This window comes from Colletotrichum godetiae (genome assembly GCF_030913485.1).
Source record: "Colletotrichum godetiae strain CBS 193.32 chromosome Unknown BDP55scaffold_16, whole genome shotgun sequence".
NCBI classification, from domain to species: Eukaryota; Fungi; Ascomycota; class Sordariomycetes; order Glomerellales; family Glomerellaceae; genus Colletotrichum; species Colletotrichum godetiae.
In genome coordinates this window covers 1-107813 of record NW_026851264.1, presented here as the reverse complement: position 1 = coordinate 107813, position 107813 = coordinate 1, and the positions used below count along the sequence as shown (strand labels likewise).

Genomic DNA, 107813 nt, shown 5'->3' with positions numbered 1-107813 from the left:
GTCGTTGAAGATCAGAAGGCTTGGAAGCGAGAGACTGGAAAGTAAAACGTCGTCGGCGGATAGCTTTCCCCGCAGGACTCAGGAGATCGATATTGAGGTGGGAGAGAGTAGTTTTGGGGTGCGCAGGTGACGTGCCGGTGCCCAAGGTAAGGCAGGTCGAGCAGGCGATATGGATCGAGGTGGTAGTTCCTGGTCTGTATCGGAACCGGGGAACGGAAGGAGGGGGTTTCCTGCAGTTTTTCTTCGGCTTGAAGGGACCGGCTTTGATGTTGAGCAGACCGGAGAGAGGGGAGCAGCAATGCAAGAGCAAACGACGCAGTGGCGACGGGTGAGCCCAAGGACCTTGGTTTCCTTTTGAGAGAGACGACAGGAAGTGAGTGAATGGAGTGGGATTCAAGTGGGCAAAAAAGGCGGGGAGCGGCGGGACGGGGACGAGCTTGGGCGCTAATTCCAAGGCCAAGTTCCAATGGAAAACGGGGAGGGGGCAGCTGGGTAAACTGGGGGCCTTTTTTTTCAGTCACTCAGGGCCTGATGAAGGCACTGGGTGGCTGCTGCCCTGAAGTGGAGGCAAGGCAAGGTATTGAGATGGAGAGAGGTACAAGGCACACGTAATGATGCAAATGTATCTTTTCTTGACGGCGCACTCTTGATGTGGTGCACAATGCGGGACAGCTACACAAAGCAGCCGGATTTGAGCCTTCTCAATCGTGTACCTTTTCGATACTGTAAACCACCTCACCTCTTGGTACCTAGCGAATCTTGTCTTACTACCTGCCTTACCTAAGGTAAGGTACCCTGCCTTACACACTTCCATCCATCCGTCTTCAACTCGCACCTACACGAACAACGACGAAAAAGTCAATCAGTAGATCATTCGAAGCTGCGCCGAAGAAACTGGAGTGCGCTCGGCCGCTTCTTTTAAACCCTTCCAGCGTCTTGGGGCAGAAAATCGCGCCACATTACGGGAGTCCCTTGCGTCGTCTGAGGTTCTGGCCTTCCCCAGTTCGGTATTTTCCACCATGAGAATCGGCCGCCCTGGGGTCTAGACTCTGGACTCCTAGACTCTGAATCGCATTGGAGACGACAATGGTATCCGTTTACACTCCGTACGCCTACCGCAGTACGGATCCATCTTCGAGGCTGTCCACTGCACAAGAGTCAGTCAGCATCAACTCGCCTCTGCTCTGCGCGCCTCATGTTTATCCGCATAATCCTCTACTCAAACCGAACAAGGACTGTTCGACGGACACGCGAAAAGACAAAGCCAGTGCCGTTGTTCCGAACCGACCGTTACAGGGCATCCGTCATCAGGACGCGTGTTTGAACACAAATCAAGAAATGTGTACACCTCGTCACCGCCCAACTCAAACAATACCAACACGGTACACCACCTCCAAACAGTCATTCTCTCCAGCACAAAGCACGGTGTGATGAGTGGGCTTCCAACGGTGACCACAGAGAGCAGCTCTGCCCACTCGGAACGCCCATCTCCTGGCGCTGCACAATGGACAATGGGCAGACGCCGGACCAGTTACACGCAGCTGTACGGCGACGAAGTTTGAGAGGGCGTCCAGGGCCATGGGGGGCATGAGAGATGAGACAGGGGTTGCGCTGTCGTTGGTGGTGTGTCGTCCATGTCTTGGGCTGCCATTCGATGCCCTGCCCTGCAAAGATCAATCGCTTCTTGCGGGTTGCTCCCCCCTCTTGGCCCCCCCTCCCCGGCCAAGCACCAAGCATCTCTTGAGTCTTCGTGGGCATGCCGCACGCCGCACGCCGCACGTCGCACCGTCGCACGCACCAAGCTGGGCCCTGCACTGATTTCCCACCGTCTTCTGCATGAGCTCGAGATGCACAATCCGGGAGACGTCCCCGATGCAACCTGACGCTTCTGTGCTTCCAGGGCGATGGACTGGCTGACGGGTGGGACACAATTATTTGATGACTTGAGAATCTGGCGGGCCATATTCATTGCTCTATTCAATCTCTTCGGGGATTGGCCGCTGCTCTCTCTCCAGATACTCGAAACCCGAAATCCCTCGGTTGACGACGAGTTTGGCCTGGCTGGCTTTGGGGCCTTGGGCCAATAGCGGGCGGGAATAACGAGCCAACGACACTGCTCCCGTCACATTCACGTCCTCACACCATCCCCGCGGTATCCCCTACATGACTGCAGCATCACAGAACAGATTAATGCGGGCTGTCGGCAACCAATCTTCATCCGTCCAATTCCTACCATGGCCCCAAGACTCAAGAGGTGTGTCGATGAAACTCGCATAAGCCATTTGACAGCGCCGTTTTGGCTGAAATGGGGGGCTTTTCCGGCGGCAGCATCTGAAGGAGACAAAAAGAAGAAACGGGGCAGCACACGGAGCTCTTTTCGGCACATGCTGTTGGATGTTGGATGTGGCTCCTGTATTCGGCACACGTTGACACGGCACATCTGCCGCGGCTTCTAAATCTTTTGGCATTACGACCCCAACATCATCAGCATGGCAGTCCGTTTGAGCAATTCTAGTCAGCTGATTGCAGACCCAGGCGTCGAAATGGTGGTTGCAGACATGCCGTTCTTCTTGCTGTGCCTCTTCCACCGGCGATGCGGCACGAATGGGATGGTTCCCCGATGAGGGGAAAGGCATTTGCAAACAAGCAGCACGCGAGGCCACTGGGGTCCGAATCATGGAAAGGGTTATGTTCGGTTATTACCTCTGCCTCACCCTCTTACTTCGTCGCCGGTCCGACGACGGCGATGGGCCGACAGGCTGTTAAGGTGATGACTGCGATGTTTGATGGGCCGCGGATTCGAGGCCTCATCGCAATATCCGCACCGCTGGACCTGGACCCTGATCAGACGAAGGTCCGGTTTTTCAAGGCCCTGCCCCAAAACACCTACGTGGTGTATCGTAGTTTCGTCGTCTTGGTCGGGGGATTCCCGATGCCCACTTTGACTGCCCGGGACGTGTGCCTGACTAGTCGTGCCTCTCAATGACCCATTGAGGGTAAGGCAAGATGGAAGCACAACTAAGAAGCAGGCTGACGGCGTAAGTTCTGCTGACGTTGTCCGGCTGCGACCATTCGTCTGTCAAATCCGGGCCATTGGGTCCCAGCTGTGAGGTCAAGTCTGAACCAGCAGCATGTCAGACGGGCACGTCCGAGAAGGAGAAATTCAAATCATCCGAGCCCATCTTATTGAGTCAGGTCGTTGGTAAGGCGGGCCTGAATGCCTTTTGAAAGTTGGGAATCGACATCCGGCTTCGATTTGGCTTTGCAGCCCCGCAGTTGGTTCTCCGCGAGCGTCCTTCACATCCACGACGCGTCGGGACCGGATTAATCATCTGACAGACCACAAAGCAAACACGGAGAAAGCAAAGCGGGCAAGTTGTCTGCTCGTCGGTGTCCGAGGCTCCTGCTCATGCACCAGCTTCCGCATTTGTTCCAGGAACAGATCCCTGGATCCCGCCAAGGGGCACAAGGCGGATAATGCGTCTATGCTGGCCCTATCCCTGGGCGGGAAGCAACGTTATGCTGTCATCAGCCTCAGCCCTGAAAGTTTCTTGGGCTTCTGTGGCTCTTTTCTGCATCGAGCGTATCCTGGTCAGACACACTTCAACATCAGCTCGACTCATCTTGAGAAGGCAATGGAAGCATGCTTTTCCTTTTGCCCGACGCACAGATGGTTGAGTCGGAGGGGGCAAATAGCGTTGTCTACGGATGAAATATGCAGTCAAGAGATGGCAGATGAGGGAAGTTTGGCCGTTTCCGCGTACTCTGATTCTGGCATATCCACACTACCATACCATTCAGGTTCACTCACGCCGCACGCCGCCCCCTAGGAGACAAATTCATCTGGTATCAAAACCAAGGCCAATGTCGTAGCGGAGAATGCTAGCGTATCTGAATGAATAGCTCCGCACACATTTGTCCCGGGTTCGTGTCCCATCTCTTCTCCTTGTTGAAATCCTTGCATCGTCACACCCGAGGCTGGCTAAAATCTCCTCGGATCTTTGGTAGTTTCCTTATTATGGAGGACTGAGGTCTTATTTTCGCTCGCTGTACTTTCTATGATAGCCTAACTTTGCACCTAGACTCGGATACGTATCCTGCTGTGTTGTGACGGGCCAATTTGCCCCGTCTCTCGCGCCGTTTGAGTCCCCGGGTCACTGAAGACAAGGTACTCCGTACTGCTAGCTCCGTTTCTCTAAGCGCGCGTCTACCGTCTCAATGCGGGGCCCTGACACTGACCGCCTTCCATTCCAATTGGTCTGCCCCACGCCTGACCCCCCTGAACCATCCACCCCACCTGCCCGCCGCGCCGAACCTTTGGCACTTTGCAGCCAAAAACTTTTTGGACCCTTGCCCGAAAATTCTCATGCGCCGGTGCAGCTGCTACAGTCTAGTCCATCATCATCACAAACTTTATACCAGAAGTCTCAGGTCCACGATCAAGTCGAGTCACAACCGGCACAAACTAGGAACAGATATTGATCGCCCTCAATGCCGTCCTCTGCAGCCCCCAGAAGACCGGGCCGTGCGGCCGACAACGAGCACCCGGCATCCTCTCCCGCCAACTCCTCCGGCTCCGAGTCCGAATCCGACTACCTCGACAGTCCCGCCTCGCGCAAGAGACGGAGGACCGACCCCACTGCCGAACCCGATCTTGAAGATATCGAGAACGACGATGATGACGACGACGACGACGACGAGGAGGAGGAGCTCAAGGCCGTCGTGTCTACCATCCAAGCCCCCTCAAGATTCAAGCGCGCCGCCGCTGTCGTCGACCAAGCCCCCCAGACCTCGCTCCCAGCAGCCCCGTCGCAAAACGCAATCACTGCGCCAACAGACCCCAACACCACTTTCTCCGGAATCAACGTCCGGCCATGGCTCGTACAGTCCCTAGCCAACATGGCAATCAAGAGGCCGACAGGCATTCAAAAGGGCTGCATACCAGAGATCCTCAAGGGGCGCGACTGCATCGGCGGAAGCAGGACCGGTTCAGGCAAAACAGTCGCTTTCGCCGTGCCCATCCTCCAGAAATGGGCCGAGGATCCCACCGCCATCTTCGGCGTCGTCCTCACGCCCACCCGCGAGCTCGCCCTCCAAATTTTTGAGCAGTTCAAGGCCATCTCTGCCCCACAGAGCCTCAAAATCGTCCTCGTCACCGGCGGCTCCGACATGCGGCCCCAGGCCATCGCCCTCGCGCAACGACCCCACGTCGTCATCGCCACGCCCGGCCGTCTGGCGGATCACATCCGCACCTCGGGCGAGGACACCATCTGCGGCCTCCGCCGCGTCAAATACGTCGTCCTCGACGAGGCCGATCGCCTCCTCGACGGCTCCGGGCCGGGCAGTATGATCCCCGACGTGGAAGAGTGCCTCTCCGTCCTCCCGCCCTCGTCGAAGCGCCAAACCCTGTTGTTTACGGCCACAATCACCCCCGAGGTCCGCGCCCTCAAAGACATGCCCCTGAAGCCGGGCAAACAGCCCGTCTTCGTCTGCGAGGTCGACACCCAGGCCCTCGCCATCCCCGCCACGCTGTCGCAGATGCACCTCCAGGTGCCCGTCACCCACCGCGAGCACTACCTGCACACCTTCCTCCTCACGGACGGCAACGCGGAGAAATCCGTCATCATATTCTGCAACCGCACCAAGACGGCGGATTACCTGCACCATCTCCTCCGCATGCTCGACCACCGCGTCACGTCGCTGCACTCCGCCCTCCCGCAGCGCCAGCGCGTGGATAACCTGGGCCGGTTCCGCGCGGCGGCGGCGCGGATCCTCGTCGCGACGGACGTGGCGTCTAGAGGTTTGGATATCCCCGAGGTCGGGCTCGTGATCAACTACGATATCCCGCGGAACCCGGACGATTATATCCACAGGGTCGGTCGTACAGCGCGTGCGGGGCGCAAGGGCGAGGCGGTGACGTTTGTCGGGCAGAGGGACGTTGAGCTCGTGTTGGCGATTGAGGCGCGTGTGGGCAGGGAGATGGAGGTCTGGAGGGAGGAAGGGGTGAATTTGGAGACGAGGGTGTTGCGGGATGCGCTTAAGATTGTGAGCGAGAAGAAGAGGGAGGCGTTGTTGGAGTTGGAGGAGGGGAGGGAGGTTGGGGGCAAGAGGAAGAGGACGAAGCAGAAGCTTAATGCTTGAGGGGGTTAGGACGAAGTGGGCGAGGGAAAAGTTTGTGTGTTTACTTGGTTGGGGAGGTTGCATATTGGCGTAATTGTGATGTGGTTTGATTTGAGTGGGATAGATAACATAATACCCAATAGACCAAAGTCGGCAAGAACTTCACGAACAAGATGAACTACAGGGGGTGATGTTTATCGACGATCACGGCTTTTATCAAGACACTTCTGGTATCTTTCAGCGCAATCAATGACGGCCACCTGGTGAAGACAATAGCTATCACAGAGCAGCATATCAAAAGGGGTCAAAGTGACAACGAGGATTCTGTCTATTACAGTATTTGCTTTTGCCAGCCTATCTGTGCAAATATCACAATCAAGCTCATCTTTCAGGGTACAGACTGGCAAAGTGTCGACTTGAGCAATGCGTTTAATAGACGGCTTGGTATATTTTTCTAGGGATATGCATTATTCCTCTATCTTTCAGATTGTAGAGCTTTGTAGTGTCTCTATAACGCTGATCACCTTTGTAGATGTCATATTTCCAAGATGCAAAGAACTCTCAACACCAGAATCGTCATGCTCTGTCACGCAAGTGTTCTTTCCGGTTAAAAGTTACGGCAAGACACGTTTTCTCTCAAATCAAGCAAGGCTCAAGACTTCTTCAGCTTCGTTGATTGGAACGCCCCACGCCCCCCTCCGAGAAGAGTGATCTCCTCAATGACCTTCGTCGGTGCCCTGAGCATATCCAGACACGGAAGCGCACCTACCTTGCATAATACAACATACAACAAAGCCATCCACCTTTCATCTCGTCCCCTATTCACGTTCCTCACGCCCCCACACTCTGTACTCACGAATACGAACAGGACGACGGATATCTATACGGGGGATATATATCAACCACGCCTCATCCTGCCCCGCCCCTCATGCTCCCTTGTGCACCCTTATGCTCCCTCATTTTGTGCTTCACGAATACGAGCGTGAGCGTAAACGACGAGAATGATGACCTCATACTTTGGTCGTTCTCCTTGTTAGGTTTCTCTAAGACCAACTGACTCTTTCTTTTTCTCAAGAGGCAAGATAACAAGGTCATCGAGCATGTCGGGTCAGTGGGTTCCATGTCAACTAGGCTGGGGCGAAGTGAGAATGAACGGGGGCGGAGGGCTCGATCGCTTAATCGTTTACATTCGTCATTTGCGGAGGTGAGCAAGGCTTACTAGCCAGTACTGTCATATATTCTTATCATCTCCGCAGCTTGGTTTCTTTTCTCTTCCTGGCTATAAGGCCGCTAGATCTTCGGGAGGGAAGACATCTATCTCTAGCCAGTCATATTTACCGAACGGATTTTGATATTGTAAAGACATACGGCTTCTCACATTCCCATGTCTCAGTAGAACAATCATCGAAGGGGTGACTGATTCTAACGTTGCCTATTACCTAGATCTTCTGGAGCATACTTCCCCAATAACTCTCTGATGGCAGCCACGTTGCTGCCAACCAAGGCAATGTGACCCCATACAATGGGACTTCTCAGACCCATACGCTCTGTCACCTTGGAGAATCTCGGTATAGATTTACTACCGCAAGGCCAGGCCTTTGAGCGTCAATACTCGCGTTTTCGTCTACTTACATAGACGGTCCTTGAGCGCCTGCAAAATGTCTCTGAAAAAAGCCCAGCTCAAGAACATCGACTTTACTCAACCAATAAGAATGGTTTGGTGGGTTTTCCATGCTCCGTCTTAACGGCATACCTTCTACGGGTACACGTTAGCAAATAAGGTCATCCATCACGCATAGAAATTTAAGATAAGAGATCTTGTTTAGTGCTAGCCGTGTTTTCAATGGTCACTTTCAGATTATCGGTGGTAGTGACAACGTTTCCGATGAGTTGATTTAGCAAACGTATAGTACCATTTGTCCCACGGCGAACGCTCACTTACAGACAGCACAGACCTGTTACTCATCATCTCCCTGGAGCGAACTCGCATCGGCAGTCGGATGAGAACCGGTGACCTTGCAATCCGGAGCCGGGACATACACTCCCGGGAGGAGCAGTCCTACTCTGTCGAAGTGCATGCATGGAGAGACGGACAAATATCAAGCATGCTGGCGAGTGCAGTCCCGGTGGCACAAGCCACTCGGCCGAATAGATGGCATGGCGGGCATCATCTATGGATAGTGGCACGAGGAAAAGGACCCTTGGAGGGGCGGGCAGAAACCAGAGCCTTGGGTCGCCAGAGCTCATCGGGCGAAGTCACGTCAAGCCGTCATCGCCGTTCATCGAGGAAGCAACCCCCCCGGCGATCCATGATCCCGATCCCAACGTCCTCTCGGTAGAGATACACCACACACTACACACCACCTCGCCGATCGGTCTTTGCCTCAACACACGCAAATCATGACAGCATCACTCCTCCTCGGCGCCGAAAGGGACGGGGCAAAGCTTCACCTTTGACGCCGGATACCCGTGTCCACAGCGTGGAATGAATTCGGCCCGCCGTCCGAACACTCACCCCTCCCGTTGGAATCATCCCCCTCCCTTTCGAACACAGGGAAGAGGATCAACACTCACTCGGATGACTTCATCACTTTTAGGGGTCCAAAAACGGGACCGGCGGGAAGGGGAGCTCATCTTCGTGGTGAATGTCTAAAATATGGGTCTCAAGGGGTGTGGTGCGTGGGTGCGGAGTGTTGGGTTCCCGGACTTTGGCTTCTCCCCGAAGAGCCGGGTTCCTTGTGCTGTGCGCCGTGCCGCTCTTGAGCCCGCGGATTTTATGTTTTCTATTTATTTTCAACCTTGGGAAACACTCACGAGCCTGCACAACTTAGATACGCAGGGAACCGAGCTAAGGACGGGCTGAGGTAAGCGGACCGTAGGGCGGAATCCTCGATGGCCGTGGGATGGAGCTCCTCTGGCGCATCGTTATTGGGGTGTACGTCTCTCTGCGCGGTCATCGGAGTTGGACAGGTCTGCGAACTCCGCTCCGCCGCCGAGAGTTTCCCACCCTCTCTATGGATACGTCTGCGCGTGGCTCTCTGTCTTTTGTGCACCCCACGCGGGGTTAAGAGCGAGTGCGAGAACGCGAGGCACGCCTGTACTATTCGACCTGTACGGAGTAGTGGTCTTTGAGGTGTACGGAGACAGTTGTAGAGACAAGCGTATCCCTAGAGGCGTAGAGAAGGCAAGGTGTGCAGCTGTAGCTAAAGCAGAGTTGTAAGCTACGCCATCATGGGATGCAAGTCAGGTCGTCAAACGGCACGGTCACGTTCATCCAGTCAGGTGGTATCTGTATCGCGTCCCGCGTACCACCACCCATCCATCATCCCGTCTCATCGAACACACCAGTTCTCTTCTTGAGACGACAACCCTGGTGGGAGCTTGGCTCTGTTCTCATCAGATGACTCGCCTACGGACATACACTTGACTTTTGCACGGCAGACCGTTTCGTTTCCGAGAGAGACATGCAGAAACGCAGACCACTGCCAGGAACCCGAGACGGCATCCTCTACACGGGCACACGGGCCAACTCTTGTTTCCCTCCCGACACGGAGAGAGTGCCCATTGCGTGAACCGCTGGTCTGGAAGCCCAAAGGCAACCTGTCTCGTGATTCGGACGATTTGTGGAGACGGCCGTCTTCTCGGTGTCGAGGGCAGAGGTGGTGGGGGGGGGGGCATGTCATGAGCTTCTTTGGATGAAGTGGGCACTCTGGGCATGGCGCAGCAGTGCAAGTTGTAACAGCGAGTTGTAAGCCACGCACCACTACTGTTTTGCTTCAGAATGCGAGATCGGTTTGAAGATATTTCCAGCAACGAGCCGATGAAGCCCTCGTGGCCTCTCAGATCGTGGGGCTCCGTTGGCACCAACCGATTGGAATTCCAACATAGTCCAGCTTGCCAAACGACGACAGACAATCCTTGGGTAACCCGGAAGGTCTCGCGCACGAACTGACAAATCCGTCCAGTAAACTCGGCCGCGCGACCACGACTACAAATCCAATCCAGCATGTTCTGCGGATCTTCGCAATAGACAGGTGCGGCCCGCAGCTTGCATTTCCTCACGTTTCGGAAGGGAAGGGGGGGTGGGTGTAAACCTGTCAAGTTTTGTCTCTGATTTCCAAGCCAACAGGTCTCTTTTTTTTTTTCCCCTTGAACCAGTCATCGGCCGCTCGGACAAAGTGTGGGAAAATCCTTGGCAGCCGTGGCAGAGGGGGGGACCTGGATGACTGATGAATAATTCGGCTTCGGCTTACGATAGCAGCCCCACGGGTCTTGCACAATTGTGAATCCACATTCCACTATTCTCACCCCTCTTATGCACAAGCCTAGGCGGGAGATGGAAAGATCCATAATTCTCGGCCCCCGGGCTCCAGCCGTCCAAGGGGAAGAAGATGGACCCGCCCAGCGTTCTGGACTTACGGATCACAATGTGAGATTAACTCCAATGCCAAGCAACCGCCCATCTGCAAACCGCAGAGCGGCGGTGGGGATAACGGAGGGAGGCAGAGATGCGGCGGCGCAGGCAGCACAAGACAAGGCCACCATCGCGAAATTTCAGGGCCGGCCACGGTGAGTGACTCAAAGGCAAAAAAAAAAAAAAACCTCCAAACAGGTTATGAGACGAGGTGGGGGATCCGCCTCGCTTCCCTTGACCAGATTGGAATTTCTCCATCTCTTCCATCGGCGACTCATCACTCTCAATAGTTCACGATCGGAATACTCACAATCTTTTTTTTTTCTTTTTCTTTTTGCACAAATTCTCATTGATTCTATACCCCTGCGATGATTATCTGCAAACTATTCGTCTCCCTCGCCTTGAGAAAAAAATAGGACCCTCACTAGATAGATGCCCCGCCGTGCCGAAGGACTACACAGTCACAGGCCTTGGGCTCGCTGCACTCCCCCCCCGTCTCCTCCCTGCTCACCCTTCCGCACCGCCGCCCGCCCGAAACCACCGCACCGCACCGCACCGCACCCCGGCGGAGAGACGGGGGTGGGATTCTGTCTGTCGTGGAGCGGCGGTATGTTAGAGAACGATGGGGCTTCGGTGCGGGCAGGTGCGGGCGAACTCCTCATCCAGTCGTCCAACTTTTCAAGTGAGCAAGCCCTGGTAATCTTTCCTTGTCGAGAGAGAGAGAGTCGAGGCCTTTTTTCCAGCCCTTCATACTAGGAGTCGATCTTGATTATTCTGGACCTGGATTTCGCCCACTTGGTACTGCCTCTTCCACTGTACAGCGTAATCCCGTGGGTCCAGATCCCCCTTATCAAGCAGATCATGAACCCTTGGCACGCCTGGATAAGGCAAAACCCGCAAGTCCGCGACGAAAGAGCCGGAGGAGTATCCGCAGGAATGATATGATTGCATGCCCGCATGAAGATCTTCCCAGCCTTCGGAAGCCGTGGCCGTAGCCTGTGGCCCTCCTCTCTCTCTCTCTCTTTTTCTTTATCTGATCGTACTGATTTATCGATAAGACTCAATGATTCCCAAAGCAAGATCAGATCGCCTTGTAGAATTCGCCATCGTGACCTCAGTATTTCCCCACGTGCGGGCCGCCCCCCTCACAAGGTAGGAGTATCGACATGACATCGATAATCATAGGTCGTCATCACGCCATCTATCCGCGAACTAGCTGCTCCGTACTCCGTAGACACAATTGCGTGCGCGAGACAGAAAGAGACTCGATCTCTGCCCCCCCCCCCCTGGCCCGTCTACTACCTATGCCGTTTTGCACAATTGTCCATAGCTACCTTATGGATATGCTCACCTTCCCCGCTCTCCACTCTCGCCTACAGCCTCAAATGATCGACGGGGGGACACAAGCAAGGCAGATAGGGTCCAGGACTCCAGGACTCCAGATGGCAGCCCTTCACTCAAAGAGTCTGGCCCCCCCCCCCGACCTCACGTCTTGAACCAACCGAAAAACCCCACGCCCGCAGGACTTTCAGGCCCCCAGGCCCCAGCGATTGATATCAATCCCGTCAAATCATGCCCTGCCCGCCAGCGTGCCTTGTCTCATTCCCATCACCATCAGGGGTGGTTAAGTGAGATGAGGTGTCAACTGCTCCAACCCGCACACACTTTGTAACTCTGTGTAGGGACACCGCTTTGACAATTTTTTCCCCCAAAATTCCCGCCTTGCTCTACAAGAAATAAGAAAAGAGGTTGTCGACCCGGGCATTCACCCCCAGCCCAGTCAAAAGAGAGCTCAAGCAGCTCAGCGACGAGGTTGGGCCAATTTCGCATAATGCTGGTAACCTTCTAGTGTAGGTGCCGCCCCAGTATCCTCCCCTCAGGAACCCGAACCTAACCCTTCACCGCCCTACTTTTTATTTTCTTCACTTTCCCATGGCTGCCGTGGCCCGTGTTGAGTCCCTCTTTCTCTCTCACCCGCAGGTAAAATTAGGTAAATGACCCCGGGATTGATAAAAGGGACAGCGTATACCCGAACGGAGGGGGGGCCGGGGGGCGGTCAAGCAAAAAAAGACAACCATCGTGGGAAACTCTCACCCTCCTACCGCCGCCAAGTGTAACGGACCGGTCGGGGTTTTGGTGTTTGTCAGACCTTGGGAAGTAGCGCACCGACCTAGACGTTTAGATGCATTCCAGTTGAATTTTTTTTTCCTTTTTTCCTTCCCTTCGGCATCCATTTGTGAAGAGGAACCACGGAATCTTGCCGAGATAAGTTTTTTTTTTTGTATCGACTCGAGTCGGGCATCTACTCCGTACCGTACTAAATGTGTACAAACCTGCAAACCAACTCACACGTGCATATCCGTAGCTGGCGTTTATCACGATGAGAGACCCCTCCAACCCCCCTCCCAAAACCTAACCCGCGGGATTCCAAACGTCCCCTCGATCGGGGAAGAACAACCCAGGTGAAACAGAAACAAGCGTGCCGTCCATCTGCAAGCCTGCCCGCGCAGCCGCTGTCTCGTCACACTCGAGTCTGCGGTATCCGTATCTACCTACCGTACTCCCCACCATTTCTGATTTAGACTCTTCCGTAGCCGAGACTGGCGAGCGAAAAAGAATGGCATTCTTCCGCAGTGACTGACTGCAACTCTCATGCCGACTGTGCGTGCCGTTAAACTGCCTTACTCCCGCCGACGCTGCCGGCTCGGCCAAGGCTTCCGGCGGCGGGCGGGAAAAAAATGGATCGGCAGAGCGCTGCACCACCATACACCACCACCACCACCACCTTATAGCCGTCGGCGTGCGTGACTCCCACGCCTAATTTCCTTATCGCCGGCCGTTCGGCTCAATCGTGGTCCTGCCGCCCCGCGTGCCCAGCGAAGTCGGAACTGATGGTGGTGGTGGTGGTGGTGCCGGCTATGTCTGTAGACCGGATGGATTGGCAGGACCGGATGAATCATTGCAAACGGCGGCAGGCATATTGCACACACACCCTTCGTCAGTCTCGTCGCTTCCGGTTGCCGCCTTGTTTCCTTTTACAGCAGAGATTCGTTACTGTCCTGGATAGTGATTAGCGTTTACAGCGCGGGAATGGCATGATATGCCCAGCGAACAAGGCCGGTCGCCGACGAAGCCGTAAAAGTGTCCAAGGACCCTTGGCGACCATTGCCAAAAGACCTCATAAGCCAAGCTTAATCATGGTGCCATTTCCATCTACCTTGTGATCTGCCAATCTTAAAAAATCTGGCAGCCCCAGATCTCCGTTGGTCCTTTCGGTTGCTGGCTGCGCCTTATGTCAGCGCGGGATGACGGCCACCTCGGCCAGAAAAAGGGCTGCGCTCGGGCCCCTATGCGCACCACGTGTCTCCACGTTCCCGCAGTATTCGGGCCCCGAGGGAAGCAGTTTGTCACTGCGGGAGGTTGTCTTCTCCGTCGGTTCCTTTCTTGGTGGCCCTTGGGGAACTTATCTCCTTTGGGTTCGCCGTCTCCAGTCGGACGGGATTCATCCGTCCGTACGCCCTGATGACTGTCATTTGATTTTTGGCCTCTCCCCTCCGCTGTCTGTTGCCTTGTCGCCTGGGTACCTCGGTGACTCGCATTCGCTGTCGCGGCCGCGTGCACACGCCCCCCCCTAGCCAGCGTAATTGTGTACGCGGGATGCCACCACGCCTTTTTTTTTTTTTTCGCTCGTCGCTCATGTCGGCTTCGTATCGTCGTAATCGTCGTTTTTGGTGTCGTCTATTTTTTCCCCCCTGCCTCTCGACTTGTCCCCCAACCAAAGTGCAGAGCTGCGCCATGCTTGCCTCGCAATCGTTTTTTTCCCGGTTCCAATTGAAATCCATCAGACCAGTCTAGTCAGGATCAGATCATGGAGCCCATTCGAAGCCGTTTGCCAGCGGCCTTCATTCGTAAATTCATATCGAATGAAGTATCGTGAGATTGCATCGTCGGCGACTATCCGTAACTATCCTCGGTGACATTGTCGTATTGTGCAAAGTCGCTCCGGGTGCACGGCGTGAATTGGATGAGTGATTGCTTGCTGCTAAGCGTCGGCTTTTTCGCTGTTTGCTTCACCTACACCATCCATTACCACGGCTTACCTCCAGGCAGCCTAGTTATTAATTCCGTCTTTTTGCGGTCAAGAAAAGGACTGTACAGCGGTAAAGGGAGGAGGAGTTAAAACACACCGCCAAAGTCCGAATCCCATGAAAACCCCCTTGTGATTCGTCCACGATACGGGCAGGTACGGCGTTAGTGAACCATGGTGAATCTGTGAGACGGTGACTGACTGCCTGCCCTGAAGATGACTAGAAGGTCGCTAGCGGGCATAAGGGGCGTGTCGATAAAATGTCGGGGCGCGGAAATCGGTCGTCGTCGTCGTGGTGGTGGAATTTGCTTTGTAACCCATTCGTGGCAGGCAGCACCAAGCGCAGCTGCGCAAGGCAAGGGCAGCTCGACTTCGAGGGTGAGGTAAGCGAGACAGCGAGCGAGGGGGGTTGGCGGGCACCTGGGCAGCTGTGAGTGCAGGTGGGATGGAAAGGCCGGAGGTTGAGCGACGCCGATCTGCCGAGATCGCAGGGCGCATCCACCAACCCTCTTCGGGTACCTGGGGCGAAACTGGTAGGCGACCAGACAGAAGCAGAGAAAAAAAAAAGTCGATTTTGGAGAGGTGCGCGGTCGGTATGCAGTCGTAACGCGCATCGCCTACGCGCCGTCTTTGCTGAATCATGTGGATTGCCTAAATGACTCGTCAGCGCGCAAGTTTCATCCAACTCACTTCACCCCGAGATGAGGCGAATGAGGAAGTAATGATGCAATCGTGACTTTACTGACCTTTTGTGTGTTTTCGCTCCAAGTCCTCGTACCAAAAAAGTGTTCACAGTATTGCAGAGGACAAGGGGGGTTTTGTTTGTTTGATTTTCAATTGATTTCTGAAGCTTCGCTTTTGTAGGGCACTGTTTGACTCCTAAGCGGCTATCTATCTGGTTCTGTAACACAGTTGCTGGCACCACTCAACCGCGGACTGGAGCCCGGGAGCGGAGCGCAGCTAGAGAAGAAAAAAGATCCGATTCCATTATCCGTCAAGGTCCTCCAAAAGGCACCCCATGCTTTCTCGTGACATGTAAGGAAATAAGATGAGAAGAGTTGAGAGGACATTGCTGTCGTTTTGTAATCCAAGTAATTCGTAACCCATGCCGTTGTAGTTTGGTATCGGTGACAAGTGAATAAAACGCCGTAATATATGCAAACGCTCGCTGATGTAAAAGCCAAAGAAGAGATCATATTACAAGGTAGTGTGTGTGTTCTCGAGTGTAAGACTTAGTACACTGAGATGGCAGACACGAGCCTTGCTGGGTTGCGAGCAGGCAGGTAGTAACCTTCCGAGTAGAAGGTGCCGTCGCCTTGTTGTGATTGTTGTTGAGAGATCTCTTCCTTGGCCTCCTTCTCGTTGAAGGTGAGCACTGCGTTTGGCGGTGATGGAGGCATCGACTCGTCATCTGAGATGTCAGAGTCGTGCTCGTGCTCGAGCTCTGGTGGTGAGCTGGAGCTGGAGTGGGATGGTGTGCGGACGAGCTCGAGCTGTGCGTAGTCCTCCTCGAGGTCGTCCTCCTCCATGTCGTAGTCTTCCGAGACCTCGATGGTAGATGTTCTCGGGGAAGCAGGGGCGGCGGCGGAGGGCATGCGGCGGAGGGAGACGGTGTCGGCCATCTCGATGTCGTCCTCCTCGTAGTCGTCGTCAGAGGAGACGGAAGAGTCGTCCGAGTCGGAGGAGTCGTCCTCGTAGAGATCCTCCGAGTCCTCAGCGATGGAGTCGGCCCACTGGATGTGGCGGTCCTTGGTAGCAGCGGGAGCGGACTCGGTCTTGGTGGCACCGCGGACGGACTGGTTGAACCAGCTCTCTTGTTCCCGCTCGGCGTCGGCGAGCTCAAGCATCAGGGAGTCGAGGAGGTTGGCGTGGCCGACGAGGAGGCGGAGGTCGTGGTCGGCGCGGGCAGCCTCGGAGGAGAGCTTGGCCCGGGCCTTGTGGGCGAGGTAGTAAGTCTGGGTGATGCTCATCTTCTTCTTCTGGATGGCAAGGCGAAGGGGTTGTTGTGTGTGAGCAGTGAAGGTGGAAGTTGTGGTAGTTGTCGACATTTTGTATGACTGTGCACCAATGGTGACTGATATGTCGCGATTTTGGCTGGTATGACTCAAAGCGAGATCGGGGGGTGCAAGATGCAGTGGGGCAGGGATGCCTGGGCTAGTTGGCTTGGTCTGTGATGATGCTTTGGTAATCTTGAAGTGAATACCAGATGAGGCGGGCGAGTTGAGATGGCAAGAGGCAAGGTCGATGATGGTTATATAATAGTTCAGGTTGGCAAGGTATTGTTTCTTCTTGAGAGGAGTTATTATCGATCTTGTGTCTTGGTCTGTTGAAGCTGAGGCTGAATGATGAGGTTTCTCTAGATCTGGATGGGAAGGGGAAACACTTTTCTTTTAACTCAGGTTGCTCCGCTGTGCTGGCTGACCTGGACTTGTCGGGCTCGGAGAGAAGAAAAGTGAGGGAGGAGCGGTGACAAGGGGGAGGGTGTGTATGCGAAGGGTGTGCAGGTGCAGGGGGTGGATGACCCTTGGGGGTGTGTGAGAGAGAGAGAGAGAGAGAGGGGTGGGGTGTGGGTGGTAGAGGGCGGGAGTTTTGCGCGATTGCGAGGTGCGAAGTGCGAACCTAAGAAAAATTATGAAAGCGATGAGTCTTTCGCTGTGAGTCTGCGGTGCCTGCAGCACTACCAAGTGGGTCTCCCCCTTCCCGTTCTTCGTGGACTTTGGGCGGCGTTTGTCATCAGCAAGGCCGAGGGTGCTTCCCGAGCCTCCGTCAGCTGGGGATTTGTTGCTGCGGGCTGCGGGTGGTGTTCGGACTTTGGGAGCTTACCTACGCTGCCGCCGGTCGGTGCGGGAGAAGTGTACGGTTGCCCGTCACTAGCACCCAAGACGCTAATCCGGTCGTCGTTGTCGTTGTCGTCGTCGTCGTCGACGCTACCAAAGGGCGCCCAGAAGAAGTCTCAGTGAGGTCTGACGCACTCGGCGGAAACACACGACGACTAATCGCGGACTGAGTACGTACCCCGAAGATCCGTAACCTTCTACCCGTACCTTATTGCTCTGCACCTCTCCAGCTCTCTGTATGGTCAGGTCGGCAGGTACCTCGCGTCTGATGGGATAAGCGTCGACGTTTGTCAGCCTGTGCTCGCTTTTCTCTGTAATCAATCTTTCCATCAGAATCGTCCAGCGAAGCACGCACTCCCGCTAGTCTATTGCCCAGCACCCCCCTCCTTCTATTGCTACAGCAGTGACTTTGTATTCATCATCACCAAGACGTAGACAGGAAATAGGCATAACTCCCATAACTCCGCACCGACTAAGCTGGATTATTCACCAACCTACGGCGTCTACACCCTTCACCATGTCCGTCAGGCGCGTCATCTCCATCTTTTAGCTTCGTCTCGTCTGCCTCAATTTCATCTGACACGCCGTACTCCGTATACATCGTGAATAGCCAGGTAGGTTAAGCTTATGGTTCGCTTGCTGGTCTTGGCCTCGGCCGCAGTCACTCGCACGCCTTACCAATTACCATAACTCCGCTGCGTATCCGTACAATCACAATTACACACACACACACACACACACACACACACATAATCAAAAAAGGGGATGATGGCTCATTTCCTATACTCTGGAACTCGCACCATGCACGCAATCTGCGACAAGCTGAGGCCAGCAAGCGAGAATAGAAAAGAAGGGGGAACGGGCCTCATAATATCAATAGCGGGATTCCAGCCCATGACGGGGGTGCGTTTTTGCTTAACCCCGTCCCCCAAGATGCCATCCCAACCCAAGAATTCCCAATTCCCCTTGGTTGTCACAATTGTCCAATTTACCCCGGGCCAAGGCTGAGAGGGACCTGATCTGATGTCGCTCCCGTTCCCCCTTTGGGATAATGACAGTTCACTGTACCACTACCCAGGCCCCTCGGCATTCTGTACTCTCCGTAAGGATCACCTGGGGTCAGAATGGGCTGGCAACAAGAAGCCTAAAAGTACTGCGCCGAGAGCCGTTGCTACCTCAACACCTCGCCCTCACCCCCGGTCAATCGCCAGGCCTCATGCTTTTACGGCGCCGAGACAAGGGATTACACTACGGCCGCGAATTGTGCGAGTGCGCGCGCGGGTGAAGCACAGCACAGCGCAGCTTGGTACATGAATCCCCCCCCCCCCCGCCCCCCGCTGCTGCTGCACCGCCTCCTCCGCCGTCGGCTCCGTCCACGTCCTCCTGCGAGTGCGAGCAGTGCGAGCTCGGGGGGGGACGGGGGGGACGGGGGATAGCCATCTGCGGAGAGATTAAGTACTGGCCAGCTGACTGCCTTCTCTGGTCTCGTCGGACACGCGCCAATCATAGGCCCTTGCGAGCTGGGCACTACCGGTACATAGAGACCCAGACTCCTCCCCGTCAGAGGGAAGTAGGTAGGTACGGGAGTACGAATCCCATCTGTACGGATAGACGGAGTAGATCCGTACGGATTTACGAATGGCCCCGAGCCACACGCTCATTTTGTAGGGCTGAGCCTGGAGGAGAGCAACGTCTCATCGCCTTACTTTTACACGTATTACATTACGGTGCCTTACTTCGCTTTCCTATGCGAGATACTCGGCCGGGTTAGGCATCACGCCTTTCGCTCTCGGCATAACTCTTGCTTAACTTTTGCTGCCTCTTCCTACCGACCTCGCACACAACATATCTTATTGTTGGTGCCTGGAGTCCACGTCTTTGGGAGACGCGCGCACCCCAGCCACAAAATGGCCCATGATTGTTGAGTCGGAGCCTGAAAGAGAGGTAACTCCACAGCCCGGACCATCGCGAAGAACTATTGCCCCGGGCGACGGGGTTAATTGAACGGGGGCCACCGCAGCAGAGAGCAGCCATAAACTTGGGACGACAAGCCTGATCGGCCGGTTTACACTTTTTTTTTTGTACGGATACCCAAAATTGCCCAAGCCCAAGGAGAGTCTCAAATACCTGGACAATTTTGCTTCTTGGGCTTGAAGTTTCCATCAGGTATCGGGAACAGTCATTGCGCATCGCCGACTTGTCCCGTTTCCATGGGGACCTTTCACCCAAAAAAGCCAGTAGCAGGAGAAAAAGCTAGGATAATGATGATGATGATGATGACCCGGGGATCACGAAGCCCGCACCGCCCGGGAAGGCTCTGAAGGTGTCAAGTGATGAACCATAGAAACCCCGCCCAAGCCTCTGTCTCCGACTTTGCCCATACCGAAGAAACAATGGGCCGCTTCTGGGCATTAGACGTGCCCGAGAAAGATTGGGGGAAGGGGTACCACTCCGTAAGGCGTTCGGAGACGCTCGGCACCGCGAAATCGGGCACGGAGCAAACTGAAGGGGGGATTAACCCAGACAACTCTAAAAGATTACGCTCACACTGACAGCCACAGATCAAACAGATGTAGATCGTAGACGGGATTCAGGGAATATGGCTCATCTTTGGTCATCGACGCATCAGTCATCCGGCCAAATCTGGCTGGGCTGGCTGGGCTGGCTGGGCTGGGGCACCACGCGAATGGCAGGGGTTGGTGGTCTTCAAGCCACAAAAGCGCATCCTCATTCTCACACACCACCCCTCCTCCGTTTCTCCAGCGCAGTCGGTCGGTCGGTTGTAATCGCCGTGCTCCGCTCCGCTTCGAGTCGATGTGAGCCATCAACTCTACGGAGCAAATGCCAGTGGCTCAGTACCAGTGCCAGTCTGCCAGTCAGTCTGCCTACATACGAATGAATACCTCTGCTACGGATACTACGCCTATACGTTGATACGTGGACGCGGGGAAGACGAGGATATGGTCTGTCTAGGTCAGACCAGAACCCACGGCAATCATCGACAGCGTGGCTTGCTGCATGCATGGCCCCGTAACCTTCTTACACCATCTCACCTCTCTTTCGCTTTCGCCGGCCAAGTTTACCCATTAGATTGGTTCATCCAATCGCGAGGGGCGTTTGACAAAGACGACCCCTCGATGTTTCTCTCAGTCTCGCGTGAGATGGTCTGCGGTCTTTGGTTACACACACATACACACGCATGCAGCATCGCGACGAGCTCTCGCAAGCATCTATCCACCTACCCTACCATTGACAGGCGGAGGCCGGGAGGGGGATCGGGGGAGGTGGATCAAGACCGCCCGGCCACTTCGCTTTTTGCATTTGCTTGCGCGCGTGACCATCAACTTTCGAAATTGCTTCGGCTTCCCAGAGTTGCGGGATTTGAGGGGGCCCGGCTGTGCCTGGCGGAAAGCTTCCAAGCTTACCTACTCCGTGGGAACCTACAAACCCCACGATCTGCACGAAATCCCAGATTGGGACGGGTACGGCGGAATACGGGCGGCTACCGGTCATTTGTACACGGTCGTGTATAACGAAATCCTTCGTAAAACACCCCCCTCGCGTAGCCGTGCCGTGGACCGTAGACCCTATGCGATTCCTAACGCTTCTCGTAGACGGGATGGAAGATTGGAGCAAATGATTGATCCCGTACCCGTAACCCGGTGCCTACCGGTGTTTAATCTCTCCTACCTCCATTTTTCCGACTCTCTCCGTTGGGAACGGGGGAAACATTGTTAGACGTGGGGGGAACCAGACAAACGGTCCCGTGTCGTCCGAAGATCGTGAGCGGGATCCCGAGCTTTGACGATGGATGCGGTTTTAGGGCGGAGGATAACGGGAGCCAGAGAAGGAGGGGGGGTTCGGCATCTTTTTCGTTATGAAAAGCGGCCGTCCGATGAAGCGTGACTGTTCAGTTCTGGACTTTTTCAAGACCCTTGGGTTTCACACTTTCGAGCTCTTCCGAACTACCCGCACGGTTCACTTATTGCCGTGGCCCCGACCGACGGACGGTCGGCGAGTTGAAGAAGTATACCTAGCTGGGCCCCGCCAAACCAACACACTTTCACACGTGAGACAGAGACTCCAGGAAAACAGCCCGAGGAAGAGTCATCAGTAATCAGTGAATCCGTGAACGGGATCCAGCCCACGCCCACTCCCACGCTCTCGCGTCCTTGCAACTGATGCCGAATGAGGCTAACAACCTTCTTTCGCCTGTTGTCCATGATTCCCAATCCCAATTCCGCGGTAACGGCTAGCTGGTCTATGCTCTCTCCCGCTTCATAATCACACCCACTACGAAGTAATGGGGGTGCCTACTGCTCTTCTTATACCCACACCGCGGGATGACGAGATCAGGGGCTTCTTGTGCGTGAACAAATTACCAGATGCATCTCGACTCTGGGACTCTGCTCCCCATTGATCATAAGTCCGTCCGTTCATATGTCAGCGTCGTGGAATCGCCGAAGAAGCGACAAGTGAGAGCTGCAGCCCTGCAAGCGGGGCACTTTTCTTCATGGTGGATCTCGGATGAGGTAATCCACACTTTTGACAAATGGTTTTGCGCCGCGATTCTTTGAACTGCCTGTGAAAAAAAAAAAACCCCCCGGGATTACTACAGATGGAGACTCGGAGGAACCTGATGCCAGCTTATGTTGTCTACTAGGCTAAAACAGCAGCAGCAATTCATCGCATTTGGATTTCGATTGCATTTGCATCTCCATTGGTAAGCTTCCTGCAGAACACATTACAGCACATCATCATCACCGCTCTACGCAATGGAACGTAGCAGCCAGCTCGCCGATTGCCTAGCTGCAGGGTACCCAGATAGGGCTGGATAGGATGCGAAAGAGAATCCGTGTGCTACTTCCTATGGATTCCCGCACGAGAGCGAGGGTATGCAAAAAGCTCGGACTCGCTCGCGGAACGGGGCCCGAGCAGCCAATGCCCGTTCCGCACTCGCTGACATGCATCCAAACTTGAATCCAATACTCCGTACCTCACGCAGTGAACCGTCACATCACCAATCAGAGAGCACGACAAGACGGGAAGGGTTTCTTACCTACCTTTCAAAGCCCCATACGGACATGTCCTGTGAGACGTGAGGCGGTGCTTGCTGACTTACCTAGGGACTCTGTCGCATCCAACAGCGCTGTTATGCTCACCGCTCGTGGCTTTGTGCCACCACGGCCACATCGTACCATTGGCTCAAGGGGACGCGCATACCGAATGACACTTTAGTAGATACCTAATGCATTGTTGAACACTCCCGCGTCGTAGGCGTCTGCGTGTGTGCCACGCGACTCGGACGAGGCTGTTGTGGCTTTGCGGCTTTTGCCTATACGGCTACCCAAGGCTGGTGGGTATGCTCCGACTTTGCAGCGGCGCTGACAAGCCTTCCACGCCTCTGCGGCCTGCCCCGTGCAGCTTCGAATACCCGTAGCCGTCGAAGAAGACAGTTCGGCGATGTGCGGCCGGAATGTCGCCGTGATTGGGGGGGGGGGGGGAGGGTGTTCAGTTGAGATGAGGCCCCCGGGCGCCGCACGGGGGTGTGGCTTGCGAGGGTTGGTTTCTCGTCTTTCTTCTCGGCTTGCACCGAAGACAGCCTTTGTATTCTACGGAGTTTCTGCGCGGAATTGCTGCACGATGTCGTCGTTCATGGCTGGGGTTTAGATCGATTCTGCATTTTCGGGGTTGTCTTCTCAAGCCAAGTAGAAGTAGGTACGGACTTGCATCGGATTATTCGTGCGTCTCCGGGGGTTAATCGACAACTTCGATGTCGGGTGCTGACTCACTGGTTAATATCAATATGCACAATAATCCAGGAACAGGGCGTCCTCTCGAATGCAGCAGCCTGCGGAGGAAGGACGGGAACTGCATCTCCACGGAAATAAGAACGAGATATGTCCAGAGAAAGGGGGGTTAGAGCCTCTCAAACTCTTCAGAGACGGCATCCCTGTCACATCGCGGTGTTCTCCCGGCCTTCTAGCGTCCTTCCATCTGGCGGAGTCCCACTGCACTTGATCCGTGCGCGGAATCCCGTAACCTTCTAGCGTTCTTCTAGCGTGGTAGCCGGGGGGGGGGGGGGGGTTCGGCAGTCCTGATTTTCACATCTGTGGATCCCTTGATGTCGTCTCGGTGTTGCTCTCCTGTTATTAATCACCCTGATGGACCATGGCGTGAGAGGTGGATTGGCTGCCAGGGCTGATGTGCGACAGGGCTCATGGCTGTCAATTGTCAAAAAGCCTTCAGGCACACGTCTCCACGGCGTCCAACCAGAGAGGACGGTGGCCTAGAAGCGCGGAGATCCAGAGCCACGCGACGAAGTTTTCACTCGTTTGTTCGTTGGGAGTTGGGTACGCAGGAGCGAACTGGTGGATCATTTCACAGACTAGGATGGAGGAAATTTTCCTTCTCTTCTATTCCCCTTCTTCACAGGCATTTTCCACGTATTCTTGACGTCAACTAGGCCGAAACCGCTTTCCATCGGGCATGGCATTCGGGCCTTACATTGGTGACTGGTTGTGGATCTGTTGGTCACGGTGGATATTTGACAAGGGGGGAATTTTTCTGCCCTTTTTTTTCTTCCGCTTCCCATCTCGAAAATGCTGCAAGTGATTCTTCTCGTTGCTAGTTGGTTCGCGATTTTCGCCCAATCGTGTGGGGCCTTCCTCTCAAACTGAAGGTCTAGATTTTTTGCTGCTTGGAAATCTCTCCAGCCACACGCCCACGTGGAGAATCGTGAGAATTGTTAAGCATGTGGATCCAAGGAGGGGGGGGGGTGTGATTGTAAATATCTATCCGCGTGGAACGGAATGGATGACAGATGAATTGTATTGAAGGGGTTGGAAGGGTGAACGCGGAACGGGATTCGACGCGGCCATGGTCTTTTCTCGGCGATGCGGTCTTCACCGTGAGCCTGTGAGGACGGTGGACCGGAGATATGCCTCTCTCTCTCTCTCACCAAGCCCGGCGCCGATGAAACTGTCAAAGTCCATGCGGCTCTGAATTTTGTTCAGAGACGGATGATGTGACGGCCCTTCTTTGTTCCCAAAGCTGCTGTGGTTTATCAAGTGTTCCTGAAATCCAACCCCCGGTCTTTTAAACTCGTCTGAACCCAAGCGCGTCTCAACACTGGGGAGCGTTCCCGCTGTCGAACGTGACTGCGGAATGTTGCTGTTCTTCATCGGTTTCACGATCGCTGGGCCTGCACGGGACGGGAGACGGGGGGAGATCCACCTTTCACACAAGGGATGGAAGCTGAGCTTCGACATCGGACAAGCTGTGTAACCTCAACCTCGTCTGCCATCTAAAGGAAAATGTCTTGGCCGCGCCTACGGGTCTCAGATACTTTGCTGGCGCGGGGGGTTACAAAAGAGAGATCTATCCCGAGACGTCTCTCGCGGCCAGCCGGGTAGATTTGACACGAGCTTGGCTGAGCTTCCTCAGCTGGAGCTCAGCTACCAGAGGGGGGGGGGGGGGGGGGTTGGAGTTTGGGGAATGTGGATTGGGTTTCTGGTTCGGGGCTGCTCCGCGAACCTGGATCAGGACCATGTCGAGGCACCATGTTTTTCTTTTTCCAGATTATATGAGACGTCTTGCCTCAGAGCGCCCCTTGTTTCTGTGCCTAATTTGTCTTCGAGGCCGCGATTCAATGTCTGAGAAAAGTAAATAACAATGAGTTCGTGCCGGGGTATATTGAAAATAAGAATCGAGGAATCCAATAGAGAGGGAAAAGGAACAAAATGTAAACAAACTGCAGCATCGCAAGCATTCCTCTTCGTCGCGAAGTTGGCCTCCTGATAGGTCGAACATCCGCATCTGGGGGCCCAGCTTCCTGGTCTTTCTCCCTGCCGTGTGTGTGACCATTGCTTTTATTTCCGTACACGAGGCTGTCTGATCGTCTTCCCGTGTTCTGGTTCCTGGTTGTCGGGACACTAGCTCTTTCGCGTGTAACGTCTCAACCCGGGTTCGTGCTTGACATCTTCGGCCGAAGGCAGCGGCGGCGGGTCACTGCGAGAGGAGGTAGGTCGGGTCCCTATTGCAGAGCTGGTGGCACGTCACGTCGGTCGTTCCTGTTAGACTAGATGAGTAGGATCCGTATATGATGATATCTGTTTTACGGCCGTCGGTGGATGCCTGTTTGGGTTGGAATGTAAATAAGCGGCGAAATGATTCTTGCTAATGAGACTGCTTGAGCTACCGATTACACAAATGGTCTTCAGATCTCCGTTACAGAGGCTGCTCGCTGTTTATTTCTCTATGAGAAAGACCCGCCGATTGTACGTAAGAAGTGATTGCCGGTGCTTCACGACGAGAAGGGTGCCTAGATTCATGAGAAACTAGGACAGGTTCAATTCAAGGAGCTTGAGTAAAAGGTTTTATAAGTAAACAGTCATGTATGAATAGTCAAAGTTGGAGTAGCTCGTCTTGTTGAAGACAATTTCGATGAGGCGTGTTTTATCCTTCTATAATTCAAGTCGCTTCCCTGATGCAAGGTAGTGGTACCGGGCTATTAAGGTATAGCAGACAACCAAGGCTCCGTCATCCCGTCTACTCGACCGAGTGGCTTGTACTACCGGCCCTACGTTAGCGGACGAGATGCTCGAGCCTGAGCTGGCTGTCAATGAGGTGGTGTTCAACCACAGCTCCAGCCACCGGCATCTGCCTCGCTCCCTTCTACCTCTGCGTTCTTCCCTACCTCCTTCATGAGGCTCCTTCGAATCATCCGGCCTCGCCTAATCTTAATTATAACCCTCAACGTCGTTTCCTGTCACCAGCACAGGGGGCGCCCGTCCATGGTCGGTAGGTCGGGTCAAAGCTGTATGTGAGGAAGTCAAGTGGTTGATTACGGGTTGACTGAGGGGCGCGTTGTTCGATCCCGGGCAGGGGCGTGAGTTATATGGTTAGCATTCCCCTATACTCCTTTCCTATCATTTCCTTTGCCTATCACGCTTCCTAGGCCTAGAGTTCCTGCTATTACGTAGTCTCCAGTACAGGTAATCCAGCCTTTTTCACCAAATCGTTGCTGTGGTCGTGATATGAGAATTCGCATCTTTCACTGAACCACGACTCTATCTCATTCAAGTCGTGACGTGTTTGGACGTTTATCAGCACGCGTTTTTCATCAAGGGAAGAGAGACTGAGTGTAATGCTCTTTTCTCTTACATATAGGATACGTGTCCTCGGTTGAAGACGCCTCTCACAACCAACACACATTAGTATCAGTGGCACTACAATTCCGACCTATGTTACTGAGGTCTGGTCCGAAGGCTCCCCTCACATAGACGAAGCAAACAACTGCATCGAGGCCCTCTGGGTACAAGACATACATGAGCTTTTAGGATTCGGAACCCGCCACACCACAACATCTGATACTTCATCTTGACTGTCTCAGTATCATGATATCCGGCTGGATTGTCCAACCTGTTGATCTCACACGAATTGGCAAACCTCAAAACCGTTCACCATCCAAGCCTCTTGCAAACCACCCATTCACTCACGTCTCAGAACTCCCACTAACCTGGACAATGACAGGATAACTCGACTGGTACACAATCTCATGCACTATACCCTCGTTCTTAACCCCCCACATTCACCCCGAGCTGATCCATCCCTCCATCCAGAAACCTGAAATCGTACGCTTCCGTACACACAAATCGTAACCTGGCGAACCCGTTCGGTCCGAAATCCAGGTTGTACATCGTGATGCTGGTGATTAGAGTTTCCCGCTCCGAGGGGGGCTTGAAGTGGGCTAGGCCGAAGGGGAACGCCTGGCTAGTTTACGGCGATGTTGAGGGGGGGGGGGGGGGGGGGGGGGGGGGGCGGTTGGCTGCTGGCCGCTGCTATTGTGATGTTATCGGTTGTGCTTGGGACGTGATCGAGAATGGTGGATGTGGGTGCACTCTTGATCTTTGAGGTCCCGATCTTGAAAGTCTGGCCGGTGCTGCTCGTTGCGTCGGTTTATGTGAGCTCGTCACTCAGCGGGGGTTTGCTCCAGTCGGCTTGGGGCTGGGCACGACTACTCATAGTGCCGGATACTAACGAAGAGATAGATATGGGATCAGGAGCTTATTAGATGGTAATGTTGAGGGTTTAGCTAATACTACAGTGTCAGAAACAGATCAGAGCGACATTTCGACTCTCATTATTTTATTCCCGCCTTTGAGAAATGCAGCACAATCAGCCGCCTTAACATTCTATACCTGCTTGCACCCCAAGGGAATGCAATCTCCGCTCCATCCCTAGACAAGGCACAACCCGAAAGCTCAGCTTGAGAAACACGCGCGAGCTATGGTGTCTGTCTTAGAGCCAGTCTACATTTCCCTCGACGCCACGCTTACTTACTTAGGTAGGTACATTGCCTACTCGTTGGCGCCCAGCTGAACGTTTGTCTCATCGATCAGATGGTATAAGGATGGAGTAAGAGGGGAGAATAAGCTACGCCCGATTTCTTCTGAGCTAAAAAAAAAAACGACGTCTCGAACATGATTCTCCTCGTGAGTCCTCTCAGTAGTTGTGTCACCGAGGGCATATTAGACCAGTCTTTGCATAAGTCTAGGAATCAAATAGCCACTGGGTTCACTTCATATATCATCATTGATAATCCTTGTGTTTCTTCTCGTCATGCATTATCATTATTCATAAGGTAGTGGTACAGGTAGACTAGGTAGTACAGGGTATCTGCGCGAATCATCCTGGAAAGTGTGTCCCTTTCGGACCGCCAATTTTCTTCTTCTCTCCTTTTCCTCTTTTTCCTCCTTCTGCTGTCATGCCTTCCCTATGTTGATCACACGATTAAACAGACATGATCAACCCCAGCCCGCAGCCCTCCTGTCCCAACGAGGCCTTGAACTCTCTCGCGCGCTGCCAGTGCTCGCGATCGATGCGCTCCTCCTCCTTGCGCATCTTGAAGTCGAGCAGGCCGTCGTCGCCCTTGCGCTGGCGCACCATCTCGGCCTCGACCTTCTTAAAGGCGTACCAGTCGTCCAGCTGGGAGGGGAGAGGCACCTGCTGCACCTCGTCGAGGCTCTTTTGCCCGTCGACGCGCTCGAGGAGGAGCTCGAGGCGGTATTTGTCCGTGGCGGGGTCGAGCTTGTTGCCGTACTGGCGGATCGTGTACAGGCCGTCGTAGCGGACACCGGCTTGGGGCGCGAGCGTGCTCTTGAGGCGGTAGCCCCGGAGGATGCGGATCTGGGTGCCGACTTGTGTGAGGAGGGAGACGTGCATGTCGGAGAGCCGGCCCTCGCGGACGTAGCGGTAGAGGTTGCCGCGGATGTGCTCCTCGCGTCCGGTGAGCAGGGGCAGAGCGGTGACGCCGTATTTTCCCTTTGTGGGCTTTTCGACGGCGGTGCCGATGACGCCGTCACGATGTGCGCAGGCGAGGTTTAGCCACCAGCTTTTGATAAGGTTAGTATGACTGTCTGCGATGCTTCAGTGTAGGGAAGAGCTTACTGTCCGGGCTCGAACTGCTGGTTGCCCTCCAGTTCCGAGATGGGGTCGCGGCAGAGGTTGCTGACGGCCCAGGACTCAAGGGGGTCCATGCCGGACGCGGTGAAGTGGATGTCGCGCATCTCGCCGCCGATAGACAGGCTGCGCTGGCGGACCTGGTCGAGGGAGAAATACTGGTCGCGGAAGCGGGCCCGCCACATCTTTTGCAGGCTCTCGCACAGGGCCATGTCGGCGCGGAAGCGGAGCGGCAGCGGGAGTGGCCGGTGGGCCGGATCGAGGACGTCGCCGAGGAGCTTGTCTAGGCGGGCATATTGGAGTGTCTCAAAGTCGAGGGACTGGGTGTGGTTCAGCTCGTCCTTGAGGGCCCTGTCCAGGAGGCTCTGGATCCTGTCCGCGTGGGGACCGAGGCTCTTTGAGTGGCGGAGGGAGGTCCGTACTGAGTCGCAGAGCTCGAGGAGTTGTTCCTTTGTGGGCAGCGGCTCTGCGGCGGGAGGAGATTGGATATCACCTGGAATTGGTGTTAGATTACTGTTGGAGCATCGCTGTGACTGTTGAACGATGCTGACCTGCTCCGGGGTATCTCATAAAATATGTCTCTGTTGTTCCGTCCATCTGGAATGGCGAACGGCAAGGCCTAGTCATGATTTGGGTGGGCGACATGATGGTTGAGATTGAGAGAACCAGTCTTTCAAATGAGAGAAGTCGCTGTGTGGTCCGTTGTAGGAGTGGGAATTGGCATCTACACGTTGCAGGATCTCCGAGTCGTTTCGCTAATGTCTCCGGGGCTAGTGTTTAGGCTTGGTTTTGCGGTGCTTGGTGTTGTTTGTTTGCGTGTATCTTGTAAATGAGACTTCCAAGACGGAGGGGAAACGAAGAGCGACTTATATGAAGATGAGGAGACGAGAAGATGAGGACGATGGCTTGAGGAGAAGCGTGGTATCCGAGCTAGCCAAGTTGTGCACCCCTGGACCAGCGGGACCCAGGGGTGTAAGGCACGATACTAAGCAAGAGATGGCCTGAATTAGACACGGCGTGGGGTTATCCCGTGAGACAACGTGCAGAAAGGGGGAAAGTTCTGGTCCCGTTGGAACCACTCGACCGGGAAGACTCAAGGTTCCAAGGAGGAAGGACGATGAGTTCATCGCGCCTCTCAGGCGGTGGCGTGCGCTACCGAGAGTTTGGTTTGGGTCGGCGATGTGGACTTTTGGCACTTCAACCGAGAGCGAGTTGGGCTTCCTGGGCTTCCTCTGGGTAGGAATAGCCTGAACACAAGGTGGCTAGCTACTAGGGGCCGCCAAGCCGGGCGATCGGTGGCAGAGTAATCTGTCAGCTCAAGTTGTCTGGAAAGGACGAGCCAGTCTGACGGAGACGGGGTTTAGCATGATGCGGAAGGCGTCCCGGAGGCTGAAGACGTTCCAGACTTGGGGCAGTGGTGAACGACGGCCGAATCCCAAAGTAGACAGAGGTAAAGTGGACGGCAAGAGAGGGTTGTGGCACAGAATTGTGGCATCGGCCATCTCGGGCAGAAGTACTGTCCGCCTGCCAATGACATCTCGTGGGCGTAGATTTTCTTCAGCGATTATACCAAGTCCGGCGATGCCTCGAGACAATCTGTAACATATCGAATCCGTCGACCCGTCTGAGTGGCATAGTGCCGACAGAACCAAGCTGTCGGCGTCTCGTTGAGCCATGTGGCATCCGTCCGGAATTGTCGTAGCCGCTTCCGGCCGGCGTTTTTTTCGGCAGTGGTTAACCTCTTCCGGCGCTCAGTCGGAGCATGCCTGCTCCCCGATGTCCTAGCGTCCCCCAGATTCCTTTGACAACCCGGGTCCAAGGTTCAGGTAGTCCGCAATCTGACTTTACGCCGCGCTTCCCAGCTTCGTCGGTGGTGCAACGTTTCTGGTCGAGGCCTGAAAATTCACTGCAAAGCACTCCATCAGTGGCGGTCACCGCATTTAGGTTCGCCAACTTCAAGGTTAGACACTCACTCAATCGGTCTCATCGAACCCATCCAGGGACTTGGGACTGTGGTGTGCCCTTATTCATGTCGGTCAAACGCAATATTGGTTCAACGGCTATCATCACACCCGAACCGGACAGGGCAGAAGAGAAGAGCCCACCATAACCCCCCTCGTTCTCCTGTTGCCCGTCATCCGCCGCCATTTCTTGGCAGGCGGGAGTGTCGGCGTCAATCTGTCTCAACTTGAGACGTGGCGCTGAAGAAAAGTTCTGAAACCAGGTTCTTGAACTGCTGGGACACTGCTTTAGCTGCTTCAAAGCCAGCGAGCCACACACTTTGCGGCAGGAGTCCCACTGTGGTCCCAAAGGACGACTATGACTGCATCCAGGATGTCGTTGTCAGGTCCATGGGAAAGAGAGAGAGAGAGAGAGAGAGAGCGACGTAGGTGGACTGAAGTTCGACATCAACGGGCGCAGAATACGAGAAATAGCTGAACGCCTTCTTGGATGGGCTGCTGAAGAGGCGCTCCATCAACACTTGGGCGGTCCCAAGAGTGCCCATTGCTCTCATTAAAGCCATATAGAGCGGCGGAATGGTTGAGTGCCTCAAGTCTAGCCACATGGGGCTGCTCTCTGGCTAAAAGCGCTCAAATCTCAGCGAGAACAGCTTCCGAGCAGAAGCTGTTTCGTCGTCTGGCCCTGCCCAAGATATCGACAGATTTAGGCGAAGACGGGACGGCCTGTGGGTGGCTTGTTCTTCGCTTCAGTTGAAATTCGGTTCTCCAAGACAATTCAAGTTAGCCATCCGAGGTCCGTACAGTCCTTTTTAAGCGATTAGCTCGGACAATGCACATTGGATGCTTTCGGTTAGATCTTGGAGGTTGAACTCGTGGGAGGAAACAAAGGCTAGGGCATTCAGCAAACAAACGCTACAACCAAGACTCATGTAGATTTTGTCGAGCAGTCCAAGTCGAGATTTGCTCTTTATGGTTTGGCAGAGGCATTCGAAGACGGGAATGTACTTGTGCTCTTTGAGCGACCTCTCCTGCTTGCTCATTTCGCTTCTATCAAGCCTTGGTCGTGGACATGAGATATGTAAGGTATGATGCCGGGGTGGGTGTCCTTCTGCGCCATGTGACAGACTACGAGCAATTGTTGCGTAGGGTGAGATAATCTAGGCAGATGTGGAACGGATGAAGAGTGACAGACCATCAAGTAAAGTGCGAGATGGTAGATTAGAGATTGGGTATTCCGTCCTCTGCGGATCCTTGCAGAACGGTTGAGAATGCCATGTGGTGTCAAAATCCGAGTGGCCGCCAAGCAACGGCGGGCAAAGAGTGACATTTGTGTGTACGGACGTAACTCGAGCAAGTCACGCGCGATACCTGCTAGCTAACCGATTGTCGTCTCCATAGCCAATTCGACCCAGGAACCTGGAAGATGGTTGAATGGGATATCCTGAAATGACGGAATAGGGTGAGAATCGGATTGGCCTATCCAGAAAGCCAGTAGCAAGCTTGCCCTTCACAATGTGGTTGGCTGAGAAGCGAGGACAGTCGGGCATATCGAAGAAAGATCACTGCGGGCGCACTATCTCTTTGGCTGCCGTTACTATGTGGTGGTTTCTGGCTATTGCTTCTATCTCGCTTGCCATTTTAGTTCTCATGGTGGCATTTTTCGAGCCATTTCTTCTCAAAAGAATTTTGAGGCTGAACGGCACACATACTGAAAACGAAAACGGCGAGATCGGCGAAAAGGAGACCGGACGGAGGAAAAATGACATGGACAGAGAAAGGTGACGATGATTCTGTGGTTGGAGTTGAGAAGAATGAAAGTTGCAGTACGGGCGTAAGAGCGCGTCTCCACTTTCCCCGACGTCTACCCAGTGCCACATTCTCCACGCGACATGACGGAGAACCTTGGCAGCAGCCTCCGGACCACATGCAAAACTCCAACTTGCCACTCCCATCCACCGACAGAATCCCATACACGTCACGAAAACCCAGCATCAAATTCCGCCGAAAATGGACAGCAACAAAGACCTGCTCGCCAAAGCAAAGGAGTACTCGTCCAACAACGTGGACCTCTACGACCTGCTGCAGATCGACAGCACCGTCACCGAGGAAAAGGACGTCCGCCGCGCGTGGCGCAAACAGTCGCTCAACTACCACCCGGACAAGCTCAAGGACGCCTTTGACCCCGAGAAATGGGAGCTCATCGAGACGGCGCGCGACATCCTCCTCGACGCCGCCGCCCGCGCCGCATACGACAACGCCCGCAAGGCTGTGCTCCTGCGCAAGGCCGAGCGCGACCGCGTCCAGGGCCAGCGCAAGCGTCTCATTGACGAGCTCGAGGCCGCGGAGCAGGAGGGCAAGAGGCAGAAGCTCGCGGAGCAGGAAAAAGCTCGTGAGCTGGAGCGGGAGAGGGCGCGGCTCGCTGAAGAGGGACGCCGGCGCATGGCGGAGGAGTCGGAGAGGTTCAAGCGGGAGAACCTGGAGCGGCTGGAGAGGGAGAGGGAGCCTGATGAATATGACGAGAAGCTGGCCGAGTTGCAACAACGGCTGGACGAGAAGAGGCGACTCAAGGCCGAGAAGAAGGCAAAAAGGAAGGGCGGCGCGGTCGGCGACGCTGCTGCCGATGCAACGACGCCTGCGTCGGCGAACACACCGGAACCAGCACCGAAGCCGGCCCCGGCAGCACCCCCTAAATGGGAGGATCTAAAGGCGCGAATGATTGCGGCTCAGAGACTCAAAGAAGCGAAAAAGGCTGCCGAGGCAGGGCAGGCGACCGAGGAAGAAGTCAAGCAAAAATACGAGACAGTTCGGGCTCTCGACCCGAGGAATAAAATCTAGACGGACTCAGGATGGACATGGTTTCGTTGGGCGGAGAAGATGATGGCGGACGAGGCCGCGACGATTTACCTACGCGATTATACCCCCTTTTTATTTTTCTATTATTTTACAATACGAGCGGCACTGACTTTTCAGTTAACCAGATGCCTCGTTCAACCCGTTCCTCAACCACTCCGGCACGAATGCCTTGATCTTCACTGCGTTGTTTTGCTCACCACCCCCCTCACCCTCGCCCCATTTCAGCAAGAACTCGTTGGCGGGGTCAAAGGTGGAAGCGGCCGTTTCGCCAGGTAAGACGACGTCGGTCATAATCTCCAGACGGCACAGGCCCAGGCCAACGTTCCCAATACCCTTGAGCCACTTGCCCGCGCTCCGCCCCTTCTTGCCAGACCTCCCGATGCTCGTCTCCCGCGGGATCGATTCCGCGGGCAGACCCCCCTCGGGACCGTGATTCGCCGCGTCTTCTTCTGCTGCGCCTGGCCGGTACTGCAGCGTCTGGGGCGCCGCCCTGTCCACGTCGTAAATCATGCACGGCAGGATCCGCTTCCGCACCACGCCGCGGTGCTTCGTCCGGATCGTGAGCTCTTGCCCGACGTAGCATCCCTTGTGATAGTCGATCCCGTTCATGTAATCCATATTCGTCTCCTGCGGCAGCGCGTGCTCCCTGATAACCTCGTCCTGGCCCTCGGCGACGCCCTGCAGGTACCGCCTGATGGTATAGCTGTCCTCCGTCGTGACGTCCAGATCCAGCGCCAACCCCGACGGCGGCGCGGCCGCGTCACCGCCTTGCACGACGCGGTATCCCAACTCGGGCGTCCGCGGGTCCTTGGTCATCGTGCCCAGCAGCGCGGTGTCCGTCGTAATCGGCTTCTCGCTGTCGTTCCAGGCATGCCATACCGTCGCCTCGTCCGCCGCGAGCAGTCGCACAGTGAGCTTGGCGCGCAGTTTATACCGCTTGATATGCTTCGCCAGCCTCTCCGCCTCGTTGGCGTCGACTTCGATGAGGAACCGCGTGCCAGCCTGCTCCGACTCTGCCGCCGCCGCGGTGCCGCCTAGACCGGCGAGGTCTGGGTATATGAAGACATCGTGCAGAACGCGGCCCGTGGCATTGAGGAAGGCGGCGTAGAAGCCCGTCTTGCGCGCGCGGGCGGCCTCGGAGGCGATGTTACCCGTGATGACGCCCTGGAGGAACTTGGCGGCGTCGGCGCCGGCTACGGAGATGAGGCGGCGCGAGGGGAGGGCGGCGTAGCCGGCGGAGGGGGGCGCGGAGGGGAGAGTTGTCGTCGTCGGGTTGGTGCTCGAGTATTGTCGGCGCTGCTGCTGCTGCTGCTGCTGTTGGCGACAGGTGCGGCAGATGAAGGTTGTGGCGGATAGCTGCTTGCGCGCTGTGAGCGTCGCGTTTCGGGTTACGGTGTTCATCGTTGCAGGTCGGGTGCCCTTTCGAGCCAGAGATTCGTTGACACAAATAAAGGAACTAGAAAAAGAAGAGCGCAAGATATATTTGACTTAGTCGGCGACCGAGCTAGCTGTGCGGGATTCGAACACGCCCGCGATTGGGTCTGTTACTACTAATTGTTATCACGATGTGGAAGGGAAAATTGTTTGGTTTGTCATGACGTCCTAGTTCCGGGACGCACGGGGCTCTCGGCCCGGGGTTAGACCCATGGTACTGGACGATTGTGACAATGGCTGATGCCAGGGACGGAGGGTCGGACGGCGTTGCTCCGAGTTTTTAGCCCCACCGACGGAAGGGACACCTGGATGCCCTGAGGTGCTATCCGTCCCTTTTGTGGAGACTGGAGAGGTTCGTCTCACTTTCAACCCTCAACGGAAGGGTTACCCTCTGTGTGGCCTGTGCTTTCCAAAGCTAAAGTGCTGCCTGGAGGGCTGGAAACCGGCAAGCTTCTCTTGCAACATCCAACCTCGGACAATGACTGAGTGTTCAGTGTTTGCTATCTGAGTGGATTTCCACACTACTGGGGACAATATCCGAATATCCAGGTGGGAATGCTAAAAGAGGACTGACGACGCGCAACTGCAGGTCATGTCGACGGATGCCGGCAATGGCTTTCCTCGTTGCCTGGACGCACTAACTTGATGTGGCATACGATTCGAAAGAGCGCGCTTAGATAGAGAGCAATCAGTTCCAACGTTTATATCCGCACTCACTCGGCAATAGCATCAATTGTCTAGTGACGTGACTTTTCTTTGGTCGATACCTTACGCGTATGAGATCCATCAAATCACATCTCATAGAGACCAAGTAGCTCCGTGGATTTGTTGGTTTCACGACCTTTCTGGGCGGTCTCGCGCCACCACACCTACGGCCTGGAACGTTGTCTTCCTTCTCCATGTCTCAGCATCACCACTGCCGGCCACCCGATTTTCCATGACGCAGATGTCGAGCAGTAGCACTACTTCACGGCAGTGAGGCACAGGCGCAGCAACGCAGCGGGAGAGGCGTGCCATTCCTCCTGGCAAGGCTGAAGGCACCACAGGCAGCTGGGATGCGGGATTGTGGCCCAGTGGGCTCCCAAATTTCCCTGGACTAACGAACCCCAGCAGACACCCGCCAATGACAGCCACGTTGCCAGCGGTCCCAAGTAAGCGCTAATGCTCGACGCCGCCCCGTGGCAGTGAGGGTGTCAAGCACCCAGTGTGCCCAGTGCCGCACCTATTCGCACCAAATCAGCCAATTTTTTCCCATGCCGAAGTACACAGTATGTCAGGTAGTTGAAACCCCCATAAATCAGTGTACGTACGGGGATCAACAACCTGGAGGGTGGGGCCAACTGGGGTTCACCACTCAAGAGAGTCGAGATTGACTGGAGGATCAGGGGTATGGAAGGGCATTTGCTGTTCTGTTGGTGGGCTCAATCCCGTCACCTCGAGCGGATCCCCGAATCCTACGGATATCAGGTGTCTGGACCAATGCTACCCTCCCTTGTCTACGAGAAAAGCATGAAGATATTGGGGAGGTGGACATGTTCTTCTCGCGCTCCTTCCCGCTCGCGCCACACTTTCATCTCAATTTATCTCGCTCTCGATTTCGTCCGGTGATCGTCACTTGGGGGATGAGTTGATCTTCGCGCCTGAAGGATTTTTCTCTCGTTTCGTGGTACCGGTAATACTCACTCACTAGCGGCGGCGACCTTCATTACACGCCATAGTCTGCGCGCATCGACCAGGTTGAGAAGCGGCGAGTCGATCGCGGGACAGCACTGAGGAGTATCCCGACATTGACAGCAATTCTTCGACTGTAGCCATCATGGTGTCGCAATCATGGCTGGCGACGTTCCTCGCCGTCGGGCAGCTTTCTTCCATCTGTAGCGCGCAAGTGGACGTCCCCTCAGTCGACAACTTTCGCAGAAGAGTCTTTGCTCGAGGTAAGCGTCGGGCCCCATGTCTCTCACAAGACAACAACAGGGCATCACTGAATCATTGCGCAGCGTCGGTCATTGGCGACTGGGTCTACTACGACGGAGGTGAAGTATCACAGGTGTTTGGCGGACTGAGTCCTCAGTCCCAATTCCGTCCCTCCAACCCGACAAACACCACCCTCTCAATCGACCTCAGCAAATCATGGACGCCAGAAGACGTGGAAATCAAGGAAACCTCCAAATCGGCCCCAAAGATGATGAGGCAGGCCATCTTCACCGACAACACCTCAGACTCCTTCTACATCTGGGGCGGCTTCACCTCCTACGGCTCCAAAGTCCCAGACGCGAAGCTCTGGCACTTCACGCCCGACGGCAGCGGCAGCGGCCAATGGGGCACCGTCCTCCCGCACGGCAACACCGCCTTCACAACCCTCACCCGCTCGCAGGGCGGCGCCTTCGTCAGCACAAAGGACTCGGGCTTCTACTTTGGCGGCTTCTCCGATTCCGGATCCGACCCGGACCCCAACGGCCCCGTGCCGGGCTTCTTGCAGTTCAACTTCACGGCGACGGACACGGCGTGGACGAATAACTCGGACAGCGTGCCGTACTCCGACTACGGCACCTTGGTGGGCGCCACGGCGCACTACGCGCCGTTCGGGCCAAACGGTCTGATTATGATCTTGGGCGGAGGATCGCACGTTATCGGGACGGGCCAGAGCGTGGATAACGTCGGCTACCTCAGCTTCAGCACGATTTACTTCATGGACCCCGTCACCAAGACGTGGTATACCCAGCAGACGAGCGGCAACGCCCCCGGACCGCGCATGTGGCACTGCACTGTCGGAGTCCAGGGTCCCAACAACACATACGAGATGTAGGCTTTCTTTGATAACTCTGCCAGAAAAATTCAGTCCTTGGAAAAGATGCTAACCCATGTATACCAGCTTCATGCACGGCGGCAGCAACATCGCCAACAAAGAAACCTTTGACGAGGTCTACATCCTCTCGCTCCCCGGCTTCGTCTGGCAAAAGGCAAACTACACCTCGTCGGCCCCACGCGACACCCACTCGTGCGTCGTCGCCGGTCAGCGCCAGATGATCACGTTCGGCGGCGTCAACAGGATGGCCAACAACGCCAACTCGACGCTCTTCTTCAACGAGGAGGACTCCTTCCGCCAGGGCGTCGGCGTCTTCGACCTCACGGCGCTGGCGTGGAAGGACGGCTACGAGCCTACGGCCGCCGCGTACGATTCTCCCGACGTCGTCAAGGCATGGTACAATGAGGGGTGAGTTTTAATCTATTTCTTTTTTTTGACAATATTTGATGGTAGGATGTAAGTCCCCGGCTGACTTTTATCGCAGTAACCTCGCCAGCGTCGCGTACGGCACGGGCGTCGAGGCGCTTATTAACTACGGCCAATCCGGATCGGGCTCGAGCTCAGGTTCGGGCTCAGGTTCGGGCTCAGGCTCAGGCTCCGACGACTCTAACCCCAGCTCGAAATCCTCCAACACGGGCGCCATCGCCGGTGGCGTGGTAGGCGGCGTAGCGGGCGTCGCCCTCATCGGCCTAGCCGCATTCTGCCTCATGAGACGGCGGAAGCATAAAAAGGTCCCGACGACGGAGGAACCCGGCCCCAATGCCGTCGAAGCCCCGGGCTCGGCAGCCTACTATAACAATAACCACAACCACAACGGCATGCAACAACATCAGCAGACGGCTTACTCACCTGGTCCCGCCCCGTCAATGACGACGGCCCCGTCAGAGCTCCAGGGGGAGTACAGGGACCACTCGCCGTTCTCGGGCAGTGACGTGCCGCCCAAGATGATGCAGCCTCCCGAGATGGAAGCAGGGGAGCCGCGGCACTTTTACGCGGCGGAGCTGGACGGGACGGAGGCGCGGAAGTGAAGTAGCCTCGAGGTTGGTTAACGACCGCGTGGGGAAAAGTTCCAGATGGGACGAGGTATAATTCATGATGAGATGTGGGGGTGTCCAATATCGGTGTAATGTTCTCGGGAAAATATAGACTGTATAGTATACACTGTCGATAATGTACAGCGTGAGAGGAGTCACATGACGATATTTTTGCTTGTTCGTGAATTTCCTGCGGTACTTTTTACAGGTTCTCAACTATGAGTGCCTTTCGTGGTCCGACAACGAAACGATTGTGTTGGGAGCGTCTAGTGCCACCACAGAAGTGCAGTCACCATCACCAAACATGCGTTCCTTTTATACAATATACCTCATAAGTTTGGAAACCCGAGTACCAGGACGTAAGAGTAAACATGTCGTATTGATATCTAAGAAGCCTTACTTTGCCGTAGCCTTGGTGGAGCAGGAGGCATAAAACTATGGACAAGAAGAAAGAACCATCGCGCTTATGCAGCGCAGTCCTAGTCCGTTGCGAAACGGTCAGTGAATTTAAATGTTGCCAAACCCTCCTTGAAGCTGTTCACGACGGTGTTAACATCAGCGGCCGAATACACGCCCTCGCCAGCCTTGACGCCAAGCGTTGCTGACTTGGTGAGAGCCGAACTAACACTGCCCACCGGCTTCCCCCATCTGTACGAGTCGATGACAAGCTGTGCAGGTCTACCGGCTGGGTATAACGGAGATGGCTTGATGAAGCCATTGAAGAGGCCATCGACACCGCGGGCCACAATGACACCGTCGAACGACGTGGCATCAGCTTGTGCGTAGGTCATGTCGACGCCGTCAGTCAGCTTCTCAGCAATGACAGTCACCAAGACACCATCAGTGGCGAATGCATCCTTCAACTCCTTGCCTTGGCTTACGGAGCCGTTAGCTGATAGGCTTGCAAGGACGCCGACCTTTAGAGTCGCGATCGAGGGTAGCTTGTTTCCAAAGATGGAGAGCCCCTGAGTAGTCTTGTTGTGGTAGTACTGCGCATCTGGCTGCAGGTGATCCATGCCTAGGGCATCGGCAACGCGGTTCGCAATGTCGTTGCTGACCTTGTTCAGCTGAGTGAGAACGTTCTGCTTGACTTCAGTGGATTCGAGGTGACTGGTTTCGAAGCGGATGGCGTTGATGAGGAACTGCTGCTCGATGGGAGTCAGGGAGTTGTAGAAGAGGCGCGGCTGAGACCAATGATCCGAGAAGCTGTCCGAGATCTCGCGGACGAGGTGGCCATTGTTGGTGCGGCCAGGCGCGGTGAAGAACCCGTTGCCTTGAGTTTGGTTGGCTTGCTTAGGGAACCCCTTGTTGAGGGTATTTGGGGTATCTATTACTTCAATTAGCCAGAGAATCGACAAAAATGAAGAGACGACTCACAGGAGTTACGGTTGCGGTGGATGAAGTTCTGGCCAGCGCCATCACGGTTGTTGTTGTGAATTGGGCCGATTGGACGGTTGATTGGCAATTGTTCAAAGTTGGGCCCGCCGTGGCGGTTGATCTGAGTATCGAGGTACGAAAAGATGCGGCCCTGCAGAAGAGGGTCTTCGGTGAAGTCGATACCTCTGACAATATGTCCGGGTTGAAACTGGAACGGGTTAGCTGTGCTCCAACACTTCGACGTAAGAACGCACCATGATCTGTTCTGTCTCGGCGAAATAGTTGACTGGGTTTGCATCTAGCTTCATCTTGCCGAGCTTTTGAAGGGGCGCAATCTCCTCAGGGATGATCTTTGTTGGGTCCAATAGGTCAAATCCAAACTTGAGAGTATCCTCCTCGTCGAGAACCTGAACGCAGAGCTCCCATTCAGGTCCGTTTCCAGATTCAATCGCATCCCATAGGTCCTGGCGGTGGTAGTCGGCATTCTTGCCCGAAACGATCTGGGCCTCCTCCCAAACCAAGCTGGCCTTGCCCTGTTTCGTCTTCCAGTGCCACTTGATAAGCTTCGACTTGCCGTCGTCTGTTACCGCGCGGAAAGTGTGTACACCGAAGCCATCCTGGGAGCGTTAGTTAGTATTTGGCGATTGCGAAGCTTTATCTCTACTCACCATGTGTCGGTAACTTCTCGGAATACCGTAGCCGGCCATAGCCCAGAACAAGGTGTGAAGAGTCGTGGTCTGAGAGCTGAAGAAGTCCCATGCAGAATCGTGAGCTGTCGCAGCTTGCGGAATCTCATTATCCCCGCGAGGTTTTCTGCGAGGGTCACGACGTTAGTATTCCAGACGGCGGTGCAAGTGGGAAAAGGCTATAGCAGGTCTTACACTGCATGGATCAAGTCTGGGAACTACATAAAGTTAGCTCAAGGTGTTCGTAGTAGCATTGGAGATTCTCGAACAAACTCCGCCCTGGAGCTCACTCGGAAGTTACAATTGACGTACCTGAATCGCGTCTTGGATGAAGAACACCGGGATGTTGTTTCCCACAATATCAAAGTTACCCTCGTCAGTGAAGAATCGAGTGGCAAAGCCGTGGACATCTCTGGCAGTGTCCGCACTTCCTCTTGATCCAGCGACGGTAGAGAACCGCACAAACGTCGATGTTTGCTTTCCCGCCGCGCCCAAAAAGGAAGCGGCCGTGAGATTGCTGTAGTCGCCGTAGCTCGTAAAGGTTCCGTAGGCACCGGCGCCACGGGCGTGAACAGCTCGTTCAGGTACCTGTAAGCAGAAACGGTTAGTCAAGAGTATCCAGCTGGAGGCGCATAGACATGGGACTCACCCTCTCGTGGTCGAAGTGTGTAATCTTTTGGCGGAAAATGAAGTCCTCCAACAGAGTCGAACCACGGACGCCAGCCTTCAAGCTGACTTGGTCCTCGATTGGGCCACCGACGTCGGATGTGAGGTATGGATCGCCTGTAGAGTCGTCGACCTCGTAGCCGGAGACATGGCCGCGAGAGCCGTCGTCAGTTCGAGCTTTGATGTTGGAAGGGTCTGCAAAGGGACAGCCGGCAGAGGAGAGCGTAGTCAAACCGAGACCGGCCAACAGGAGGGTAGTATGCATGTTGGACTAGCGATCGAAATGATGCCTGTATGCCTACACGAGTCGTCCCCTCAATTGATGATGAAAGATTGAGTATGCAGGAAAAGCGCTTCCTGGTCTCGAAGGGTAGAGAAAGGGAATAGCTGTTGGGTAAGTCAACAGTACCGAGGGGCGAACGGCTACTTAAGAGCTCCAGAGACTTGGGTTGACAAGCGGCGCTTTGTCTGAGCTACCGATATATCCTATAGAATAACAGCAGCAAGGGGGAGGCAGAGAGCTCGATGAAGTCAACAACAAGTCCCGATCTGGGAGGAGAAAGACCGTCGGCGCACAAGCTTCAAGGATTGTTACTGCTCCTGCTAATCCTGGACACGGTGAGGCAACCATGGCAGGCGAGCATCTTTTCCAGGTCGGACCGGGGAAAGTACACTAGTAACGCTTGCCCAGAACACATCCACATCCACATCCCGAGGAGGAGGAGGAGGAGGAGAAGGTGAGCACGACGCACTGCTGCCTCTTCCAAATAGGTGTGCCAGGACGTAGGATGAGGAGTGACAGCATCATAATCATCTCAGGTACTTCTCCACTAAACTACAGAGAGAGAGAGAGAGAGAGGGGCCAGAGTGAAAAGGAGAGGAGGGGCTTGCTACCAGTGCTGTTAGATTAGAAATCTTCTGGTGTGATTCAATGGAGAAGCGCCCACGGTCCCGGGAGCTCTGATGTTGTGTCCTGGTAGCTTGCCTTGGCCTGCATTTTTGTCTCACGGCCGAGGCCGACAAAACGTCGACGGCGTACGGGGATACCACTAGGTAGGGAACATGAGCCAGCCACGCCGCCAGCTTAGACAATAGGGAATTCTCTCATGTGCAGACCTCTTCCCTCCTTCAAACGGCGTTTTTCTTCTTCTCAAACAGTGGGGTCGATCAGCGTTGTTCACTGAAAACATAAGGCAGTCACCGGAGACAGCGAAAAGGTGATAAAAAAGCTTCGATATCGAGCACCGTTTCCTTCGCTTAGGATGCCTGCCGATTTTTTTTCTTCCTTTCTTTTCTTTCTTTTCCCACGTGCTGGCACTTTACGAAACAAGGCTACATCTAGACGACATGGGCTAAGGGGGGGGATCCAAAGAGGTCCAGAGCCCGATGGTGCGCAAACGACCCATGGGAAACAAATGTGGTTGGTGAGGAACGGCACGGCAGTTGGGGGCGGCGGCGGGTTCCAATTGCCACTAGGTAGACTAGCGAAGCAACCCAGGGCGGGAAAAGTAGATGTGGCTTGCGGAAGATCGAGAGAAAGCTACTTGGGCGGGCTTTGGATGCCATCATCCCAAGTCTGTGCAAGCCCGTGCTTCATTAGAGGGTTGGGGGTTCGTCTCTTCAAATGGCCTTCTTGGCTCTGTAGCCTTGTACAATGGAAACGCGAAACCTGCTATGTTGTGGTGGTTCTTGTGCGACGTTGGAGAGACGAAAGCCGAAGGTCAAAAATAGCTCCGATGATTTTGCGGTATTTCGGGTCCAGGGAGAGAGATGAGCCACAGGACCTATAAAAGAGTGACAAGAAAGAAGGCTCCACGGCAGGAAATAAGAGTCACTGTTTGCCAGTCCACATTCATCTCATCTATGACGACAGCTGAGGCGGGCAAGTTCAATTTGAATTGATAGACCGGGGTTTGTTGTTGTTGAGATGAACTACCTACAGCAGCTCCGGATACCCTTGTCGAAACAAAGTCTTTGTCCTGCGGTCTAGAAAAAGAGATCGGTTGTGACGGAAAAGGGCTTTACGTATCCGCGACATTTCTCCCCGATCTCTAGAGAATGAGAGGCGGACGAATGAGATCAAAAGTACTTCCGTCCGGATGTAGTACGAGGCCCCGGCGCTGGGATGGAAGAGGAAAAGAGGCAGAGAGCTGTGCGTGAGGTTGAGGTTGAGGTGTGAGCGAGTGTGAGTGAGGTTCGAGAATGCCGAGCCATCATCGTCATCGGGCGAGCCCTCGTGTGGGGCCGTGCCTCGCTGATCACCCGGGAAGAAGCACCACACGCCTCTGTAATACAAATCACCTCAGTCGCCAAGCGAGGTCGGTCGACATGGGGGGTCCCCTTCGCAGACGGGCTGGGTTGCAGCGCAGCCAGCCATGAAAGCTCTCTCGAATGCACCTTTCTGTTTACCTTCCCAGCCAGTAAGGTGAGTTCTGCGAGTTTCCGGGCTTGAGGCTCATTCATCTGGGTCTGATGGACGGTCGCAGGACGGCTACTCCAATGTTCACCAGGATTGCACTTTCTTTGTATGAAGGTTATCTGTTTTATTTCCTATCCTATAAACAAATTCTCGGGGAGAAACGAGACAAATACCATCCAGGACCCTTTGCGCTGCCACAGAAAGACGAGACGATTCGGCACTTGTCGGCGAGGCGGAAGCGAGTGCGGGAACATCAGACACGGGACGCTCTTCGGGTTACTTTTTGCGACGAAAGGAGACAATCGGTCGTCTCTCAGGGCTCGTGTACACATACCTTGGTGTCTTCAAATCCGAAAGCCGATGTTTGTTGTTGATAGGTACAGTAGAAGCCGTCCCGGAGCGAATCCCGAAGTCCCCCGCCCGCTCTCCGTCATCTGTTCATCATGAGAGAAGGCTTGCCGTCCAATAATCGGGAAATCGTGACTTTCAGCTTGCATGGCATTCTCATGGCTTGCGAAACTAGATCAGAAAGGGAGTACAACTAAACAGTCTGGATGAAGAGATAAATCCTTGAAACGTGCCCTGTCCGGGTACAGGGGAGCCGCTGCAGGCTATCCGGAGGTATGTCCGGCTCGGAGCCGGGGGGTGTTGATGGGCTCCAAAAAGCACGCAACATGGCACACAACGGTAACACCTTCTGTTATCGAATTATCTCTCATTTTGCTCAGAGCTTCCTTCTCTGACGACATACAGTAGGGGCCCATTGAGACCTACCAATCACCATGGGATGTGAAATGTCTCGGCACCGTGACGGGCAGCTGGGTTTCCTGTCATGCCATTCTGCTTTCCTCACTCGCATGATGCACCGTAGATACGTTCCTCTGACCTTTACTGAACCTCTTCACACTGCATGTACCCACATCGCGTGCGTGTGTGTTCCCTCATACATCATTATTTATAGCCCTGTGATGTTATCCTTCCAAGCGTGACAGTAGGTAGGTACAGATCCAATCGGCTCACTGAGGCTTCTTGGCCCTCTCTGTGTCCAATAGTGGCGCGAGGCCCTGCAACATTGGTTTTGTTTCTTTCGTGAAAGAGAAACGACGTGATCTTCGTAGCGTTGCACTTAGATGTAGATTCTGCGAAAGCCAGCCCCCAGCCATTTCTAAAACGAATGGGAAAATCACTTCGCCAAGCTAGTGACAGGTTGAGTAGGTCAAAATGTACCGCTGTTGAGCAATTGTTGGCTACGATTCCCACAAGGCCGATTCGCTTTGTGTATTCGGGAGGATCCTGCTCCAATTCTCTACCGAGCCGACGGCCGGTTTCCCGAGGCCTGTGGATCTGGTATCTGTCACTTGAAATGGAATCTGCAAGGTGATTTCAAATCATGGAGAATCAAGGAAGACCCTCCCGTGCCTCCCAAAAATTGTACGGGGATCGAAGTAATCGAGTCATCTGCATTGGCCGAGAAAGTCCAGCAGATCGATCTCACGCCCAGGCCGAGCGGAACTCGGGAACAGCAAGCCGTTTGTCTCACAATCTTTTTCTTTAGCTTCAACGGTCGTGCCCTCTCCACGCATCGAGGCCTGGAGGACGCTTCAAGAACAAGTGGAGACACGGGGGGGGGGGGTTTGGGAGTTTTGCCTTTTGCGCAAACAAATTATTACGGGATATGCCTGTTGCGAATGAGGTGTAGCTACATGAACTCGCCATGCTCGAGCCATTGTGCAACATCATGAATCAGGGAGTCCGGCTTCTCAAGCTTTCAGGGCACAGGGTTGAGAAGCATATTACAATCACCTGCGAACATTGCTCTGGGCGGTAGCACGCAATGGCGTCTACTTGGGGAAACAAGCAGGCACGCATAATTCAGCTTTAGGACAGGACTTGCATAGCACACGTTGCACACTTGAAATTGACACATGAGAACTGGCTCGTATTGGTGGGGTCTTGGTTGAAGTTCATTGCTTTTGGTGTAAATGAGATCCTAGCTCAATGGCATCCTCTGGTATCGGCCATGGCTAACCCAAGTTATTCCCCCAAACGCCAGATGTCCCACGCCCCTTTTTGTTCATTCTTCCATCAGACTTTTTGGGTTTCCAACGCTTAGTAGAAGAAGCCGATGACCTTGCCGGCAACGTGCTTGCGACGGGCCTCCTCGTGGTCCATGATACCAGCAGAGGTGGTGAGGATGACGTAGCCGAACTGACGGGCGGGGAGCAGCTTGACAACCCACTTCTCGAGGTCGGAGAGACGGACGTTGTAGCGGGGAGAGATGACACCGCACTTGTTGAGGCGGCCGTTGAGCTGGACAACGATCTTGCCGGAGCGGTGGTCGTCGACCTCCTCGAATGACGAGATGTAACCTGTGTTGTTGCTGTTTAGCTATGGTGTCGCGGTGGTTTAAAGCTTAGACATCAGGAGAAAAAATCCGAAAAAGTTGTAAGACCTCCGCTATCTATCTATCGGCATCTTATAGGGGCTGAGTCGTGGGAATCGAAGACGGTCGCCCTAGTTATCATGCCGAATGTACATCCATCCAAGAATGTCCTCCGAGGTGAAGAGAAAGAAGAAGTAGAAAGCAAAACGTGGTGTGTTAACGTACCGTGGCGCTGCATGACCTGGAGGAACTTGACGATGACCTTGGAGCTGGGGCGGATGAGCACCTGGCGCTTGCCGGCCTTCTCGGCGTTGTTCATGCTCTTGAGAGCATCGTGGAGAACGGAAGTGCGGACCATCTTGGCGGTTGATGTATGCGGAGATTCTCAAGTCTCGGGAAATGAGGTATCTGCCAGCGAAGAAAATTGCATGTTAGCCTTCCAATGGGCCTGTTGAGCGTGGAGAGTGCCCTCCCAGGCGACATTCGACCAACAGGAGGGTTCTGCCAGCTCGTTGCTAAGAGGAGAGCGTATCAGATGTCATCGTCGTCGGCGTCGGGCAGCCGCCAGCCAAGGGGCCACCGCATCGTCCGTCGAGGCGAAGATGGAGGTCGAAAAAAAGAATCGGTATCTCGTGATCGCACGACTCGTCTGATTGCTCTCCTCCGGCATCAAGGAAAAGGCAAGAAGTTCCTGTCGGATCAAGTCGCCATCATGGGCGAACAAGGTGATTATGCCTTGTTTTTTGTTCTTTTTTCTCGACTTACCTCGTGGATTGAACGGTGCCGCTGAAGGGGGTGATTGGCAAGTTTGTCGGTGAGAAGATCGTGGTGGAAGTTGGGGCGCAGAAAAAGCCAAAAGGCTGTGGGAGAATTCCCCACACTGCGACGAAAAAAATTGGTCGCTTGTGGGTGCACGGACCACCCACAATTTCTAACCCTCGAAAGGGCACGGGCGAAGTGACCTTTCCACGAATGATCTTTCAGCGCATTTTCTGCTTGTGCCCTCGCATCACGCCAAAAGTTCACTTTATTCATACACTACCCAAATTACAACACAACATAACTCTTCGAGGATCGAACCGACAGGAACTTGACCAACAACTTTCAAGATGGTGAGTTCGCACCGAGAACCCCTCCCCAAAATGGCTCCCGAACGACCGACGCCTCCCGACTGCCCGCAATGTCTCCAATTGGGATTCCCGGGTGCTTGGAAGTTGTCGCGTGCGCGCAGGCCAATTGGGCTCATCCCACTTTGGGGGATGACGACGAAGATGTCGACTTGAACCTTGGGGGAACACACATGGCTAACCATTGCCCTTGCGCATCGTACAGTCGGACGTAGAAGAGAACAACGCCCCCGAGGTGGCCGAGGAGGTCGAGGTTTCCGCCGATGCCGGCTCCAAGGGCCAGATGTCCGTTCTTGACGCCCTCAAGGGTGTCCTGAAGCTCGCCCTCATGCACGACGGTCTTGCCCGCGGTCTCCGTGAGGCTTCCAAGGCCCTCGACCGCCGCCAGGCCCACATGTGCGTCCTCAACGAGGCTTGCGAGGAGGAGGCCTACAAGAAGCTTGTCATCGCTCTCTGCTCCGAGCACAAGATCCCCCTGATCAAGGTGCCCGACGGAAAGCAGCTCGGCGAGTGGGCTGGTCTCTGTGAGTACACACCTGCGGCATACCGCTGTCACACATTCGCACACGAGCGTCAGCTAATGGAGATATCACAGGCGTGTTGGACCGTGAGGGCAACGCCCGCAAGGTCGTCAACTGCTCTTGCGTCGTCGTCAAGGACTGGGGTGAAGAGTCCCAGGAGCGCTCCATCCTTCTCAACTACTTCCAGACCGAGCAGTAAATTTGGGTATGACTTCATGATTTGAATTTGGGCGTCACTATGGGGAGAAGGATTTTTAGAGGGGTGGCGGGGAAATCTGGAACCGTCGCTATGAACGATCTTTCGGTTGTACTCTAGCTTCTTCAGCTGGCATCTCGAAACAAAAAATGGAGGACTCCCTCTGGAGGTCAGGTCAACATGCATCAAGGACAAATAAAGAGAAACGGCATTGGGCACTCTTGAACCAACAAACGTGTGCATTATCGATGTTGATGTGAAGCGATTGATGAGAACTGTGGTATGGTCTGCCTATTTCCTTCCCTCGACCTGTGTGTGCGAGTCAGTACAAACATGTCTCGTTGAGCCCCTGTGTAGTCGAGCATTACCATGATGATGTGGTATCCAAACTCCGTCTTGGCCTCTCCGTAAACGGGGCTTGCCGTTGTACTGGCACTCAGGGCAAATGCAACGTCCTCAAACTTTGGGTCCAGGCTTCCCTTTGTCTTCCAGCCCAGAGCACCACCTGTGAACCAATCAGCATGGGCACTCGCCCGTTATGAAGCTGCGTATGGATGTCACTCACCTTGTCTCGCCTTGTCCTCGGAGAACTCTCTCGCCACATCATCAAACTTGGTCCCGTCTCTCAACTTAGCCAGAGCCTCCTCCTTCTTGGCATGCTTCTCGCACTGATGTTCTTGTCAGCTTGTAAAGTCCCGGCAAAAAGCCCGTAGCTAGGAAGACGGTGCTCACCAAGATGTGCCGGACGTTGATAGACTGCGCGCCCTTGGCCGCCTTGCCACCTTTGTCATCGCTCTCACCCTTAGCACCCTTCTTCCCGCCGGCAGACTTGCCCCCGTCCTTCTTGTCGGCCGGCTTCTTGTCGTTCTTGCCCATCTTGAAGTAGCTGCGGGGGTGTCAGGCGTGATGCGGACGATGAACTTTGAACTGGAGGGGTTGATGGGAGGGGGGAATCCGCTCTGGCGGCAACCCCCACCTTGAAAAGACTCTGTCAACGGCGGCTGTGACCAATGGAGTGCGGGGAAGCCAACTTCACTACCACATCTGACCGTTGCGAACTCTCATCCGACAATATATCAACAACACCCTGAGCAAGATTTTACTGCTTTTACGGAAGTTTCCACTTCTTGGTATTATTCCTTTGAAACAAAGTTTTCCCTTGTGCCATGATCCATGTATTGAATGACCAAAATCACGGATTGGCTGACAATCGTCCTTGCCAGGCATTATTTTCAGTTGATCAGATGCCAACAGCTTCTTAGCTCTAAGTATTCCCAGATTCGTAACCAGAGACGTTCCCTCAACGATTTAGATCAATTTCTTTCGTCGGTTATGTTCAAACAGGCTTTTACAAGCTCACACTACGTGCCCTCGATGTAAATTCTCCGATCTCCAGGCACATTGCGGGTAATATTCTGAGTTTGGACTCAGCCATACGTTACGTTGTATCCAACTGGCCAAGTAGAGTCGATTATCGCAACAATTGTCAGGATGCGGAAAGCGTAGAGACAAGACTCAGTCAGTGCTACTACTTTCACGTGGATTTGGGAGAGACCAGCCCGTGGAACCCAAAGGACGTAGATATACAGCTTCTCGCAAAACAATACTGAGCTACTTAGACGCTCTCTAGATGTAAGCTTTTGACTGAAGTATTGGTGAGACAAACTATCTTCAATAGATCCTAGATATCATCAGGTTCGGACCGAGACTCAAACGATGGGACCCTCGTGCCCTCCTACAGTAGAAGGTGAAGGGGTCAGGTGTTTGCACGAGACAACGATATTCTGTTTCAGTCAAAGCAAATTAAACAACAACCTTTCATTCTCTCAAGAATGCTATGCGTTCAAGGTCTGAAGTAAAGTGGCTCTTTATCTGGAGGCGGGCTCCAAGCCACGTACCAAAGTTTCGCAGAATCGGTGACATCTTGATCAACAGCTTCAACAACAATCCGAGAAGTCTAGTAGAACGTAAATTTTTTTCTAAGGGTATCATAACACACTATTCTCTCATTGAATCAACCGCTTTGCCAATCAACTCGAGGAAGGCTCCCTGCTCGATCCGAATATCAGCCCAGTGCCACTGGTCTCGTCGGACAAGATCTCTCTTCCTGCCTTTATCATCCTCCTCATGCCCTACCATTTCGGCGTGGGTGCTAAAGTAATTGTGGCCCAACATCTGTGCCACGTTCCTAAATCCCTTGTGGGACATGCTCGACGGTTGTATCTCAACGACGGCGGCGCCGTTCTCGCGGAGAAACATCGTGTGCGTCAGTCCTGCGCCGTGAACGCCGACCAGGACATCGGTGGACTGTATTATTCGAAGCTGTTCGGGGAAGGTCATCGCTCCCAAGTCGATTGCCTGAAAACTGGCGTCGGGAAACGCGTTCCGAGCTGCGTCTAGTAGGACGTCCTGGTCCAAGAGCTTGCGAGAGCCTCTTCGATCGATGAGAGTGACATTGAGTGGCTTGCTTTGTCGCCGTCCCGTCTCGAATTCGACGCAAAATTGCTGCATCACCCGTCGAGTGAAGACTCTCAGCAGCGGAGCGTCCTTGCAGTCTCTATCCTCCCAGTCGTTCTGCCATAGCGGATTGCTCCCTCCGGCGAGTGGGATAATGACGTTCTGAGGCGTCTCGGAAAAAGCTTGAGATTGCGCTGGGTGTTCCAAGATCTTGGTGAGGTGAAGTGGCTCACGACCTGCGAACATTCCCCACAACGAGTATAGAGGCCCTTCTTCTTGGTTGTCCAAGAAGACTACCTGGGTTCGTGGGACGTCTCCGGGAATAGTGAAGAAAGGCTTGTCGGGATTGTCGCCATCGTGACTGAGACGCAAGACGTCTAGGGACATGACCATTGACCATATCTCCATGAGAGAGTGCCAGATGTTGGAGTGGCCTTCCCTTTTCACGAGGATTGTGAACGGACGACTGCCATAGGAGCTTGGAGCTTGTATGGCTGAGGATGGCGATGCTCCGGCTTTGACGCTGACAAAGTTCTGGAATAGGAAGCCGGGACCGGTTTCGTACCAATAGTTTCTGATATTTGAGAAAGAGATGATGCCATGTGATGTTTCGTTGCCGGTAGGTTGTCGCACATTGCAGTCCACATGGAATTTACCGCTTTCGCGATCCAGTACGGCGCCCTGGCCGATGCAGAACGAGTCGCGGTTGTCGTTGGACTGCGTGTGACTGTGAAAGCATGTCAAGTTTGCGCTCGACTCTGGCGAACAGTACTGGATCCTTTGATCGCGGAGTTCATTCAGGTATCGAGGGCCAAAGCGTTTGGCGCAGAACTCAGACTCTGGCAGGTCCGACTTGCTCAACGTCGCCAGTTCCGGCAGAGCTTCCGGAACCTCTTGCTTCGGTGGCCGTGGTGTGGAGTGGAATGGGTTGTGGAGAAATGACAGCCCGCCGCCAGTTTGTGTGGATTGCGACGACGATACAAGAAGGTGAAGAAGGATCATGACAAGCAGCGCCGCCGCCCCGGCCCGCATGCTCTTCGGTAAAAGACGCGAACGCATGGTCGACAGGAATAAGAAGAGCCCATAAGAAGCCGGACGCCGAAGGTTGTTCGGTTGATTTTTGATACTGGACATTTGAAGTCAGAAGGAGGTCAGGAAGAGATAAATCGTGACGTTGGTCCAGCCGGTGGGGAGAAGGAAATGGGTGATAAACCCGTCCACTTCTCGGCAAACAATCGAAGCACAATGCAGGAGAATGGTCCTGCTCTTGGCTGCAAAGAAGGCAGCCTGAGCCCCGTTCGGAATAACCACCAACATGCTGCATGCCTGGCCAACAAAGGCGGACGACAAGAAAGGTGCGCTCCATCCGCGCGTTTGACCAACTGTCGGAAGACAGTCACGTTAGTGTATAATTTGTTGTCTCTCCATTCATGTGCTTGTACCAGTAGTTTCCTCCATGCACTTAGCCGCTGATAACTCCTTGTTGGAGGGTGACGGTACCCGACCCACTGCAGGGGGCCACGAAGTCTTACAAGGCTTAGGCAGGATGGCTTCCAGATACGGATATGGATTGTGAGGGTATGTTACCATGTACTTAAGGTAAGCTGGCACATGGCTGGCTTTTTTTGGGGGGCAAAGAGTCGCATCACAATAGGATGGGCGTATGGGTGGTCGTCGGTCCATCCAACCGGGAAAGTGGAGCTCTTCCGTTGTATCACCGGACAACAAACCAACTGACCAACCAACCTACCCGACCTTACTCTCAAGGTGGCCCTTTCCTCAAATTTTTCTCTCCTTTCCGAGTCCGCCTCATCCGCACATCCGGTACTCTCGCCAGAACTCAGATTATTGTCTAAGGAGATAATTTCCAGTGACTCGCTAGGCTTCGTCGGGCCCGAATGGCCTCGGCCAGATGCCATTCTGCCTACATTCAATAGGCCCATTCCTTTCATGGCACAGACCAATGGCCGATAAGCTCTAAGATGCTGTTTGTACAGAGTAGCATCCCGGCGGGCGTGACCGGTATCTGTATGAGAGGATGTGATCAGAGAATGTTAGTACCTACTACGTAGTTCTTGGGAGGCGCAGGCCAATGGCAGATCCGTTTGAGTTGCTGTTGGTAGCAGCCCCGTTGTAGCTGACAAGGATTATCAGGCGAGTATTAAAGTATGGCAGAAAACCTGCGTTGTTCTGCCGTTTTTTTTTACTGAAGAAGTACGTACTCAACGAACTACCTAAGGTATTGAGAAATCAGGTACGGATATTGTTAGATGACAACAGCCTTCCGCTCGCAGCTCAACACATCCGGTCAACTCTTCCACCAACACCAACACCAGTAGGAACACTCCCTCTCAGTAAGAGCTCCATATGCCATGTACCATTTACTCTAAGAAGGCAGTCTTGAAAATTATCGCCAAGAGGAACAGCGGTAATGACTGAGACGGAAAGAGAGCCTTATGGATGTAAGCGTAATATGGCCGGGCGACTGTAGTGTCACCCATTGGGAAGCTTTACAAGGGCCATGAAGCTGTGGGCTCGTGTCTTGAACCAGGATCCTCAGAAGCAGGCCATAATGAAGGAGTGGCAGGCTGCAGCGCAGCATGAGCTTGGCCACTGCCCTGTACCAAACCCGAGTCCCGAAAGACTCTGTGGATTCATAGCCATCTTCCGAAGTCAGCGGAGGAACTATTCTCCCTATTGTTTACCATTTTCATCTTGGTCTGTTAGAGTACTAAGGACGTCAAGTTGTGATCTGCTCGTTTCTCGCTATCGACCAACGACTCGTGTAGATGATGGAGCCTTCGATTCTGCCTCCTCATGGCTCGCTGGCAGTTCTGCTAATTCTGCCAGCATATCTCGCGGCACTGGTTCTGGCAGCTTGTGCACCATATCCTGTTCCAATACGACTCGGCAATGTTTCGTTATCAAACGGCCAGGTAGTGAGAGGCTTGGAACTGGCCGTTGGGGAACCCGAGCAGAAATTTGCTTTCATCCCCCAGAGGTATTCAACTTAAGCATCTACTTGCATATTCACGAACTATGTGACACATTGCTAACGAACGTCTCGACTCAGTGGCCAGAACGGCACTTTGTTGTACGGCACCAACGGAGTTTGTACTCTTCGCGGCTCTGACAGGTGGTCTAAGGACGGCTGTACTTCTTTTCGAGGGGGTTCTTATGATTTACTCGCGTCCAAGACAAGCAAAGCGACAACACACGATGCTACTCCCGAAGATGACGGATGGCCAGATATCAACCCCGTTGCTGATACGATGAAGCTCAATAGCAACCTTACGCTCGACAACCTCGCCATGGGCATAGCGTTGAGCGACTGGGATACCCAAGGCTATAAAGCCATGATGGGGCTCGGCCTAGGCTCGAATTCGACCATACTGAGAGTCTTGAAGGAGTCAGGCAAGATTACCTCGCGAACGTGGAGTCTCTTTTGGGGTCGCGGTTTTGGGATGTCCTCTCAGCTGGACGGTCATCTTATATATGGAGGCTACGACCGAGCAAAAGTTTCTGGAAAACGATATACCCAGCCCCTGACACCCAACATCGCTCAATGCGAGTCACAACTCATGGTGACGGTCACAGACCTGACCATGAACTTCGACAATGGTACAGACGTCGGCATTTTCCCGTCAAAGTCGAGCGCCATCTCCACCTGCATCAATCCAACGATTCCGGTAATGATGAGGATGCCTCTGAATCCTTACTTTTCCACCTTCCTTAAATACACGGACAATACCATTGACAACATGACTCGCTCTCTCGGTTATCACTACTGGAACATGAAATACCTTCCCGACCAAAAGCCGTATGTCCCCCTTATCCCTGACTTGCTCGCAGTCCTCCAAGCGGCTCGGGTCAACTTTCCAAGCCCACATACTGACAAGACTTGTGCCAATAGATATGACGGTGCCTTGACAATAACGCTCTCATCCGGCCTAAAAATTCGTGTGGACCGTGACAACCTCGTCCTACCACACGTATCACTCGATGAGCAAACGGGAGAGATGCTCGTCAACGCAACAGAAAAGGACATGCTCATTGACTCAATGCAGAATGTCAACGAAAACGACATGGCACAACTCGGCTGGCAGTTTCTTTCCGCCGCCTACCTGCAAGTCAACCACGACACGTCCGAGTTCTCGCTCTGGCAGGCAAACCCCACATGGAACCAAGACATCGTGTCCATAGACCCCGGCAACAACGACGTCACCGACTTTTGCTCGTCCCAGTCCAAAGACGGCAATAAGACCGTGAACGGTGGTGGGGATGCGGGCGGCAGCGGGGAGGGTAGCAGCAACGACACGTCGACAAGCTCGGGCTCCCCCGGCCTCTCACGCGGGGCTACTGCCGGAATTGCCGTTGGCGGGGCCGCAGCTATAGCTATCATCGTCGGAGCTGTGCTATGGTTTCTCAAGCGAAAGAGGTCGAGGGCCCCTTCATTACCATCGCCGGGCATGATGCAGAACACAGCGTGGACGCCAGTGCCTCCAAGCCAAGACCTCCCCTCTAAGACGCCACCGACGTGCGAACTAGACAATGGGGACACTCCAACCATGCGGCGGTATGAGATGGCGGGTTGAATATTAATGAAAGGCCGACGCAGCTGTGCCACAAATAGTCTTACATGTTGATGACGTTTGAGAGGGGGGTGTTTTCTTTTGTGGATATAGAACCTATTTTGTATTATACCTTACTTTCACCCTGTATTATCTTACGCTCTAGCTTAACTCCTCAACAGAGCCGAGCCAGTGATTTCTTCTTTGCCATAACCAGCGAATGCTTGGTGCTCTACGGTGCCTTTTTATGTTTTTGGTGCTTCAGTTTTGAAGACATCGTCGGCTTTCGATGTTGGTTTGGTGGGACGTGCACGGTCTCTGAGAGCGGTGTGCTGACCCCGCGACTATGTCTCAGCGATTGTGCCTGGCATTTGTAATCCAGCTGAAAACTGGGATGTAAAAAAACTAAGACAGCTCGCAGGGATTCGGAAGAGAGGTAAGTTGACGTCTGGACCGGATTGGGTGTATTCTTCCCTTCCAAGATGGCCCGCGAACTCTTCCGATACGGAAATTACGATGACCATCCACGGCGAACTTGCGATTTGTCATCGATCTTCAGAAACCCCTCTTAATTCCTTTGTAAGCAAGAATGACATACAGCTTATCAAATGCCGCTGAACGATGAAAGTTCTATCCTTGGAACCATTTCGTCCGTCTGTGTACTGAGTTTCAGTGAATGCGGGGTCCGTGGTAGGCAGATCGTAGCATCGGAAACAGTTTCCAAGTTGGGTGCAAGTTGACCGCATCTCTACGGGTTTCCTACGATGTGTTCTTTAAGAGCTCGCCGAAGTCCTACTTACCATCACTTCAAAGATAACTAATCAGATTCGCTGGACTCAACGACTAAGACCCGGCATTTCAGTAAACATCAATAATTGCTCGGTTGACTCTATCCGTTTAGCATTGGATCCAATCCATTGACAACCATCCCGACAAATCTCCACAAAAAGCCGCACCAACCAGGCCAAAATGGCATCTAAGAAGCTTCAACCGATCAGGGTCTGGACCTCCAAGAACGGCCCAAACCCATGGAAAGTCCACTTCGTCCTCGAGGAGCTCGGGATTCCCTACGAAGAAAAGTATATCGACTTCCCCGACATGAAGAAGCCACCCTTTGAAAAGATCAACATCAACGGGCGCGTACCCGCCATCGAGGACGACAACACCGGCATCACGCTGTGGGAGTCGGGCGCCATCCTCGAGTACCTCGTCGAGACGTACGACAAGGACAAGAGGTCCATCAGCTTCGAGCCGGGCACGGCCGACTACTTCCATGCCAAACAGTGGCTGCACTTCCAGATGTCCGGTCAGGGCCCGTACTTTGGCCAGGCCATCTGGTTCCACCGGTACCACTCCGAAGACGTGCAGAGCGCCAAGGACCGGTACGTCAAGGAGATTCGGAGGGTTTCCTGGGTCCTGGACCGGGCTCTCGAGGGACGCCAATTCTTGGTGGGCGATAAGTGCTCCTACGCGGATATTGCCTTTATCCCCTGGTTCAATGTTGCATTCTACCCGTGGTATGACTTGAAGGTTTCCGGTGCTTTTGCGGATCAGATCGATTTTGCAAAGGAGTTCCCGAACACGGCTGCATGGATGGACAGGCTCAGAGCTAGACCTATCATTGCGGAGACCTTGAAGAAGAGGGCTGCCACCTTGTAGAAGGAAGAAAAACAACACTAGAAAGCAATCCGTCATAAGAGTTTAATGAAGAAAAAGAACCCAGTATTTGCTTAAGTGTGTGCATGAGAAAATACGTTGTGGCATACTGTATATTACGACATAGCGACATCTCGGCCCGAGAACCCCACTCTTTACGGAAGAGCCATCCGGGCCCGCCCCGGGCCGCTTTTTGTCAGCTCAAACCAGACCGAGATCGACCCGGGCGGGTGGACAGGCGTCCTCAAGATCTCCCAGTGGCTCCGCTGGGATGCGGGCAAGGCTCGCCCAAGAAGACGGGCAGAAGCCCGCCCCATCGCTCTCACCTTCCTTGTGGTGTCGCATGCGATTCTTGTGTCCGCTACGGTGGGAAGGCGAGAGCACACCGGCCGAAAAGAATGGGTTGATATCATGGTTCCGTTGTATTAGTGAACGCAATTGGATAGAGCATGGGGATGGGCAGTCGAAATGCCGCTCGGAGCCGAATGTAACCTGGTCGTGTGTCTTGCTCTGAACTGGTATACTTGCCTCTTTGGGACGAGTGAGAAGAGAAAAGAAACATTGCGTTTTCGGCATATGGCAAATCAGCGTCGATGCAAAGTCAATTATCGCTCCGTAACATACAGTACATTGCAAGTCTCGCGGCTCGCGTTCTCGCGTCGACCAAAGAGTGGAAATTTCCGGCTGCAGCAGACAAGCGCCCTACAGAAACGCATACGCGCATCCAGTCTCTGCGAAAGACCGAGATCTCCGAGTGCTAGATTTTCTCTTAGCTCGGCCCCAAAGAACTCAGTGTTATCGACTGGCAAAAGTTGCCTCACCGTCATTGATGGAGCTGGCCGTCGTTAGCCTTCTGGGAATAAACCGGGGGCTAGTACGATGCGCAAAGTGGGAGAGAGCCGAAAGAGAGGAAAAGACAACTTCCCTGTCGCGCCCGGTATGAAGTCACGTATCAGTGTTGCTAATCCTCAATGACTCAACTGTTGCACCTAATTCGGTGTTCTTTCCGCTGCCGTCTGTTACAGTCTCAACTCTAAAGAGACTTCACACCCATATCAGTTGAGCCTGATATCTCGGAAGTATGTTCTCTCAGCGCTTTAATCGGTAGATCTAAGGAGAAACCTTTTGCGGAAAAGGATGCAATCTTTTTTACAGCGCCGGCGCGCGGGCATTGAAGCCCAAGCGCAAATCGACAGAGACATCGGAAAAGCGCGGTCCTCAGCAGCGCCAAGCAGGCCTCTCGAAGTAGGCAGGGACCTCGAAAACCAATCTTCTTCGTCACAAGAGGAGGAGAAGCAGCGAGGAAGTCCACTCTTGGAATCACCAGACGGCACTCCCACCACCAACCCCGAAAGCAACGAGCACCGCAACCATGACGGGGAGCACGATGCCTCCGGTACCACCGTCGAACGGAGCCAAACGGCACGGACAGGACACTCGGAAGGCACGGCCCTCGGCCGCGTCCTAACCGGCATCCACGTCCGCGACCGCACCGGCGAAGAGGGTCACGGCGGCCGCGTCTTCGTCGTCGGCTGGGCGGGGCCGGACGACCCCCTAGACCCGCACAACTGGCCCACGGCGAAGCGTATCGGCGTGACGCTCCAAATCTCCCTCATCGCCCTCTTCGTCGGCTCCGCGTCCGGCATCGATGCCACGGTCCTCCCACAGGCCGCCAAGGACCTCGGCGTAAGCCAGGTCGCCGAGTCGCTCGCCACGGGCCTCTACCTCGTCGGCATGGGCCTGGGGTCCCTCATCGCGGGGCCCTTTTCCGAAACCTTTGGCCGCAACGCCGTGTACGCGGCCTCCATGGCCGTCTTCATGATCTGGATCATGGCGTCCGGGCTGGCGCCCAACTTTGGCGCGCAAATCGTCTTCCGGTTCCTGGCGGGGTGCTCCGCCTCGACGCCGCTCGTCTGCTCCGGCGGCTCCATCGCAGACATGTACAACCGCCTCGAAAAGACGTGGAGTTTCCCCCTCTACGCGATCACCTGCTTCGGCGGTCCCATGATCGGCGCCGTCATGGGCGCCTACATTGGCCCTTCCAACGCCGTGAGCTGGCGCTGGGTGGAGTGGACGACGCTCATCTCTTCCGGGCTCGTGCTGGTGCTTGTCCTGCTCTTCATGCCCGAGACGTATGGCCCGCTACTTTTGCAGTGGAAGGCCGCGCACTACCGCCGCATCACGGGCGACGACCGCTTCCGCTCCGAGCACGAGATTGTCGACGCCACGCTCTTCAGCCGTCTCAAGACGAGTATGACGAGGCCGTTCCTCATGCTGATGGAGCCCATCATTATCGCCATGACGCTGTACATTACTGTCGTCTACATAGTCCTCTTCACCTTCCTCGTCGGGTGGCCCTACGTCTTTGAGTACACCTACGGCCTCGACCAGGGGCTCGCCAACATCATCTTCATCTCCATGTTCGTCGGCACGCAGGTCAACTTCCTCTTTGTGCCCTTCATCTACGCCAAGACGGCAAAACGGGTCAAAAGTGACGGTGAAAAAGCGAGCTTCAAACCGGAGATCCGTCTGTGGTACGCCACCTCCGGCGCGGCCATCTCCGTCCCCATCTCGCTTTTCTGGCTCGGCTGGACGAACTTCGCCAGTATCAGCGTCTGGTCCGCCATCTTCGCGGTCGCCGTTTTCGGGTACGGCGTCACCGGAATCTTCATGTGCGTGTACATGTACATAATCGACTCGTACGAGATCTACTCGGCGTCGGCGCTCACGTTCGTCGCGCTCATCAGGTACATGGTTGCGGGAGGCATGACCGTGGTTGGAATACCATTCTTCGAGAAGATGGGAACGCACTACACTCTGACCATTCTCGCCTGTATATCAGCTGTGCTTGCGCCGATCCCGTACGTTTTGTATTACTATGGCCACTGGCTCAGGGCCAAGAGTCGCTTTGCCGTATCAATGTAAAGTAGTGTCATAAATCTAGATAGTGTCTACCTTTCCTAGCAGATAGCACACCATGCCTTATGTACCACGAATATTTGCTCGCATCCTGCAGAAGAGTCTTTACCAGCTTGGCCCACAGATCACGTTGAGACACAAACTAGACCTACACTGACACGATGGATCGTGCTGGTTGCCGGATAGAGAACGGCATATTTGTACTTGACTACAATCTCTTGAAGAAGCCCAGATTTGGAAGTCCTGGGTCAACAAGGATCCAGACGGACCCCTCCAAACGAGAATCCTCCAATCCATTGCCTTTCAAAGTCTTTTGAGATGACCAAGAACACCTCGCCGTCGCTTCCAACTTCCACTTCTGGCCCTAACACCTCACACCAGCCAGTATTTCTCAACGTATTCCAGAGCCCAGGTGCGATCGTTTTCTCTTTATAGCCTTCTTGGAAGAGTTCGGGAGGAATGTGTTTGTGCTTGTCAACATCAACATCTTGACCGAGAAAATCATGGGGATTCTTTGCTCGTCCAACGCTGCAACGCAAGTTCCAGGGGTAGAACCATGAAGAATCCGGGATCAAAGTCCCCCCCTCATTCAAGTCAGCCGGAAAGTATCTTTCTCTGATTGTGTTTTCTGGTGGACCACTGGGATACCAGCAGCGAGGCACAGGCTGTGATGAACCAGGACAGTTTTTGCCTGCAAAAAACCAGAATATCCAACGAGAGCGGTATCGACCACGGTCTATCCACTTGACGTGCCCGCGAATCTGCAAGTTGACGATCCGGCGACATGTTAGGATGGTGTTGCCAACCGGTTTGACCTTGTTATGTCGCAAGATGTACTGTTCAACCCTCGTTCCAAGGGGGTAGCCTTGGTCTCCAAGGGCCTCCCTGTACCAGTACAAACGCCCCGGATAGTCTTGGTCAAGATCCCCCTCATGTAGACTTGAGAAACTCTCAACAGGTATGACGTGAGGTCTAGGAGCACCACAAGAGTTCTCTTGCCATTGCTTTTCTCGCTCTCTTTCAATCTCGAGTACTACGTTCCGAGCCGATAGCGAGTTTGTAACAAGGTCTTTGAGTTTTTTGATGACATTCTCGTACTCGTGGTCATGAGGTGCAAACTTCACCATGTTGGAGTGTGTGCGGGCGATGGGACACGTATACGACGAATTATCTTCCCACGGGCGGCTGTGTGTTGCCGATTCCTTGGCGACAAGAACTTTGGCCGGTCCAGTCATTTTCCAGACCCCAGCTTCATTCTACTTTCATATAAATACGGAACCTGAAGGCACAGTATGAGATAACGTCACACGCACCTTTTCTGCTGTCGGCGACACGAGTGTTTCGTAGAAAGAGACAATCTCAGAGTCACCCTTCCCACCCAGGGCGGTAGGGAACTCCATGCTGCAAACACTAGGCATTTGCGACTGAATGCGATCTAAAGATCGAAGAAGAGGGAGGTTCGGCCCGTCCTCGACCATGGGTATTAGCGATTCAGTGTCCATGCCAAGGTGCGGAACACCAAAGAAGGCGATCCCGTACACCGCCCGAACGATACGTGAGTCTTGTTGGGTGCCGGATTTGGACATGTCGACTAGAGCCTGGCTTCATTATTAGACCTGCATAGTTCTAGAATGACCATTTGTCAGAGCTTACCTGCTTTGCAATCAATCCTCCCATGCTGTGAGCTATCAGAATGATCGGCCGCGTCGGAGAGCTAGCGAGTGGGAGCAGGCTGGTACGGAATTTCGCTGCCAGGTCTTCGATGTTTTGGAAGTTTTCACTCCCAGCAAGAGTGGAATTGTAGCCCCAGGTCATCACCCGAGCCATAGGAGGTTGATCTGTCGCTTCTGTAAGGTGGAATGGAAGAGAGTCTCGGAGCCACATGTGACCTCCGCCCCTTTCTTTGAAAGAACCGAACGCGTGTCCGCCAAGGCCAGGAATTGCAACGAAACTATGGAGCAGTCAGCATTGCATCGGAGTCCTCGAAGGGGCTCTCGATGCTCACTCGACCTTGTGGCTCTCTGATGGCGGCATGTACAGAGTAGTGACACCCTCAAAATCATCGTCAATCGTCATGTATTGAGTTCGAACAGGCTGTCCAAGATCTTCAGAGCCTGTAGGCAGGGGTATGTCCCAGAATCTAGAATGAGCCGCTTTGGAGCCTTGAAGTCGAGACGGAAGAACCCGAAAAGTGACAGTTGCAGTACTGGAGCGGTTATGGACCTCGCGAGCAAGAGACTTGACGACAGGAACGGTAAGAGGGTCAGGTTCTGCTAAGAACGACTCTAGATGCTTGAAGCTCCAGTCGAGAGGCACGCCGCGAATCCTGAATGTAACTTGCGAACTGTGCAGCTCCATCCTTCAAGTAGAACGGCTCTCTCGTCCTTCGGAAACCTTTGTAGCGTCAAGATGAACTCGATGTCTGTGTAGCGGAATGAAGTGAAGTTGACAGCCCAGGGTACTTAGTGGAGAGAAGAGTGTGGGCAGTTTGATGTCCTGAAAACCCGTCGCTATCTGGTGAATTGCGGCTGAACCAGGCGAAATACTCCAACCAATAAACCCAGACAACGTAACCGGTCGGTGCCAAAGCACACGCAAGCCACCGGTCTTGGTAGCGTGAAGCATCCAACGCACTTGCTGACGAAAATCTAGTCACAGGGGTGTCTCGTGGGCCTCGATATTTATCTAAACGAGTTACGCAAGCCGCGCCATTCTTCTTGACCTGGCCAAGAGACGAGGATGAGTAGGCTGGCGTCCAGGCTCGAGCGACGCATCTGGAGAACCGGGACTGTAGCTAAAAGAAAGAACAGATCATGGCTTAAATACTAAATTACTGCTACGAGAAGATTCTCGCAACGATCGATGAATTACATTTGTTCAAGGTACAAAGAACACCACCACGAGCAGACTGCCTCGAACTCGCTATTACTGTATAGTTTGACCAACCGTTATGTTACGCTTCCCGCAAGAGAGGTCCTCCAAGAGTTGCCGTTGTATTTTTTAGAGGCTAACTCTAGGTAGAAGTCCAACAGACAGATAGGTGCGAGTTTCAACACACCTCGCATGAGAAAGAAAGGTTCGACAAATCGGAGAAGATGATCATCGCCAAAGCTAGGGCTACACTTTGGTCCCTCCTTTTAGCCGCAGAACCGTGGGCCGTTTGTGATATCGAAGTGTTGACAGAATATAGAACCAAAACAGACACGCCCACACGGCCAAGATGATGCCAATCGCCGCTGCAACGAATCCGAGTGATATGAGAGCAATATCATATGAAAATGCCTGGAATTTCCCATCCGAACCCAGCCTCTCAGTTGCCAGAGCCACTTGCAAAGCTGATAGGATGACCGTGATGTAGATGAAAACCACCAAGAGCCAGCCAAAGTTGCGCTCGAAAAAGGTGGTATACTGCTTCGAACCCGAAATGTAGCCGTACACGAACCTTGTCGCCGAGAATCCAGCCGCGCCCAAGCGGTAGAGCGTATTGAGGCGGGACAAGCGGAGTTCGCCGTATTCGTAACGAGGGCTCACCCAGCTTCGCGTTTGGACGTCGTTCTGGCTGGAGAAATCGAGTACCATCCTTGTCCAAATTTCCCATTTTATACAAGAAGGCAGTAAACCCATCTCATGTGCGATTCGCAGATCGCTGCGGTAGCTGATGAGCCATACGTACGAGAGCAGCAGCCCACAAGCACTCCTATACAGCGCGCCGTTATCACAGATTGTCTCTTCCCACAAGTTGTGATCAAAAAAGTAGTCTGGTAAAGGCTTGATGAAAATGGTGGTATCGTGCCACGTCATGTGCTCCTCGGGGTTTTCGGTCACGCAAATGTTCCGTCCGACTACCTTTTGGCGATGAAGTGGACGCGCCGCTCGGGGCAGCCCCGCGAGCCAGAGGTATGGATACATCTTCTCCAACCTTTTCGTTTGTAGGTCGGTCTCGAGGAACAAAGTGACGCTTTCTCTGGCATTGGTTACATTGGCTAGCCGGTCCTTGTACCGGAAGATGGGGGGCAGAGTGGTGCTTGTCGAAAGCTGAAGGGCGGTATCTCGCGAGATGGGTACGGGAGGCTTGGGTGGTGGTGATGATGGTGCAGTTGCCTGCGGTGTATGTGCCATCGCGTCGCCAGCCTCGAGGCCGTGGATTCAGTCTGACAACAGACAACAAGACAAGATAGTACTCGTGAAATTCACGAATGTATGACCGTTTGCAAACTCTAGCCTGGAGCTGATAGTGAGCGTCGATGGAGGGGAGCTGGAGCCTTATGCCAGGAACTTGGCCCGGGTGAGCCATGGTTGCTTCCATGCGTATGTTCAAGTATGTAGTAATCGAAGGCTACAACCTATCGCTGTACCCAAGTCAAGATGTGATTCCCTCCGAAGGCTGAATTTAGCTCCAATCAATTGAGACATGTATGCTTCCCCTGGTCGTTTTTGCTCAGCTTAGTGCGGACAGACCCCGTCAAGCAGTCAGCCGCTGCCAAGGCTGATGCAGTGGGTGTAGGAAACGCTACGGGAAGCACTATTCCCGCCTGGCGAGATCAATGTTCTTCATAGCTGCTGGCTGTCGTCCTACGTAAGTAACCATTCGACAGATTCTTCTTGAGCCTTGACATGGCTAACGATTCGCTGTGGGATCGTACCTCTTACACGAGCGCTTCGCTCAACAAGCTGTCTAGCAATACTGACTCATCATGGACCATGAGACAAGAGGCCGCGAAAAATGATGACAAGAAACAAACAGCATTCCGGGTTGAGACGGCAAAAGTAGTCGAGAGATTCTTTACAAATCAACAACTCTTTATTCTCGAGGGTTTCTCCTATCCTCCCACTTCTGTGTCATGGACATTTGCCTCCTGAGAGATGTTGCACTTCACACGTTCTGCCTAATTGCTGTGAGTCTTTCCAACCCCCCTAGTCCCTTTCTCTCTCCTTTCCTTCTCGGACCTGCCGCATCGTGTGACATGAGGTTGTTTTCTTTTTCTTTCGTATCAACTGCCTGCCTGCCTGCCTCATCACCACATCCCCCTTTTCCAAACATCATCATCGTCCCACCCCTGCGACGTGACCGTCCAATATTGGCATGTTTTTTGTCAAAGAAGAGGAAGAGAAGATAAAAGGCCCTACACGGAGTAGTTACACAAACAAAGCCATTGAATAGCTTGAAAATAAACGCCAGCCCGTGGGATGATGTTCCTCCCCGGATAACGAGGAGGTTCCCGACCATGCATATAATAATAGTAAAAAAAAGACACAAAACTTTACATCGTGCTGTCGTCGCTTCCGTTGCATTACCATTTCGTATGGGAATTACCATTCCCAAGGAATCAAAATTCAACGCAGCCAACCCCCTTTCGAGTCGTGATCATCATGGGCCATGCGTCTTTGCCCCCCTCCTTTCTTGAGACACTTGGCGAGCAGAGTGACTACCTGCCTTGGGGTCTCGAACTGGCCATCTCGCCGTGTCGTCCACGGTGCTGCGTTGTGTCGTATGCCTGAAGCACTCTCGATTGACTCTCGTCTGCTTGGGAGAATGCATAGCCGCGCTGCTTACGCATGCGCTGTACTTGTCGTACCTTGCGAATCGCCTTTTGGAATTGCTCCATTCTGGGATGGGTTAGTGGACCGTCACCCATAGGGGCTGTGGGTATGAAGAAGAAACATACCTTGGTCTGTAATCTTGGATGTTGTACTTTTGGATTTCCTGAATGTGATGGTATGTCTGCGGCATGTACATGCGCTTGGCGAACTTCCAGGCAAAATCGCGCATGAGACACATAATCGCGAGCGCAAAAGTCTGCAACCAGAAGACCGGGCTGCTGTACAGCTTGGGAATAACGCCGTGGTACTCAGCCGAGAAGGGGATCATGGGTGCGACGGTACCGTATAGAGCAATGAAGCCCCACCAGAAAAGCATACTGCCGGGAATGGCCATGACGTGGTACTTGGTCCAGTTGTTCGTGATCAGAGCCGCCTTGCCGAGGACAGTGAGCAGGACCGCAGCGTACATGGCCGTGCCCCAGACCCAGTGGCCGGCGATTTGTCCGTCGCCTTGGATGAGTTCACCGTACCAGATGAGCTGGCCAAACACGTAGAGGATAATGGAGTGATACACAGCGTTGGCGACCCACTCGGCAAAGACTTTGATCTTGAAAAACTGATTTTGCTGACCCATGTTGTACAATTGCGGGTAGCGGTCGAGGAGTCTGGCGGAAATGAACTGGTCAAGAATACCCAAGGCGAGAGGAGGGAAGACGGTGTAGAAGACGTTGTAGAACGAAAGGGTCCAAGACTCGTAGATGACGGCTCCAGAGAAGACGTTTTGAAAGGTGTACTGGTCACGTTAGTGATCTAAAGTCCTCGGGTCGACTATCAATAAACTTACCCAAAACTGTGTCATGTACAAGGTGATGTTCTTGTAGAAGGAAAACAGAATGGTCTTGGCAACGCGCTGGTAGCTCCAGGCGCCGTGAACCAGGAGTAGCTTTCTGAGGTACCGGAACTGGCCGATGGATACATCAGCGCTTCGGGCGGCCTGAAGACCTTCCATACCGCTGATGCCCACACCGATGTGGGCAGCTTGGATCATTGACACGTCGTTGGCACCGTCACCAATGGCCAGCGAGATGGCCTCCTTTTGGTACTTCTTGACCAACTTGACAACAAGAGCCTTCTGGAGGGGAGAGACACGGCAGCAGATGACGGCCTTGCACATGATGGCGAGGTCAAGGAATTGCTTCTCGAGATCCTTCTCCAAGGCGTAAGTCAAAGACTTGCCATCGATTACGAGTGCGAGAGTCTCCGTTTCGATCGTTCCGTCACCCTGAGTGCGAATGGCTTCGAGTTTCTTTTGGATATTGTCGCGCGTTGCCTCCGCACTTTCTTCATTCACAATTAGGAGCATCATGTCCTCGCTCAGAAGCTTGCAACTCATTCCAATGTTGATGGCGGTCTCCTGGCGATCGCCTGTCAGGACCCACACCTTGATGCTGGCCTGCTGAAGCGTGTGAATGGTCTCGGGAACACCATCCTGGAGGCGATCTTCAATAGCAGTCGCTCCAAGGAGGTAGAAGTCGTGCTCGATGAGTTCTGCCGCCTTGTCCAGCTCGTCGGCACGGTTTCCACCAACGGTCATACCGGCCTTTTCAAAGACCTGGAACCATTCCTGGAACTCCTGCTCGGGAACTTCGCGCATGGCGAGGCAAAGGGTTCGGAGACCTTCCGAGGCGTACTCTTCCAGGTGGCGCAAGGTAGCTTCGACGTGGGGGTTCTGATCGTTCAGACGCTCGAGGATGACAGTATCGGCACCCTTGCAGTATACGCGGACCTTTCCGTCGGGGCACCGATAAATGGTCGACATGCGCTTTCGGGTAGAGTTGAATTCGCAAACGGCTAGAAGCTCATACTCTAGCTCGCGTCCTCCAGCTTCGATGAAGACAGACCTCGGCTTGCGATCGGTGAAGACGTAGCCGAGCTCAGCCGCGCCCTCGACTAGCGCACCCTCATCGGGTGAGGCGGCTTGATACTTGATTTTGCCGCCCTTTTCTTCGCTTCTCTCGGGGATGACAGTGTGGCAAGTAGCCAGCAAAGCCAGGAAATGGTCAATCACGGGAGCCGTCTCGTGGCTCTTGAGGTTCTCCGCCAATCTCTTATAATCGTGAATTCCAACCTCAACACCATCCTGAATCGTCGCCCTGAGGTCCTCGGGTACATCCTCGGCATATTGAATTCCGCCAATCGAGGCCTGTTTGAACTCCATCATGTTGCAAGTCAAGGTGCCCGTCTTGTCGGAGAAGACGTACTCAACCATGCCCAGTTCCTCAACCAAACTCGATGTTCTGCAATTTGCCGGGGTGTCCGTTCTGTCGTAGTAGATATCGAGGTCGTCGTTGATGAGAATTCCGTGCCAGTACTTGACCATTTCCAGGGTGACAAACAGGGAGATGGGCACAAGGGAGGAGAACAAAACCCAATATGTGACCATGTCCTTGAAGAAGGTCTTGATGATGTCATTTGCAGAACCGGTAGAGTCAAGCATAAGATACTGGAGAGCTTCACCCTCAACCTTGCGCTGGACAAGATCACCTACTGTGCAAATGACGCTGAGCACAAGGAGGATACCGACCAGCACAAGAACAAGAATGTTCAGTTTCTTTTCGACCTTTGTGCGCTTGATGGGCGCGGCCGTAGCGTTACGCATGAGCTTTGTCTCATGTCCAGTGAAAACAACCACACCATGAATCCAGGGCGTATTACGAAGAGTGGCACCTCGAAGGAGAAGCTGCTCGGGGTTGAGGGGCAGTTCTTTTTCACCGCCACCAGCCTGCATCGTTAGAGTGGCCTCATACGTGTACAGACTGCTGTTGGGCTGTTCAGACTTGATTCTTCCTCCAAGCCGACTCAGATCGCTGGAGCTGACCATCGTGCATGTCTCCGGCAATGCCTGCTTGATCTTCAAGTTTGTTTCTCCGTCGAGGTTGGCTGTTTCAATGTAACAAAGTCCCTCGGGCTCGGAACTTGCAAGCAGGACCAGATCGGCAGGGAATGGCTCTTCAGATTCGACGCGGATGATGTCTCCGACCGCAACATTGATCCACTTGGACTCCTGGAAAGCGGTTCCGCGTAGGATGCGGGCCTTGGATGTGTTCAACTGATGGTCGGCTTGCTTTCTTCGGTAGTCCTCCACCAATTCCTTGCCTGCCGAAACCATCATGACGATAAAAAGCGGAATGATGGTGGTGTATCTGTTGGTAGGCGAGAGATTGGGAATCTGCTGTAGCGCAGCCGTGAATAGGAAAAAGATATTGGCGAACTTTGAAAACTGTTCGAAGAGGAATTTCGGAAGGAAAGTTGCGACATTGTACTTGGCCGTCGAGATATGGTTGTCGACGTACTTGTTCGCCGCGTTCGCGGGCGGGTTGTTGAGATGGATCAATCTCGGACCCAGAGTCGAAGGGTCCGGCTTCTTTCCTCCAAATCCAAACTTGAAGTTTCCCATGTCGAACTTCTTGCCCCCCTTGGCTTGCGCATCGATACCCGAGTCTGCCCGTCCGTTGCCGCCGGCCTCCGTCAAGGGCAAGTCCATCTCCGAGTATCCTTGGCCCATCCCCAGCTTATTCTTCATGCGACCAAAAAAGCCTCCACCCAAGCTCAGGACGCTATTACGGTTCCGAGCGTTGGACCTCGCGGAGGGGTCTCCGACATTGTTTGTACTCGTCGCGGCGCCGCCTTGTTGGTAGTATGATTCGCCTTCAGCCGAGTAGTCGTCAAAGTCGTCGGCATATCGCTGGTAATTGTTTAGTTCTGACGTTTGACTGTAGTGTCTCTGCATGTATGGGCCAGAGGATGCGCCCCCAGGGACGCCAGGCGATTGAGGGCCGCCAGGTAACGGTCTCAATGCTGAGGGCTGCTGTGTATGATTCCCTCCTCCTCCACTTCCTCCTCCTCCTCCGCCGCCGCCGCCAATAAAGTCATCGTACGAAACGGAGGGTCGGCCTTGGGCATGGTCTTCATCGTGATTGTAGGAGCGTAAAAGGTCATCGTCGTTCATGTTCGATCGCTGTCCTGCATTGTATGTCGGTTGCTCGTTGTCCAAGTCTAGTAGCAGGTCGTTATTCGAGGGTCCTCCTGGAGGACCACCCGTAGGTCGTCCAGTCATGCCGGGAGCGCTGGTAGCGTTGCTAGGCGATCAAGTTGCAAGTGTCGGAATGGCCAGCATGCGAATTTCGGGGTGATTGGATTACCGTCGTGTTTCCAGGCACATGAAGGGAAGGAGCGATGCAGTCGAGAGGGTGTGGTCGCGAAGGCAATTTGGCAGCCTAATGGGTGGATGATGGAGATTCGTATCGGCAGCAGCAGCGTAGCTAAAGGTGACGACTACGACGACAACGACAATCAGCAGTGAAAGCGACGCCGCAGCTGGGCGTTTGCTGAAGGTAAGCTGATGTGGTGGGAAAAAAAGAAGTGGCCCAGCAATCCGTATTTGTTGCAGCACAGCCTCTTTTTGGCGCAGGATTAGGATTACACAGTGGTCGGCTTGCGCTACGTCAACGGGCTGAGTGCGCAAGTGTACCGTACTTGGTCGCCGGGTGAAGAAGAGAGTAGTGGCCGAGAGACGGTCCCCGGTGGCAGTGGCTCGAGAGGCAAAGCAACGCAGTCGCTATGATTGGCTTGTAACGGTCGAAGAATTTCACAACAGGCGAGGTCGTCTTGAAGACCGTTGAGAGGCCGAAAGGTAAGGTGATGTGAGGTGTCGTTGGCGGGAAGGGTAGGATCTGCGGAAAGTCGTGTTTGAGGTGTTGGTGGTGCTTGAATGGGGTGAATTGGGGGGACTCGGGAGACAGTGCAAGGGAGCCGGCCGGACGAGACTGGAAGCTAAACACGCAGCAGCAAGTAGCAGCAAGGCGTTACCTAGACTGGGCGTAAGGTTGGTAGCGTGGGTTTTTCAAGGGGGGGGGGGGGGGGGGGGGGCGCAGGGCAGCAGTAGTGTAGCACCAGTGGCAGCAGCAGCATCAAACAGTACAGATTGGAGACACCAAACCTCAATGAGGTGGACGGGAAGGGGTCGAAAGGGTCTCGTTGGCTTGAACTGCCTTGCTTGCAGTACCTAAGGTACGGAGTACTTACCTGCCCGGTCTTGTGCATTTGGTTCCAGCTGGCATTTTCCTCAGGCAGGCTCTCCGTGCTTTCCTGGGCCGTTTTGCTGTGAGACTACAACTGGGCAACGGGATTGGGTGGACTTGGTTTTGGGACCGCAGCTCCACCAGAAGGGGGCACGTGTGGGCCTGTTGCTATTCCGAATCCTTGAAAGGCCGTTTAACTGGCTTGGCCTGGCATTAGCTGCATCTTTTCATCCTCCACGTCCTGATCCTCTCTGCTCTCTTCGTACCGGATGCGAGTCCACAAGCTGACAGCGACATCGAGAAGTTTAAGAGAGCTGCGTCAACCTCCAGCCACACCAACCCACGACGACAGGGCGAAGCTGGTGGATGTCGGCAGGAATGCCCGCCACGCCACTCTCAGTCAGTCAGCCTGCAGCCTGTCTACTACTACAATTTCCCCTCAACGCTAGGCACTGTCGCCAATCGAAAGCTCAATCGAGACGTAAGGGGCGGACGGACGTCTCGCACGGAATCTCGGGACCCCGTCACATTTAGCCTCCTCTGACACGAGCCAACCTCAGAGTCCGCTTCTGCTCAATGCTCGTACGGATAGGCAAGTCATAGGGCACAGAGTATGCCCGCTCAGACCCCAGTAGCTCCAATGACCGCCTAGCCGACGCCAGGACCAGCGTGTTAAACGGTCAACACACACCAAGACCTACGGCAACGGATACACGAGGACAGACGATGGGCGATGGACAATGGAGACGGAGCAACAATGCCCAGGCTGTTCAGCAAGGTTTGATCAGGGTAGGACTAAAGCATCATCTCCCGTGCCATGACAGAACCTGTTTCTCTTGGCCATTTACCTCTGTTGAGTCGTTTCCGCTCCGATGATCTGTGATTACCTGTGGAGTACGGATATGCTACCTACCTACTCTCGCTCATCCCAAGTGAACAGACGAAATTTGATCCAACCACGGCAAATTCCTTCACCCCAGTAACCCCCGGCATTCTCCAAGATGCTGAAGAACTTGATCAAAGAAAGACCCATTTTCAATTCCAAAAGTGGCTGGGGCCCCCGTATGCGTATAGCGAGGAAACTATTCGACAACAAAATACCCCCCCTATTGTGGCTACCGCGTGTGCTGGGCCAACGGTCCCAGAGCCTACACCAGAGGTCCAGACAATCCGAACGTCCAATGTCGTCCACTCGTTCCCCAGGGCAGACATTCCAATCCCAGCCCGGCCGGTGCTGGACCCACCCGAATCTCGACGGACCCATTCGGGGAAACTTCAGTCTTCAGCACGGACCAGCGTCTCGCTGCCCTGCGACGTTGTTGCGTCACTTTCAGCTCTTTTCCAGCCACATCTGTTATCATATCTTATCTCGGGCTTATCACTTGCAACCCCAGCCACCAGTCCCTCGACCATCACAACCAACGCAGCCTTTCACGATTGCGACTCCAATCACTACTGACGACAACAACAACAACCCTCCACCGAATCCAAACCCATCTCCGAAATGGTCTGCACGAAGTGCCAAAAGCTCGGCAAGGGCTCCACGACCCTCGCGACGCCATCCGTCAAGAAGAAGAGCGAAATCTACCACGGTTCCTCCTCCTCATCCTCGTCGTCCTCCGCCACAAAGTCCGCGACGCTGGGCACGACCGGCATCGGCAAGAGCAAGCTCCTCTCCAAAGCCGCCAAGAACCCCTACGCTCAGTACTCGAGCGCCTGCTCCAAGTGCAAGACAAAGGTCTCTCAGGGCCACTCCCTCTGTCAGTCGTGCGCCTACCGAGCCGACTCGTGCGCATCGTGCGGCAAGCCGAACAAGAAGGCCAAGGGCGCTGCCCCGTCGATCGCGGGACAGAAGTTTACGTTGAAGTGAGAGGGTGTGGTAGATGATGGACGAAATGTAACAATGGTTACATCATAACAAACCAACGTTGTCGAAATACTCAACACGATGCCTTCATGAAGCGCACCTTGGATGCGACCAGAAGCTAAGAGCCGATCAGCCCGCAGGGGACCCTGAGCTGCAACGACGAGGCATTGCCCGGCGATTCAGATTCTGCGACATCGAGCAGCTCACTAACAAACGATACACGGCTCAATACACGCCAGGTCAGAGACGGGATGCAACAGGTGGCAAGCCTTCATCACCAGTCCATCAGTAGGCAGGAATCAGGCGCGAGTCACGAGGGCCAAGCAAGACATGTCATCTCACGACATCTGACATCACTGCTTCATCCCAAGCAAGGCCACAGCGGTGCGAAGTACAGATAGTCATAGCTCCAAAGAAAGACCTCAAGGATCAATCAACGCACAAGCTTTGCTTGGTCAAGATTCTGGAATTCATTCTACATTGGCCGTTCACTAATCGTTCCCGAAACCGTGGTTCATCCCTGCCTGTCATACATATAAACGTTAACGTCAAATCCAACCTCGCGCGGCTCTTCATTCGAGAGCCGCATTTCTTCTTTGCTTTTTTTTTTCCATGTCCCAAAAATACTCACAACGACGCCGTCGGCTTCTTATCGACCTTGCTCTCGATCCACGCCTTGATCTGCCTATTCACCTCCTCAGGCGCCTCCCACAACGCCCAGTGCGTCGCCGTCACCTCGCCCCTCGACAGGTCCTCAAAGTGCTTGTCCATGCCCGCCGCCATGGCCGGCGGCAGCGCCGCGTCCTTTGTCGCCGAGATGAAGAGACTGGGCGGTGTCACCTTGTACGCCTCGCCGCTCTTCTCCGCCGCCTCCGCGAGGGGCAGCTCCTCGTCGTGGTTGATCTTGCGCGTGCGGTACCAGTTGGTCGGCCCGCGCATGCCCGACTTGCTGAAATTGTCGGCGTAGTACGTAATCTCCTCCTCGGACAGCAGCGGCGTAGGGCCAATCTTGCCGATATTCTCCCAGATGATACCCCTCTCCGTGTTGAAGACGAGCTCGCCGCTGGGGCCCTTGCCGCCGTAGATGCCTTGCAAGAACTGCCGAATGTCCTCGGGCTTGGTGAGCTTCTCGGGCACCTCCTCGCTGCGCAGCTGGAGCTGGTACTTGAAGTTTGTCAGGCGGCCCGCGGCGATGACGTCGGCGAGGTCGAACCAGGCCGTCGTGGGCGCGTTGTAGGGCGTGCAGACGCTGAAGACGCCCTTGATCAGGGACGGGTGCCACATGGCGAGCCGCCAGACGAGCGCACCACCCCAGTCGTGGCCGCCGAGGATGATTTGCTCGCCCGGGATGATGCTGTCGCAGAGCGCCTTGATATCGTCCGACATGCTCTTGAGGGAAAAGGCCTCGAGCTCGGCCGGGGAGGCCGTCTGGCCGTAGCCCAGCGTGTCCGGGACGATGACCTGGTACCCCTGGGCGAGGAACATGGGGATCTGGTAGCGCCAGCCGAGCGAGATGTCGGGAAAGCCGTGGACGAGGACGACGGAGCCCTTGGGGGCCGCGTCGCCTTCGGGCTTGCTGTAGAGGTAGGAGTAGGTCTTGCCCCTGACCTCGGCCTGCTTGCGCTCGACGCGCGGGTCGTTGGGGGCGATCTTGTCGACGGCCATCGTGGCGTGTGGGTGTGTAAGTGTCCGTATATCAGTATGCGAGGTTTCCGTCTGGAGCGAAAGCTGTCAGAGGCTGTGGCAAAGGAGGAGGGGGGGAAGGAAGAAGAAGTAGGTGGGACAGGTAGCAGATGGCGGGGTCCGCGGGACTATTATACTCACGTTAGCTCTCGACGTCTGCCAAGGAAGGGACCCTTGCTACAATAGCTCAGGGACCGATTGTAAGCTTTCTCACAAAGCTATTGCGGGGAATGATGCAAGATGAGGTGTGTATGTGTTTGTGTGTGAGATAGAGAGAGTGTGTGCAGCTTCACCGACAATTATCCTACGAGATTGTCGAAAAGACAAAACTACTTATACCATTCAAGGTATCGCCGAGTCTCCGAGTTATGGAGCTAAATATCGCACTTTGAAACTTGCCCGGTTGCTTAGAAAGCTATAGAAACTGACCACCCAAGGAAGAGTAAGAGAAAAACATACGAGCGGTGTACTTTTGAGCCTCGGCATAGAACGTCCCATTTTCGGGTCTTCTCCCTAATGGTTTTTGCCCACTGGATATCATCGACTTGTTGGCGCCCACGCAACCAAGCTCTGGGTCCAGCGTATGGGGAGGTGTGCAAGGTGAGGGGCACGGCTTCGAGGTGACAGGGGACCTGACGTGCGGCGAGCGGCGGCATTGGCGAACGGCGTGGCCGGGCATCCACCCGCGCGGGGGCATCGCCTTTGCTGTCTATCGGAGTCCCTTGATGGAATCGTCCTAGCGGGCCCCGTCCGTGCTGTTGCGATGCCTCGGTCCAGGGACAACGTGAGACAAGGGGACTCGCTATTGTCGGACGGTTCTCGAAACGGGTGGGTGACCAATGTTATGTTCTCCAACAATTGGTTCAGAGTCGGAGATCGCACTCTCCTCACCCGAAAAGCGTAAACTGCCAGTCTAGATTCTCGACGGGTGGCTAACAATTCTTCAACGGCAAGGAACAGCTGTTCTGGCCTACGAGGTCCCACCGAGCTAAAGCAGGAGAACGTCACTGGTCTTATGCTTGAGTCAGAGAATATGGCTCGACGTAGTAAGCCGACAAGTCGGCGAGCAAAGTTGGTCTGAATCCCGTTTCTGGACCCAAGCTTCTTATTTTGTCAATATCACCATGGACACCTTTCCCAAGTTAATGCCGCTTTGAACTCCAATTGGTATCATAAACCCCCAACTCCGCCTTCAAACTCGCGCGCAAAACCAGATAAGATAGCAGACCTCCCATATCGCCGAATATTATAATGATCACATAAGTACCGCGGTAATGGCGTCTTCTGTAATAAAACGCCGGGGAACAAAAGAGGAAAACCCCTCCACGCGCTTTTGTTAGGCATTAGTAAATGACCGTATCCTCGTCGTTTTCCACGACATCACCAGGTTCGTCGTGTGCCTCCCGCTCATGTTTGTCTCTGTCGGGAGACGCAACGATGTGGTTGTCAGCTGCGGGAGCATCAGCAGGAGCCTCTGACAATGCCTCTGCTGGTTGTCCTTCTACGACCATGGGCACAGGCTCCTCCTGGGCCATCGTCGGCGATCTCGCGCGACCATGGCGTCTCTCGTGTTCTTCTTTCCGATATTTGAACGCTTCGAGTTCTCTCGCGATGGTGTCCTTGGCATCTTGCACCTGGTCGTCAATCTCGTCTTCTTGTTCTTTGGTAAGCTTCCACGGTCGATAGTACTACAACACGTCAGCTTATTGCTTTTCCCCTTACACAACAAGCACCACGCACAATTGATGGTCCTGCTTTCGTCCGGAGAGATTGTGCCTTTGCGAGCATGTTGGTATGTCGGGTTTTCATCTGCGGTAAAACACGACTTGTAAGCACTGGGATAAGGCCCGCAAGGGAGAGAGAGGAACAAGCACGTACGACCTTCTCGTCAAACAAGATCTGCTCCTTCCACCGCGCCTCGGTGATCCGCGCAAGCTTCTCCGTCCGTCTCTTTTCGTCTTCCGCCCTCTGCTTCTGCGCCTTCTCCTGCTGTCGCTGCTCAATCTCCCTCCTCTTCTTGTGCTGCGAGCTGGAATTAGTCTGGCTGAGGGTGCTGAGAAGACCTCCAAATAGCCGCTTGCCCCGCTTCTTCTCTTCATCCCTTGATAGAGGCGCTCGTCGAGCGGTGCTTGCTCGGGATTCTTCGTCGCGCGGCTTCGAGTCCTGTGTCGAGTCTTGTACGAGTGGTTCGCCGTGGTCGCCATCATTGAATTTTACTCTTTTTGATGATTCTTCCGCTTCATCAAGGGATTCTATCGAAGCTTTCCGCTTTTGTGTAACCTCCATCTCAGAGCTCGCGGGTTCGGGATTGATGATGTCGGCAGGTGCCCTGAGTTCTGTAAGCTTCTCTCGCTCGGTCCGAAGGGAGCCGTTCTTGCTGTACTCCGTGACTGTGGCCATAATGATGTCGCTTCCCAGCCGTCGTGGTTGATATCTAATCAGCAGCAAGTTCAAAGAAAGCAAAAAGCGAAGGAATGTGGTGTGCACAAGAAGAATCGAATGCGCCTCGGTCCCATGGTAGGTATTCTGGAGCTTGAGAGCTCCAACCGCGAGCTCCAAGGCTGAGGTTTGTCAGCGGGGTCCAGCCACTCGGAGGGACGAACCCACATACTACCCCACTTCGGCCGGATCAGACAAGGGTCCGTACCAATGACCGACAGAGAACCGCGAGGAAGAAGTGGCAAGGCTGACAGGCGCGAACGTCTTTTCTCCAAAGGTTCCTGGTGAAGAGAGGGTACGATAAGCTGCCACTTGCGACCACCACCTCCCGCGACCCGCAAGACAGCCTCAACCAAACCTCACATTTCAGAGGCGCTTCTCTCACAGATCGCCCATCATGTCGCGCCATCACCCGTAAGTCTCCCCGCATTCAAACCCTCTCAAAAACTCGCACACACAAGCTAACACATACGCCCAGCGATCTCGTAATGTGCCGCAAGCAAGCCGGCATCGCCATCGGCCGCCTCTGCGACAAGTGCGACGGCAAATGCCCCGTCTGCGACTCCTACGTCCGCCCCACGACCCTCGTCCGCATCTGCGACGAGTGCTCGTTCGGAAACTACCAGAACAAGTGCGTCGTCTGCGGCGGCGAGGGCATCTCGGACGCCTTTTACTGCTTCGAGTGCACGCGCCTCGAAAAGGACCGCGACGGGTGCCCAAAGATTATAAACCTCGGCAGCTCCAGGACCGACCTCTTCTACCAGAAGAAAACCAATCGGACGGCGACGTACTAGCCCCTGCGTCGCCCGGGACATGGGCAAACTGGTGTGTTGTTTGTAACTGCGAGGAGAGGAGAGGAGGAAAGAGAGTGCAAAGTATCGCGGGAAACAGGTATCGCATTGCCTGCGGCGTTTGGAGTGTCTTGGTTCACAGATATGGGATAAGGGTTTTGTGGTATAATTGACGAAAAGTCAAATATGATAATCTTCTTCAAGAGTAGCATGAAACTGTTTCACGAAACAAAGTAAATGGTTCATTTGGCGTAAAATATCAAAAAGAATGGCCAAATAATTAGGCCAATGTTCATCCAAGTTCGTATAGTACAGTGAGGTCAAAGCTAGCCAAGTACCCGCGTCGTAATCATATGTAGCTAACCTTGACTCCCATTCCCGCGGTCGCCTTGACCTTATTCCAACCATTACCAAGCACACGCTGTATCCGTTCGCGGACATTCTTCTGCCCAAACATGACGACCAACCCCAAAATAAAGGCCACGAGCCGCATCAGCAGCATCGGGTTTGTCTTAAATGATGCTCCCAGCTGGTCAATCACCTCGCGCATCCGAGAGATGACCATTGACGCCCTCGTTCCAAAGGTCGGCGGAGCTGAGGATTTGCCTTTTGCTCTGGAGACGGGCATTTTCGAATTAGAGTTGGACCCTGATGTGTTGGAAACGGCCCTGGCGTGACGTCCCTTGCTTGACCCCGCCTTACTTGAGCCTGCTTTACTCGGTGTCTTTTCGATGCCGTAGTCTCCCTCGGCGCCTTCTCTCCGTGCCCTCTCCTCCTCTAACCTTCGTCGTTCCCTCTCTTCATTTTCGGCTCTCAGCTTCTTCGCCTCCTCAATATCACGCCGTAGCTGCTCCTCTTGCTCACGTCGCTCTTCCGTCTCTCGCCTCTCGGCTTCTTGCTGTTCCTCCTGCAGGCTTTGCAAAGCTTGCAAGAACGCCTCGCGACGCTCGTCGTCTAATACCGAGCTGACGCTAATAAACTCTCGGGCATAATCCCATTCATTATTGCGAATAAGTACGTGGAGCGTGTACAGCTCGAGGATCTTGACTCTCGCGTTCAGGTCTCTCGGTGTATCCGCTCCACTGGTGGCCTTCGCCGGAGACCTATGCCGGTTCAGCCGTGGTGACGGCGATGGCGAGTCGGAAAATCTCTTGGAGAAGTCCAGGTTTGGTGATGTGGCGGCTGCGAGATAGCTCTCGAGCTTCTTTTGATTCAATTCTTGTGTCCGGGCGTGGGCTAATAAAAGTGTGGCACTACGTTGCTGTTAGTGTGTGTTTGCAACGAGGAAAAAACTGACGACATGGAGAGCATCTTACAGATTAATGACAACGTCCGAATCGACGTCGCTCTCGACGCCGTGGTATCCGTTGCGTACGACCTCCTCCCAGACGTCTCCTTCCCTAACTTTGGTGCACAGCGATCTCCACTCCTGGCTCCCAAACGCATCCTTTCCTTCGTCCGGCTCCAGTTCGACAATGGCGTTGAGCGTCGTCAGGTACAAGCTCCAGACCTTGATCCTCGTGGATCGCGATGCTCTGGCGACGGGCGCTGGTTCGCCTGCGCCGTTCTCAGACTGTCCCGAGGGCGGGGTGATCAATGGCAAGATGGTCGATAGTGCCTCGGGTAGACGGCGGGTGAGGAAGAGAGTCGAGGCCTGGCGGTAGGTCTTTGAGATTTGTGAAGTGTGGCGCGCTGAAGTCGATGAGGATAGAGACGAGATGGAGCTCGCGAGCATATGTGGTGGGAATGTAGCGGTAGTCTCGGAAGAAGCGACCGTGGGACTCAAGGTCGCCGTATAGGAGCCGTTGAGGGACGACATATTGGCGGGCATTTAGGAGTGGGAGGCAACAGCAGCAAGCAACGGGGTCAATTTGTCGGCATTGAAGAGCCCCAGGCGGAGGGAAATGAGGGAAAAAAGAACGGGGACTATTGTTATGTATCCGACGTGCGGAGAATGGCGGCCATCATACGCGTTCCTGCTCAAATGCCACCTGCGGGTTGTGACGAGAGCCGCGACATGTGGATGTGGTTAGATTCGGGTTCCTGGGCGTTGTGGTGGTGGTGTGTGATGTGTGTGTGGTAGTGGTGGTGCTGAGTAGGTAGGTAGCTGGGGGTTGCTGGAGAATGGAGTTGGAGTCTGCTGACAGACAAACATGCCGATTACCGCAGCACCTGCACAGCTGCCCGGGACAGGCACGCACCGGCACGGTTACACTTTTCGGCCATGGCCTAAGTTTAGCCTCGGTTTGTTTCTTAGTGGGTTCCCCCCCAGCTTCTGCGTTGCTGCGAGCTGACCGCCAGAGCAAGAGGGGGAGCGATAAGCGAGTACCGGTGACGTTGTCGCTGGACAGCTCACATGTCAAGTACCTCGTTAGCCTCCACGAGCGCGGTCTTCTCCCGGCGTCCGGCCTTCTTGGACTTCTCATTGGGTGGAGCTTCCTGATCGGGGAGGACGCTGTGCCTGGGTCGGAGAAACAGGGGTTGCCCTCGACGACCGGCCGAGCTTTCATCTCACCTCCCGGAGATCACCAACCATTTAGAGACGATCGTCTCATGCTCGCTGCCGCATGTCATTTCAAATCTTCGTGTTATGTTCAACCCGCCAAGTCGGGATTCCCTTCTCAATTACTGCTTTGCTTAGCTGGGTCTATTACGATATCCTATTAATTACCCCTCTCAACTGTCAATCGCAAGTTTGCGGCATGCGCGAACGCGCTCACGGTTTAGACTTTTCTTGCCCCCCCTGTGCTTCCCCAGATTGTTCCGAGGCATCTCGCGGGAGGCAGAACCACCCGGCTCCCGAGGAGAATGTCATCGCCTTCCAGCCCCTGACGCTTACATCGGTGATTTTGCTATTGTGGTCATCGAGAGACCGTCCATCTCTAACGGCTAGCTCCAAAGTGTTTTTTCGATGCTCATCTCACGTGGAATTTTCTTCGTTGTGGGGTTCTAGAACAGAACCATCTTATATCCCAGGATTCAGGAATCGCCGAGCCGTTGGGACCTGAAAGACTCATATTACAAGCTGGTGGAAAGGAGTGACCTTGGAATAACATGTCAAATGCTCTGTCGAATGCCGACGTGCTTTTATTGTGCTTCCGATCAGGTACTTCGTAGACTCATCTATCGAAAAATAGTTTTGCGGGGCGTCTCCAGAAATCCACCAAGGGTCATCCGTCCTCAACGACATTGCAAAACTCATTGACCTACGCGCAAACGCGTCTTCCTGTTAATGAGGTAACTGCCACCACCACCAACAGCCCAACGCGCGATTTCGCGTTGACTCTGCAAACTCTCCAATCCATGCCAACCACGCTCCGTCGCAAGCTCAACCTATTAGTCGGGTCAAAGGTAGACTGTCTTGCGGGGGGCGATCCGGATTCGGTTGTAAATGTAGTCAAATATTTTCGCACCGAACCTGATTCGACCCACGCACTCTTCCTGGGGGCTGGATTCTCTCCGTGTGTCGTTGTTAGAGTACCCCAAAGGTCGTGGGTCGTATCCAATCGCTGAAATCCACTCTCTGTCGTACAATCTCTTCACTTTTCTCTCGTGTGAGGCGAGTCGGCTCTCGAACGTAGTGATTCTCTCACGAAGGAGTTTATGAGCGATTCGTATAAAGACAACGGCCGTCATGTAACCTAGTGCCGTTAGTGAGTCACTCGAGGCTCTATTTGTTGTGTCAACTTACTATCGAAGCCTGCCTGATGGGCTGTTCCACGGCGTCCATAGCCATAAGCTGTATCCCAAGAGATGGTTGGCTGTGTTCTGTTGCGATCGAACCTATGGTGTAAATCCAACAATGGGTCTTCGCCCTCGATCGTGTCGTCCTTGATGGCCACCAACTTCGTGTCTATGACGTAGGGGAATAGTTTGTGAATCTTTGCTCGAAACTCATCCAAAGTATCAGGGAGGTCATCGATGAAGGTGTTGTAAAGGAACAAAAGGTCCATGAATTGGTTGTGTCCCATAACGGTTGGCTTGGACCATTGGCCCCAAGTTTCCAACTCCTTGAGAGCATCTGCTACTTCGCTCTAGAGTGTTCCCGTGGACAGTTCTTCGAGATCTTGACACAAATTGTCCCAGCCAGTCGGCTCATCGCAGCTGGTTGTCTCAGCCTGACAGGTACCACTGTCGCCCTCTCTGTATTCGCCATCGGCCGCTCTCTCTGAAGTGCTTGAGGATTCGCCACTGTGTCTAGCCGAATGGTCTTCGTCCTCTGAAGATCCCTCCGATTGTTCTGGTGACGTGGGATTCAAGAACTCATGCATCTCACGACAAAACGTTCGTGCTTCCCCAGGCCAGCCAGACATGGCTTCGACAATGTAGGCGGGGTCAATCAGGTCGGCAAACTTGCCTCCGACGAGGGCTTCGATAATCAGTCGAATTCCCTATATCAGTCAGCCACCAAGGAAGTATCACGCGCCGAGAGTAGCCTACCTGTGTACTTGCTCAACGATGCGTTGAGATCGTCCTCCAGAAGCTCACGCCTCTTGGCGATGTCAGTTTTTTATATTCTCATCATCATCCGCGCCGATGTATACGAACCTTGGCTTCTTGTGCATCGTCCCGCTGAGAGATGACCACGGTCGTACCGAGGTTCCGAAGACGGCACCCCATGTGTGGTACAAGCTCTCGGGCCTTTCTACGAACAATTTCTTCGTAGACACTCATACGTTTCTTGCTGTCGGAGTCAGGTAAGAGGATGTTGATCTTTGGGGCTCGCTATTCGATCTGGCGATTAGTATATGTATTGTTAGGAGCAACAATTTTACAGGAAAGGTCTTTCGTGGAAGCATGATAAAATGACATATGCCACATACCATCCCTGGATGGGTGCAGAGCCAGTTCACAATCGTATTGTGGACGTAGACGCAAAATATAGTCAAGCCTTCCTCGTGCTCGTTGTATCTATGGTCCCTTACGTCCCAAGGCACTTGTCGGCGCTTCATCTGTCGAGTTGCCAAGCGGGCATCTTTGCGGCTCAGGTACGGAACGCAATCGTCGTAGATCTTCTCCAGTCGAATTTCTTCCGATCGAAGGAACTTCAGAGTGTTGTACGAGACAGAGAGATTCCTGTCCAGTTCTTTGACGAATTTCTCGTCAGCCCGTGTCTGGGTATGCGTCTGCAAGTGAGAAAGAAGAGATTGCAGCATGCTCAGACCTAGCCATCGTTAGATGGGAATTTCTAGGAGTGAAGCATTGTATTAAATTCTTTGTCGTTTTTAACTCACACCCAGCCCATAGAAGTGAAAAATAATCTCAAACCCAGCAAACGCGTCCTACCACAGCCAAAACAAGGAAATCAACGGTGTCATCAAACACAATGAAGAAAAAGTCAAAAAGCTAAACCCTTATCCTTGCGGACAGCGGAATCTATGAAAACCCTGAGACTTTTACCAGCCTCGGGTGTAATGATGGAGGTTCTCTAGCATCGGTGGGGTTCGAACCCACGCACCCGGGCCGTAAGGGGACGTTCCTCATCAAAGAAACGCCTGGCGATCCCATTGCGCCATGAGCTGTTGAAGAGATCCAGAGGAGCTCCAACATATAAGGGTAGGCCAGGAGGGCAACCTTGGAATGAAAGAGTGGGTGGGGCTGAGGCTTGTGGCTGGACGTGAGAGGTGATGTCCATGAGGGAAGGAAAGCGATGGGCGAGGTAAGGTAGGAGAGGGTGGCCTCGGGAGCAGCTGCTATGGGTTTGTCTTTGCGACTTTACCTCCAGAGATACTTGTTCGTTGCTGCACAGTTGGACACGATGTCAAATGGGTTGACACAACCTTGCGCTGCGTAAAAGGCCCAACACATATCAAGACTTAATTATGAAGATAAAGTGAATGGCACTGTACCTCTTTATATCTTTATTCAACTTCCCTCGGCATGAGGAGCCTTATGAGCAGTAGTAAAGCAAATATTTCACAGAGAACTAACTTTTCAACAATTGCCATATGTAACAGAGCGGCCTACGTCTTTGGAGCATTCATGTACGGTAGGCCCTAACCCCTCTCAAGTTAGTAGAGGACGGCGTGATATCTCACTCACCAGGGCAACAACTCTCACCTTTCGCATACTTCCAAGGCAAACCAACCTTGAGACAACAACCCAATGCCTCTCATCCGGCGAGCAGAGTTAGACGAACATGAGTATCTCACGCCATAGTCAAGACCGAAGCCGAAAGCCCAAACACAACCATCAACCCCTGACCAGACAGACACAAACATCCAGTGAAAGTTTTGATTGTACAGGTTTATCTATGATACAACAGCGTTACACATCCTCTCTACCGTTCCTCAAACTTCTCCCCCATTTTTTTAAACCGGGCCAAGAAATCAACACATGCTCACCATGTGAGCAAAATCTACCGGTCCACCATCATGTCCCGTACACTGGCGAAGTAACCCCGGTCCAGCACCTGAGGAAGCTCATCCCTGGTCAGCCACTTGAACTCCTTGTACCCAAACTTGTTGGCCGTCAGGTCCGCCTGGCCCGCCATGATGCGGCCCTTGAGGAAGAAGGTCTTGCTGCCCCGCTCAAAGAGCTTGCCGCTCCGGACCTGCGTCTTGGCCACGTGCACGGCGGCCGGGCCGCGGCCGACCATCCACGTGTTCATGTTGACGCCCGCCGTGTCGTCGAGGATTCTCTGCGCAGCCTGTGAGGAAAGGTTGAATGTTAGTACAAATGAATCTCAGAGGATAGAGAGGGCGAGGGGGGGGGGGGGGGGGGGGGGTGGAAATGGGAAAAAAACTTACCTCGTGAAGGTTCTCCTCCGTAGACAACCCCGCCGCAGGAAACTCCCAAACATCCTTTTTGCGACCAGCCTTCCTAACAACAAGGTACAGCGTCCTATCCATGGCGCGATCCAACCTCGTCTGGTCCCCCTTGACATCCGCCTCCGACACCCGCGCCGCCAACGCCTCAGGCGGCGCCCGATCCTCCTCGGGAATCGTCTCGGCGTCGTCGCTTACGCGCATCACGGCGTCCTTCAACAAAAGCTCCACCGCCGTATCGTGCTTGCTCAGCCCGTCGCCGACAGCCAGCTCGTCGTCCCACGCCGTTGACGCTTTTCCGTTGTACACGCCCAGCTCCTTGGCGACGGTGCCCTTGCGGTCCTTGACCTTCATGTTCCAGTCAATCAGCGCCGGCGTGTCGGGCTTGAAGTAGACGGACGTGATGAACGGCATCGTCAGGCGCTCGTTGAGGCGCTTCTGGTAGAAGAAGTAGGACTGCTCAAAATCCGTCAGGGGCCGCGTCAGGAGCGGCGCCCGCGTAAGGATCACGCCCGCGCGGATCGAGGATGTCGGGATCGTGATGTCCGCTGCCGCCTTTGGATCGGTAGTTTTTCTGGCTTTTGACGAAAGAGGAGGAGGAGGGGGGGGAGCGTCGGTCGTGGTCGTGGTCGTTGCGGCCGAGGCGGCACCCGAGTACGCTCGCGAGGGAGCTGGAGCTCTAATCTGGACCCTCGCGCATTGTCTGCAGACGGGGGTTGCTGTACAGGAGCTCAAGATCAGCCAATTATCTCAGGGTTCATCTGAGGATGCAAACATACATTGTATGCGCCCGAGGGCGGCGAATGCGCCTCTGCTGGAAGCTGCCATCTTGGAAATCGCTGGGTGTATGGGGTCTCCTCTTTGACACCTCAGTCGAGAATCTCCAGATTGGAATTGAACTTTTTTGCTGCTCAAGCTCACCAAAGGTACGTACCGGATTGCCGGGGCGGCGCTTACCTAAGGCAGGACGACCAGTATGGCAATACCTATGGTGCACCGTGCACCATGACAGTGCCTCAAATTGTACCTGAATAGCAAGGTCGATCATGACAGACGCCCGGGTCAACATCGCGCCTGACAAGCGCAGGTCTCAATAACGTAAGCAGGAGTAGCGGGGCCTGGTGTGGGACCGCGCAGAGCCTTTATCAACTCAACGCCCTGCCGCCAGACTTTTCTGCTTTCCTTCTTTTTCCTCTTCACGGCACCATTTCCTTATCGTCAAGACCTGTTCCGCCTCCAGAACGTCCTGATCATTTATTACGGTGCCCAGAGTAAACAGCAGTCTTTTTTCGCTAGCAGCACCTGCAATCTTTTTACTGGGTTATACTGTTAGATAGTTACTGCAAACACATCAGCGCTCTTGACTGCTGTTTAAGAACGCCCGGCTGGCTCTCTGCTGCCGTATCACAGAATCCATGAAGGACTCGCGCTATGCTGCAAGCAGTGCATCGCGATAACCGCATTTGCTGCTCTCCATGTCACTTGATGCTGCTGACTGTACTATTGTAGAGATTGAGCGTGTTTACGAGCAAGATAGCTTCTCGTTGAGAATCGTAATGCCCATTCGTCGTGTCGTCGTCTATCTACTTACTACAGTACAAGAAGCCTTTCCAGCTTGAATTTAGGCCTCGCCTTTCATCGAGTCTCTCTCCAAAGAAACCCGAGCGACTCGAGCTACTGCAAGACTCCGCCCCTATGATACACCTGTGCCTCTCACCCTCCCTATCCCAGAGACGGGAAATTCAAAGTCGAAAATTTTCAAAAGAAGCCACCTTCAGATGGAGTGTTGGGGTATTAGACCGTTTGGTTCGCTGCCAAACACCAATAACGCCTGATGCCCGATACCGTTCGTTCCTTTATGCTGCCGAATGCTGATCAAGCCTTGAGTTCCTCAATCGCACGGGCCACCTCTTTGGTAGCGATCTTCTCGCATGTCTTTTTGGCATCATCGTCCAGCGTCTGCGGATCGCGAAGGCCCTCGTACAACTTGCGAGATACATCCCGATTGATGTTTGCATATTGATCGGTCGTGAGCTCCTTTGCGCGCCAATGAGGCTTGAGAGCAGCCCGGACGATGCCGCTGATTCTCTCCTTGGTCTCAAAGGGGATGGCAGATCGCGTAGGCGAAGAATCCTGAGACCGAGCAAATGTCGGTCTCTGACGGTTCGGCCGCTGTGGGCGAGGTTGGCGAATTTCCGCGCCGTTCGATCGACTGTCAGAGTCACTACTGTCCCCAGCATTTCGAGTCGGCGAGTAGTTGGCCTTGGGAAATCGCGGTTCCACATAGGAGCTCAGGGAGAGCGTAGGTGAGCTAGGCCGGGGATGAGGTGGCGGGGTGAGGGAAAGCGCCCGCGGTGAGTTTCGTGATGATGGTGAGGGGGATGTGACAGGTGAAGAGGGGTCAACACCAGAGTGAGTGCCGAAATAGTTCCGCAGAGTATCGTCGTCGGAAGGTGCGCTCATCTCCACCTCCTTGAGCAGCGACGACAGAAAAGATGGTCCGGGTTCCGTGTTAAGGGGAGACTGAACGCGCTGCGTAGCACCGCCGTTCGTCTGAGGTCTCGATGCCAGAATGCTCGTCGACGCGGGCGACGAAATTATCGTAGGTGCGGGGGCGAGTGCGGACGCATTGGTAGGAACGGCGCCCGACGCGGTGCCGGATGCAATTCCAGATCCAGATCCTGATCCCGACACTGAAGCTGAGGCAGAGCCCGATCCGGAGCCTTCTCCCTGCAAAGGCAATCGACGTGTACGAGGTCGCTTCAGCTTGCGCTCGGGTTCCTGAGCGGGTTCTTTAGGAGAAGCCGTGGTAGATCTCGACTTTCGCTTGCGGGTGTTGGGAGCGCTCGTCTCGGCGTCGCGAGCCCTCTCGAGGGCGCCCCAAGCCTGCTGCTCCTCTCTCGTCTCGGGAGCTGGCGGAGAGGGCTGCATAATGGGTTCGACTGGGCCACCGTCGAGGCGATGACCAACGGTTGGGCGGATGTTTCTTGCAAAGATGTCTCTGGCGCCTAGGCGACTGGCGATGCTCATGCGCTGTTCCCAGTCTTGGTGCTCTTGGATATCGCGAAAGTGTCCTCGTTGGGCTTGAGCGCGTCGAAACCCCTGAAATAAGTCTTCGTCTTCGTGATTGTCGAGGTCGATGTCAGTAGCATCGTAAATGCGACTCGCAATCCGGTCCCAGGCGCCTTGCCACTCGAGGGATCTTGCCTCCCGTCGTGCGTTCCTAGCTTGCAACTGGGTTCGCAACAGGCCTCTTTGAGCGGTAACGTTCCGTCGGTTGGCTGATCGTGCAGCCGGGTTCAAAGGCCGTGACTGGATCACCTCGACATCCGAAACCTCACTAGGGCTGGATCGGCTGGCGTTGTTGTTCTCGTCACACTCAAAGCAATACCAGGACTCGGTCTGGGGGACACCAGACAGCCCGATACAGTGTGTGTGATAGGCTGCATTGCAACCATCACAGAGGAGCAGCACCTCTTCATGATCCGAGGACTCGCAAATGGGACAGGCAGGACTCGGCTCCTCGCCCTCGCCCTCAGGGTTCTCCTGAAGCCATCTGTGGATATCAAACTCCTGCTCTTGCTTCTTGTCTTGGACAGCGTATGAATCGATAGGGGGGCCTGGTATCATAATGTACGTTAGTGTCTTGTTGCTGCCGCTGCGAGCGCCTGTTGCGGATCGGGGTGTTTTGATACGTACCGTTGAGCTCAGATGAGAGGCTGACCTCATTGAAGGGTGTACGGCAAATGGGGCAAGTGTTGGAGTTCTTGGCCCAACTTCTGATGCACTGATCGTGGACTACGTGATTGCAGCCAACGAGGGTAGCAATGTAGTTTGACTCTGGTCCTTCCAATATTTCGAGATCTGAGTCGATGACACGGTACGTTGGCTGTATTGTTGTGGTGGCTGCTGTTGCTTTTGCGGCTGCTGGGCCCGCTCCATTTGCAGCAGCGTCTTGCTGCTGTTGCTGCTGTTGCTGCTGCTGCTGCTGCTGCAACGAGGGGTGCTGCAGCGACTCCAGGCATATGATGCACTGATCCGGTTCAGTCATTGTGGCAACTGTGGTAGTATCGCTTGAGGTTTGATGAATTCATAAAAAAACGTCTTTGAGCAGGGCCAACGTATGGCTTTGATATTGCAAAGAGATATGACGTGGATCTTGTTGTTGTAGCCGTGATTGTGCGAACTTGTTTATGGGTTTTGTTGCCTTGTTGTGTCGGTCGTGGGGTGGTGAGGTAAGGTAAGGTAAGGTAGGGGAAAGAAAAAGAGAGGTGCCGAGTCGTTCAGTGCCTGGTCGTGGTGGTACGGTGTAAGGTACCTGAGGTGGACGGCTGTCGGGGGTTGCTATCAGTTGAGTGAACAAACGCACGACCAACTGGGCAGGTTGCTGAAGAGTGGGAAGGGTACGAAGGGTACGAAGGGTACGAAGGGGGGGCCACTTTGGGGTTGGAGGGGAAAGTGGAAGGTGGCCCAGGTTTGGTAGGTGAGTTCGGTATGTTCTGCGTTTCTGGCTGGAGATGGATTGTCAGTCGGTTCGGTGGATGTTTCGCCGCTGCGCCAAGCAGGGAAACCAAAGCAGCAGAAAGGTCGAGGAAAATAATGTACAATAAAATAAAGTGGCCGGTGTGGAGAGAAGAGGGGGCTTCAAAGTTTGGCTGGCAGTGCTTTTTGGTGAGGCGAGACAAACAGGAAGAGTGAGTAGGGAGAAAAAGGGTCAGGTTTGGTCGCCTTTCTTTCTCAAAGTGCAGGTGAGGTATGTTCGTGGGTAAGGTGCCCACTGGTGGACGGGGGCGGTAAGTGTATGGTAGATGCTCTCAGTCTCTCGGTGCTGGGCTGAGAACTGGACGGGAATTGTAAAAGGAAAGGTTTGGAGAGGCCAGAACCCCAAGGCGGTTTTTTGCGAGCTTAGCGCGTGCCTACAGCTGGGATCAACTGGGGCCAATCAACGGCCGGCTGATGCAGCGGTGCGCCACGCTCCTGGCTCCTTGCACCTTCGTCCTTCGTCCTTTTGCACCCCGTCCTGACGCTTCGCGGCTTCCCAGTCGGTAGGCCCACTGGGCTGGACTGTGGACACACTGGACAGGGACCTCATGGACTGCATCCCATGCCTCCACCAGCAACGGCAGCACCCTCACAGTCACACTCGGTCACTCACACACACCCGTAGATACAAACGTGCACCTAGACGCATGCTCGAGGCAGGTCGACGTACTGAGACGGACCGGACTAGCCCACTAGGGCGGCTGCAAGAGCACATACCCGACTCTCCATGGATCGATGCAGGAGAAGGAGCATCAACACCAGCCGGAGGCAACATCTCACCTCACGGACATCCCACGCCGAGAAAAGCACCAAGAACCTCGGGAAGTAGGATATCCTGGTGAGAGATGTTCCTGAAGCAGCAGCTTCTCCTCATCCTCGGCAACACTGTCCATATGGCAGTGTAGGTAGGCAGGTAGGTACGTACGGATACCTCTGACGGGAAAACAAAAAGAAATCGATTCGGTACGTACCTTTGACTTGGCGCCAGGACCCAGACAACGGCTGTGAGCTTGCGTGGTTGCGTTACTTCGAGGTTGCGTTTGCCGGGCTTTTTCTCCTCACGACTCGACTGCTCCCCTCTATCGTCTTTCGGCCAGCCCTCCAATCAGGTAGGTACTGAATGACAGACTGCCAGAAGCAACGGAGAGTGAAAGAACTATGTCCGGGAGAAACGGTAGGAAGGTGGAAGGTAGGAAGTGGGCGGCGAGTCAAACACTCTACTTGGCTCGTGCGACGTTGTTTGGTGACTTTTTGGTCAGGTACCTCGATCCAGCTGAGCGTGGGTGTGATGGATCATGGAGAAAGTCTTAGGTCGGTTCAATAGGTAGGTAGATACCTAGGTAGGTGGCGTATGGCGTTGGGAACTTGAGACGCCTTTGATGGAGGGCAAGGTGTGAGGGCGTCTACGTCAGGCCCTCCTGTCAGGTGTAAATCGTACTTTGTAATAGCTCAAAGTGTTCTTGATGTGAGTGCAAGTGAGATGAGGCAAGACGAGGAAAGACAAGGAGGTAGTGTTCCGAATTAACGCGCAAATACGGCAACGTCAGCCCGAGTCATAGGAAGGGGGGCATCTAAAGACAACCGCGGGACAAGCAGGAGGATTGATAACGTGCAACGGTGAGAAGCGGTCGAGGGCGGAAGAATGATGGTAGCTGAAGAGGTAAAGTCGGGGCGCAGGGCGTGAGTATTCGGCGCTGGAATGGGTCAGGTCGACAATGGGTGCTATCTCCGCTTCCAAAAATGGGTTGCACCCATTACAGGTTGACGGAGGTCGGGGTGGGGGGGGCAAGGGCAGGCAAATGGGCAATTGCCAATTGGGGGAGAGAGGTATGTGTGTGTGTGAGAGAGAGAGAGGGAAACTAAGGTACGGCCCTGTGTCCGTAAAGCAAGGTACACGTGAGACCTTCATGCCCCTCGTTTCTCGGAGGCCGACGAGATTGGTTCGATGGGGCCTGGCCTGCGTCAGGTTGCGACCCCAAGCCCAGAGTCCGGTCTATTCCTTGGTGCTTGGTGTGCCCGAGCGACCTTTTTTCCATTAATCCATTAAATCATTGATTGTTCGTTGACGGCCGCTCGTCCCGGTTGCTACCTACTTTGCCTTTCCCACGTTTAATTGCCAAGGGGGACAAGATACGGGAAGGTGAAGAAAGCCTGATCCAAGAAGCGGCCAATTTGCTGGCGGATGTGTATGGCGTTCTATACCCATGTGAACCTGCTCTCGTTTACGGCGGCATTTCCGCGCAGCGCAGGATCACGGCCCGTCATCCTCTAGCCCCCCAAAGTATGCTGCTTACACAGTACCTTGGTGGGATTCTCGGCTCGCGGGTGTGTGTCCATGTATGTGCGTCCATCTGCTAGCATACGTGCAGCGTCTTCAGAAACAGGGTCGAGGTGAGAAACTCACCGACTTACACGGGACACAGAAAACCCACCAACGTGCTTTTTTGGTTTACTCGTCTTCACCGCGACAGCCGGGCCGCCTCATTGGCCCGCCGCCTAACCGCAGCCGATGTTCGCGTTTTGTAAGTCTAGAACACCCGTATGATTCAAGCAGTGATTCGACGTGGCATCCCGTAGCGACTGCCGCGCACTTGTTCGCTTTGCTTCCATCATGGCCTTAATCGAGATTTGAACCCACCCCGGAATTTTGAGACGACTTCCGGGCGTCGTAAAAACCTTGTTAGAACACGCGCTCTAACGCAGGCCAGCCGCAAGCGGCATATCTAGGCACCTAAGCGGATCATCCCCCTCTGCCTTGCTCGACTTGTAGGTGACTCGACGTCAACGTGGACACCTTGACGGCCCTGTACTCAACCTACGCTGGATCACAAGTTACGGAGCCTTACGGGGGTATCTTTCATGACGACTGGAGCAAATCTTTTTTGACGTTGCGTTGGGTGGCCCGCTTCGACGCTTTAACCACGCGGCTGAAGTGACGGGGTCGATGACTCTATCCATGCCAACTAACTCCACACGCCCTGCCATATGACCTCGGAACGCTCTTCACCACTTCACGTTGTGACTTGCCTGAGCAGGTCGGTGGGCGTATCTCAAGGAGGGAGGGGAAGCGATCGGGAGGGGACGTTTTGTTGTACGTCAAGTTCTTTTCATTGCTGACCAAATGGTCCCTCTGGCAGCTGACCGAAGACCCGTTCCGTTATGGCCATCGTCAGGATGTAGGCACGATATCCGATTTTCCCAACACCGCCCGAAATGCAAAGCAGAAACCATCCACCATTCGTAATCCCGTCCCTTAAACCTCAGCAATCTCTCTCAGACGACGGAGAGTGGAGCGCATGGCAGCAGCAGCGGGGGTGCTATTGCACGTTGTTAGCATTCTGTTTTTCGTTGCAAACCATGTTCGAGTGTGGGAACATACGCGACAGTGTAGGCACCGCCAGCAACGGTCTTGTTGCAGCCTCTGCAGTTCCAGATGCCGGTGGAGTGGCGCTTGACGGTAGGCTTGCCGCAGAAGGTGCAGGTGTACTTGGCGTGCTGGGAGATTTCCATCTTCTTGACCTGCTTACGTAGGGAGGCACCGTAACGGGTACCGTACTTTCCGGTCACTCCGACCTTCTGTGAGTTTGTTAGAGATCTGTGGCTTCAACGTTGAGGATACCTGGCCCATCGAATTCATGTCAAAGAGCCACCTGGCAGTAAGTAGCTCCGAGCTGCAAGTCGAGACGAGAGAGATTCAAGGTGCGTTGAGAGGTGTCGCCATTTTTCGTGCTGGAGTTCGCGAAATCCGAGTTGTCGATGTTGTGAAAGAGTCTGTGAGTTGCACAAGTCGGTGTTCAAGGTCAATTGTTGACAGCATCTGCCTTTCTGGCGTCGTGGGATTCCGTCAAAGATGGCGTTCGGGGTCGTTCGATCGTTGCGCATGTCTCTCTCTCGTCGTCGTCGTCTCGCATTGCGCTCGGTGCTATTACGTAGGCGGCCTACTTGTTTGTCCCTACCCAAACCACCATACCGAGCCCTTGATAGATGCCATCGTCGCCAATGAGGGAAGATCGTGGGCCGGTGTCGACGCGGGGTAGAGAAGTCCAAGCAATGACGGGAAAGTCGATGAAGCCATTCGTCCTGGATGGGATAGTAGAGCATTACGAACCTTCGTGCGCTTGGCCATTTTGTCGAATTTTGGGGGGGAACGGGTTCGTTGACTTGAAGTGCGACGAGTGGTGTTGACGGTTCCTCCAAGGCGGTTGAAATTTCTAGAGGATGGTGTTGAATTTTGTCAGGGCTTGCCGACTCCGTTTGTGCGCTGGGAAAGCGTGCACGGACCACAGTTGACGCGAAAAAAAGAAGGCGGCAGAACCCCGGCAGTGGGGTTTGCACCCGCCCTGACGCAACTTTCGGGTCCATGCTCCAGAGTCGCAAAAACTTGACCCCATCCTTTCACGTGATCATGCACCTGACTTCTACCAGCGGCTTACCTAACCACCGACTTGGCGCATTGTTCAAGAGGGCCTCTTCAAACGCCCGGGGAGGAGGCCGGGAGATCGGCGTCACAGCTGTCCGCTCGGCCCTTCTAAGCCGTAAGTGGAAAGCACAGCGCCCGGGTGGTTGTCACGAAGACGCTAGACCGCCGAGGCAGCGCGGACCAGATGCCTTGAACAGTTGATATCGCCGTTTGCTACATCACAAAGTTTGCGCTCTCGACGGCCGCAGCGTGGAATGTGTCACCTCAATGGACAGCGAAACGGACACATTTTCGATGGATCATCGTGCATCTGTGAAAGGGGCCGGACATTGGTGCCACTTTTCGTGGCGTGCTGGGATATGTAAAGATGGCCGGCCGCCGCATGACTTTTGAGTGCAATCGTTGATGTCTGAGACTCGCACCCAGACTCTTTTCTTCTTAATTCCTGCAACTGCGTTTCTTTCCTTTTTTCCCATCAAAGTCAAATTCTCATTGAACAACATATCGTGCAAGCGCCAGAGATGCCTTTCAAGCAACATGGCCGTCAGTACGACTTGGTTGTTTTTGGTGCTACCGGTGTGTATAAGTCGAGGGAGGACCATGGTGATGTAACTCAACGGCCAACTGCTGACAATTGCAAACAAAAGGCTACACCGGGACGTTCGTGGCAGAGCACATTACAACCCATCTACCGACCAATTTGAAATGGGCGGTTGCAGGTCGATCGGAGACGAAGCTCCAAGATCTTGTTCATGAGTGCAAGAAGCAGAGTCCCGACAGGTTGCAGCCCGGTGAGTGAAAGGGTTTTAGTTTATGCCGAGATCAGATGAGTGTCTGATCTTCGCCAGCCAAGTGACTGTTTCGGCGTCTTCCATTTTCAATCGTGCTGGCAGTGGACGAGTCTACCACACGTTGGAGATGGCGAGCCGAGAAACAGCTTGCATTGGAGGGGAAAGTGGTGACGAGGTGCTCAAGAGAGGGGCTAAATCTGTCATGCAGGCCTAGCCCAATAAGTCACTACCTATCAATGCTAACCACTTCCACAGAAATTGAAATCTGCAGTCTCAACCACGAGGACCTCGTGGCTCTCGCCAAAAAGACATTTATTCTTATCACAACCGTCGGCCCCTATGCAAAGTATGGCGAGTTTGCCTTCCGAGCCTGCGCCGAGAATGGCACGCATTACCTCGATGTCACCGGCGAGACCCCTTGGACCGGCACAATGATTGGAAAACACGAGGGTGCGGCAAAGGAAACAGGCGCCATGATGTTTCCCCAGATTGGAATCGAATCGGCACCGCCAGACCTCGTCACCTGGTCGTTGGCCAAGCAGGTCCGCGAGAAGCTCTCGGCCAAGACAGGCGCCGTGACGGTATCCATCCACAAGCTGGAGTAGGTTCTTTCTTTCCATATCGTCCTGCCATCGATGATTGGGGTTGGGGTGCCGGTGAAACATTGACAGAACGTTGCTCTAACGCCGAATTTTGTCTGTTAGTTCGGCTCCGTCTGGCGGTACCCTGGCGACGGTCCTCAACTTGTTTGAGTCATTCACGATCCAGCAAGTAAGAGAGCAGCACAAACCATATGCTCTTTCGCCCGTGCCGAACAACAACAAGGTTCAGTCGCAGACGTCCCTGCTGACCAAGTTGGTGGGATTGCGAAACGTTCCCAGCCTGGGACTGATGACTACGTCGATTGCTGGGATGACGGATACGCCCATCATCCAAAGAACCTGGGGTCTCTTGGCATCGGTGCCTTCGCGTGAGAAACAATTCTACGGACCAAACTTTTCGTTCCACGAGTACATGAGAGCAAGGGGTTACCTTCAAGGAATGGCTATTCACTGGGGTCTTGCCTTCTTCGGCCTCCTGCTTGCGACTGCTGCGCCGTTCCGCAAGTTGGTGAAGAGATTTGTTTACGAACCTGGCCAGGGCCCGGACAAGGAGCTATCAAAGAAGGATAAGATCGAGTATCGTGGTATTGCCAGCCCGGATAAGGAGTCCAAGACGGAGTTTCCCAAGGCTTACTGTCGTGCCTGGTACGACGGCAGCATGTACTACTGTGAGTCTGGTTTCCCCCGATCGGTCGAGGATGACGAAATGCTGACTGGACACACACATATAGTGACGGCTGTTCTGTTGGCCCAAGCTGCATCAACGCTGCTGGAGGAAGACGTCGACCTGCCTGGCGGTGTCTTTACTCCGTCGTGCTTAGGACAGCCGTTCATTGATCGTTTGCAGGGAGTTGGCTTCAACTTTGAGGAGAAGATTTTGGAGCACTGACTGACGAGATGTGGTGTTGGTTCTCAACTGTGTTGTCCACCGATGATGATTTGAGTCGAGGTGGGGTTCGCTTCAATGTAGACTAACTGTTCAAACGCATGCTGTAATTATCGAAACATTATACTCAATTATGAAAAGAACGGGTTCATGTGTGTGACGATCGTTGCCGCGTAAAGTATTTGCCCGCGAAACAAGCTGACAACAGGATGTAACGTCGATTGTCGATGATAGCCAGGGGAGCTTACAACAGCTACCCAGAAGCTACCGTGGCTACCCAAGCAGCCAAGGTAAGCAGATAGGCCAGGGGTTTAGGTTCGCCTTCTACTCCAATCGACGGTACTCCGTACTTGCAGCACGATGCTTCCAGTTGGCACCGGAGATGCATCCTAAATTCCCGCTGTGGAGATGTCGCCGGCGTGCTGGACCGACCTGGAGCGGGCAGCTGGGCGCATACTAGATACCGTAAGGCACCTTACCTTGAAGCACCTCCATAAGCACCTAAGGTACGTAGTGCATTCCATTTGGCACTCGTCGGGTAATTAGCGCACCGAAAGCAGCTTTCCCCGCAGAATTAAAGGAGCACGCAGCTCGAATGGCCAGGCCCAGGAGGCTCCCCAATTCAGTGCAAAACTTAGGACGTCATCAGCCCATGGTGCATGAGGTGAGGTGCAAATCCAGCACCGGCCGGACCCAGCAAGCAAAGCACAGGGCAGTCTCCTTCGCTTTCCACGTCCACCACACGCAGCAGTGACCTTTCTCCGGAACCTCCAATTCCTTGTACTCAGTTGCGACATGCGATAACCCACGAACCGCCAACTTTCTCTTCCACTTTCTCAATCGAACCAGATTTATAGTTTTTTCTTCACTTTTCTTTTCTTTTTTCATATCTGTGATACCCCCCCTAAGCTGTGAGAGAGGTTGAGAGAAAGAGTGAGAGAGCGCTCGCGGAGAGAAAGAGAGAGAAGAAGAAGAAAGAGAAGAAGAAAGCTTTTTTCGAGAATGGACCAGACAACAACAACAACCGCCTCGGCCTCGGCCACCGAGAACACGCCACTACTACCAACGACAGAACTCCGCCCCAAGTCATCGCGAACCGTCACGTTCAACCCGAACCCCGTATCCAAGACCATCGAGCCGGAGCCCAATTTTCAACGATCAAAATCGAGCCACGGCAACAGTCTGGCGACGAGTCCCGGACAGAGCTCGGCTCTATCTTCTATCAACAACAAGCTGCGCAGGAGAAACAGCCATGGCGCCGTGCAGAGCCTACCGCCTCAGATGGTGCCCAAGATCGGTCCCCAGCGAAGCACCAAGAACGCGCAGAAGCTAAAGCTCCTGCCCAACCCCGAGCTCAACGAAGAGAGCCCCGACGAGGAGAGCGGGAGGGACGTGTACTCGCAGTACACCAGGATCAAGGACCCTACGGCGCGTAGGGATGCCGCGCGCCTGGGCAAGGCGGACCGCGACAGGCTGCCCAGGGTGACGGCGTACTGCACGGCGAACAAGTACCAGATGGAAGGGCTCATGCGGTTCCTCAAGGGCCGCGGCAAGTCGAGGGGCGCCAACCCCAAGCTCATTGACGAGTGCATCTACACGGCGTACGACTATAGCAAGACGGTCGAGAACAGGCACGATCGCAGAGTAGGCGCACAGCCCGACCCGGTCCAGGCGTACGAGAGGCGGCACTCGACGGGCGACGTCTCGGACAACGGCTTTGCTCGGGACAACCTCATTGACCTTCAATCTGAGGGCCGGCACGACTCTGGTTTCGCCGACGGGTTCGAGGGCGCCAACAACGAGCATGCCATGGTCGAGTCCAATCCGGACTTTGACACGCAGATCCACACCCCCGAGGTCTTCCTCTTTGACTATGGAGTCGTTGTAATATGGGGCATGACTCTGGCCCAAGAGCAGAGGTTCCTCAAAGAGCTTGCCAAGTTTGAGACGGAGAAGTTGTCGCCAGACGATGTCGAGACGGAGCACTTTAACTTTTACTACACAAAGGAGTATCAGGCCCGTATCTACAATGACTTCATCACTCTAAGGGACAAGAGAAACTACATGACCAAGCTGGCCATTTCTCACGCCCTAGCACAGAGCGTCAAGGTAAGAGACCGTTGACGATCGGAGGGACTGCTCGGTTACTGACATGGTCGGGATAGACATCGCTTTTCGAGGAACTGATTGCTTCGACCGTCGACACTTGTAAAGACATCCCTACGCAGATCGCGCTGACGGGCAAGATCGCCCTCAGCCGCACGCAAATCAACATGCAGATCGGCGAGCTCTTCATCCTCCGCATCAACATCCACCTCAACGGCTCCGTCCTCGATACCCCGGAGCTGTTCTGGGTCGAGCCGCAGCTGGAGCCGGTGTACCAGGCCGTCCGTACCTACCTCGAGATGGACCAGCGCGTCGGCCTCCTGAACGAACGCCTGGATGTCATTGCGGATCTGCTAGCGGTCCTCAAAGACCAGCTCAGCCATGGACACGGAGAGAAGCTGGAGTGGATTGGTAGGCCGACCCCCTTGCCCCTTTTCTTGACCTTGTCCCGTGGCCTTTTGCTGACAGCTCTCATAGTAATTGTACTCATTGCGGCCGAGATTGTCGTCGCAGCCATCAATATCGTGGTTGATTTGTATGCATCGGATTAGTAACATTTATGGCACGCATACAAGTAGGAATTAGGATTCTCTTTTTGCACAGCGGGGTCTTCACAGGCAGGGGAAAAGCTCAGCAATCGGGAAGGTAATTCACACAAAACAGGGCACACAGAACATCCATGAGCCCCGTCGAGTAGCGCAATAGAGAATGAGCTTCACGGCGCAGATCACACAGTGGGAGGATGAGGGTGCTACCCTAGTCAGCTGCAGCAATAACTACTCCATTTCTCAGGAGTCGATTACGGTGTTTCTCTCGTATTGTACAAATAAAAAAAGGAATTTTCTACCCGCAAAGCCCCTCCCCAACGCCAAAATACCTGTTTACACGGAAGCATGTGCTGGGTGCCCATCAGTCATCCGCCTTGTCGTCCTTATCGTCGGCCGCGGGCGTGTCGTCTGCCTGCTCCTCGGTATCGTAGTTGGTCATCTCCACGTCCTCATCCTGTGACGCAGCTGGTGCGGGCTCTGGTGACTTTTCGCGCTCTTCCTCGTCTTCATCCTTGGCCTCGGCGCTCTTGCTCTTGGCCGCGAAGGCATCCTTTTCCTTTTGGTACTTGGCCATCTCCTCCTCGGAGCGGGTCTGGAACTCCTCTTTTTCGCCCTCGGGGAGATCCTTCCAGCCGCGGGCGAGCTCCTCTTCAATGTTGGCATCGGCGTCGTCCTTGTTCTTCTCTTCGAGAGCGGGCCGCGTGTCGGCGCAGTACAGCTCGAACGCGTTCCCGGGGCGCTTGGGCGGCTTCGCGACGCCGTTGGTGCGCGCAGACGCCTGGGTATCGGTGCCCTGGGTCGCGTCGCCGCCCTGGGTGTGGGAAAAGGTCTCGGAGCTGGGCGAGACGGTGGCGGCGGTCTGGCTGAGGGGCCTGGAGCTGGCCTTTGCGGCCGAGTCGATCTCGGCCAGGACGGAGGGCTTGCGGTGACCGCGTTTCGTACGCAGAGGCTTTTCTTGCGGCTGAGATGGTGTCAGCATCCTGCTTTGTCGTCGAGGTGGGCTTGGCGGAGGGCCTACAGTCGGGGGCGGGCTCGGGCTGCCGTCTGAATCCTCCACGTTGGCGCTGGTTCTCTTGGCCAGCTGTTCGAGCAGGAAGGCTCTCTCCATCCGCAGCTTCTCAATTTGTCGTCGAATCCGGGCGAGGCGGACGCGGGTCGCGTCGTTCTCCTCCTCGACCTCGCCGGTGCGCTGCTTGAGCTGGATGCATTTTCGCCGGTAGGCCTCTTCGACGGAGGGAGGTAGGGAAGGCGGAATCGCTGAGAGGTCGATCGCGGGGGGGTTAGCTCGAATGATCTTTTTGGGAGGCATTGTGCGTGCGCGGCTTGTCCGGCGAATTTCCAATCGTATCGAATGTGAAGGGTGGGAGAGGGAGAATTGGCTTTTTCCCCAAGACAAGGTACGGGGGGAATGAGTTGCGACGAGATGGGGTTCGCGGCGGATGTCAAGCGGAGCTTTGCGAGGGTGGTAGGTTCATTGATTTTCCAAGGGAGTTTACAAACGTACCGGATTGCGGAGCCATTATTACGTATTTGCAAAGGTCAAGAGTGATGGAGGTAGTACAGAGCACGCCAAAAGGACGAAGGAGATGAATTGAGGCTCGATTGTGACGCGGATCTGAAGATTGGAGAGTTGGAATTGGGTAAAGGAACCTGGGCCGGGGGGAAGCGCGAGGGAATGGGCGATTGTCGTCAGGAACCAACACGCAGCAAACACGCCAGCTGGGAAGTGCGAGGCTGGCAGCTGCTGTCTCACACAGAAGACAGGAACCTGTGCTTGGAAGCAGGGGGGGTTCCAGTGTTTCTCTCTGGGTCTACGCAGTAAAGGTACCTTAGGTGGACGGGGGGTGGACCGGGTGGTTCCAGCACCTGTTGAAGCTGTGGCTCAAAATTTAGAATGCACCAGATGCGCCGGATCGGAACAATGGCTCGCCTACAGTGTCCTGATTGGTCATCCCCGATACCAGCCCACCAAGGCTGCAGCCATACGCTCCCGCACTACACACGCCTTGCACCCAGACTTTTTTTTCGAAAGGCCTGCCGTAGAGGAGGAGCTTCCGCAACCACATCATCAACACACAGGGTACATTCTACACTGTTGTTTTTGAGCCTCACGACTGACACCGCCCCGATTTACGAAGCGCATCAGGTCGGTGGCCCATCATGTCTCTCAACATCCCCAACGCGCCGAACGCCAACCTGTTTAAGCAGGGGTACAACAAGTGAGTCCCCTTTTTACCAATCTGGAGCTCCCCTCCCCTCCCCCGCCTTGAAGCCCGTCACCGACACTGACCCCTCGTAACCAGCTACGATTCCGAAGATGGAGCTGTCCTTCGCAACATCGACGCCTGCCGGGCCATCTCCTCGACCGTCCAGACGTCCCTTGGCCCCTACGGCCGCAACAAGATTGTCATCAACCACCTCCAGAAGATGATCCTTACCTCAGACGCCGCCACCATCCTCAGAGAACTCGATGTCGTCCACCCGGCAGCCAAGCTCCTGGTCATGGCCAGTCAACAGCAGGAGGCCGAGATGGGTGATGCCACCAACCTGGTCATCGTCCTCGCCGGCGAGCTGCTGAAGAAGGCCGAGGACCTGCTTCGTATGGGCTTGAAGACATCAGATATCGTTACCGGTTACGAGCGTGCACAAAAGTTCGCTCTCGAGACACTCGAGGAGCTTTCCGTTGACAAGGTGGAGGATATCCGCTCGCAAGAGGAGCTCAGCAAGGCCATCCGCACTGTCGTCGCCAGCAAGCAGAACGGTAGCGAGGACTTCTTGGCCGACCTCGTCGCCGAGGCCGTCCTGGCCGTGCTGCCCAAGAACCCCATCGGCTTCAACGTCGACAACATCAGAGTCGTCAAGATTATGGGTGGCGCTTTGGAGCAGAGCAGGGTAGTCAAGGGTATGGTCTTCCCCAAGGAGCCGGATGGATCGGTCAAGAAGGCGCAGCGTGCCAAGGTCGGAGTCTTCTCCTGTCCCATCGACACCAGCCAGACCGAGACCAAGGGAACCGTTCTTCTCCACAACGCCAAGGAGATGATGGACTTCACCAAGGGCGAGGAGTCGCACCTCGAGGCTGCCATCAAGGAGCTTCACGACGTTGGCATCAGAGTGGTCATCGCTGGCTCAACCGTCGGCGAGCTGGCCCTTCACTACCTCAACAGATTCGGCATCCTCGTCATCAAGATTCTCAGCAAGTTCGAGCTGCGAAGGATCTGCAGAGTCGTTGGCGCTACTCCCCTTGCCCGGTTAGGTGCGCCGATGCCCGATGAGATGGGTTCCATTGATGTTGTCGAGACCCTCGAGATTGGCGGAGACCGCGTGACCGTGTTCAGACAAGAGAACGAGGCCACAAGAACAGCGACCCTGGTACTCAGAGGAGCTACCCAGAACCACCTGGACGACGTCGAACGCGCTGTCGACGACGGCGTCAACGTCGTCAAGGCTATCACCAGAGACCCTCGCCTTGTGCCTGGTGCGGGTGCTACCGAGATCCAGCTCGTTGAGAGGCTGAACGCACTTGGCGAGAAGACTCCTGGCTTGTCACAATACGCCATTCGCAAGTACGGCGAGGCCTTTGAGGTCATCCCGAGAACGATTGCCGAGAGTGCCGGTCTGGATGCCACGGAAGTCCTCAGCAGGCTGTACGGAGCTCACCACAAGAAAGACGACTGGGCCACCGGTGTCGACGTTGAGGTAAGCGAGATGATCTCGTATTTTCTGGAATGCCATGCTAACTTTGCTAGAACGACGACGGCTCTGGTACCCTTGACGCCCGCGACGAGGGCATCTTGGACCTGTTGGTCTCCAAGTCATGGGCCATCAAGCTCGCCACTGAGGCAGCCCGCACCGTCCTTTCCGTTGATCAGATTATTGTGGCTCGTCGGGCAGGCGGCCCCAAGCCTCCTGGCCCCAACCCTGTAAGTCATACCCTCTGCGTACATCGGTTGCAGCGTGCTGACATTCAGTTTAGAACTGGGATGAGGACTAAATGGGTATATACGGCGGCTGGTAATGGAGTTCATGTCGGTTTTGATGATCATAGACCACCCCAAAAGTCACGTCGAGATATCCCGAATAGATTCCTAAAGACAGATGCAAGTGCGCGCGCACGCCCAACGTAATGTATTCCAACGTCTAAGATTAGGTCCCAATGGACGTGACCTCTCCTCGCCAGAGGGTTCGGCTGAGCTCACAGGATAAATGTACGGTGAGACTGGGGCATGGCTCTGGTATCAAGAATTACGCTCCTGTCATAATCAGGTAATAGTACTTTTGGTGACTGTACATAATAGTCGTAAAACTCCCACGCACGTCACCTCAACGTTTCTTAGGCCTGTCGCAGCAACAAATCATCATCTGGGTTCTTCCTCTCATGTTCTGACTTGCGTACAACGGAGACACCAACGGCCTTTGCCAAGATTCACCCGCTTGAGTAATGGAGAGATCAGAACGTTCAGGACAGAAGGCCTAGGGAGTTCCGTTGTTCATTTAGGAGATCGTGGCCAGGAGAGGGGCTTAGAATCATGAGCTCTTAAGACACCCCTAAGTCACCTCGCTGCGAGGGCCAGGGGGCATGCAACACACAACCGAGTTCACATTGGCATCATCACTCATTGACGGAATGCCAGGTTCCGCATCACAATAGCATGAATTCGCTAGATCGCACGTACTGCATTGGGGCAGAACAGTCGGTAGACTGTCGCGCTCTGTCCACGGTAAGAAGACAATCTACAAGCTAGCTTCTCTCACGCGTGCCAGAGGCCATTCAAGCGGCGGCAACCTTGAAACCTCCCGGCATCAGATCCGTAAACACTCTAGCGGGGTCATATTTGTTCCGAATCTCCTTCAAGCGGTCGAGGTTTCCCCTGGGATAACTCTCAAAGACAGGCTGGCCGACATCTGCCTCGTTCAGGTAGTAGAACGGATACAGTGCGCCCATGGGCTCCAATCTCTCCCTGACCCTGGCGTTGAACTCGCTGATAAAGGTATCAAAGATTTTGTCGTCCGCCTCGTCTGCCCAGCTGTACGTCTGCTCGATCCAGCACGCAGGCGACTCGTCGATGCCCTGCAACGCACCCGGCCGGGCGTTTGTGGCTGCGAGAAAGGCCGAGGTGATGGGGTTGAAGGCGAAGCCGATGATGCCGCCACGCGTCTCCTTGAAGGTGGCTTTTGCGAGCTCGAAGAACATGTCGTGGGCGATGAGCATTGCCTGCTTGCTGGCGTAGATGGGGAGCATGTGGAACCGCTGTCTTGAGCCGTAGGAGCGACCTCCCTTTTGGAACGATGGTACAACGGCCTGGTGGTATTGCCCCATGGGAAACGGTGCAAGGGACCTCGAACTATTGTCCGGGGTGAGTACGGTACCGAGAAAGTCTGCCAAGACCGCCGGCTGAGTGGTGTTTCCGTTGTAGAAGAGCGTTGAGGAGTACGTTGGGCCATCCGTCCCGCTGACATAGGTGATGACGGGCAGAACAGCGGCCTTGGGATCGTTGTGCCCTTTGATGGCGAAGTTGTATACGCTATCGATGAACTGTTGCTTGACCTCTTCGCCGCCATACGAGGGCGACGCGATCATCAGGGACGGGGCGCGGCGTGTTTGAAGATCGAATCGAGTAACTAGACAGAACGAGTTTCCGCCCCCTTGGAGGGCCCAGAAGAGATCTGCGTGCTCGTTTGTGGAGGTGACTTGCGTGATGCTGCCATTAGCCAAGACGCACTGGTTCTTTCGTGTTAGTTGCTTTAGATCTGAGGTTGAAGTCCGCGGTGTATCACAGACCTCATATGCCTTGATATTGCCGTTGGTCGACGCTAGACCGTACTCGTAGCTGAAAATGGAAACGCCGCCCCCCAGCAAGAGACCGGACACGCCGATTGGGCTGCCTCGACCGCCGAGGACGGTCACGCCTGTGCCGTCGAGCGTCGTGTATACGTCGGACCATCGGAGTCCAGGGCCAATGGTCAGCGTGTCTCGGTCGTTGGAGAGCTGGAGGGTTCTCATGTTCTTGCTCGTTATCAAGATACCGGTAGCGCCGATGCTGCTTGCGTTGGAGATGGGCATGTGTCCGCCTCCGCGCATTGCGAACTCGACTTGGTGGTCTACAATACGCTTGAGACCAGATGATAGTTGCTGGACGTTGAGGGGTGCGAATATGCACGCTGGACGGAGCCAAGATCTCGCGGACCAGGGGACTGGGCAGTGGTTGAGGTGTTAGTGGGTCCAACACTCAAGTTGAAAGAGTCAGAGGAATACTGTTCTCACCTTGGACTTCCTCGGTGTAGGATTCGTCTTCAGGGAGGAGAGTCGAGTTGCCAAAGTCTCTCCTGAGGCCCTGGCAGACTTTGGGTGCCTTCTCTGCGCATGATACTTCTGAAGCAGCAGCCACGGTGACCAATCCGGTCAGTAAGAGATAGATAGCATGCATCATGTGAAATGGAGGAGCGTAGGTAGAATGGAATATTCAGACAATGGTGTCAAGCTATGCGTATCTGTCTCCTTGGACGACAACTCTTGAGGCTTTTATTGTATTCAAAGGCGCGTCCATCCTCTCAACTTTCCGAGCATACCGCCGGTAGACAGTTTCTCCGTCGGGATACAGTCGCCCCATGCGACTCCTCAGGTGGACAGAAGCAATCTCAATGGCTCCAACTTACTTACTACCTTGGGTGCACAAAGTTGGATAGGAGATCAAGTCTCGGCTGTGGTAGTTGCGACGGGAACCCCCTGGGCGACAACCGTCGTTTCAATGATCTCCTCTACAGTGAGTACGCTTAGCAGTCAATGTCAAGCTAGGCAGAGCAGCAACCTCGTGGCTAGCTCTAGAAGGTAATAAATAACCAAGACTCTAGTCTACGCCATGTACTACGACAATCAGCAAGAAACATGAGAGCAATCTTATATGGCGCGCGAGGGACCTTTGAGACTCTTCAGCAGCAAATATATCATCTCTGCGTACACGTAAGCATTTTGATGAAGTTGTATTAGCTGTATGATGAGCCGGAAGTATCAGCATAGCTGATCAGCGTGTGTTACAGCAGCTCAGAATCATAAGGTAAGTATCTATGTGGGTTTATCCGTACTACCTAGTAATCTATCCGGTCGGCTTTTCGACCAGTATGGTACACCACTATTATAACACTAAGTTGTCTGGAAGAGCCGGTTCTGGTTCACGACTCGAGTAGTATCCAGATGCGGTAACGAAGAACGAAAGCGAACCCGAAAAGCAGGTAGTGGAAAAGTAGGGACTTGCACGCAAATGACTGTCTTGGCGCCCAATGTATGTCCCGTATCGGGCCAGCAATTGGGCCGATGCCGCGTCTTTGTACTTGATCCTACGCGAAATCAATGGGGACAACTCTTTCGAGTTCATCCGATGCTGTTCAAAGTCAAAGTCAATTAATCTTGGAGGCTTTTCTTCTCGTTCCTCTTGAGTAAATCTCTAGTTCTTCTACAAGTGCCACAGAAACCAGCCGTGATTTTGTCCTGGCACAGTCTCCGAACCACGAACAATAGACGCCACCCTGGCCACAGACTGCGGCTAATTATGTGTCTCGTGTAAACATAAACTACCTAAGTACGGATACGTGACTGTACTTTGCTTTTACTCTAAATATTGGAGGTGAGGCAGTCCGAGACTCCATTCCTTGCCTCTATTCACCATTCTTCTGGGATAGCAAGCGCTTTGCGCGGCCCGAGGCCATGACCACCATTTGTGCGGCGGCGTTCCATTCATTTCCAGACCTCCCTGTCGAAATTCGCAGTCGTATCTGGGAGCTCACAGTCGAGCCCCGCGCCATCGAGGTGCGCGTGATTTACCATCAATCAAGCCCGACAGCCGTCAAAGAATCCGGACTGGGCGTGCAGATGGTGGACCGGAGAGTGAGGCAGCCGCCGCCGATGCGCCACCTGCGCTCGTCTACCCCAACCCCGGCCCAGCTGCAAACGTGCCGCGAGGCCCGTGGGCACCTGTCTACACATCGTGACACAAGATATCGATACGAAAAGGCCTTTTCTGAGATCACCAAGACACCGTATGACGGGTTCGACCCCGTGCCCGAGGGCGACCCACAGCTGGAGCACTATGTCTGGTTCAACTTTAATAAGGACGTGCTCTCCGTTGGGGACACAGAGCTGAGCGACTTTCGGGCTGTGGCTCACCAAATTTGCCGGTTACGGCTTGAGCGTGCCCTCTCGAACGAGTACTTTTCACGCACAGAGTCGCTATTGATTAGTAGGTTGTTTAGGAATGTTGCCGAGGTTTATTTAATATGTTTAGAGGGCATCAGGTCGGGTTACTCGGTGACTGAAGACATGGAGTTTCCCTGTGGGCCCGAGAACGTCTACTTTGTTGACCCACAAGATATGGGCGGGATGATGATAAATAGTGTTGACCTAGATGCTATGGTGATCATGGAGGGAGAAGACCTTTACGGGCCAGAGGAAGAGGGTTGAGGGAAGACCCAAAAGAACTGTTGCCAATTCTCTTACGACTGTCTACTTATCTGCACTGGAGGTCGTGAATGGAAATTGAAGAACATCCTTTGCTAACAACACATACTATACATGGTGCTCTTAATGACTGTAGACTAATAGCTTAGCCACCAATATTATCGCATCATAGCTTCGCCTATGGCCTGCCTAGGGAGCTGTGTTTGACTCGAAGGTCCCGCAGCTAAAAAAGGGGGATCAAAATATGGTTTACCACTGTGGGAGAAAGATATATTGCATGTGTTCAAATAATTTGGGTGCATGCAGCTTCGACCCTTGAGGCGGAACAATGAAGTAGAGGACAGCTTTACCGACACCCCGGTTCCTCCGGACTGCCTGGAATCCAGAAATAGCTCTTTTCGGAGCTATACGCCAGAATCTTCCGTAGAGCTATTGGTTCTGATCATTGATAAGTTGCTCTGGCCATCTGCCAAGTAGGTGTGTGACACAGGGTGGAAGCTCTCAGAGGCCAACTGCTGTTAGGGGCAAAAGGATGAATTACTGAAACCTGCCCCCTCCCTCGATGCGTGCTTCCTGCGCTATATATATATATAGAGAGAGAGAGAGGAGCTACTACTTTGTTGCTTAGACTCCTTGTCACCCTTTACTTACCCCTATCCGGGAGGGCTCTGACACCATCTGTCGGATTGGAAGTCCAATTCGACCTCGAGGCAAGGGGCCCGCGCAGGGGCCACTTACAGACCATACTTACGAGATCTACGGTCTACCCAACCTCCGGTTAGAACCTCCTTTTTACACCTTACGCAGAAGTTAAATATATATAGATTTTGACCTCTTCGTCACCCACGGTTCGAACCATCCCTGTGATAGGAATACCAACACTGATCAGTGGTTAAATCCCACTATCGCAGATCAGCAAGGCATCTCGCAAGCAGAAGAGACGACCTCCTCGAACGGAACGCGACAGGAGAATCGTGCTACCTACCCGACGGAAAGCAGGCGACAAGACGCGAATCTCTACGACGGAACGAAGTAGAGGAATCGCAGCCCTTGACTGCCCACGAAAGGTCGACGTCCATCACGTCAAAAACAAACCGCAATTGAAGGAATCGCGAGAAGGCGACCAAGCTACCTACGTCGCCCTCACGCGATTTGTCCTACTCAACAATCCACGGGCGGCCCGTACGCCAACAGAGGAAAACAAGCGAAATCACCAGATTCGCCAGATTGGCAAATCCACCGCAGATCTCGACCGTACGACGAAACAGGCCCAATTGGAGGATATAAAAAGGCACCTCAGGACCACAGAAACA

The 107813-nt window shown here is 54.2% G+C and overlaps 36 protein-coding genes across 36 annotated transcripts; 15 read left to right on the top strand and 21 right to left on the bottom strand.

The window, feature by feature from the left end:
* Positions 1–4347: 4347 nt before the first annotated feature.
* Positions 4348–6348, top strand: BDP55DRAFT_660534 (DEAD/DEAH box helicase). The gene has a single exon (XM_060574640.1). The coding sequence runs from the start codon at positions 4492–4494 to the stop codon at positions 6139–6141; it is 1650 nt and encodes a 549-aa protein (XP_060430714.1). The 5' UTR covers positions 4348–4491; the 3' UTR covers positions 6142–6348.
* Positions 6349–15428: 9080 nt separating this feature from the next.
* On the bottom strand, positions 15429–17169 carry BDP55DRAFT_660526 (uncharacterized protein). Its single transcript, XM_060574639.1, has one exon. The coding sequence runs from the start codon at positions 16667–16669 to the stop codon at positions 15854–15856; it is 816 nt and encodes a 271-aa protein (XP_060430713.1). The 5' UTR covers positions 16670–17169; the 3' UTR covers positions 15429–15853.
* Positions 17170–28066: 10897 nt separating this feature from the next.
* BDP55DRAFT_660515 (PUA-like domain-containing protein) lies at positions 28067–29730 on the bottom strand. Its single transcript, XM_060574638.1, has 3 exons — positions 29473–29730; positions 28910–29414; positions 28067–28853 (listed from the first exon to the last, which is right to left on the bottom strand). The coding sequence occupies exons 1-3, from the start codon at positions 29564–29566 to the stop codon at positions 28253–28255; spliced, it is 1200 nt and encodes a 399-aa protein (XP_060430712.1). The 5' UTR covers positions 29567–29730; the 3' UTR covers positions 28067–28252.
* A 3159-nt stretch (positions 29731–32889) lies between these two features.
* BDP55DRAFT_630802 (uncharacterized protein) lies at positions 32890–33717 on the top strand (the record flags this gene model as incomplete). The annotated part of the gene is made up of 1 exon (XM_060572202.1): positions 32890–33717. The coding sequence occupies one exon, from the start codon at positions 32890–32892 to the stop codon at positions 33715–33717; it is 828 nt and encodes a 275-aa protein (XP_060430711.1).
* Positions 33718–33852: 135 nt separating this feature from the next.
* BDP55DRAFT_693028 (uncharacterized protein) lies at positions 33853–35136 on the bottom strand (the record flags this gene model as incomplete). Its single annotated transcript, XM_060577183.1, has 1 exon — positions 33853–35136. One exon carries the CDS (start codon positions 35134–35136, stop codon positions 33853–33855), a length of 1284 nt encoding a protein of 427 aa, XP_060430710.1.
* A 1849-nt stretch (positions 35137–36985) lies between these two features.
* On the top strand, positions 36986–39003 carry BDP55DRAFT_549960 (uncharacterized protein; the record flags this gene model as incomplete). The annotated part of the gene is made up of 4 exons (XM_060568977.1): positions 36986–37103; positions 37167–37971; positions 38042–38383; positions 38460–39003. The coding sequence occupies 4 exons, from the start codon at positions 36986–36988 to the stop codon at positions 39001–39003; spliced, it is 1809 nt and encodes a 602-aa protein (XP_060430709.1).
* Positions 39004–39488: 485 nt separating this feature from the next.
* Positions 39489–42003, bottom strand: BDP55DRAFT_550152 (catalase; the record flags this gene model as incomplete). Its single annotated transcript, XM_060568992.1, has 7 exons — positions 39489–40336; positions 40387–40594; positions 40641–41003; positions 41055–41199; positions 41268–41290; positions 41385–41660; positions 41722–42003. The coding sequence occupies 7 exons, from the start codon at positions 42001–42003 to the stop codon at positions 39489–39491; spliced, it is 2145 nt and encodes a 714-aa protein (XP_060430708.1).
* Positions 42004–42724: 721 nt separating this feature from the next.
* Positions 42725–43673, top strand: BDP55DRAFT_98359 (uncharacterized protein). Its single transcript, XM_060581347.1, has one exon. The coding sequence runs from the start codon at positions 43001–43003 to the stop codon at positions 43526–43528; it is 528 nt and encodes a 175-aa protein (XP_060430707.1). The 5' UTR covers positions 42725–43000; the 3' UTR covers positions 43529–43673.
* Positions 43674–45778: 2105 nt separating this feature from the next.
* Positions 45779–47369, bottom strand: BDP55DRAFT_660505 (40S ribosomal protein S22). The gene is made up of 2 exons (XM_060574637.1): positions 46766–47369; positions 45779–46526 (listed from the first exon to the last, which is right to left on the bottom strand). The coding sequence occupies exons 1-2, from the start codon at positions 46896–46898 to the stop codon at positions 46267–46269; spliced, it is 393 nt and encodes a 130-aa protein (XP_060430706.1). The 5' UTR covers positions 46899–47369; the 3' UTR covers positions 45779–46266.
* A 165-nt stretch (positions 47370–47534) lies between these two features.
* On the top strand, positions 47535–48612 carry BDP55DRAFT_660500 (40S ribosomal protein S12). The gene is made up of 3 exons (XM_060574636.1): positions 47535–47652; positions 47873–48191; positions 48263–48612. Exons 1-3 carry the CDS (start codon positions 47650–47652, stop codon positions 48385–48387), a joined length of 447 nt encoding a protein of 148 aa, XP_060430705.1. The 5' UTR covers positions 47535–47649; the 3' UTR covers positions 48388–48612.
* On the bottom strand, positions 48613–49307 carry BDP55DRAFT_660498 (uncharacterized protein). Its single transcript, XM_060574635.1, has 4 exons — positions 49117–49307; positions 48950–49052; positions 48753–48889; positions 48613–48693 (listed from the first exon to the last, which is right to left on the bottom strand). Exons 1-4 carry the CDS (start codon positions 49258–49260, stop codon positions 48676–48678), a joined length of 402 nt encoding a protein of 133 aa, XP_060430704.1. The 5' UTR covers positions 49261–49307; the 3' UTR covers positions 48613–48675.
* Positions 49308–50345: 1038 nt separating this feature from the next.
* On the bottom strand, positions 50346–52222 carry BDP55DRAFT_660495 (uncharacterized protein). Its single transcript, XM_060574634.1, has one exon. It carries the CDS (start codon positions 51973–51975, stop codon positions 50383–50385), a length of 1593 nt encoding a protein of 530 aa, XP_060430703.1. The 5' UTR covers positions 51976–52222; the 3' UTR covers positions 50346–50382.
* Positions 52201–52509, bottom strand: BDP55DRAFT_660494 (uncharacterized protein). The gene has a single exon (XM_060574633.1). It carries the CDS (start codon positions 52429–52431, stop codon positions 52270–52272), a length of 162 nt encoding a protein of 53 aa, XP_060430702.1. The 5' UTR covers positions 52432–52509; the 3' UTR covers positions 52201–52269.
* A 1124-nt stretch (positions 52510–53633) lies between these two features.
* Positions 53634–55436, top strand: BDP55DRAFT_630794 (aspartic peptidase domain-containing protein; the record flags this gene model as incomplete). Its single annotated transcript, XM_060572201.1, has 2 exons — positions 53634–53842; positions 53915–55436. The coding sequence occupies 2 exons, from the start codon at positions 53634–53636 to the stop codon at positions 55434–55436; spliced, it is 1731 nt and encodes a 576-aa protein (XP_060430701.1).
* A 945-nt stretch (positions 55437–56381) lies between these two features.
* Positions 56382–57071, top strand: BDP55DRAFT_550140 (putative glutathione S-transferase; the record flags this gene model as incomplete). Its single annotated transcript, XM_060568991.1, has 1 exon — positions 56382–57071. One exon carries the CDS (start codon positions 56382–56384, stop codon positions 57069–57071), a length of 690 nt encoding a protein of 229 aa, XP_060430700.1.
* A 1134-nt stretch (positions 57072–58205) lies between these two features.
* BDP55DRAFT_727512 (major facilitator superfamily transporter) lies at positions 58206–59993 on the top strand (the record flags this gene model as incomplete). Its single annotated transcript, XM_060579319.1, has 1 exon — positions 58206–59993. The coding sequence occupies one exon, from the start codon at positions 58206–58208 to the stop codon at positions 59991–59993; it is 1788 nt and encodes a 595-aa protein (XP_060430699.1).
* A 98-nt stretch (positions 59994–60091) lies between these two features.
* BDP55DRAFT_660485 (uncharacterized protein) lies at positions 60092–62556 on the bottom strand. The gene is made up of 4 exons (XM_060574632.1): positions 61993–62556; positions 61641–61938; positions 61301–61585; positions 60092–61243 (listed from the first exon to the last, which is right to left on the bottom strand). Exons 1-4 carry the CDS (start codon positions 62343–62345, stop codon positions 60236–60238), a joined length of 1944 nt encoding a protein of 647 aa, XP_060430698.1. The 5' UTR covers positions 62346–62556; the 3' UTR covers positions 60092–60235.
* A 181-nt stretch (positions 62557–62737) lies between these two features.
* On the bottom strand, positions 62738–64337 carry BDP55DRAFT_660484 (uncharacterized protein). The gene has a single exon (XM_060574631.1). The coding sequence runs from the start codon at positions 64104–64106 to the stop codon at positions 63105–63107; it is 1002 nt and encodes a 333-aa protein (XP_060430697.1). The 5' UTR covers positions 64107–64337; the 3' UTR covers positions 62738–63104.
* A 216-nt stretch (positions 64338–64553) lies between these two features.
* Positions 64554–65494, bottom strand: BDP55DRAFT_660482 (uncharacterized protein). The gene has a single exon (XM_060574630.1). It carries the CDS (start codon positions 65302–65304, stop codon positions 64861–64863), a length of 444 nt encoding a protein of 147 aa, XP_060430696.1. The 5' UTR covers positions 65305–65494; the 3' UTR covers positions 64554–64860.
* BDP55DRAFT_550351 (phospholipid-translocating P-type ATPase) lies at positions 65414–69645 on the bottom strand (the record flags this gene model as incomplete). Its single annotated transcript, XM_060569015.1, has 3 exons — positions 65414–65594; positions 65654–66321; positions 66373–69645. The coding sequence occupies 3 exons, from the start codon at positions 69643–69645 to the stop codon at positions 65414–65416; spliced, it is 4122 nt and encodes a 1373-aa protein (XP_060430695.1).
* Positions 69646–72113: 2468 nt separating this feature from the next.
* Positions 72114–72479, top strand: BDP55DRAFT_727509 (cript family protein; the record flags this gene model as incomplete). Its single annotated transcript, XM_060579318.1, has 1 exon — positions 72114–72479. The coding sequence occupies one exon, from the start codon at positions 72114–72116 to the stop codon at positions 72477–72479; it is 366 nt and encodes a 121-aa protein (XP_060430694.1).
* A 624-nt stretch (positions 72480–73103) lies between these two features.
* On the bottom strand, positions 73104–74141 carry BDP55DRAFT_550226 (Alpha/Beta hydrolase protein; the record flags this gene model as incomplete). Its single annotated transcript, XM_060569002.1, has 1 exon — positions 73104–74141. The coding sequence occupies one exon, from the start codon at positions 74139–74141 to the stop codon at positions 73104–73106; it is 1038 nt and encodes a 345-aa protein (XP_060430693.1).
* A 1361-nt stretch (positions 74142–75502) lies between these two features.
* BDP55DRAFT_549953 (pinin/SDK/memA/ protein conserved region-domain-containing protein) lies at positions 75503–76559 on the bottom strand (the record flags this gene model as incomplete). The annotated part of the gene is made up of 3 exons (XM_060568975.1): positions 75503–75847; positions 75900–75968; positions 76038–76559. The coding sequence occupies 3 exons, from the start codon at positions 76557–76559 to the stop codon at positions 75503–75505; spliced, it is 936 nt and encodes a 311-aa protein (XP_060430692.1).
* Positions 76560–76798: 239 nt separating this feature from the next.
* On the top strand, positions 76799–77663 carry BDP55DRAFT_660455 (PHF5-like protein). Its single transcript, XM_060574629.1, has 2 exons — positions 76799–77012; positions 77077–77663. The coding sequence occupies exons 1-2, from the start codon at positions 76996–76998 to the stop codon at positions 77390–77392; spliced, it is 333 nt and encodes a 110-aa protein (XP_060430691.1). The 5' UTR covers positions 76799–76995; the 3' UTR covers positions 77393–77663.
* A 75-nt stretch (positions 77664–77738) lies between these two features.
* Positions 77739–79208, bottom strand: BDP55DRAFT_727505 (peroxin 26; the record flags this gene model as incomplete). The annotated part of the gene is made up of 2 exons (XM_060579317.1): positions 77739–78642; positions 78706–79208. The coding sequence occupies 2 exons, from the start codon at positions 79206–79208 to the stop codon at positions 77739–77741; spliced, it is 1407 nt and encodes a 468-aa protein (XP_060430690.1).
* A 1357-nt stretch (positions 79209–80565) lies between these two features.
* BDP55DRAFT_741120 (uncharacterized protein) lies at positions 80566–83197 on the bottom strand (the record flags this gene model as incomplete). The annotated part of the gene is made up of 8 exons (XM_060580432.1): positions 80566–81030; positions 81081–81413; positions 81519–81780; positions 81938–82114; positions 82213–82515; positions 82624–82671; positions 82848–83079; positions 83109–83197. 8 exons carry the CDS (start codon positions 83195–83197, stop codon positions 80735–80737), a joined length of 1740 nt encoding a protein of 579 aa, XP_060430689.1. The 3' UTR covers positions 80566–80734.
* Positions 83198–83609: 412 nt separating this feature from the next.
* BDP55DRAFT_660449 (NUDIX domain-containing protein) lies at positions 83610–85131 on the bottom strand. The gene is made up of 3 exons (XM_060574628.1): positions 84936–85131; positions 84139–84875; positions 83610–84038 (listed from the first exon to the last, which is right to left on the bottom strand). The coding sequence occupies exons 1-3, from the start codon at positions 84982–84984 to the stop codon at positions 83748–83750; spliced, it is 1077 nt and encodes a 358-aa protein (XP_060430688.1). The 5' UTR covers positions 84985–85131; the 3' UTR covers positions 83610–83747.
* Positions 85132–86031: 900 nt separating this feature from the next.
* BDP55DRAFT_727503 (uncharacterized protein) lies at positions 86032–88207 on the bottom strand (the record flags this gene model as incomplete). The annotated part of the gene is made up of 2 exons (XM_060579316.1): positions 86032–87776; positions 87856–88207. The coding sequence occupies 2 exons, from the start codon at positions 88205–88207 to the stop codon at positions 86032–86034; spliced, it is 2097 nt and encodes a 698-aa protein (XP_060430687.1).
* Positions 88208–89143: 936 nt separating this feature from the next.
* BDP55DRAFT_97951 (uncharacterized protein) lies at positions 89144–89679 on the top strand. The gene has a single exon (XM_060581346.1). It carries the CDS (start codon positions 89247–89249, stop codon positions 89538–89540), a length of 294 nt encoding a protein of 97 aa, XP_060430686.1. The 5' UTR covers positions 89144–89246; the 3' UTR covers positions 89541–89679.
* Positions 89680–91951: 2272 nt separating this feature from the next.
* BDP55DRAFT_727502 (60S ribosomal protein L43) lies at positions 91952–92824 on the bottom strand (the record flags this gene model as incomplete). Its single annotated transcript, XM_060579315.1, has 3 exons — positions 91952–92015; positions 92078–92274; positions 92807–92824. 3 exons carry the CDS (start codon positions 92822–92824, stop codon positions 91952–91954), a joined length of 279 nt encoding a protein of 92 aa, XP_060430685.1.
* A 395-nt stretch (positions 92825–93219) lies between these two features.
* On the top strand, positions 93220–95830 carry BDP55DRAFT_660434 (saccharopine dehydrogenase). The gene is made up of 5 exons (XM_060574627.1): positions 93220–93694; positions 93766–93909; positions 94165–94510; positions 94614–95179; positions 95243–95830. The coding sequence occupies exons 1-5, from the start codon at positions 93640–93642 to the stop codon at positions 95398–95400; spliced, it is 1269 nt and encodes a 422-aa protein (XP_060430684.1). The 5' UTR covers positions 93220–93639; the 3' UTR covers positions 95401–95830.
* A 99-nt stretch (positions 95831–95929) lies between these two features.
* BDP55DRAFT_660431 (uncharacterized protein) lies at positions 95930–98348 on the top strand. Its single transcript, XM_060574626.1, has 3 exons — positions 95930–97506; positions 97563–97914; positions 97981–98348. The coding sequence occupies exons 1-3, from the start codon at positions 96400–96402 to the stop codon at positions 98052–98054; spliced, it is 1533 nt and encodes a 510-aa protein (XP_060430683.1). The 5' UTR covers positions 95930–96399; the 3' UTR covers positions 98055–98348.
* Positions 98349–99912, bottom strand: BDP55DRAFT_660429 (uncharacterized protein). Its single transcript, XM_060574625.1, has 3 exons — positions 99556–99912; positions 99070–99308; positions 98349–99012 (listed from the first exon to the last, which is right to left on the bottom strand). Exons 1-3 carry the CDS (start codon positions 99569–99571, stop codon positions 98413–98415), a joined length of 855 nt encoding a protein of 284 aa, XP_060430682.1. The 5' UTR covers positions 99572–99912; the 3' UTR covers positions 98349–98412.
* Positions 99913–100045: 133 nt separating this feature from the next.
* On the top strand, positions 100046–102148 carry BDP55DRAFT_97667 (T-complex protein 1 subunit theta). Its single transcript, XM_060581345.1, has 4 exons — positions 100046–100270; positions 100355–101747; positions 101798–101971; positions 102025–102148. The coding sequence occupies exons 1-4, from the start codon at positions 100212–100214 to the stop codon at positions 102040–102042; spliced, it is 1644 nt and encodes a 547-aa protein (XP_060430681.1). The 5' UTR covers positions 100046–100211; the 3' UTR covers positions 102043–102148.
* Positions 102149–102819: 671 nt separating this feature from the next.
* On the bottom strand, positions 102820–104238 carry BDP55DRAFT_550035 (uncharacterized protein; the record flags this gene model as incomplete). Its single annotated transcript, XM_060568983.1, has 2 exons — positions 102820–103770; positions 103831–104238. Coding segments are annotated over 2 exons (1359 nt in total), but the record flags the coding sequence as incomplete, so codon positions are not given.
* A 1184-nt stretch (positions 104239–105422) lies between these two features.
* On the top strand, positions 105423–106584 carry BDP55DRAFT_660421 (uncharacterized protein). Its single transcript, XM_060574624.1, has 2 exons — positions 105423–105670; positions 105726–106584. Exon 2 carries the CDS (start codon positions 105751–105753, stop codon positions 106501–106503), a length of 753 nt encoding a protein of 250 aa, XP_060430679.1. The 5' UTR covers positions 105423–105670; positions 105726–105750; the 3' UTR covers positions 106504–106584.
* Positions 106585–107813: the final 1229 nt, after the last annotated feature.

Coding starts and splice junctions, on each gene's coding strand:
- BDP55DRAFT_660534 (XM_060574640.1), top strand. CDS start 4,492: ATGCCGTCCTCTGCAGCCCCCAGAAGACCGGGCCGTGCGGCCGACAAC.
- BDP55DRAFT_660526 (XM_060574639.1), bottom strand. CDS start 16,669: ATGTCGACAACTACCACAACTTCCACCTTCACTGCTCACACACAACAA.
- BDP55DRAFT_660515 (XM_060574638.1), bottom strand. CDS start 29,566: ATGTCGCCCACCCAAATCATGACTAGGCCTTGCCGTTCGCCATTCCAG. Junction 29,415..29,472: donor TATGAGATACCCCGGAGCAG/GTCAGCATCGTT, acceptor CACCAATTCCAG/GTGATATCCAATCTCCTCCC. Junction 28,854..28,909: donor CAGCAGTTCGAGCCCGGACA/GTAAGCTCTTCC, acceptor CCTTATCAAAAG/CTGGTGGCTAAACCTCGCCT.
- BDP55DRAFT_98359 (XM_060581347.1), top strand. CDS start 43,001: ATGCCTGCCGATTTTTTTTCTTCCTTTCTTTTCTTTCTTTTCCCACGT.
- BDP55DRAFT_660505 (XM_060574637.1), bottom strand. CDS start 46,898: ATGGTCCGCACTTCCGTTCTCCACGATGCTCTCAAGAGCATGAACAAC. Junction 46,527..46,765: donor CCAGGTCATGCAGCGCCACG/GTACGTTAACAC, acceptor GCAACAACACAG/GTTACATCTCGTCATTCGAG.
- BDP55DRAFT_660500 (XM_060574636.1), top strand. Junction 48,192..48,262: donor CGGCGAGTGGGCTGGTCTCT/GTGAGTACACAC, acceptor GAGATATCACAG/GCGTGTTGGACCGTGAGGGC.
- BDP55DRAFT_660498 (XM_060574635.1), bottom strand. CDS start 49,260: ATGGGCAAGAACGACAAGAAGCCGGCCGACAAGAAGGACGGGGGCAAG. Junction 49,053..49,116: donor TCAACGTCCGGCACATCTTG/GTGAGCACCGTC, acceptor CAAGAACATCAG/TGCGAGAAGCATGCCAAGAA. Junction 48,890..48,949: donor CGAGGACAAGGCGAGACAAG/GTGAGTGACATC, acceptor ATTGGTTCACAG/GTGGTGCTCTGGGCTGGAAG.
- BDP55DRAFT_660495 (XM_060574634.1), bottom strand. CDS start 51,975: ATGTCCAGTATCAAAAATCAACCGAACAACCTTCGGCGTCCGGCTTCT.
- BDP55DRAFT_660494 (XM_060574633.1), bottom strand. CDS start 52,431: ATGGTAACATACCCTCACAATCCATATCCGTATCTGGAAGCCATCCTG.
- BDP55DRAFT_660485 (XM_060574632.1), bottom strand. CDS start 62,345: ATGGAGCTGCACAGTTCGCAAGTTACATTCAGGATTCGCGGCGTGCCT. Junction 61,939..61,992: donor TCAGAGAGCCACAAGGTCGA/GTGAGCATCGAG, acceptor ACTGCTCCATAG/TTTCGTTGCAATTCCTGGCC. Junction 61,244..61,300: donor TGTCGCCGACAGCAGAAAAG/GTGCGTGTGACG, acceptor ATATGAAAGTAG/AATGAAGCTGGGGTCTGGAA.
- BDP55DRAFT_660484 (XM_060574631.1), bottom strand. CDS start 64,106: ATGGCACATACACCGCAGGCAACTGCACCATCATCACCACCACCCAAG.
- BDP55DRAFT_660482 (XM_060574630.1), bottom strand. CDS start 65,304: ATGGTAATTCCCATACGAAATGGTAATGCAACGGAAGCGACGACAGCA.
- BDP55DRAFT_660449 (XM_060574628.1), bottom strand. CDS start 84,984: ATGGCAGCTTCCAGCAGAGGCGCATTCGCCGCCCTCGGGCGCATACAA. Junction 84,876..84,935: donor CGCCCTCGGGCGCATACAAT/GTATGTTTGCAT, acceptor GCTCCTGTACAG/CAACCCCCGTCTGCAGACAA. Junction 84,039..84,138: donor CGGAGGAGAACCTTCACGAG/GTAAGTTTTTTT, acceptor CTTTCCTCACAG/GCTGCGCAGAGAATCCTCGA.
- BDP55DRAFT_97951 (XM_060581346.1), top strand. CDS start 89,247: ATGGACTGCATCCCATGCCTCCACCAGCAACGGCAGCACCCTCACAGT.
- BDP55DRAFT_660434 (XM_060574627.1), top strand. CDS start 93,640: ATGCCTTTCAAGCAACATGGCCGTCAGTACGACTTGGTTGTTTTTGGT. Junction 94,511..94,613: donor GTATCCATCCACAAGCTGGA/GTAGGTTCTTTC, acceptor TTTGTCTGTTAG/TTCGGCTCCGTCTGGCGGTA. Junction 95,180..95,242: donor CGACGGCAGCATGTACTACT/GTGAGTCTGGTT, acceptor ACACACATATAG/TGACGGCTGTTCTGTTGGCC.
- BDP55DRAFT_660431 (XM_060574626.1), top strand. CDS start 96,400: ATGGACCAGACAACAACAACAACCGCCTCGGCCTCGGCCACCGAGAAC. Junction 97,507..97,562: donor CCCTAGCACAGAGCGTCAAG/GTAAGAGACCGT, acceptor TGGTCGGGATAG/ACATCGCTTTTCGAGGAACT. Junction 97,915..97,980: donor AGAGAAGCTGGAGTGGATTG/GTAGGCCGACCC, acceptor CAGCTCTCATAG/TAATTGTACTCATTGCGGCC.
- BDP55DRAFT_660429 (XM_060574625.1), bottom strand. Junction 99,013..99,069: donor GCCCGAGCCCGCCCCCGACT/GTAGGCCCTCCG, acceptor ACACCATCTCAG/CCGCAAGAAAAGCCTCTGCG.
- BDP55DRAFT_97667 (XM_060581345.1), top strand. CDS start 100,212: ATGTCTCTCAACATCCCCAACGCGCCGAACGCCAACCTGTTTAAGCAG. Junction 100,271..100,354: donor TTTAAGCAGGGGTACAACAA/GTGAGTCCCCTT, acceptor CCTCGTAACCAG/CTACGATTCCGAAGATGGAG. Junction 101,748..101,797: donor CCACCGGTGTCGACGTTGAG/GTAAGCGAGATG, acceptor TAACTTTGCTAG/AACGACGACGGCTCTGGTAC.
- BDP55DRAFT_660421 (XM_060574624.1), top strand. CDS start 105,751: ATGACCACCATTTGTGCGGCGGCGTTCCATTCATTTCCAGACCTCCCT.